Raw genomic sequence first — 137,530 nt, forward strand, 5'->3', positions numbered from 1 at the left:
CTTATAAATCCTTCTTTCACCTGTCTCCTCTCCTTCATCTACACTGATGGAAGTGGATTTAACAACTGACATCAATAACGGATCATAGCTTTCCCCTGGATTACACCTAGTCAGTCTATGTCATGGAAAGAGCAGGTGTTCGTAATGTTTTGTATACTCTGTGTATTTGTTCCATTTCAAATGTATGAATTAAGTGCCCTAGATAGATTATAATTACAGTTTTGACATACACTCAGCCACCGCAGATGTTTTAAGACTACTTTCATTACTTGCTATTCATCTTCATTGACTAGTGAGTCTATGATTCAGCGAACCACAACACCAACCTAAAGATGCAATCATTACAGATAACAATACATAGTAAAAAATACTGTTGCTGCTGAACTTTAGCTAGGGACCTACACACACTGGTAACATCTCCCACACCCATCACCAACACCCACTGTCTTTAATTGAAATCAACGGTCTCCTGCAAAGCTCCGTCTCCAGTTTTGACTGGTACCTATTCCATTGTTAGTTTGAGACTGATGCAGAATTTCCCCACAATTTACAAATATTGTACAATTCCCAAAATGAGCAATACTATAAGGGCAGAAACTGAATTCATATAAGTTTAATTTTAATTAGGTTTCAGGAGTAATTAACAGCCGGTCGCAGTCTCGGGATAGGTTTCAGGTGGGAGTCACCGGAATTTGGTTTCAAGGGTTCCTTTCTGTTTTGGTGCAAAAGGATATCCTCCCAGAAGAGGGAAATATTGCGAAGGGCCCTTGGCCTTTGTACTGTCATTGCTGTAGTCCTTCAAAGAATTTCCTGTTGTTCTTACAGGTTATGTTTGTGTAGGAAGCCAACCACACACACACACAAATATCTCTTTGGTGTGTCTGTAGATACACTGAGGGCACAAAACATTAAGGACACCTTCCTAATATTGAGTTGCATCCCCCTACCCCTCATTTTCCCCTCAGAACAGCCTCAATCTGTCAGGGCATCTCTACAAGGCGTCTAAAGCGTTCCGCAGGGATGCTGGCCCTTGTTGACTCCAATGCTTCCCACAATTGTGTCGGAGTTGGCTGGATGTCCTTTGGGTGGTGGACCATTCTTAATAAACACCAAAAACTTGAGCATAAAAAAAATCCAGCAGCTTTGCAGTTCTTCACATAAACCGGTGCGCCTGGCACCTACTACCATACTCCCTTCAAAGGCACTTCAATCTTTTGTCTCGCCCTTTCACCCTCAATGGCACACATACACAATCCATGTCTCAATTGTCTCTAGGCTTGAAAATCCTTATTTAACCTGTCTCTTCCCCTTCATCTACACTGCTTGAAGTGGATTTAAAAAGTGACATCAATAAGGTTTCATAGCTTTCACCTGGATTCATCTGGTTAGTCAAGGAAAGTGCAGGTGTTCATAATGTTTTGTACGTTCAGGTTGTCACCAATGGTACATAATGTATAGCCAGCTATAGGTCCTCTGATTCAAAGTGAAAATGGGAACTAGTGGTGCTCTGTAGTTTCCTGCCTTGTGTGCAGAAAGTATGTTTTCGTTCACGCACTTGCATCCCTACGCCCCACGCAGGCACAACTCTGAGCTCACGTAGTGGCCAGTGGAAAAGAAAAAGTCATTACTCATTCATTCATACTTTCAGCAGTTTTCCAATCTCTCAAACGTGGTTTTCCTGTGTCCTGACGGACAAATATATAGGTAAGTTAAAACACCTGTCCACATTACCAGTCAACGTTTTGAACAGCATCCTTTGGGTAATTTGTGCCATCGTTAAAGCAGGTTAAGAAAAGATGAAGCTGCTTGTTTGTTGTCTCCTAGCCATCACCTGTTGTGTTTTGGCGAATGTCGACAAGGTCGAGAGAACAATGAAGCTGACTGAAGTACTAAAGGAGTTAAGACAACTAAACAAAAGTGTGGCGGTAGGTCAATCTGCAATTTATTGGACACCTTTTCCGAAGCTTATGCGTTGTCAGCGCTTATGTATTTGATGGGTTCTTGCAAGAAACCATGAGCTTTTACTAATGATCATAGCATGTTTTATTATGCATTATACTAACTTTGTGATGCAATGCGTCTTTTTACATTTATGAAGGCTGTAAATGGTTCATAGAAAGTATTACCACAATTTCTCACCCCTCTATTTTTTTGGGGGGGGGGGGGGTTGATATGAGATGCAACCTCAGTACCAACACCTCTGTTTTTGTTGTTGTTCTTGCAGCACAACGGCATGATGTTGAATACTCCTACCCTGGATATAGAGGTAAGCGATTTTTCGAAAGAAAATCTACTATACCTTATTTACTCTACAAGCAAAATAATCATTGTCAGAAAACTCACAGACAAGGAATGACCTCTGTTGTGGTGGTTGCTATTAGTCTTGCTCTCACACCTACTGTACTGTATATCGCATAATGTAGCACGCTAGTACCATAGCCGGCGAATGGGGTCTTGTGAGGTCAAGAAATAATGATCTTAAAAATATATATATAATCATCAATAGTATAAAGCAATTACATTTGTAATAGAGTTGCATAAATTATGTGTATAGTTAATTGTTTATATCACCAATAATTAGTAAATACTTTAATACTTTAATAGTTTAATATAGTCTCATTTGTATGAATATGTTCAGTAATCCTTTTGTCATTAAATAAAGGAAAAGTGCACCTTATTACTTATTTTTTAAGCAAAATGAAGTTGTGGAACTACAAAGAGTTTCAGCTAAATTACTAGCATGGGTAGGGCCAATAGATTTGACAATATGTGAATTACTTGAAACTAACTGTCACTTTTAAAAAGTTCATATCATACTAACTCATACCCAAATCATGTTGTTATCTGGCCAACCAGCGATCTACTCACAAATATTTGTAATGACATGCATACACTCACCACCATTCCAACACAGAAAAAGTGCTTTTAATATACTTCATTTTAAAAAGGGGGAAGGACACTATTTCACTCATTGTAATTAATTATAGGTAATGTTTCATAGAAATCTGGAAACACTGGACAATTACTTTAATGGACAGTCTACCTAATTAAAAAATATATGTTTTATCTTAGTAGGTGGAGTACATTTACAGTGTTAACATGAGATGATTGTAGCGAGTAGCGGGCCACACACTCGTCAGAATCACTCTTTCATCAACAAAAAAACCCCGTTATAGATGTAACTTAAGAAAACATCCACTTGATAAAAGAGGAGTATTTCTTTCAGCTATTTATCAGTTTGCACTAACAGTCAATCCAGTTTGGCATGTGTTTTTGTCAGAGTTCTGTGCATGAATGAGTCAACGTGAAAGTGATCTCCATGTCTCTTGGAGTTACTTGTGCACATTTAGGAGAAATGTGATGAGTAATCGCACTCACGTCTCTGTGGCTTTTACCCGAGAGACAAACTGTGCTACTGCTTCAGAAAATGTTTGACTATATCTTGAAGTTAGTTGAACATGGTTGTCCTAAACTGGACCAAATAATTCATGAGTATACCATGGAACCAGTCTGTTACCAATATTCCCCGGGGTGAACGCTTGATCAAAAGGTTGCCATGCTCTCGTTTGTACCCTAGCCGTCTAACTAACGTTGGTCAGTTATTGTTTGAGAACTCAAGAGTTTGAGGCCCACAGCATGGGGAAAATATCATTGCCTAATGGTAGAGGCAAACGAAAGCCTCAACCTGGAAAATGTGTTGTCACGTCAAAGAGAGAGGTAATTTTCTATCTGTTCTGTGAAACGCCCAGTCAACGTGGGGAAACTGGAAACAGGCAGCAAGTGAAAACAGTGAAAACATCTACCTAATCTCAGTGAAGCGGGGAAAGACATTTTTCTGTATTAGATACGTTGGTGGAAACATTGTTTCTTGATCACTTTGGCTTTGTTCTGGGTTTGGACCTGCTAGTGAGTAGAATGAGAAAGTCTTACTCTGATAAACAGAATATGACTTGTGAGTCACAGTTTTGTAGGAAATGATAAGACCATTCATATAGGGTGGAGGGTAGCCTAGCGGTTAAGTGCGTTGGGCCGGTAACCAAATAGTCGCCTGTTCGAATCCCAGAGTTAACTAGGTGAAAAATCTGTCCATGTACCCTTGCGCAAGGCACTTAATCCTTATTGCTCCTGCAAGTCACTCTGGATAAGAGCGTCTGCTAAATTAATAAATAATTTTTAAAAGTGATATAAATTGTAAGAAAAGTTATTACGACTTAACTAGGTCTCTGTGGAGTATCATACTTGAGAGCGGGTCATTTTGTTATATGGGAATCAGGTGTTGTGTGTGGCTCAATAGAATACATTTAGCTGTTATGAACTGGAAATATTGTATGAATTCTGGTTGAGGTTCAGGTCAATGAAATATGCTCAAATATGCTCAAAAGCTCTCTCCAGTGGTTCTCATTCCACATTACAATGTTTTCATGTGAGTGTGAAAAGGTATCAAAAAGACACTCAACTTGTTTCATTAGTGTAAAATAAGCAGTCTTGTTTTTATCCAACATCCATCATTTAGTGTGTCATTTTGCTTTTTTACAGGAATGCTGTTTCCTATCTGCCTTGGAGTGCTTCCGGAAGATGGTACCTAGTCTCAATGCCAAACAAAAGAAATTGCAGCGCAAAGTTATCAAAAACCTCAGCCCACTGACTGTGAGTCACTTCAGAAAACATGTGAATAATGTACATTGAGTTGAACACAACATTAACAACACCTTCCTAATATTGAGTTGCGCACCCCCCCCCCCTTTTTTTGCTCTCAGAACAGTTTCAATTCACAATTCATGGACTCAACAAGATGTCGAAAGCATTCCACAGGGATGCTGGCCCATTTGACTCCAATGCTTCCCACAGTTGTGTAAATTTGGTTGGGTGTCCTTTGGGTGCTGGACCATTCTTGATACACACGGGAAACTGTTGAGCGTGAAAAACCCAGCAGCGTTGCAGTTCTTGACACAAACCGGTGCGCCTGGCACCGACTACCATACCCTGTTCAAAGACACTTAAGTCTTGTCCATTCACCCTCTGAATGGCACACATCCATGTCAAAATGTTATCGAGGCTTAAAAATCCTTCTTTAACTTGTTACATCAATAAGGGATCATAGTGTTCATCTCGATTCACCTGATCAGCCTGTGTCATGGAAAGAGCCGGTGTTCCTAATATTTAGAAATGTACATGGCAAGATTGTGGCAAAGTATGAACATGTTGCTTTGTTCTGTTTTTAGTTTAGAGGTGTGGACTCCTGCAGTCGGGAGGAGAGAGAGGTGAGCCTTGCCATTATTTTCCAAATGACATTAATAGCGTTATCATTATTAAACATAATCACATAAGAATTATGTAAAGAATGTGGAAAGTAAGTTAGGGGTAGTAGTTACTTTACTAGGCCTATTTTCAGTCCAAATCTAAGAGTAACTTCAAATTTGTATTTGAACTTTTAAAAAGTTAAATTGTGTGGGCCAACTAAGTTAACATTTTCCGTGTTCCTTTAATCCATCAGAACAAAGTCTGCCAAGGATGTGATTCCTACCCAATGAAGGACAGCAGGGAATTTGTAAAACAGTTGGAATCTCTTCTTCAAAAGGTAACCGGTTATTATGAATAAGTCAGACTTTTAACAACAACATCTACACTTCAATGAGAGAAAATGGTGGTCGTGTGTGCAGTGTGCTAACTACAAAAAAAATATGATTTTCAGGCTATGAATAGACTGGTGTGAGGATATGACTGGAACAAAGTGTGGGAAAAGACGGGAATGTGTAGAAGACACTACTCTGTGAACACATCAGAGACATGGCTATGGCCATTCCGGCCATCCTACTATTCTATGCATTTTGTTATTTGATTTTTGTGGCCAAGATTATATTTGTTTTGTCATTATGTTGTTGGGGGGGGGTTTACAGGTACAATATCAAATCATATATCATTTCATATATGTACCTGTGGACTGCCACTCAAAAGAAAAACAAAACAAGAGAAATGATCATATTGATTAAGTTCTAATTATATTTAATAATAATAATAATATTTATTTAATATTTATTTATGAAATGGTGTTATTCTACTCATGCTAAATAATTATTTAATTCCCACAAGAAAGCTGCTTTGGTGCCACCTAGTGTAAAAAAGACATCCATGCAGTTATTCATTGATGTTTTAACATTTCTTTATTTATTCACCTGAACCTAGTTGTATGTTTGTATACTATATATATTTAAAATGGGTTGCTCTCAAAGCTATATCTCATCCATTACACCAAACTATGCATTTTATTATATCAAAAATAAGTATCTCACAATGAGATTAAATTGCTTGAAACGGTAATGAAATTGCTGTTGCTTTTGGTATTTTGTATTTTATCAAAAACATTGAATTGAATGTGAGCATATTAAATAACTAATACTGTATTTGTGTTCTGACACTGATTATTTTGAGTACATTTGAATAACAAAGACAATTAAGGCCAGAGGTGTCCATACATGTTTCCCTGCAAACACACTCGGTCCACACCGAGGTCTGGAGTGTCGCACTCAAAATATATTTTATTTTTTGCTGTCTGGACACACCTATACATTCAAGGGTTTTTATTTATGTTTGACTATTTTCTACATTGTAGAATAATAGTGAAGACATCAAAACGATGAAATAACAAATATGAGATAATGTAGTAACCAAAAAACTGTAAAACAAATACAAATATATTTTATATTTGAGATTCTTCAAAGTAGCCACCCTTTGCCTTGATGACAGCTTTGCACAAATAATTAAGGAGCCGCCTGGTATAGAAGTCCTGGATGGCAGGAAGCTTGGCCCCAGTGATGTACTGGGCCGTACACACTACCCTCTGTAGTGCCTTGCGGTTGGAGGCTGTGCAGTTGCCATACCAGGCGGTGATGCAACCAGTCAGGATGCTCTCGATGGCGCAGCTGTAGAACTTGTTGAGGATCTGAGGACCCATGCCAAATCTTTTCAGTTTCCTGAGGGGAAAAGCTTTGTCATTCCCTCTTCATGACTGTCTTGGTATGCTTGGACCATGTTAGTTTGTTGGGGATGTGGACACAAAGGAAGCTCTCAACCTGCTCCACTACAGCCCCGTTGATGAGAATGCGGGTGTGCTCGGTCCTCCTTTTCTTGTAGTCCACGATTATCTCCTTTATCTTGATCACGTTGAGAGAGGGGTTGTTATCCTGGCACCACACTGCCAGGTTTCTGACCTCCTCCTTATAGGCGGTCTCATCGTTGTCAGTGATCAGGCCTACCACTGTTGTGTCGTAGGAAAACTTATTATGTTGGTGTTGGATTCGTGCTTGGCCATGCAGTCATAGGTGAACAGGGAATACAGGAGGGGACTGAGTACGCACCCGTGTTGAGAATCATTATGGCAGATGTGTTGTTACCTACCCTTACCACCTGGGGGCAGCCTGTCAGGAAGTCCGGGATCCAGTTCCAGAGGGAGGTGTTTAAGTCCCAGGGTCCTTAGTTTATTGATGAGTTGAGGGCACTATGGTGTTGAACACTGAGCTGTAGTCAATGAATAGCATTTTCATGTAGGTATTCCTTTTGTCCAGGTGTGAAAGGGCAGTGTGGAGTGCCATATAAATTGCATCATCTGTGGATCTGTTGGGGCAGTATGCAAATTGGGTCTATGGTTTCTGAAATAATGGTGTTGATGTGAGCCATGACCAGCCTTTCAAAGCCCTTTATGGCTACAGACGTGAGTCCTACGGGTCGGTAGTCATTTAGGCAGGTTACCTTGGTGTTCTTGGGCACAGGGAATATGGTGGTCTGCTTGAAGCATGTTGGTATTACAGACTCAGTCAGGGACAGGTTAAAAATGTCAGTGAAGACACTTACCAGTTGGTTAGCGCATGCTCAGAGTACACATCCTGGTAATCCGTCTGGGCCCGCAGATTTGTGAATGTTGACCTGTTTAAAGGTCCTACTTACTGTGATCACACAGTCATTTGTAGCAGCAGATGTTCTCATGCATGCCTCCGTGTTCCTTCCTCGAAGCGAGCATGGAAGTTATTTAGCTCATCTAGTAGGCTTGTGTCTATAATAGTTTGTAAGCCTTGCCACTTCCGACGAGCGTTGGAGCCGGTGTAGTACGATTCAATCTTAGTCCTGTATTGACGCTTTGCTTGTTTGATGGTTTGTCTGAGGGCATAGCGGGATTTCTTATAACCATCCCGGTTCGAGTCCCAATCCTTGAAAGCGGCAGCTCTACCCTTCAGCTCAGTGCGGATGTTGTCTGTAATCCATGGCTTCTGGTTGGGGTACGTATGGTCACTGTGGGGATGACGTCATCTATGCACTTATTGATGAAGCCAGTAACTGACGTGGTGTACTCCTCAATGTCATCGGAAGAACCCCGGAACATGTTCCAGTCTGTGGTAGCAAAACAGTCCTGTAGCTTAGCAGCTGCGTCATCTGACCACTTCCTTATTGAGCGAGTCACTGGTACTTCCTGCTTACATTTTCGCTTGAAAGCAGGAATAGGAGGATAGAGTTAAGGTAAGGTTTGCCAAATGGAGGGCGAGGGAGAGCTTTGAACACATCTCTGTCTGTGGAGTAAAGGTGGTCTAGAGTTTTTTTTCCTCTGGTTTCACATTTAACATGATGGTAGAAATGAGGTAAAATGGATTTAAGTTTCCTTGCATTAATGTCCCCGGCCACTAGGAGCGCCACCTCTGGATGAGCATTTTCTTGTTTGCTTATGGCCTTATACAGCTCTTTGAGTGCTGTCTTAGTGCCAGCATTGGTTTATGGTGGTAAATAAATAGCTACGAAATATACACTGCTCAAAAAAATAAAGGGAACACTTAAACAACACAATGTAACTCCAAGTCAATCACACTTCTGTGAAATCAAACTGTCCGCTTAGGAAGCAACACTGATTGACAATAAATGTCACATGCTGTTGTGCAAATGGAATAGACAACAGGTGGAAATTATAGGCAATTAGCAAGACACCCCCAATAAAGGAGTGGTTCTGCAGGTGGTAACCACAGACCATTTCTCAGTTCCTATGCTTCCTGGCTGATGTTTTGGTCACTTTTGAATGCTGGCGGTGCTTTCACTCTAGTGGTAGCAAGAGACGGAGTCTACAACCCACACAAGTGGTTCAGGTAGTGCAGCTCATCCAGAATGGCACATCAATGTGAGCTGTGGCAAGAAGGTTTGCTGTGTCTGTCAGCGTAGTGTCCAGAGCATGGAGGCGCTACCAGGAGACAGGCCAGTACATCAGGAGATGTGGGGGAGGCCGTAGGAGCGCAACAACCCAGGAGCAGGACCGCTACCTCCGCCTTTGTGCAAGGAGGAGCACTGCCAGAGCCCTGAAAAATGACCTCCAGCAGGCCACAAATGTGCATGTGTCTGCTCAAACGGTCAGAAAAAGACTCCATGAGGGTGGTATGAGGGCCCAACATCCACAGGTGGGGGTTGTGCTTACAGCCCAACACCGTGCAGGACGTTTGTCATTTGCCAGAGAACACCAAGATTGGCAAATTCGCCACTGGCGCCCTGTGCTCTTCACAGATGAAAGCAGGTTCACACTGAGCACGTGACAGACGTGACAGAGTCTGGAGACGCCGTGAAGAACATTCTGCTGCCTGCAACATCCTCCAGCATGACCGGTTTGGCGGTGGGTCAGGCATGGTGTGGAGTGGCATTTCTTTGGGGGGCCGCACAGCCCTCCATGTGCTCGCCAGAGGTAGCCTGACTGCCATTAGGTACCAAGATGAGATCCTCAGACCCCTTGTGAGACCATATGCTGGTGCGGTTGGCCCTGGGTTCCTCCTAATGCAAGACAATGCAGACCTCATGTGGCTGGAGTGTGTCAGCAGTTCCTGCAAGAGGAAGGCATTGATGCTATGGACTATGCACGTTCCCCAGACCTGAATCCAATTGAGCACATCTGGGACATCATGTCTCGCTCCATCCACCAACGCCACGTTGCACCACAGACTGTCCAGGAGTTGGCGGATGCTTTAGTCTAGGTCTGGGAGGAGATCCCTCAGGAGACCATCCGCCACCTCATCAGGAGCATGCCCAGGCGTTGTAGGGAGGCCACACACGCACTACTGAGCCTCATTTTGACTCGTTTTAAGGACATTCCATCAAAGTTGGATCAGCCTGTAGTGTGGTTTTCCACTTTAATTTTGAGTGTGACTCCAAATCCAGACCTCCATGGATTGCTAAATTTGATTTCCATTGATAATTTTGGTGTGATTTTGTTGTCAGCACATTCAACTATGTAAAGAAAAACGTATTTAATACGAATATTTCATCATTCAGATGTAGGATGTGTTATTTTAGTGTTCCCTTTATTTTTTTGAGCAGTGTATATAGATGAAAAATCTCTTTGTAAATAGTGTGGTCTACAGTTTATTATGAGATACTCTACCTCAGGCGAGCAAAGCCTTGAGACTTCCTTTTGTGCACCAGCTGTTAGTTACAAATAGACCCAGACCGCCAGCCCTTGTCTTACCGGAGGCAGCTGTTCTGTCTTGCTGATGAAACATAAGATATTACCGTTTTTAATGTCCCCTTGGTAGGATAGTCTTGATCGGCGCTCATCCATTTTATTATCCAATGATTGGACGTTGGCTAATAGGACTGATGGTAGAGGGATTGATTACTCACACGCCATCGGATCCTTACAAGTCACCCCGACCTACGTCCCTGTCTCTTCTTCATGTGAATGACAGGGATTTGAGCATTGTCGGGTGAAGTAAATCCTTCACGTTCAACTCGTTAATGAAAATAAATAAAACTTTGTCCAGTACGAGGAGGGTAATCGTTGTCCTGATATCCAGAAGCTGTTACAAATAACATGAAGAAAAAAAAAACACCCCCAATAGCACAATTGGTTCGGAGCCTGTAAAACGGCAGCCATCTCCTCCGGCGCCATCATATAATCAAACATGGGTGAGGTTTGATAATGTTGTGGAGTTGCTTTGCTGCCCCTGGTACCGGGGACCTTAAATGTGTGGAAGGCATCATGAAATCAGGTGTTTTGGAGTTCAAAGTTCATACCAGTGTACAAAAACTTTGTGTCCTTTGAAGGTGGTGGGTCTTCCAGCAGGACAACGACCCCAAACACCCGTCAAAAAGCACACAGGAATGGTTCAAGAATAAATATGGGACTGTTCTGGAATGGCCAGCAAAGAGTCCAGATCTGAATTACATCCAAGGGAGGGCACACCTCAAATGTTCAAGATTTACAAAAGAGTGCTGAAGGCTGTGCAACCAAGTACTAGCACCAGTGTGCCAATAGGTTTCTCCTTGCCATTTTACTTTATATTCTAGATAAAAATTCTAAACAGAAGTTTACAAATATAAAATTGGTTCTGCAATGTTGAAAATCTAATGACAAGGTGTGGAGACCAAAAGTTGTTTTCAATGTCAAGTTATAGGGAATTATCTAAGAAAAGTGCAAGGGTGACAATATAAACTCTAAAACATCCTCTCTAAAATGTCCTCTCACTGTCAACTGCGTATATTTTCAGCAAACTTAACATGTGTAAATATTTGTATGAACATAACAAGATTCAACAACTGAGACATAAACTGAACCAGTTCAACAGACATGTGTCCCTGAACAAAGGGGGGGGGGAGTATCTGGTGTGGCTACCAGCTGCATTAATAAGTACTGCAGTGCATCTCCTCCTCATGGACTGCACCAGATTTGCCAGTTCTTGCTGTGAGATGTTACCCCACTCTTCCACCAAGGCACCTGCAAGTTCCCGGACATTTCTGGGGGAAATGGCCCTAGCCCTCATTCTCCGATCCAACAGGTCCCACACGTGCACAATGGGATTGAGATCCGGGCTCTTCACTGGCCATGGCAGAACACTGACATTCCTGTCTTGCAGAAAATCACACACAGAACGAGCATTATGGCTGGTGGCACTGTCATGCTGGAGGGTCATGTCAGGATGAGCCTGCAGGAAGGGTACCACATGAGGGAGGAGGATGTCTTGCCTGTAATGCACAGCGTTGAGATTGCCTGCACTGACAAGCTCAGTCCGATGATGCTGTGACACACCGCCCCAGACCATGACGGACCCTCCACCTCAGAATCGATCTCGCTCCAGAGTACAGACCTCAGTGTGACGCTCATTCCTTTGAAGATAAACGCGAATCCGGTGAGACAAAACCGCGACTCGTCAGTAAAGAGCACTTTTTGCCAGTCCTGTCTGGTCCATTGACGGTGGGTTTGTGCCCATAGGCGACATTGTTGCCGGTGATGTCTGGTGAGGACCTGCATTACAACAGGCCTACAAGGCCTCAGTCGAGCCTCTCTCAGCCTATTGAGGACAGTCTGAGCACTGGAGGGATTGTGTGTTCCTGGTGTAACTCAGGCAGTTGTTTTTGCCATCCTGTACCTGTCCCGCAGGTGTGATGTTCGGATGTACTGATCCTGTGCAGGTGTTGTTACACGTGGTTTGCCACTGTGAGGACAATCAGCTGTCCGTCCTGTCTCCCTGTAGCGCTGTCTTAGGAGTCTCACAGTACGGACATTGGAATGTATTGCCCTGGCCACATCTGCAGTCCTTATGCCTTTTTGCAGCATGCCTAAGGCACGTTCATGCAGATGGGCAGGGATCCTGGGCATCTTTCTTTTGGTGTTTTCAGAGTCAGTAGAAAGGCCTCTTTAATGTCCTAAGTTTTCATAACTGTGCCCTTTATTGCCTACTGCCTGTAAGCTGTTAGTGTCTTAACGACCGTTCCACAGGTGCATGTTCATGAATTGTTTATGGTTCATTGAACAAGCATGGGAAACAGTGTTGAAACCCTTTACAATGAAGATCTGTGAAGTTGTGGATTTTTATGAATTATCTTTGAAAGACAGGGTCCTGAAAAAGGGACGTTTTTGCAGAGTTTATTTGGCTGCAACTGTATATATATATATGCATGTTTGACACCCCTGATTTAGGCCATTCATTCCCCAGCAGCAGCTAAGGGTTAAAACACGTTCTACCAGTTGCTTGTATTCATGGAGGCCAATGGAAGCCAGGCTTCCCCCAAAAACTGCCCAAGAAAAAAAAAACATACAAAATGGATGTATATTTAATCTCTCTGTGTTTCACACATCCTTCAATTTGCGAGAGGCTGAATGTATCTCTCCAGTTAAAGCATCCGAGAGAGCGAAACAGAGCCCCTCTGTCTCTGTATGTGTAGCGTATCTGATGCTCTTTCTGACCAGACGGCATGACATTGTTACCGCCCGTAGCATTGAATGCAAGAGTATCCAGCAAGCATTTGGCCTCCATTGATAATAATTTAAAAAATAATAGCCAATCAGTATTTAACTAAACTGAGTGAGCTCAGCTGTGAATGGTCCTGGCGCACCATCAAAAAAAGTCTCAAGGGAAGCCAGTTTGGATTTGGCTTCTGACCAATTACATCATAAGCCAAATGTCATAATTGACAGGAAAATACTTGAATTGTTGCATCTCGTTGTGCTGTTGTCCTCCGGTGGTTAGCTAGCTAGCTAGCTAAAAATCATCCCTCTGGAAATAGGGATTTGGACTTATGGTTTTGCTTAATTCTCCATACTGGCCAATGATTATAACAGCGATTCTGATCTAACCATGAACTCATATATTGTGCCATGGCCTGAGAGGATGGAGGTTCAACATAGGATGTATGCTAATGTTAACTAACTGGCCTGGTGTATCGTTGTCCATGGAAGGAAGTTAGGCTAGCGAGCAAGAATTTTAGCCAGGTAGCCGAGGTCAACAAAAACAAAAAGTGTGTACTGTATGACAGTCATAGACCGTTTAGGCAACATGAAAAAGGAGGATGGCATTTCTTTACAAGTAGGGTGAGTCAACATCCATACCATGGACATATTTAGCTTACGTTGATTGGACTAAATTTGTTTTGTTATCTTTTAGTTACTGTATTGGACTAAGCATAGATGATTAGATGATGTTGAAATGTTAAAGCTGAAATTGTGCACGAACAGTGGAGGCAGTTCCTGTTTTCTTTGCTACTTGCAGTAACTCTCTAAATCAATAGCTGTTTAGTAGTCTGAAAATGTCAGAAACATGACCTTGCTTGACAATGCTGTAGGTCATGTAACTGTTTGTTACATGAAATATGTTTTGTGGACTTCACTGGACAGATGTTGCTCTCTGGTTTTGTAATGAAACATGGTTGAATTTATTCTTATATTCTTGGCTTTAGGCCTAAATATCATGGTGTCAAGGCATATGAACTAACAGGTTATAGAGCAAACACAATTATCACAACACATACGTTGTAATATATTTATTTTTCTGGATTGGCTGCCCTGGTGATTTTTACCCATGCACCGCTACTGTGTTCTATAGCCCTAAATTAGAGTAAAAATAGGTATATACTCTAACTGTGCTTTTGAAATAGCCCAAGTTGCCTATGGAAATCATGCATTGAATTGCCTAAATTACGGTTGTTTCTCTTTCCAGCATTAGGTAGAGCTATACATTTCTAAACCCAGTGAACTAAAGTGCTAACTGTTGCACTGAGAGGAACGGTAGACAGACCTGAGTCCGGGTGTTGAACAGGGTTAAACTCCCCAACAGCATCGGGAGCAACAAGCAGAGGCCACAGGAGCTCCTCCTGTAAGTTAATATAAAAAAAAAGAATAATAAAAAGTCTCAATAAATTTGACAGAAAATGTAAAGATGACTGGAATCTTTGACAACAGCGACATCTGAGTGGTAGCTGGTCCTTATTTAGCCAATGTACCTTAAATCCATTAACTGGATTTTTAACGGCAGATCTCCTCTTCGTCTGAGGAGGAGTAAGGATCGGACCAAGATGCAGCATGGTAAGTGTTCGTGATGATTTATTAAAAACATACTGAAATACAAAACAATAAACGATGTAATGAAAACCGAAACAGTACCGTGTGGCGACAAACACTCACACGGAAAAAAAACACCCACAAACCAACAGTGAAACCCAGGCTACCTAAGTATGATTCTCAATCAGAGACAACTAATGACACCTGCCTCTGATTGAGAACCATACTAGGCTGAACACAAAACCCAACATAGAAAAACAAACATAGACTGCCCACCCCAACTCACGCCCTGACCATACTAAATAAAGACAAAACAAAGGAAATAAAGGTCAGAACGTGACAGGATTGAATCCATCTCTTTTTATTTGGTTATTCACATTTTAAAAATACAATTTTAATTTAAACATGCTACCAAGGTTTCCAATGTATGCATTTACACATGACATGGGAGTAAACATGAACTTGACTTTTCTTTGCAAAATCATGCAATGAGGTTAACCCAGGTAGCCCTGTCAATTCTCAAGTTCATAACAGGTGCAGCATCTTGTTGAGCTATGATGACAACAACATCATGGTGGACTTCCCAGCAGCCATAGAGGGGATTTCAAGTTTCATGTTTTCAAGACAGCCAAAATGTCTTCAACCTCTATGAGGTGTGCACCACACCACATCTGCTAGCTCAAACACTTGAAACACTTAGACCAAGGTGGCTTTTCAAACATACTACTGCTATCAAACTATAGTGGTCAATAGAAGGGGGTCTGCAGTGGCAACTGAGGGTCCTGTGATGAGCAGAAGCAGGTCAACTTGCACAAGCATCATCTCTGGCCTCATTTTCCTGTCACATCACAGTACATGTGACTTAACAAATTGTTTCAGTTCACAGCAATGAAAAACACTATCCATTCAACCACAGAAGTATGTCTGAGCCTGACATGCCACAACATGTTGCAAGTGGTTTTGGTAAAACCCTAGCGGTCTCTCCAGTAGTGGTTGGAGATGGTGGGTTTTCCCTTGTTGGTTGGTGCAGAATTCCCACTGTGGTCAGATATCACTACATACTTAAAGGACAATTCCACCACTTTATAACCAGTTATTATACAGTACCAGTCAAAAGTTTGGACACACCTACTCATTCAAGGGTTTTTCTTTATTTTTACTATTTTCTACATTGTAGAATAATAGTGAAGACATCAAAACTATGAAATAACACATATGGAATCATCTAGTAACCAAAAAAGTGATAAACAAATCCAATATATTTTATATTTGTCACTCATGGGGAGACTACGTCACCGCCAAATCTAAGAGTAAAACTCGAAAATTCAAGCCCCTTAGGTGCTGCCATAGAAGTGCCCATCCAAGGAGGCTCAAGGTCATTGGTCTATTTTCCCCTCTTAATTTTGCCTACTGTTCTGACTTGGTGGCGCACATGTAGCCTATAACCTTTTTTAGAGAAATTTAATCATAGAATATTGTAAGAGCTTTCAGTGACTGCAGGTAGCCTAGTGGTTAGAGTGTTGGACCAGTAAACAAAAGGTTGCTAGATTGAATCCCGGAGCTGACAAGGTAGAAATCTGTCATTCTGCCCCTGAACAAGGCAGTTAACCCACTTTTCCCAGGCCGTCATTGAAAATAAGAATTTGTTCTTAACTGACTTGCCTAGTTAAATAACGGTAAAATAAAAACATGCCCCTTTATTTTTCTTACGGTTCTGACTTGGTGTACAGGGAGAATACTGTAAGAATGGCCCATGTTCTGAATTATGTCGCTGTACATTTCAAAAGTGTTGTACAAACAGTTATTTTGACTACATCCGTCCTATATTGCTCATTGATGTCTCAATCAAAATGACGGATTGCCTCTTTTCCACTTGTCACCCCCTTATGCTATAGTTTGTACATCTCAATTGTCAGTAGAAACCACATTTGTTTAAGCAAGTCAGCCATATCTGCTATCTTTTTTTAAAGTCAGTAAATGAAGCTGAATGAACTGCCAGACAAGGCTCCACTGATACCCAGGTGTAGCAGTGGTAAGGTGTTGTGCAATTAATGTGTTGTGTAGTGGCTTTGCTGGCATGCATTAAAAAAAAATGGGTTTGCCCCACCAAGATTTACATGCTAAAATCGCCACTGGTCGTTGTCTTGACATTCTTCCGTACCGGCTGTGCAGGTGTTTCACTTTGTTCAAGGTGCAGGCCAGACTTGTTTTCTTTGCAAGCAACTTGTTCGCCAATGACAGTGATGTGAAGATAGTGAAAGCCGTTCAGCATGTACAATTACGCACGCTCTCATTGTGTAGCCTACTCCCAGTAGGCCAGAGTAGACTGATAAGAGTGCTTTGATTCGGTGAACTGATATAGGTAACATACCATTTTAAGATTAGGCCTATAATTAGAATGGATCAATACAATAGAATAGCCAGCCGCCTGTTCTTTATTCACAATTCGTGATTACATTATTCATCGTTCACTTCCCCTGCTCATCAACTCCCCCATTCTCCCCATCATCCTTTACTTAATTTATTGAATCTGTTGTGTGAAGTTGAACTGGACAAGAATATAAACGCAACGTGCAACAATTTCAACGATTTTACTGAGTTACAGTTTTTACTGAGTTACAGTTCATGTAAGGAAATCAGTCAATTGAAATACATTCATTAGGCCTTAATCTATGGATTTCGCATTACTGAGCAGGGGCACAGCCATGGGTGGGCCTGGGAGGGCATAAGCCCAGCCAATCAGAATTTGTTTTTTTCCCTACAAAAGGGCTTTATTACAGACAAAAATACTTCTCAGTTTCATCAACTGTCCAGGTGGCTGGTTTCTGATGATCCCACAAGTGAAGATGACGGATGTGGAAATCCTGGGCTAGCGTGGTTACACATGGTCTGCGGTTGTGAGGCCGGTTGGATGTACTGTCAAATTCTATAAAACAACTTACTCAAGCTCATGAAACATGGGATCAACACTTTACATGTTGCGTTTATATTTTTGTTCAGAATAGTTTCAGTATAGTTTAGGTTCATTTAGGGGCAATTGTCAGGGTTATTATCAGCTGGGCACTGCATTTTCAACTGTCTGAAGAAGGAGCAGAGCAGGCCCTACTGTTGGGAAAAGGAGAGTGGCAATGAGGGTAAACCTGCCTTCCTAAAACTGGTTATAACTACAGTTCTGTTTGTGATATTAAGATTCTGACAATGGTGGTGTGCTATATATATTTATTTAAGAAATGTCAAGGACCGTGTGGGGCATGACTTAAATGGGTAATAACAAATACAAATCCAGAGCAGTCAAAATTACTGCTTTAGCAGTTCTAGTGTTAAATAGAGTGGTGCCCCCATCTGAGAGAGCCATGGAGCTTCTGACCGTGGCCCAGCTTGGCTCACCAATTATTTTACATGCTGGAAACAATGACCTGCATGCTCAACAGGAAAAGGTGGCCACATCACTTAGGAGGGTGATGGAAAGGGCCTCTACCACCTTCCCAGATGCCAGGGGCCAAGTCCACCCTGCTCCAGAGGAGAGATGTGAGCCTCTTCTGGGACTGTGCTAAATGACAAAATGTAAAATTGGCCCACCATTATTCTGGACTGTCTGTATGATAATGTACACTTCGCCAGGACGTTAAGAATGTTTCTCTGGGTGGCCAGTCCACCTCACCCCACAGGATCAGCAGACCAGCCAGCAACTTCCTGAGACAAATCAGACGCTCCAATAGATCTGCATGTGGTGGTGCCTCACAGAGACTGGAGAACAGCTGGCCAGACTGACCTCCACACTCCCTCTTCAATTCCTCCCACAACCTTCCTCCCATGTTACCAGGCCGAGCCCGTCTCAGCACAGCACAACAAGACCAGGCCCACCACAGCATAGCTCTGCTAGACCCGAGCCATCACATCACAGCACAGCACAACCAGACCCGGCACATCACAACACAGCTCTACTAGACCCGGGCCATCACAGTACAGCACAACCAGACCCGGCACATCACAGCACAGCTCTACCAGACCCGGACCATCACAGCACAGCACAACCAGACCCTGCCCATTAGAGCTCTACCAGACCAAAACATTGTTGAGGGTAGTGCACTACATGATGCAGTCCACACAATGGATCACTCACATAATCAGCCCTCATATTCTGAGAGTTTGGAGCTTTGCCAGCTACACTGCTCTCCACACCACCCTCCTCAATTCCTCTCACAACCTCCCTCCCAGGATAGTTTTTGTTACCCTCCCTACTTCCATCCGCAGGACAGGTTTGGGACACTCCTGCACCCCATGGCAGCCCCAACCATGCAACAGGAGCCACACCAAGGCCTCCTGTGCACACCCAGAATGGAGCATTGGCTGCCACTCCGGTCCCCTGCAGCAGCTCCACTCCTTCGGAGGGAGCTTCACCCGGGTGGACTGAGCTCTACCAACATTGCTCACCCAGTTCCCGCCCCAGCCCTTGCATCCAGCGACTTTAAGGGATGTCTGTCATACTCAGTCTGCTCTGCTCTCACCTGGTTGGCCAGGGACCTTGGCAAAGTCTCAGCTCACTCAACAAATCACTGCAGATGACCGTACTGTATGCCTTTTAGGTCCTATGGGAATGAGCAGAATACCCCCTCTGACTTTAAATATTGTAGGGGGCTTGGGCTAATGCATGTAAATGTGCCAAGTATGATAACAAAAAAAATGGACACAATTGACATTTGGGTATAGGACTTGTGTCCAGACATTCTGGTTCTCTCTGAAAATATGGCTAAATGGTTCTGTCTCGGATAAAGACATTGAAGAAAATTATTATTATGATAATGTATTTAGATGTAACAGATTACAGAAAGGAGGACAAATACCGTATGTAAAATTTTATTTCATGGCATCCCAATCTTAAAATATGTCTGTTCCCAAGAAATTCGAGACCTATAAACCCAGTGCTTAATTTGAGCCAGATCTTGCCGGAACAGGATCCTGCACTTCTCTGTTTTGGACTGTTTTGTTCTGGAACCTATCCGGATCCGGTACCACTCATGTACCACTCTTTGTTAATTGTCGTCGTCGTCGTCGTCGTCCCCCCCCCCCCCCGTTGATTTGGGTTGGGTTAGCCCGGCTTATGGTTTGCATAACATTGTCACCTACAGTTGAAGTCGGAAGTTTACATACACCTTTGCCAAATACATTTAAACTCAGTTTTTACAATTCCTGACATTTAATCAGAGTAAAGATTCCCTGTATTAGGTCAGTTAGGATCACCACTTTATTTTAAGAATGTGAAACGTCAGAATAATAGTAGAGAGAATGATTTATTTCAGCTTTTATTTCTTTCATCACATTCCCAGTGTGTCAGAAGTTTACATACACTTGATTAGTATTTGGTACCATTGCCTTTAAATTGTTTAACTTGGGTCAAACGTTTCAGCTAGCCTTCCACAAGCTACCTACAATAAGTTGGGTGAATTTTCACCCATTCCTCCTGAAAGAGCTGATGTAACTGAGTCAGGTTTGTAGGCCTCTTTGCTCGCACACGCTTTTTCAGTTCCGCTCACAAATTTTCTATAGGATTGAGGTCAGGGCTACAACTTTGTAAGTATGCTTGGGGTCATTATCCATTTGGAAGACCCTTTTTTGCGACCAAGCAGAGAACTGGAAGGAGAGGCGGCTAAAGTTAGAATTGGCTTTAGGGGTGACCAGTGAGATATACCTGCTGGAGTGCGTGCTACGGGTGGGTGCTGCTATGGTGACCAGTGAGCTGAGATAAGGCGGGGCTTTACCTAGCAGAGACTTGTAGATGACCTGGAGCCAGTGGGTCCGGCGACGAGTATGAAGCGAGGGCCAGCCAACGAGGGCATGTAGGTCGCAGTGGTGGGTAGTATATGGGGCTTTGGTGACAAAATGGATGGCACTGTGATAGACTGCATACTATTTGTTGAGTAGAATGTTGGAGGCTATTTTGTAAATGACATCGCCGAAGTCGAGGATCGGTAGGATGGTCAGTTTTACGAGAGTATGTTTGGCCGCATGAGTGAAGAATGCTTTGTTGCAAAATAGGAAGCTGATTCTAGATTTAATTTTGGATTGGAGATGCTTAATGTGAGTCTGGAAGGAGAGTTTACAGTCTAACCAGACACCTAGGTATTTGTCCACATATTCTAAGTCAGAACCGTCCAGAGTAGTGATGCTGGACGGGCGGGCAGGTGTGGGCAGCGATCAGTTGAAGAGCATGCATTTAGTTTTACTTGCATTTAAGAGCAGTTGGAGGCCACAGAAGGAGAGTTGTATGGCATTGAAGCTCATCTGGATGTTTGTTAACACAGTGTCCAACGAAGGGCCAGAGGTATACAGAATGATGTTGTGTGCGTAGAGGTGGATCAAAGAATCACCAGCAGCGATGTATACAGAGAAGAGAGTCGGCCCGAGAATTGAACCCGGTTAACTGATTTGAACATGATACTGCCACTTCTTCGGCTTGCAAGCCTCACCCTTTTTTCCTCCAAACATAACGATGGTCATTATGACCAAACAGTTCTATTTTTGTTTCATCATACCAGAGGACATTTCTCCAAAAAGTACAATCTTTGTCCCCATGGGCAGTTGTAAACCGTAGTTTGGCTTGTTTATGGCGGTTTTGGAGCAGTGGCCTCTTCCTTGCTGATCAGCCTTTCAGGTTATGTCGATATATGACTCATTTTACTGTGGATATAGATACTTTTGTACCTGTTTTCTCCAGGATCTTCACAAGGTCCTTTGCTGTTGTTCTGGGATTGATTTGAACTTTTTGCACCAAAGTATGTTAATCTCCAGGAGACAGAACACGTCTCCTTCCTGAGCGGTATGACGGCTGCATCGTTCCATGGTGTTTATACTTGCATACTATTGTTTGTACAGATGAACTAGGCGTTTGGAAATTGCTCCCAAGGATGAACCAGACTTGTGGAGGTTTACATTTTTTTTTTTCTGAGGTCTTGGCTGATTTCTTTTGATTTTCCCATGATGTCAAGTAAAAAGGCACTGAGTTTGAAGGTAGGCCTTGAAATACATCCACAAGTATACCACCAATTGACTCAAATGATGTCAATTAGCCTATCAGAAGCTTCTAAAGCCATGACATAATTTTCTGGAATTTTCCAAGCTGTATAAAGGCACAGTCAACTTAGTGTATGTAAACTTCTGACCCGCTGGAATTGTGAATTATAAGTGAAATAATCTGCCTGTAAACAATTGTTGTAAAAATTACTCGTGTCATGCACAAAGTAGATGTCCTAACCGACTTGTCAAAACTATAGTTTGTTAACAAGAAATTTGTGGAGTGGTTGAAAAACGAGTTTTAATTACTACAACCTAAGTGTAGGTAAACTTCTGACTTCAACTGTATGTTTGAGACCAATGCGTGACCATAGCTGTGTGAGTAGCATGCCTTTGTCTCTCACAGAACTAGAATGAGATTCACTTTCTATGATCTCTCTACCTCTATCTGCTCTGATGGACATGAGCCTGCAACTAATCTCTCCTGCGTTGCACTTCATAATTTATTTATTTGTAGAATCATAGCCACGCAAAGGGTTCTGGAGGAGATGTGGCACCCCTGATGAATTGAAATACATTTATAGAATAAGTACTGTCTGTTCAGAAAGAAATGTAATAATTCAGAATAGCCTACTACACCATGGAAATGCCCATAATTTATCCAAAGAAGAACATAGCTTATTTTTTTTTAAATGTACTAGATGTGGATTGTGTGTAGCCCAATAACGTGGCACGGCCTACAGTCAGAACATCAGAAGTGACACATTCGGGTTTGGCACTTCAAGCCGAAATATATCATACTTTGACTAAAACGATGACTTATTTTACATTGTTGTGCAACATCATGGTTAAGCTCTGACCACCTTCGAGCTCTAAAAAGTGGATTTCTACTGGTGTGGCCATCGATAGACTTAATGTACCACTTATTGATGAAGTTACGGTCAGTTGAAAATGACAAAACAGCAATTTGATGGCGGCTTTTGACCACTATTGTGCATATATTTTAAAGGATACATATATCTGGCATACTTAGGACATTATACATTTTTTCCACACCAGTATTTGTACCCATCATTGGGCTGAATGAAAAATTAATTATGGAGATACGGCAATGTGAATCCAGACATTCTAGAAAACTGGTTCTTTAGACTATAATGGGTTAAATCTGCAATGGCACTATTGCTAGACATCTTTATTTGGACCTTTAATCGCTTTTTGTAAAGGTTGAATGGTGTCAAAGGCCTTTGGTTAAAATGGGTTACCCCTCTCCCTGCTGGACATGTTACATGAAATCCCATAGGAATGCATTATCATATTATGTATCATTGTAATCAGCAGACTTCAGGGAACACGGTGTTTACATGTAAAATATTGAACTATTGTATTGAATATATATTTTTTTTTAATGGATTTTGGGCACTTTATCATCACTCTTCTACTAACATTTTAAAGGATATGTAAATGGCATATTTGGGCCATCTTATCGTGTTCTCTAGACACCCTCAAACATTTTAAGCCCTCATTAGGCTGTATGTATCTATTATTTATGGAATATGGCCATGTGACACTTGTCTAATATGGCCCAATGGAGCTAATTGGCGGCCATATTGGAAGGGGAATGTAACACATCTGAAATGACACTATAGCTAGAAACACTTCTAAGGTTTTGGCCTAGCTGTGTGTGAAATTTGGTAGCATTATTACAAACATCACCCTTACACTTCAGGTAAAGGCCCCAAAAGGGACAGGATAGCTGACCTACACAAAGTTTCAGGTACAACTGATTGACGCAAATGTGTGGGCACCTTGAACAAAATCGTGGAGGGAAGCATCCACCCAACAGCCAACACTTTAATTCATGATGTGGCGTTACTCAATGACACATACATAGTGGCTGCGACAAAGTCACCACCTGAGTATGTGACTGTGCAGTGGTCTGTGGTTTGAAGCTTCCCTCAACTCTTCCTCGTAAGCCTCACTATCAAGAACAGAAAATTAAAGACAGTTGGAATTAGATCTATTTTTCTTGTATTCAATTGAACATCAACTGTCCACTGAAGGTTGGGCACCGCACACTGACCTTTCAGTTTTATGTTCAATCCAAATGACAACACCTACACAATTTAAGTAGTCCACCCATTATGAGTGGTCAAACGTTGTGGTAACCATGCAGGAAGATTTTTTCACTATGACAAAGCTGAACCCCCCTGACTCTCGCCTTTGCCTGAAGGGAAACTACATATATATTACATTTATGGCCAACTTAGCTGACTAATTCAGCACATGTATTTTCAGAAATGTTAGATTATTCAACTCTATATATATATATATATATATATATATATATTTTTTTTATCCAGGCGTGCCAGTTAAGCGCTAATTCTTATTTACAATGACAGCCTGCTCTCCAACCCTGTTCCTGGAGAACTAACCTCCTGTAGGTTTTTGTGCAAACCCCAGTTATAACTAACCTAATTCAGCTTATCAATCAGCAAATTATTAGAACCAGGTGCGCTAGATTAGGTGTGGAGTTAAAACCTACAGGATGGTAGCTCTCCAGGAACAGGGTTGGAGAGCCCTGATTTACACTGACAAAAATATAAATGCAATATGTAAAGTGTTGGTCCCATGTTTCATAAGCTGAAATAAAGATCCCAGAAATGTTCCATACATACAAAAAGCTGATTTCTCTGAAATTTGGCACACAAATTTGTTTACATCCCTGTTAGTGAGCATTTAAACTTTGCCAAGATAATCCATCCACCTGACAGGTGTGGCATATCAAGAAGCTGTTTAAACAGCATAATCATTGCACAGATGCACCTTGTGCTGGGGACAATAAAAAGGCCACTCTTAAATGTGCAGTTTTGTCACACAACGCCACAAACGTCTCAAGTTTTGAGGCAGTGTGCAATTGTCATGCTGACTGCAGGAATGTACACCAGAGATGTTGCCAGATAATTTAATGTTAATTTCTCTACGCCACCGCAAACGTAATTTTATAGAATTTTACAGTTCTTCACAACCTGCCTCACAACCTTAGACCATGTGTATAGAGTTGTGTGGGTGAGTGGTATGCTGATTTCAAAGTTGTGAACAGAGTGCCCCATGGTAGCAGTGGGGTTATTGTATGGGCATAAGCTACGGACAACGAACCCAATTGCATTTGATCTACGAGATCCTGAAGCTCATTGTCATACAATTCATCCACTGCCGACACCTCATGTTTCAGCATGATAAAGCACAGCCCCAGGTCGCAAGGATCTGTACACAACTCCTGGAAGCTGAAAATGTCCCAATTCATCCACCGCCGTCACCTCATGTTTCAGCATGATTAAGCACAGCCCCAGGTCGCAAGGATCTGTACACAACTCCTGGAAGCTGAAAATGTCCCAATTCTTCCAAGGCCTGCATACTTACCAGACATGGCTCCCATTGAGAACAAGTCTGGAATGCTCTGGATCAACAGCGTGATTCAGTTCACGCCAATATCCAGCAACTTTGCACAGCCTTCGAAGAGCGGGAAAACATTCCACAGGCCACAATCAACAGCCTGATCAAGTCTATGCAAAGGAGACGTGTTGCTGCATGAGACAAATTGTGGTCACACCAGATACTGACTGGTTTTCTGATCCACGCCCCTACTTTAAAAAAAAAAGTTATCTGTGACCAATTGATGCATATCTATATTCCCAGTTATGTGAAATCCGTAAATTCGGGCCTATGTAATTTATTTCAATTGAATGATTTCCTTACACTGTATGAACTGTAACTCAGTAAAATAGTTGAAATTGTTGCATGTTGTGTTTATATTTTTGTTCAGTATATATGATCACTGGTCATGTTTACATGCACACCAATATCCCTCTATTATTAAGTAAAGTATTCTGTTTTTGAGTTGACGCATGTGAACATCATATCCCATTTACAATAACCCGGGAAAAAAACTTGTATCCCAGTTATGAGAAACCCATATTAGATGCCTGGGATATGCTGCTCTAAAACGGGATACTGTGGCATGTAAACATTTCATCCCGTTTACTGTTGTTTTGCGGTCTGCGCAGGCTGTTTCTTATATCATGAGTGTTGTGTGATGTTTTCATCTGATTGGCAAACAAATCACTTCAAAAGATTGTCGCAGTTCAATCCACCATAACATTTTCATTATAATTTAACCTACTATTATTAATTTACTAAAATTGTAATTCATTTTCTGCTTATAATTTCCGACATTTGGTAGGCTATATTATAATTTCCGACATTTGGAATGACATTTGTTTGTCAACAACAGTTTGATACATACAACTTCTCTTCTGTCATAACTTGTTGCCCCAGAAGACTAAATAAAGTAGTGCTGACCAGAATGTCTTCTATCCATTGAATTAATGCGTTGGTAATCTACAAAAATATAAACGAAACATGCAACAATTTAAAAGATTGTATGGAGTTACAGTTCTTATCAGGAAGTCAGTCAAATAAATTCATTAGGCGCTAATCTATGGATTTCTCATGACTGGCAATACAGATATGTTTTATTCACTTTATTTATCTAGGGGAAAACACATTGAGACCTAGGTCTCATTTGCAAATGTGTCCTGGGAACATTACAGAAAATAAAATGATACACAATTTAAAACACAAAATTAAATAAATAGCAAATGTTATATACACAATAAAACACTTTTTATTTGTATTTGAACCAGGTAAGTTGACAGAGAACACATTCTCATTTACAGCAACAACCTGGGGAATAGTTACAGGGGAGAGGAGGGGGATGAATGAGCCAATTGTAAGCTGGGGATGATTAGGTGACCATGATGGTATGAAGGACAGCTTGGGAATTTAGCCAGGACACCAGAGTTAACACCCCTATTCTTACAATAAGTGCCATGGGATCTTTAAATACCTCAGAGAGTCAGGACACCCATTTAACATCCCATCCAAAAGACAGCACCCTACACAGGGCAATGTCCCCAATCACTGCCCTGGGGTATTGGGATATTTTTTCAACCAGAGGAAAGAGTGCCTCCTGCTGGCCCTCTAACACCACTTCCAGCAGCATGTGGTCTCCCATCCAGGGACTGACCAGGACCAACCCTGCTTAGCTTCAGAAGCAAGCCAGCATTGGGATGCTGCTGGCTCAAATATATTTATCAATATAAAAATCCCTAGCCTTTCTCCTAAACTGACCCAGAGACAACAACACATCCAAATGAAAGTTACTTGGAGACTATTCCACATGACAGGGACCTGTTAGGAAAAGGCAGATTTAGCAAACTCTGTGGATACATGTGACGTTTCCATCATTAACCAACCTTGTGATCTAGTGTTGTAATCCCAGTTTCTATATTTCAACAATGAAGTTAAGTAAATTGGTAGTTTATAGAGTAAGGCTTTATAAACAAAAACAGAATGATGATGTGACCTACGTGTGTTTAGCAAGGTCCAACTAACTTTATGTTGAAGGATGCAGTCGTGAGTGTCAAAACTATCAGATGTTATAAAATGAAGTGCGCTATGATACATTTCTGTCCAAGGGCTTCAAAACACTGGTAGCTGCATTTATGTATATAATATCGCCATAATCTATAACAGGAATAAATGTAGACTGAATGATCTGTTTTCTACTATTTAATGAAAGGCAAGCCCTATTCCTATAGAAGAAGCCCAACATAATTCTTAATTTCTTGATTAACTCGTCAACATGCTTTCTAGAGCTTTTTGTCAATCCAGATGTCTAGATATTTATAGGTGCGGACACGATCAATGGGAGCACCATCTAAATTACTTATGCACATATCATCAGTTACATTATTGCATGATTTGGAAAATAGCATGTACTTGGGTTTTACCAGCATTTAGTACTAACTTCAGGTCAACCAAGGCTTTCTGCAAGGTAGTAAAAGCAGATTGAAGGGTCAACAGAGCCTGAGCTGCTGTGGGGGCAGTAGCGTAAACAACAGTGTCATATGCTACAGATGAAAGTTACAGTTTTGTACAAATAAACCAATGCTGTTAATATGAACAGTGAAAAGAACTGGACCAAGATTCGAACCATGTGCGAAACCTTTTGTTATGTCTAGGAATCCTGATTTAACGGCATCAGTAAGTACACACTATGTTCTGTATTTAAAGAATACAACCCAGCTACAAGCAGCCTGATCTAAGCCAATCATAGAGAGTTTCTGAATAAGTAAAGTGTGATCCACAGAGTCGAATGCCTTGGACAGGCCAATGAATAGGACAGCACAGTGTTTCTTCACATCCAAACAATTTACGACATCTTTTAAAACCATAGAAGTAGCAGAGACGGTACTATGACCTGGTCTGAACTCTTGACTATTTTACATTCAGAAAAGATGTAGCGGTTGAAAGGGATCTAAGCTGAGTATTGAACAATGATTCCAGGATTTTTTGCTAGGCAAGAGAGTTTGGAAATGGGACGATAATGATTTAGATCACTAGGGTTGCCACCTTTATGTAGAAGAAGCACATGGGCTGCCTTCCAAACTCTAGGGATAGTACTGGATATAATTGTCAAGTGAAACACATGTGTTAATGCTTCAATGGAGCAGAAAGATGTCATAAAGGGATCAATCACATCAGATTTTTTTTTATCATCAATCATAAGTAGTTGTTCCAATACATCAGAAGTAGACAGTTTCTCCAGAGAGTACAATGATTCACTGGGGGGTTTGTCTTGTCCTCTTTCAAGTCGACTAGCGGCTGGGAGAGGGATGAGCAGATTACTGACTGGCCCCGGATCTATTAAACCGACATTTCTTAAAAAAAAAAAAACTGAGGACATAAAATGTTGATGTATGACCTATCTCGTACATTAAAAAAAAAAAAAAAATGTCAGAGTTCAGTATAACTTGCTTGGGTAGGGAAGGAGAGGGATTTCCACTCTTTAGAGCTTTAACTATTTTCCAAAATGTAGATGGATCACCAGCAGTGTCAGCGATAGAACTTAGGAAGTAGCTTGATTTAGCTTTTTTAACTAAGAATGTGTATTTATTTCTCAGTTGCCTGAAAAGCTCCCAGTCCACAACAGCATCAGTTAGTCTAGCTTTGGCCCAGGCATGATTTGTTGTTCTAAAGATATCTGAAAGTTCTGTAGAAAACCAGGGATTTGATCTATTTTTTTGTCTATAGCGTTTAACAGAAGCATGTTTATCTGCCAGTGATAGGGGTCAGGTATACACTTGGAGGAAAGTTCAGAAAAGTACAAGTCATGCATAAACGCTTACGGAGAAAAGTTTAAATTTCTCTTCCTAATGATACGTGGATCATAATTATGCTGTCTAGTACTGTATCTCTAATACAGGCTATAGGACAATGATCACGAAGGTCACTTGCAAACACACCAAAGACGTACTTATGGGGGTTATTTGTGAGAATTAAATCTATAAATGAGGATCTATGTAGATTTTTCTCATTTAACAGAGTGGGATTCGTGATCAGCTGGGTTAGATTATAGTTATCCGAGATGTGTCAGATAGTCCAGGTTAAAGTCCCCTAAGACCATCAGTTCAGATGATAGAAATTTTTCTAAATGCTCAGCTATGGTACTAATCACATCAACTAAAGCAGCAGGAGGCCTATACACTCCAGCAACAAATACATGCACGTTTTGGCTCATGGTCACACCTAAAACCAGGATTTCACATTTCTGTGGTATAGTGACATTAAGAGCACATGATGCTACAAAAGTGGATTTCACATACATCAGCACCCCTCCACATTTTCTCTGCCCATCACATCTAAAAAAAATATTGTAATTAGCTATGTCAATGTCCTTATCCATGATCAAATCTTTTAACCAAGTCTCTGATAAAACAAGAATGTCTGTTTGTGTCATTCATCCATCCATCCAGGTATTGATAAAGTCCATCTTTGACGTCCTACTTCGCATATTTACATGTAACAAACCCAGCCCTTTGCTGGGTGTCCATGTTTACCCTAACCAGGTCATTATAAACTTGATCATTAAGTCAGATTTCGTAGGAATGAAAATGTTGTTATCAAAGTGTTCCCCGATGGGCCAGAGGCGGCATGTACTGTATTTGGTGGCTGTTTAAATCCTAATGAAATTAAGACAGTGATAATGAAGATTTCCTTGACTTGACTAGAGTATTTTAACATCAGAAATAGTTTGACGTGTGATGATAGTTGGGATAACCTGGGTAGAATGCGGGTTATATCCCAGCTAGTCTCTCAGAGCAGCCTTAAAATGGCCTTGCCAATGAATAAGCTCCGGGATAGTGTGAGTGAATTCCGTCTTCTTTGTAGAATATTTTCTCTTTCCAAAAAAGTGTAAAAGTTGTCAATAAAGACCACATTGACAGAGTTACGATAACTCTTTAGCCAGACCTGAAGTGGTAGCAACCTACTGGATCTACCGTATCCACGTCTCATCGTGGTTAAGGGGCCCGATATAATGGGGCGCTCGTTTTGCAATTAGTTCCATTAAGTAGCGTTTAAGTGGTTCAGAGCTGGCCAATTTAGTGTCATTAAATCCCACATGTACTGTAACAGTAGCCGTCTGTGGATTTTGGTTTATGGCTTCAGTATATGGCGTAGTGATATCCTTAACTTTTGCACCCGGATAGCATAGCGTTCTAATCTCTGGCAAGGAGATGTTCCTTACCATTGAGCTTCCAATGATGAGCGCCGGTCGGATTCCCCCGCTACCTTATCTCTCCGATCGGTGACAAGAGCCGCAGAAATCGGCTGGGGAGAAGGCTGCGTAGATCCTGATTGCCAGGGGGGAGTCCCAAGCCACCTCGCACCCTGAACACGAGAGCTCATAATGTAGCCCGTAGTGTAGGTGGTCGTCAGTGTAGAAGCAACTGCATCTGCGTACCCAGTGTCCGTACGCCCTGAGGAAAACAGCAGGGACAGTGGCTCAAAACGATTTGAGAGTTTAATATCACAGCGTTGCAACAACAAAAAAAACGGAACACTGGCATGCGCGTCTCTTCCTCCTCCTGGATCCAATCCCACCCCATTCAGCTGAAAGCATCTTAGTTTTGGCTAGATTCAGAAGGCCGTAAGGTGGGGAAATGCTCAAGCTCCATAAAAGTTCCATTACAGTCGTCCTTATTCAAAATTAGACGCTCATCCAGATGTTTAATTTCCTCAAGTAAAGTAATGATCCTCTTCTTGGCAGCATTTAGTTTGTGGCATTTGACACAGGTGAAGTTTTCAGAAAAGTCCTTCACTGTGATGACTGAACATCTCACATAAAATACATTTAATGGCTTTATGGTCGGCAATAGAGTCAAAGGAGTTTTCACTGCTTTGTGTAGAAGCAGGAGAACACCCTTTACTCAATTCAGCCATTTTGCTTGTTAGCCAATAGGCTACTAAAAGGCTACTAAAATGATCCATGGATAAATCTAGCTGCCCCAGCACTGTGGCTATCCGTGTCGCTGGATCCAAAATAAATAATAAAAACTGGGTATAAAATACTAGATATAAAATAAATGAAAAAATGATATAATAATCAGATAATTAAAGGTATTCACTAAAAAAAGTTTGTAAGAGACCCACCACGGCAACATTCATCAGCTGTTTTTGTTTATCACATAGTTCAGATCAGGCTGTTGATTGTGGCCTGTGGAATGATGTCCCACTCCTCTTCAATGGCTGTGCGAAGTTGCTGGATATTGGCAAGAACTGGAGCACGCTGTCATAAACGTTGATCAATAAAAAAGTGGTCAGCTGAAGCAGATGCTAAGCTAAAGGACTGTTTTGCTAGCACAGACTAGAATATGTTCCGAGATTCTTCCGATGGTATTGTGGAGTACACCACATCAGTCACTGGCTTCATCAATAAGTGCATAGATGACGTCGTCCCCACAGTGACTGTACGTACATACCCCAACCAGAAGCCATGGATTACAGGCAACATTCGGACTGAACTAATGGGTAGCAATGCCGCTTTCAAGGAGCGGGACTCTAACACGGAAGATTATAAGAAATCCTGCTATGCCATAGTGCCCTCAAAGCTCATGACTTAAGCTAAGGACCCTGGGACTAAACACCTCACTCTGCAACTGGATCCTGTTGCCGCCCCCCAGGTGGTAAAGGTAGGTAACAACACATCTGCCACGCTGATCCTCAACACGGGGGCCCCTCAGGGGTGCGTGCTGTGACGACCCTCCCACTCTGTCTGCCGTATTCTCTTTGTTCTTTTTTCCTTATTAGGATGCCGGTGGGCGGAGTTGGGAGGGTCGTCAGCTACATGGGAAACACCTGGGCCCGGTGTGTCCCAGGATAAATACACCACTTACCCATTCATGGAAGAGACTCTCTCCATGCAGACACCTTTCTAGATTTTGTTGTGTTTCTTGGTGGTTTTTTGATTGTTTGCTTTGGCATCTTTCAACACCCTGCATTATCACATTCATGCATGCAAAACACTCACTTACACTACTGATTACTGATTACACACACCATTGTACATTGTACTTAGTTACTTATTTAATAAATATATGTTTTGTTACTCCTTATCTCCACGTTGTCTCCCTTTTGTTATGGGCTTTGAGCCGCTTCGTGACAGTGCTCAGTCCCCTCCTGTACTCCCTGTTCACTCATGACTGCACGGCCATGCATGACTCCAACCCCATCATTAAGTTTGCCGATGACACAACAGGGGTAGGCCTGATCACCCGACAACGACGAGACAGCCTATAGGGAGGAGGTCAGAGACCTGGCAGTGTGGTACCAGGACAACAACTTCTCCCTCAACATGATCAAGACACAGGAGATGATTGTGGACTACAGGAAAAGGAGGACCGAGCAAGCCCTCATTCTCATTGATGGGGAAGGTTGAGAGCTACAAGTTCCACATAACCAACAAACTGGGGCAAAGCTTCCTGCCATTCAAGACCACCATACCAGGCTGTGTCAGAGGAAGGTCCTAAAAATTGTCAAAGACTCCAGCCACCCTAGTCATAGACTGTTCTCTCTGCTACCACATGGAAAGCGGTACCGGAGCGCCAAATCTAGGTCCAAGAGGCTTCTACCCACAAGCCATAAGCCTCCTGAACCTCTGATCAATTGGTGTCCCAGACTATTTGCATTGTCCCCCCTCCCCTCTTTTACACTGCTGTAACTGTCTGTTATTATCTACAGTCGTGGCCAAAAGTTTTGAGAATGACACAAATATTAATTTCCACAAAGTTTGCTGCTTCAAGTAATTTTTCCAACAATTGTTTAGAGACAGATTATTTCACTTATAACTCACTGCATCACAATTCCAGTGGTTAAATACACTAAATTGATTGTGCCTTTAAACAGCTTAGAAAATTCCAGAAAATGATGTCATGGCTTTAGAAGCTTCTGACAGGCTAGTTGACATCATTTGAGTCAATTGGAGGTGTACCTGTGGATGTATTTCAAGGTCTACCTTCAAACTCAGTGCATCTTTGCTTGACATCATGGGAAAATCAAAAGAAATCAGCCAAGACCTCAGAAAAAAAATAAGGTACCACGTTCATCTGTACAAACAATAGTACTCAAGTATGAACACCATGGGACGCGTTCTGTCTCCTGGAGATTAACATACTTTGGTGCGAAAAGTGCAAATCAATCCCAGAACAACAGCAAAGGACCTTGTGAAGATGCTGGAGGAATCGGGTACAAAAGTATATATATCCACAGTAAAACGAGTCCTATATCGACATAACCTGAAAGGCCGGTCAGCAAGGAAGAAGCCATTGCTCCAAAACCGCCATAAAAAAGCCAGACTACGGTTTGCAACTGCAAATGGGGACAAAGATTGTACTTTTTGGAGAAATGTCCTCTGGTCTGATGAAACAAAAATAGAACTGTTTGGTCATAATGACCATCGTTATGTTTGGAGGAAAAAGGGGAACGCTTGCAAGGCGAAGAACACCATCCCAACCATGAAGCACGGGGGTGGCAGCATCATGTTGTGGGGGTGCTTTGCTGCAGGAGGGACTGGTGTACTTCACAAAATGGATGCCATCATGAGGAAGGAACATTATGTGGATATATTGAAGCAACATCTCAAGACATCAGTCAGGAAGTTAAAGCTTGGTTGCAAATGGGTTTTCCAAACGGACAATGCCCCAAGCATACTTCCAAAGTTGTGGCAAATTTGCTTTAGGACAACAAAGTCAAGGTATTGGATTGGGCATCACAAAGCACTTTTCGCACCAAAGTACGTTCATCTCTAGGAGACAGAACGCGTCTCTTTCCTGAGCGGTATGACGGCTGCCTGGTCCCATGGTGTTTATACTTGCGTACTATTGTTTGTGCAGATGAACGTGGTACCTTCAGGCATTTGGAAATGACTGTAAACAATTGTAGGAAAAAATGACGTGTCATGCACAAAGTAGATGTCCTAACCGACTTACCAAAACTATAGTTTTTTAACAAGAAATTTGTGGAGTGGTTGAAAAATGAGTTTTAATGACTCCAACCTAAGTGTATGTAAACTTCCGACTTCAACTGTACGTATTACCTCAATTACCTCAACTAACCGGTGCCCCCGCAGATTGACTCTGTACCAGTACCCCCTGAATATAGCCTCGCTATTGTTATTTTACTGCTGCTCTTTAATTATTTGTTACTTTAATTTCATATTCTTATATATTTTTTTATGTATTATTCTTTTATTTTTTTAACTGCATTTTTGGTTAGGGCTTGTAAGCATTTCACTGTAATGTCTACATCCGTTGTATTCGGCGCATGTGACAAATACAATTTGATTTTATTCAGAGCAACCCAACCATGCTCAATGGGTAACATGTCTGCTGAGTATGCAGGCCATTGAAGAACTGGGACATTTTCAGCTTCCAGGAAGTTTGTGCAGTATCATGCTGAAACATGAGGTGATGGCGTTGAATGAATGGTATGACAATGGGCCTCAGGATCTCATCATGGTATCTCTGTGTTTTCAAATTCCCATTGACAAAATGAAATTGTGTTCATTGTCCGTAGCTTATGCCTGCCCATACCATAACCCCACCGCCACCATGGTTCACATCGTTGACATCAGCAAACCGCTCCCCCACACGACATCATACATGCTGTCTGCCATCTGCCCGGTACAGTTGAAACTAGGATTAATCCTGTGAAGAGCACACTTCTCTAGCGTGCCAGTGGCCATCGAAGGTGAGCATTTGTCCACTGAAGTCGGTTACAACGCCGAACTGCAGTAAGGTCAAGACCCTGTTGAGGACAGCGAGCACTCAGATGAGCTTTCCTGAGACGGTTTCTGACAGTTTGTGCAGAAATTCTTTGGTTGTGCAAACCACAGTTTCATCAGCTGACTGGGTGGCTGGTCTCAGATGATCCCGCAGGTGAAGAAGCCAGATGTGGAGGTCCTGGCCTGGCATGGTTACATGTGGTCTGCGGTTGTGAGGCTGTCCTGACAAATTCTCTAAAACAATGTTGGAGGCAGCTTATGCTAGAGAAATGAACATTCAAATCTCTGGCAACAGCTCTGGTGGACATTCCTGCAGTCAGTATGCCAATTTCACACTCTGTGGCATTGTGTTTTGTGACAAAACTGCACATTTTAGAGTGGTATTGTTTTGGTCCCAGCACAAGGTTTATTTTTGTAATGATCATGCTGTTTAATCAGTTTATTGATATGCCACACCTGTCAGATGAATGGATGCATGGGTGCATATAATGGGTGCATATTTTATGTGGTTGAAATACTGTCTGCTTGCAGTTTGAAAGATAACACATTACATGTGCAGTCTCATTTTCTCAAGAGATCCTGAAAGAAATCATATTTTTCCACTCCTGTTCCCAAGTCAAAATTAACATTTGTTGTATAATTTCACTGCAAGAAACGCCTAATTCAGCAGGAGTTAATATTATATTACGCTACATGTGACATGTTATAGGCCTACAGTCAGAATATTTCAGTTACTTTTCCAGTGACATCAGTCACTGGCTTTATCAAAAGTGCATTGAGGACGTCATCCCTACAGTGACTGTACATACAGTGCCTTGCGAAAGTATTCGGCCCCCTTGAACTTTGCGACCTTTTGCCACATTTCAGGCTTCAAACATAAAGATATAAAACTGTATTTTTTTGTGACGAATCAACAACAAGTGGGACACAATCATGAAGTGGAACGACATTTCTTGGATATTTCAAACTTTTTTAACAAATCAAAAACTGAAATATTGGGCGTGCAAAATTATTCAGCCCCCTTAAGTTAATACTTTGTAGCGCCACCTTTTGCTGCGATTACAGCTGTAAGTCGCTTGGGGTATGTCTCTATCAGTTTTGCACATCGAGAGACTGAAATTTTTTCCCATTCCTCCTTGCAAAACAGCTCGAGCTCGGTGAGGTTGGATGGAGAGCATTTGTGAACAGCAGTTTTCAGTTCTTTCCACATATTCTCGATTGGATTCAGGTCTGGACTTTGACTTGGCCATTCTAACACCTGGATATGTTTATTTTTGAACCATTCCATTGTATATTTTGCTTTATGTTTTGGATCATTGTCTTGTTGGAAGACAAATCTCCGTCCCAGTCTCAGGTCTTTTGCAGACTCCATCAGGTTTTCTTCCAGAATGGTCCTGTATTTGGCTCCATCCATCTTCCCATCAATTTTAACCATCTTCCCTGCCCCTGCTGAAGAAAAGCAGGCCCAAACCATGATGCTGCCACCACCATGTTTGACAGTGGGGATGGTGTGTTCAGGGTGATGCTGTGTTCAGGGTGATGAGTTGTGTTGCTTTTACGCCAAACATAACGTTTTGCATTGTTGCCAAAAAGTTCAATTTTGGTTTCATCTGACCAGAGCACCTTCTTCCACATGTTTGGTGTGTCTCCCAGGTGGCTTGTGGCAAACTTTAAACAACACTTTTTATGGATATCTTTAAGAAATGGCTTTCTTCTTGCCACTCTTCCATAAAGGCCAGATTTGTGCAATATACGACTGATTGTTGTCCTATGGACAGAGTCTCCCACCTCAGCTGTAGATCTCTGCAGTTCATCCAGAGTGATCATGGGCCTCTTGGCTGCATCTCTGATCAGTCTTCTCCTTGTATGAGCTGAAAGTTTAGAGGGACGGCCAGGTCTTGGTAGATTTGCAGTGGTCTGATACTCCTTCCATTTCAATATTATCGCTTGCACAGTGCTCCTTGGGATGTTTAAAGCTTGGGAAATCTTTTTGTATCCAAATCCGGCTTTAAACTTCTTCACAACAGTATCTCGGACCTGCCTGGTGTGTTCCTTGTTCTTCATGATGCTCTCTGCGCTTTTAACGGACCTCTGAGACTATCACAGTGCAGGTGCATTTATACGGAGACTTGATTACACACAGGTGGATTGTATTTATCATCATTAGTCATTTAGGTCAACATTGGATCATTCAGAGATCCTCACTGAACTTCTGGAGAGAGTTTGCTGCACTGAAAGTAAAGGGGATGAATAATTTTGCACGCCCAATTTTTCAGTTTTTGATTTGTTAAAAAAGTTTGAAATATCCAATAAATGTCGTTCCACTTCATGATTGTGTCCCACTTGTTGTTGATTCTTCACAAAAAAATACAGTTTTATATCTTTATGTTTGAAGCCTGAAATGTGGCAAAAGGGCTGAATACTTTCGCAGGGCACTGTACATACCCCAACCAGAAGCCATGGATTACAGGCAACATTCACACTGAGCTAAAGGGTAGAGCTGCCGCTTTCAAGGTGCGGGACTCTAACCCGGAAGCTTACAAGAAATCCCGCTATGCCCTGCGACGAACCATCAAACAGGCAAAGCATCAATAGAGGGCTAATCATACTACACCGGCTGTGACGCTCGTCGGATCTGGCAGGACTACAAAGGGAAGCACAGCCGCGAGCTGCCCAGTGACACGAGCCTACCAGACGAGCTAAATCACTTCTATCCTCCCTTCGAGGCAAGCAACACTGAGGCATGCATGAGAGCATCAGCTGTTCCAGACGACTGTGTGATCACGCTCTCCATAGCCGACGTGAGTAAGACCTTTAAACAGGTCAACATTTACAAGGCTGTGGGGCCAGAACGATTACCAGGACGTGTGCTCCGGGCATGTGCTGACCAACTGGCAGGTGTCTTCGCTGACATTTTCAACATGTCCCTGATTGAGTCTGTAATACCAACATGCTTCAAGCAGACCACCATAGTCCCTGTGCCCAAGAACACAAAGGCAACCTACCTAAATGACTACAGACCCGTGGCACTCACGTCCGTAGCCATGAAGTCCTTTGAAAGGCTGGTAATGGCTCACATCAACACCATTATCTCAGAAACCCTAGACTCACTCCAATTGATGTTAAAAATGTATCACTAGCCACTTTTAACAATGCCACTTAATATAATGTTTACATACCCTACATTACTCATCTCATATGCATATGTATATACTGTACTCTATCATCTACTGCATCTTTATGTAATACATGTATCACTAGCCACTTTAAACTATGCCACTTTGTTTACATTCCCTACATTACTCATCTCATATGTATATACTGTACTCGATACCATCTACTGCATCTTGCCTATGCCGTTCTGTACCTTCACTCATTCATATATCTTTATGTACATATTCTTTATCCCTTTACACTTGTGTGTATAAGGTAGTAGTTGTGGAATTGTTAGGTTAGATTACTCGCATTAACATCTGCTAACCATGTGTATGTGACAAATAAAATTTGATTTGATTTGAATACCACCCAAACAGATCCACAGATGATGCCACACTCCACACTGCACTTTCCCACCTGGACAAAAGGAACACCTATGTGAGAATGCTATTCATTGACTACAGCTCAGCGTTCAACACCATAGTACCCTCAAAGCTCATCACTAAACTAAGGAACCTGGGACTAAAGACCTCCCTCTGCAACTGGATCCTGGACTTCCTGACGGGCCGCCCCCAGGTGGTGAGGGTAGGTAGCAACACATCTGCCACGCTGATCCTCAACACTGGAGCTCCCCAGGCGTGCGTACTCAGTCCCCTATTGTACTCCCTGTTCACCCACGACTGCATGGCCAGGCACGACACCCACGACTGCATGGCCAGGCATAACCATCATTAAGTTTGCTGACGACACAACAGTGTTAGGCCTGATCACCGACAACGACGAGACAGCCTATAGGGAGGAGGTCAGAGACCTGGCCGGGTGGTGCCAGAATAACAACCTATCCCTCAACGTAACCAAGACTAAGGAGATGATTGTGGACTACAGGAAAAGGAGCACCGAGCACGTCCCCTTTCTCATTGACGGGGCTGCAGGTTGAGAGCTTCAAATTCCTTGGTGTCCACATCAACAAACTAGAATGGTCCAAACACACCAAGACAGTCGTGAAGAGGGCACGACAAAGCCTATTCCCCCCCAGGAAACTAAAAAGACTTGGGTAATGAGATCCTCAAAAGGTTCTACAGCTGCAACATCGTGAGCACTGGTTGCATCACTGCCTGGTACGGCAATTGCTCGGCCTCCGACCACAAAGCACTTCAGAGTAATACGTACGCCCCAGTACATCACTGTGGCAAATCTGCCTGCCATTATGGACCTCTACACCAGGCGGTGTCAGAGGAAGGCCCTGAAAATGGTCAAAGACCCCAGCCACCCCAGTCATAGACTGTTCTCTCGACTACCGCATGGCAAGCGGCACCGGAATGCCAAGTCTAGGACAAAAACAACTTTTACCCCCAAGCCATAAGATTCCTGAACAGGTAACCAAATGGTTACCGGACTATTTGCATTGTGTGCCCCCCCAACCCCTATTTTATGCTGCTGCTACTCTCTGTTTATCTTATATGCATAGTCACTTTAACTATACATTCATGTACATACTATCTCAATTGGCCTGAGCAACCAGTGCTCCCGCACATTGGCTAACTGGGCTATCTGCATTGTGTCCCACCACCCGCCAACCCCTCTTTTTACGCTACTGCTACTCTCTGTTCATCATATATGCATAGTCACTTTAACCATACCCACATGTACATACTACCTCAATAAGCCTGACTAATCGGTGTCTGTATACATATATTGCTACTCTTATTTTCAAATGTCTTTTTACTGTTGTTTTATTTCTTTACTTACCTACACACACACACACACACACACACACACACACACACACACACACACACACACACACACATACTTTTTTTTCTCCACACTATTGGTTAGAGCCTGTAAGTAAGCATTTCACTGTAAGGTCTACCTACACCTGTTGTATTCGGCGCACATGACAAATAAACTTTGATTTGATATGAACTTGAAGTTGCACTATTCAGAAATCGCTCCACCATTTCCTGGTTGCTAAAACTAATAGTTAGCCAAATTCCTGTTTATGTGGTACAATAAGTTAGTATTGTGTAGAGAATCATTGTACCATCTATTATCTACTGCTTCTTCGACTTGGTTTCGAGTAGATTGATATATCTATAACTCACATTTCTATGTGGATTTGGCCGGGTCACCCAAAAAGTTACATATTGCCACTTTAAATGAGGAATATTCTGTTTATTCATGGATACAGGGATACTCATGAGCGGGATCTCAAAAGGTGTATTGAAACAGCTCATCCCGAATAAGATCTTAAGCGGGATATTAGCTACTATCTGGAATATTGTGCACATGTAAAATGTGGTCCCTTAAGTTGTGGAACATACTCTAGCTGATATAGTGATAATGTCTGCAGAATTGGCGTCTGGTGAAATTAACATGTTTTTTGAAAATTATCCAAGGACCTTTTATTTCTCTTTTAATTCTCATCATTCTCAATTAAATATTTGATTGAGCTTCAACGAAGAGGCATCAATCAGGACAACCCCACTACTTAAGTCACTTGTCAAACTCATTCCATGGAGGGCCAAGTGTCTGCGGGTTTTCGCTCCTCCCTTGAACTTGATTGATGAATTAGGGTCACTAATTAGTAAGGAACTCACCTGGTGGTCTAGGTCTTAATTGAAAGGAAAAAAACAAAAACCAACAGACATTAATTAACCCATCCATGGAATGAGTTTGACACCCCTGAACTAAATGATCAGCACTGACTAAACTTCAGTCGTCAATGTGTGATATCCTATTGTCTAATTCGGGGGTTCTTAAAGTGGGGTCCGAGGCCAGATATTACTTTTTTTCGCTCTCAAAATAACAGATGAAACACATTTTAGCCAAGTGATCCGTGGAATAAGTTTATAGGGTCTAATACAATACACTGTAATCAGGGTATGACGCGATAGTCAGTAAAAACATGTTGGGCTAGTGGATCTCCCCAGCCTAGTAACTTCTCAGCACATTTTTGCGTTCCACTTCCACATTTACCTGCTCTGTCACAGTCCACCATTGAAGACTACATGTGGAAAAGTAATGCTATTTGCATTCAAGCACCACCACTATCTACAATTTTACAGTATGTTTTTAACACTGGGAAACATGGGCCTGGAAGGCTCACAATGTCATTGGTATCCACAGTTCTCCACCAATAAGCAATTTGTATACTCAATACTTCTTGTATTCCCCAAAAATTAACATACAGTGCAAACCAAGCTATGAGGTCAAAGGAATTGTCCGTAGAGCTCTGAGACAGGATTGTGTCGAGGCACAGATCTGGGGAAGGGTACATCTTTTTTTTGCAGCATTGAAGGTCCCCAAGAACACAGTGGCCTCCAACATTTTTAAATGAAAGAAGTTTGGAACCACCAAGACTCTTCTAAGAGATGGCCGCCCGGCAAAACTGAGCAATCGAGGGAAAATGGCCTTGGTCAAAGAGGTGACCAAGAACCCGATGGTCACTCTGACAGAGCTCCAGAGTTCCTCGGTGGAGATGGGAGAACCTTAAATATCAAGTTGGATTCCAAAATGAAACCAAGATACAGCTTTCAGATTCTCCCCATTAACAAGAACAACTCGTTGGGTAGAATCAATGGATTTCTTAGAGAAGTACATACAAACAGCCTTGTCGATTTTTAAATGCAGGCAAGAATTATTCATCCATTTAGGAACATGTACCACAGCTTCAGTTAACCAATTGTGTATTTTTTGAGTGTACATGCAGAACTGTATCATCTGCATACATCTGCATGTTAACTTGTGGGCAAGAAAGTGGGAGATCATTTCTATACAGTTGAATTTGGAAGTTTACATACACCTTAGCCAACTACATTTAAACTCAGTTACTGACATTTAATCCTAGTAAAGATTCCCTGTCTTAGGTCAGTTATGATCACCACTTTATTTTAAGAATGTGAAATGTCAGAATAATACTAGAGATAATTATTTATTTAAGCTTTTATTTCTTTCATCACATTCACAGTGGTTCAAAAGTTTACATACACTCAATTAGTATTTGGTAGCATTGCCTTTAAATTGTTTAACTTGTGTCAAACGTTTCAGGTAGCCTTCCACAAGCTTCCAACAATAAGTTGGGTGAATTTTGTCCCATTCTTCCTGACAGAGCTGGTGTAACTGAGTCAGGTTTGTAAGCTTCCTTGCTCACACATGTTATTTCAGTTCTGACCAGACATTTTCGATAGGATTGAGGTCAGAGCTTTGTGATGGCCACTCCAATACCTTGACTTTGTTGTCCTTGAGCCATTTTGCCACAACTCTGGAAGTATGCTTGGGGTCATTGTCCATTTGGAAGACCCATTTGCAACCAAGCTTTAACTTCCTGACTGATGTCTTGAGATGTTGCTTCAATATATCCACATAATGTTCCTTCCTCATGTTGCCATCTATTTTGTGAAGTGCACCAGTCCCTCCTGCACCAAAGCACCCCCACAACATGATGCTGCCACCGCGTGCTTTTCCTCCAAACTTAACAATGGTCATTATGGCCAAACAGTCCTATTTATTGTTTCATCAGACCAGAGGACATTTCTCCAAAAAGTACAATCTTTGTTCCCATGTGCAGTTGCAAACCGTAGTCTGGTTTATTTTATGGTGGTTTTGGAGCAGTGGCTTCTTCCTTGCTGAGCAGCCTTTCAGGTTATGTTGAGGTCAAGGTCCTTTGCTGTTGTTCTGGGATTGATTTGCTATTTTCGCACCAAAGTAAGTTCATCTTTAGGAGACAGAACGAGTCTCCTTCCTGAGCAGTATGACGGCTGCGTGGCCCCATGGTGTTCATTCTTGCGTACTATTGTTTGTGGTACCTTCACCTGTTTGGAAATTGCTCCCAAGGATGAACCGGACTTGTGGAGGTCTACAATATTTTTTCTGAGGTCTTGGCTGATTTCTATTGATTTTCCCATGATGGCAAGCAAAGATGCACTGAGTTTGAAGGTAGGCCTTGAAATACATCCACAGGTACACCTCCAATTGACTCAAATGATGTCTATTAGCCTATCAGAAGCTTCTAAAGCCATGACATCATTTTCTGGAATTTTCCAAGCTGTTTAAAGGCACAGTCAACTTAATGTATGTAAACATCTGCCCCACTGGAATTGTGATACAGTGAATTACAAGTGAAATAATAGGTCTGTAAAAAATTGTTGGAAAAATGACTTGTCATACAAAAAGTAGATGTCCTAACTGACTTGCCAAAACTATAGTTTGTTAACAATAATTATGTTGGGTGAGTTTTAATGACTCCAACCAAAGTGTATGTAAACTTCAGACTTAAACTGTAGATGGTAAACAGAAGCGGGCCTAATATTGACCCTTGTGGGACCCCAATGTTATAGTAAAGAGAGTCTGACTGAGTGTCCCGCGAACAAACCCTTTGACTTCTGTTTGTCAGATAGGAATACATCCAAATAATGTCTTCAGTGGACAAATTAAGGGAGGATAGTTTGGATAGGAGAACCTCATGATTCACAGTATCAAAGACATTTTTAAGATCCAAAAAGTCTGCGCCAACTTCACCACCTATGTCCAGTTTAGATTTAATGCACTCCAGAAAATAGCAATTGGCTGTTTCGGTAGAATGGTTAGTTCTGAATCCAAATTGCATTTGATGAATGGAGTTGCCCTGAATGAGGTGATCAGTCACCCATCTTTCAGATACTTTTGATCGCACTGGAAGAATGCTTATAGGTCAGTAAATTTCCACCAGTGTTGGGTCACCTGACTTTAAAACAGATTTTAAAACAGGTATCATTGCAGCAGACTTCCAAGCATTGGGTAAGAACACATATTTGATGGACACATTAACTAGATATACAATAGGGGCAATCTGAGAATATTTGAGTCTCTTCAGGAATCCAAATGCAGATTTTGTTCTAAAGCTCCTGAAGAAGCTAATAATACTGTCCACTTCTGACTCTGATATTTCAGGAATTCTGAATATTGGTTTATTATTATCTAAGGGAGTGAGAACTGTGGTCTTGGTTGAAAATCTATGAGCCAGTTCCCTGACAGAGTCAACAAAAAAATTGAAATTGGAGTCTTGAATTAGAATCCCATTTAACCTTTAATTCAATATGTTTTTTGGACTTTTCACCTCCTCTCCCTGTTAGCTTGTTGAGATTTTCCCAAATCACTTTGCCATTACCATTTATTCATTGATCACTCTAAGAAATAACTCTGCTTTTGCTAGCTTTATATTCCTAACCACCTTATTTCTCAGTGATCATTTTTATCAGACTTCAGTGCTTTTTTTCAAGGAAAAATCCCGTTCTCTCATCAGCCTTCAGAGGTCCTCATTGAGCCATGGTAGAGAGGTTTTCCGTCTTGGCTTACGTTGAAATTTCCTAGTAAAAGAGGTATCCACTTTGTCAATAGCTGACAGAAATGTTCTGTATCCAGACTCTGGGCATTCATTGCTTAAATTGATCAGACCAGTCAATTTGACTCATAGCTGCATCGTAGATACTCTGCTCACTTTTCTGTTTTTATATCGTACTGCTGCACATTAATATGGTTCTTAAATCTCTTTTTAGTGGGCTTTCTAACCACCAATGTAACATTGTGGTCAGATATGCCAGTTAGTAAGTTACTGGACCTAATTATTCGATCAGGTCTGTTAGTAAACAGCAGATCAATTGAAGTCTGGGATGACTGTGTTACTCTGGTTGGACCTTGTATTATTTGAGTCAGGTTGAAATAATTTGTCATCTCTGAGTTTTTTTCCTGCAAGTTTTGTTTTCCCAGTTTATATTGAAATCGCCCATGAAGATGGATCTCCTTCTTATGATCATATTCTTTAAGCATGTCATTTAGATGGTCATAAAACGAGATATCAGATGTTGGTGGTCGATATAATCCAATAATAGTGCGAGACATATGAGGGGATAGGAAGACATTCAGCCCCATACATTCAATGTCATTGGCACGTTTCCACATGATACGATTGCATTTAAAGTTATCTTTCATGTACATAAGCAATCCACACCCTCTGCCCTCTCCCCTGTCCCTCCTGAACATGGAATATCCAGGGACATTAAAGGCAGAAATAGGGGAAGATTTCTTCAAAAAATCTAGGTGAGATCTAGGTCAAGAGTTGGAATTCCAATTAAATTATCAGCAGATCTCATTCTCCTGAAAAGCCATGTTAGTGACAGAAGTTATGCTCACATACACAGAATGTCCTTCTCTGAACCAGATACTATTGGTTACTCAAAAAAATATTATTTCAATCCTTCATCAATGACTTCAGTCTGGATGACTAACAGGGTTGTATACAAATACAGCACAAGTCAGACGTTTATTTAGACTATTTTCTACATTGTAGAATAATAGCAAAGACATCAAAACTATGAAATAACAGCTTGCCTTGATGACAGCTTTGCACACTCTTGGCATTATCTCTACCAGCTTCACCTGGAATGCGTTTCCAACCATCTTGAAGGAGTTCCCACATATGCTGAGCACTTGTTGGCTGATTTTCCTTCACTCTGCGGTCCAACTCATTCCAAACCATCTTAATTGGGTTGAGGTTGGGTGATTGTGGAGGCCAGGTCATCTGATGCAGCACTCCATCACTCTCCTTCTTGGTAAAATAACCCTTACACAGCCTGGAGGTGTGTTGGGTCATTGTCCTGTTGAAAAACAAATTATAGTCCCACTACGCGCAAACCAGATGGGATAGTGTATCGCTGCAGAATTCTGTGATAACCAGTAAGGCTAAGTGTGCCTTGAATTCTAAATAAATCAGACAGTGTCGCGAGCTAAGCAGCCCCAAACCATCACACCTCCTCCTCAATGCTTCACGGTGGGAACCACACAAGCAGAGATCATCTGTTCACCTTCTCTGCGTCTCACAAAGACATGGCGGTTGGAACCAAAAATATCAAATTTGGACTCATCAGACCAAAGGTCAGATTTCCACTGGTCTAACGTCCATTGCTCGTGTTTCTTGGCCCAAGCAAGTCTTAACTTTTAACAAGGCATACCTGTTAAGTAAAAGGTGACTACCTCGTGAAGCTGATTGAAGGAATGCCAAGAGTGTACAAAGCTGTCATCAAGAATCTACTTTGAAGAATCTCAAATGTTAAATATATTTAGATTTGTTTAACACTTTTTTTGGTTACAACATGATTCCATATGTGTTATTTCATAGTTTTCATGTCTACGCTATTATTCTACAATGTAGAAAATAGTACAAATGAACTTTTGACGAGTACTGTATTTGTTTACATTCCTGTATTTGTTTACCTTTGTTTATATTTGTTTACATCCATGAGTAGGTGTGCACAAAATTTGAGATAAATACACTTTTTGTGTATATGGAACATTTCAGGGATTTTCTATTTCAGCTCATGAAACATTTTTGTTCAGTGTAGATACACTGGGGTGACATGAAGCACTTCCATTACAAGACCATGGTACTTACCTACGGAGCAGCTAGAGGAACTGCCCTTCATTACCTTCAGACTATGCACAAACCCTACACCCCAACCAGAGTACTCCGTTCTGCCACCTCTGCACTATTGGCCCTCCCACTATTGGCCCTCCCACCCTTATGGGAGGGCAACTCCTGCTCAACACAGTCCAAGCTCTTCTCCGTCCTGGCAACCCAATGGTGGAACCAGATTCCCCCTGAAGCTAGGAGTCCCTGCCCATCTTCTGAAAACATCTGAAACCCTACCTCTTCAAAGTTTATCTTAAATAATCCCACAGTACACACACCACCCCACAAAATGATGCCTTTCATTAACTAACACTCGCACATGACTACCCCCCTCGCCCCCTTTACTAGGTCAGACTTTTCTGATAGCTACATTGAGGAAAAATGTAGTTACTATGACTGTGATAGGTGGTTGTCCCACCTTGCTATCTTAAGATGAACACACTTACTGTAAGTTGCTCGGGATAAGAGCATCTGCTAAATGACTAAAAAGTACTGGCAGGGGGCGTGTGATCCCAGGTGGTGGTTTACCCCAAGTTACCCCAACAGGTAGGCAGGCCTACATTATATTCACTGTGTTTATGCACGTTTTTGGGGGGGACAAAATTCATCAATAGGATGCTAAATAGTTAAAATATCACATTTGGGATCTGGCTAATGATTAGCCCAATAGGTTAAATGCAGATGAAGCATGGGTTGCCTATTTATTTATAGCCTCAATGCTGCATCAGTTGGGCTACAGGTGATAAAGGCTTATTGCTAATAGCATACCTGATAATATGGACCATGCATGGTGCAACATGTTAAAATAATTTAACAATACGTTATTGGGCTCATTTCTGGAAGTGGAAATAGTTTTTTCATTCAATTTGGAGCAGTAAATCAGTCCTTCTAAATACATGTTCAGTTCTCCCCACTGCTACAATTGTTTCCAGAGGAAACATTGACTCCTTGTACTCCATTTTTTTTATCTGACTCAAGTTGTGTTCTGATTATTAGAGTGAATGTGCTATCACAAAAGGAGTTCCCAGCCCCAAAAGGGTTGAGAACTACTGGTCCAATTAAAGGCAAATCCATGGAAAGTGTGAAATGCATTTCTACTTATCGAGACATGCTGAATGAAACCACATCTTGATGATACTTTACCTCCCACTCAAACACTGCATGGGCATTTCTCTGAAAATTACCTTTAATCTTCACAACGGAACATTTTCCACTTTTCCAAAAAACAGTCAGTAGGCTTTATTGTTCTTTTCACTGGTGGAATTATTCCCCTGTGATACTAACAATTAGTTTTTGCCTGCCTCTGTGTATAAGATATTGGACATACGTTCAAAATTGCCTTTCAGCTCAGTATCAAAGCAAATATAATTCACAATTGACTCATAATAATGGCCTGTGGATTTCAATTAATGACTGAATCAACTGTCAATTTGCGATCCACTTTTAGAATCTAATAAATGTGGAAACAAGACATTCAAAGACCAGCAGTAATAGTAGTAGACTCCAGCAGGAGGCCAAGGGTAAAAGTGTTTTGCCATCTTAGAAAATGCCGCTATTGGAAACATTGCAAGCCCTAGGAAAAACAACTTTCAAGACACTATCATGTAGCGTTGAAGAGTATTGTGCATGCTTTGAAAGTGAGTGACAATTCCACTGTGTGTTTCATGGATTGATAAGTGTGGCTACTCATATGTGCAAAGATATATTAGATACTGCCAGTCTGCAACCACTACTCAACCACTGTGGCTGTAAAAAAAAAAAATAGCGCAAGCAAATCACTCAGTTGCCGTAGATGACAATTTCAGACAATCTATTAAAACAAAAAAATGTATCATCGGTTAGGGACTAGAGGGGCTTCGAGGTTTCCAGTCAGGTCGAGAATGGAAAACATAATTCAAGGAAGTTCCAGAGGGTGGACAGGCGACACGTTTTGCTTATTGTGGTGGGTGTGTGGCAAATATGACTCAGTGCAAAGACACAGGGATCAGGTTCCACCATGAGAGTAGAAGCTCCTTAAGTTTTGAAATACCATTTAATCTGACCAGAGAGATATTTCTTCAAAAAATATATTTAAATCATACATATCTGAACAAAGGCTGTGTTGAGGGTAGTTTTTCCTGCACCCAATCGAAAGACGCTCGTAGGGAGGGATAAAAACTGAAGCTTTGACCAGAACACTTTTTCCTTCTCTATTTGATTGAAGTGGCTGCATAAAGTGGACAGTTGTGGAGTGACATATTCTGCATTAGTGTGATTCTGAACATGGTAACCACAAGTCCAAATAAATCTGGAATTTGGCAATCAAAATATAAATACCTAACTAAAATGTAAGTGTTTTTACAGGGGAGTATGCATGCTCTCATGGAAACAGGTACAAAACCTCAGGATGTGATGCATTCATGATAATGGATAGAAAATTCCCCCACCTTCTTCCTTCCTGATACCAAGTGCCTTAATATCAACAATCAAACGTAACCGGTTAGCCATCATGTGACCTGTTGGAATAAGGACATGCACAGGGACTATTCTATAATGACACTGACCAATAAGTGGCAGGTATGAATAGGAAAAGGTTGAACCGGCTGAATCTGTAAATGGGTTTCCCGACTGACAAGGTTTGATAGGGGAAACCCATTTTCCACAAAGTTTATTGTAGGTGTGAAGATGCTGCACTTCATTCATTCCCTTCAGAAATCATGAGTTATGCTATACGTCTTCCGTTCAATTTCTCCCCTATAAGACTACTGTGCCAAAGGCTACCACAGATTCAAAAGTCATCTAAATACTCTAAAATGTAGAGTGAAACAATATTAATCCATATCTTGACCACATACAAAGAATATCGAATTGTCCAAGACCAGGACATTTGTTGATGATGATGATGATGATAGGTACTTTATTAATATCAGAGGGAAGATTTCATTTTCAGGATTTGGGAATACACTGAAGCACGATATAACGATTTTGCTAAGTTTTTCTCTTCCCAGATCATTTTTCAGGATAGTGCCAAAATCTCGAGGTCGGGGACAAGTAATGGGATGTTGTGCGACGGGAGCAGCGCCATTCAATTAAATGCCCTTACGGTTCTCCAGACAACACCAAGACGCCTCAATGTAAAGTCTGGCACGACAGAATTTTTGGGACAGGGCTCATGCAGTGTGACAAGTGCTGGGTTCCGATCACCAATAATGCACTAGCCAATAGAAACACATGGTGAGTGAATAAACTGCCGAGCCTTGAAATCTCTCACCCAGTAGGGGGGGGGGGGGGGGGGGGGGGGGGGGGGCATACATATAATTTATAAAATCAAATGTCAACCTAAAAACTATTTTTGTTTAGAAGTTAGAAGTTTCCTGTCTCATAATGCACATTGCCAGGGATGTAATGATTCACTGATGCTGAACTGTATCCGGTTCAAATGTTTAGATAAGAGTACATCGGTCCGCGGGAGGCCAAACCGATCCAAATGTGCATGAAATCGGTAAGAAAATTGTTTCACACGTTACGAACCGACAGTTCACTAACAGTTTTTACTCATTATAATTTTAATTCCCCACTCCGAAAATAGCTATATTCTTTTGTGACTGAATTGATGCGTCCTCACCTTCAGTAGCCTATAATAGAACTAAGTAGGTAAATGTGTACTTACGGTCAGGCTCACTTGGGCCGACGATGTCTCATAGTGATTGTTTTTAAGGTCTATGTCCCTAGAGTTGGAAAATGTATAAAACAGTGCAGCAATGGTAGCTTTCTGTGTTATCACTTTCTTTCATTAATTTCCCCTTATGACAAACATCGTCAGTATACAAGAAGTTATTGCTTACTTATACCCTTAAAATCATACATCACTGGAAAGATTAGATTCATAGCTACAATTCAAATACACTTTAAGAATGTTCAGGTCAACAGAACTTTGTCCTTTGACCTCTAGGGTACATCTCAGAATTACCTATATAAATGGCTTCAAAAAGAAAACCCTGATACATTTTAAACTTTGTTTGACAAGTGGTTCTGGAAGGTAATGAAATTACCTTTCATATGATATATAATGTAACCAACTTTGAAAGCACCAGCTACAACTGTAAAAAACGGCCAGCTGAAGCTCGTCTGAGCGGTTGGCTGGATATGACCTCACCCGCTAGTAACTTATGCTGATTCACTAAGATCTCCCATAGTGTTGTCCTGTCAGAACTTGATGTTGAGGCCCATTACTATACACTTTGTCACCACCACACACGGTTGGGCTTACTTGGGCCGACGATGTCTCATAGTGATTGTTTTTAAGAAATCATGCATTAACCTCACAGAAGCCATTTTCCAATATGGCTGCCAAACAGCTCAATGGGGTCTTATTGGACAATTTCAGATGACCATACCTACAGTGCATACGGAAAGTATTCAGGCCCCTTCACTTTTTCAAAATGTTACATTACAGCCTTATTATTAAATCAATTAAATTGTTTCATTTCCTCATCAATCTACACACAGTACCCCATAATGACGAAGCAAAAACAGGTTTTTAGAAATATTTGCAAATGTAAAAAAATAAAAAAGGAAATCACATTTACATAAGTATTCAGACCCTTTACTTTGTTGAAGCACATTTGGCAGCGATTACAGCCTAGAGTCTTCTTGGGAATGACGCTACACCTGTATTTGGGGAGTTTCTCCCATTCTTCTTTGCAGATCCTCTCAAGTTCTGTCAGGTTGGATGGGAAGCGTCGCTGAACAGCTATTTTCAGGTCTCACCAGAGATGTTCGATCGGGTTCAAGTCCAGGCTCTGGCTGGGCCATTTAAGGACATTCAGAGACTTGTCCCAAAGCCACTCCTGCTTTGTCTTGGCTGTGTGCTTAGGGTCGTTGTCCTGTTGGAAGCTATAATCCTTTGCCCCAGTCTGAGGTCCTGAGCTCTCTGGAGCAAGATTTCATCAAGGATCTCACTGTACTTTCCTCCATTCATCTTTCCCTCGATCCTGACTAGTCTCCCAGTCCCTGCCGCTGAAAAACATCCCCACAGCATGATGCTGCCACCACCATGCTTCACCGTAGGGATGGTATTTTCCAGGTGATGAGCGGTACCTGGTTTCCTCCAGACGTGACGCTTGGCATTCAGGCCAAAGAGTTACATCTTGGTTTCATCAGATGGAACTCATTTCTCATGGTCTGAGAGTCCTTTAGGTGCCTTTTGGTAAACTCCAAGTGGGTTGTCATGTGCCTTTTACTGAGGAGTGGCTTCCGTCTGGCCACTTCACCATAAAGGCCTGATTGGAGAACCTTCCAGAAGGACAACCGTCAACCAATCTCCACAGAGGAACTCTGGAGCTCTATCAGAGTGACCATCGGGTTCTTGGTCACCTCCCTGACCAAGGCCCTTCTCCCCTGATTGCTCAGTTTGGTCGGGCAGCCAGCTCTAGGAAGAGTCTAGGTGGCTCGAAACTTTTCCATTTAAGAATGATGGAGGCCAATGTGTAGAAACTTTTTGGTACCCTTCCCCAGATCTGTGCCTCGACACAATCCTGTCTCGGAGCTCTACGGACAATTCCTTATTCCTCAAGGCTTGGTTTTTGCTCTGACATGACCTGTCAACTCTGAAATATTATATAGACAGGTGTGTACCTTTCCAAATCATGTCCAATCAATTCAATTTACCACAGGTGGACTCCATTCAAGTTGTAGAATCATTTCAAGGATGATCAATGAAAACAGAATGCACCTGAGTCAATTTCGAGTCTCATATCAAAGGGTCTGAACACTTATGCAAATAAGGTATTTCTGTTTTAAAAATGTTATAAATTTGTTAACATTTCTAAAAACCTGTTTTCATTTTGTCTTTAGGGGGTATAGTGTGTATATTGATGATAAAAAAAAGAACAATCAATTTTAGAATAAGGCTGTAATGTAACAATGTGGAAAAATGAAGGGGTCTGAATACTTTCCGAATGCACTGTACATGAAATACAATTGTAGTATGCCCACCAAAAATATTAAAATGTTTATAGTGATGTAGAATACATAACCACATGAGCCAAGTGTGGCAGATATAAATATGTTACATTATTCACAGAATAGTGGTAAGAATGTGCACAAAAAGTTGTCTGAATCGCTGAATTCTGAAGATGACAATTGCAATATTCTTCAAACATGTAAAATGGATAATGTTAATAGTGTATATGTTAATAGTAATGGCTGTGATCTGATTAAATGCTGCATACATTACTTAAGTGAATTTGTCCAAATACTTATGGCATGGGGAGGATGGGCATACTTATGGCATGGGGGCATGGGCATACTTCCTCACATGGGGAGGCCTAAAAGTGCTTACATTTTTCAAACAGTAAAACAGATATGAAAATATCCTCAAATAAAATATTACATTCTGTACTGTCGCCTCTAATGAAACAGTTGATCTCAAATCCAAAATGCGGAAGTGTAAAGCTACATTGAAAGTGTTAACTTCACTTTCCAAATACATATGGCGGGGAGTGTTTTTTTGGGTTCTGATGGGTCAAGACAGTTGAACTAAGCACACGAGGGATATTCTCAAGAATCAAATGGGTACATATCATTCATTTGCAAGTCTAAAAATATATGCAGGTTGCCCCTTTAAAAACATATTGACAGCAATAAAAATGTACTGATCATATTATAATAGCAGAAAATAATAGCGGCTGATCCTGTGGCAACTTTTGCAGAAACATTTTGCTATCTGTATGCACCATTGTGTTGTAGTTTCTTTGTTGTAACGCCTTTTCAAATGGCACATCTTTACTTAACCAGAGATTTTTTTTTCTTCAAAGGAGCTATTGGCAAAGCAACATTTGATAGTTTGAGGGTCTCTCCGCCTCCTCGAAGTTAAAATCGTAACTTCTGCAGGTGTTGCTTAGAACTGACCAATTACCAAACTCCATACAACCCCTTAGTAAAGCCACAACCAGCTCAACAAACAGCCCTCATCCACCACATGTTGAAACCACTGTAAATACTGTGTACAGTCTAATGCTTTGCCACTATAGGTCACCAAAGGGATTTTACCATCTTGTAGCAAGAAAAATCCCAACAGTCATCAAGAGGAAAAATACAGCTGTTTGCATTTGGTAATATCTAGACTAATTCAGCCCACCCTTTGATTTTCCACACAGCAGGGTATATAAAACACCGCTAACAATCCGAGATGACAAACATTTACAGATCTCCCCTTGTGTACACCTTACAGGACACTATCTACAAACCCTTCAGATTATCATGGACCGTCGTTACAGGATTTCCTTTTTGACGCTTTTTCTCGCCGGTTGTCTACAAGGAAACCCAATTTCCAGCCCCCTAGCTGGAATCGACTATCTAGAAGAAAATATTACATGTGTAAGTCACTTCATGGCTAAGTGGTGTTCAAACTTCTTTCATTTATTTTCTGTATTTTCGTGATCAACTAACATGTATCTTTCTCCCTATTGCAGCCAGATTCAGTCTTCTATACACCAACTGATGTAGAGGTAAGGCTCACTAAATATGTTTGGCAACAGTTATCTGCATATGGACAACACAGTAGCCCTTTACATTTTCCACTCACATATAGCCTATTGCCCTAGTGCTGTTTTTCTGAGTTGCTAAGGCATTATTTCCGCTTCAACAGTTCACATAGAAGACCACTAGTACAGGAAACACAGGAAGGCTGCTTCAAAGTGTTTCAACTCTCACTTCACACAGCACTTTGAACAACTAAAACCCACTCCTCTCTTGGCAATGCAATTCACTACAATTAAACCACAGCCTCGCTTTCTGTGTCACAAAATCAAAAGAGCCCCAGGAGAAACAGTTCTCTCTCTCTCGGTTGCAGGATAGTTGCATCGTTGCAGCATTGGCCTGTTCCATTAAGGAACTGGACACTGTGAAAGTAGAATGCCTCGATAACGCGGTCCATCTGGAAAGTATGCAACACCACATCAGCATGACTGCCACGGCCCTACAAAAGACGATTGATCAGGAGAACGTAAGCATTGTTACTTATTCCAAGCATCTTTCCAGTTAAAATAACAAAATAGCCTAGTTGTTACTAAACATATACAGCTCATATAGTGTTGTTTACCACTTCACATGCCATCACACTCAATCCCACATTACCTCCTCAGAGCACAACGGACACTTCAGAATGCATCTGTGAAGACAAGCGGTTGGAAAAGTCTTTCAAGGACTTCATTCAGAACATAAGACATTTAACTCAAGCTCATGCTGCAAAGCGTCTAAGTCCATAAATGCTGGCAATAGAGTGACTGTTGTAATATATGGAACATTACGTAATTGGGACAAAATACATGCCATACCAACATGTACAGTAGTACCATGTCTATCTGTTCCAGTGATAAAGAAGCTCTAGTAGCTTCCACTTGCTGAACAGTTATACGGGGGAAAATGGGGGGGTTGTACAGGAAGTTTGTCATTGCACTGATACTCTAATGTGTATAATCTATCATCTCTAACAATTAGAGGCCCATTTTTTGGTGTGAAAACCAGTTAATTTCATTGGTCATGTATGTCTCACTGGATGTCCTTAACCGGAGATAGCAAGCCCTCCATAATGAAGGAAGGTGCTAGGGATGTTATTAATTATGTTTTGTTTCATTATGTGATTCCATATACTGTGCCCGAATGCCAGTGTTTCAGAGTTCTCAATGTCTGTTTCAATTAGAATGCATTTGAAATAAGCCCCTAAAAAGCTCTAATTAAGTTATTTATTTATGTATTTATTACGTATTTATTATATTTTCATTTCTGCACATGGACTGTTCCGAAACCGTGATAATAAAGTTGCATTTAAAAGTATTTAAAATTAATAGGCCTGCTGTTTTTTTAGGTGTTCAACATTGCTAGCACTAATGTAGTAAACTAGGTACATTTATACACTAAACAAAAATATGAACGCAACATGTAAAGTGTTGGTTTCACAAGCTGAAATTAAAGATCCCAGAAATGTTCCATACGCACAAAAAGCTGATTTATCTCAAATGTTGTCCACACATTTGTTTACATCCCTGTTAGTGAGCATTTCTTCTTTGCCAAGATAATTAATCCACCTGATAGGTGTGGTATATCAAGAAGCTGATTAAACAGCATGATCATCGCACAGGTGCACCTTGTGTTGGGGACAATACAAGGCCACTCTAAAATGTGCAGTTTTGTCATACAATGCCACAATGTCACAGTTGTCAAAATTTTTGAGGGAGTGTGCAATTGGCATGCTGACTGAAGGAATGTCCCCCAGAGCTGTTGCCAGAGAATTGAATGTTAATTTCTCTACATAAGCCACCTCCAACAACATTTTAGAGAATTTGGCAGTACATCTAACTGGCCTCACAACTGCAGACCATGTGTATGGCGTCATGTGGGCAAGCGCTTTGCTGATGTCCACATTGTGAACAGAGTGCCCCATGGTGGCGGTGGGGTTAAGGTATGGGCAGGAATAAGCTACGGACAACGAATACAATTGCATTTTATCTATGACAATTTGAGTGCACAAAAATACCGTGACAAGATCCTGAGGCCCATTTGTAAAGGAATCTGTAACCAAAAAATAGACATCTGTATTCCCAGTCGTGTGAAATCCATAGATTAGGGCCTAATTTATTTATTTCAATTGACTGATGTCCTCATATGAACTGTAACTCAGTCATATCGTAGAAATTGTTGCATGTTGCGTTTTATATTTTTGTTCTGTGTATTTCTTTTACCGTTGCTTATGTGAATTAGAGTCCGGAACAGTGTGACCACGAGTCGGATGCCCTTTCAACCGAATCTGGAATCCTTATCGCCAAGACATAGGTGGGTTCCTGCTTATGAGGCTCGTGGGACCACCTAATTGTACCAGCATAAATTGATTATTGGCACGTGGTAAAAATTCTGAGGTGTCAGGATCTGGGGCTCTCAGCCCAACTCAATTGCATCTAAATGAACCACTACTGAGCATCCTCCCCTCTCTTACTGTATGTTTATGTACTGTATGTACTGTATGTTTATGTACTGTATGTGTATGTACTGTATGTTTAAATTTAATATGAAAATATTGGGTAGTTGTACTGTGTCATACTAAGTTTTTGCATGTCTATACTAAATTGAGAGTGAATGGCAGGCCAACGTCTCAATGATGAGAGGAGGGTTCCTATATGTGACATGTAGGAGGGGGAAATTCTCTGTCAGTTATAGGGCAATAAACCAATAAAGTACATGGATGGAAAATTACCTCATACAAAATAGTGTTACAGGCAACTGACTCATCTTTAAGATGGACTGGACTTCTGCAACTGGCCTAAAAGAAAACTCATTGCCATTGTCATTTTGGGTTTCTTATCGGGGGAACGTAACACACCTCAAACATGAGTGTATGAAATGTACAGTACTATTTTTGATATGGGCTGTATGACTTAAATCTAGCCACTCAAGTGAGAGGCAGATCTAAAAAGCGGTGTGGAACCACATCAAGAGATGTGAATCCTGTTCATCTCCATCTATTACGACAGAGCTGATGTGACAAGTACACTACATGACTGATGTTGGGGGATTAGGCCTGGCTCGCAGTCGGCATTCCAATTCATCCCAAAGGTGTTCAATGGGGTTCTTCCAAGTTCTTCCACACCGATCTTGACAAACCATTTCTGTATGGACTTCACATTGTGCACAGGTGTATTTTCAAGGGCCTTCCCCAAATTGTTGCCACAAAGTTGTAAGCACAGAATCGTCTAGAATGTCATTGTATGCTGTAGCTTTAAGATTTCCCTTCACTGGAACTAAGGGGCCTAGCACAAACCATGAAAAACAGCCCCAGACCATTGTTCCTCCTCCACCAAACTTTACAGTTGACACTATGCAGTCGGGCAGGTAGCTTTCTCCTGTCATCTGCCAAACCCAGATTAGTCGGTCGGACTGCCAGATTGTGAAGCAGGATTCATCACTCCAGACAGCACGTTTCCAATGTTCCAGAGTCCATTGGCGGCAAGCTTTACACCCCTCCAGCCAACACTTGGCATTGTGCATGGTGATCTTAGGCTTGTGTGCGGCTGCTCGGCCATGGAAACCCATTTCATGAAGCTCCCGATGAACAGTTATTGTGCTGACGTTGCTTACAGAGGCAGTTTGGAGTATTAGTGGTAGTGAGTGTTGTAACCGAGGACAGACAATTTTTAATGCTACGCGCTTCAGCACTCGGCGGTCCAGTTCTGTGAGCTTGTGAGGCCTACCACTTCGTGGCTGAGCCGTTGTTGCTCCTAGACGTTTTCACTTCACAATAACAGCACTTACAATTGACCGGGGCAGCTCTAGCAGGGCAGAAATTTGATGAACTGACTTGTTGGAAAGGTGGCATCCTATGATGGTGCCGTGTTGAAATTTACTGAGATCTTCATTAAGGCCATTTTGTAATTTAAAAAAAAGTTTGCAGTCTTTCCAGCTTCAGTTTGAAGTGATTGTGTTAGCTGTGTTGTTGGCTAGCTCCCCTGAACAACAGAGACCTGACGGCTGAGCACATTTTCTATGCCAGGCGAAATCGCGCCTCATGTTATGGATTTGTCCAAATAAATGTCACAGAAAACAGCTTAAACAAATGCAAATACTTTGCTGTTATTCTATCTGCACTTGACGTGACTGTAAGTTAGCATTAGTTGGCTAGCTAGAAACTAGGGATAAGAACGTTGTCAGCCAGTATGGCAATGGAACATTTAGAACAAACGACTGGGTCGCCTCTTTAGATACAGAACAAAAAGACTGAACGACTGAGTCGTATCTCTGGAAACCAAACCGATAGAACGAACGACCAGCTGGCTTGGGTAACAACCCTAGATTTGTGTCAGGAATAAATTAATCAAAATAATGTTTTTTTATGAAAATATGTCAGTCATTATTTGAATATGTTGGGAACCCGTAGCCAGCCAGTTTTAGAGCAACGATTCCATACATTTTTTCAAATTAACTGTCAATATGCCAACATTCCATTCAAACCATGCAGTCAATACTTAATTGATGATGCCCGAGAAGGCGGTGTTTGAAGGATGTATTAGCACGGGTGTTGTTAGGCCCAAAACAAAACACCGGCTTCAGGGCATTATCACTTTTATACAACGGACTCGGGAGAGGCGAAGGTCGAGAGCCATGTGTCCTCTGAAACACGACAAAGCCTCACTGCTTCTTGACACAATGCCCGCTTAACCCAGAAGCCAGCCACACCAATGTGTCAGAGGAAACACCGTACACCTGCTGGCCAAACCCTCTCCTAACCTGGATGACGCTGGGCCAATTGCGCGCCACCCGGTCGCGGCTGGCTGCGACAGAGCCTGGACTCAAACCAGAATCTCTAGTGGCACAGCTAGCAACTGCGATGCAGTGCCGTAGACCACTGCGCCACTCGGGAGGCCTCAAAATGAATTATTTTACATAATATCTTATCACAGCACTGGCAAACAATGGTTTACCAACTCCCTCACCAAAATGGCTGAGCTTTATCCCACCATAAGGTTAATGTCCATTCCAGTATTCTAATTCTATGATTTACACACCTGATAACAAAGATCTGGATCAGTTGTTTGGAAGTTGGTGATTTCAGAATCAGATTGTGAATAATGAAATCAGAGAAAGGGTCACTCTGGCCAACCCTGTGTGTACAAGCAGAGTCTTGGGACATCCCCTGGTGTACAACCATCTTGACTTGAATATGTCAATAACCAAATGCATCAAACACCACAGTATCTTCTATATACTATCATCATGCACTATGCAATTCCATGCATCCAAACAAAGCCTTGAAAATAATCACTAGTCAATTCATGTTTAAAACATCATTCATGTCATCATGTTGACACTTTCACCATGTACAATGTTGCATCCAGCCTTGCAGCATATTTGCATTACATCAAAGGCTTTCTGTGATAACCCATACATGCATGGCACAAACATCAAATCTAGAGTGGTTCATACATACTATTCAGGCGTTTGATCCTGGCGCATCGGGTCCCTTAATGCCCGGGAGACTCTTCCTGTGTACAAGGAAGTAAAAAGAAGCCAGGTTAATACATCAACAAGGCTGTGTAAACGTTAAAAGAATGAGCAATATAGGCTGCATTGCCTGCACAGGAAACCATAGCATTTCCTGTTTGTGTGCGGCTGTCTATAGTAAAAGACACTGTGTTAGTTCTTAGATGGTGGGACCAACTTGTGAAAGCCACTGACGGTACAAACAAGGTGAGATAATGTAAGGACCTCTAAGAACACGCATAACATGGCTTCATACAAGCTGATAATACTTTGATATGCAATTTGCTTTCATTCTCAATTGCAATGTCAAGGTGCATGCTGACTACTTCTGATAAGAGCACATCGAATTCTTTAATGTTGCATTGCATATCCTTAGTCTAAATTCATGAATATTATTTGTAATAATGCTTTGGATGCATGCATACTCCAGTTTATTTATTCATCAAGAGTTGACTGGACTTTTTCATACAATATCTTGGCTATATTACAGAAGAAAAAGTCTTATCTTCAACTTTGTTCTTTGTAATAAAGCACACTATCAAATAAATAAATGTTTTTCTTAGGTATAAAACATTTTTCTTCTTTCAATTCAATTCCGTATCTGCAAACAGAACTAAATTGCAAATCAGCAAAATATATTTCTGCAAAACACCTTCAGAAAACTGAGCTTTTTTTGCCTTCCCAAAATTGTGACAAAACAAATAAAACCTCATTCCTCTTCTGGGGACCTATTGAACCATTTTGTTTTTAAAATACACAACCTTGCAGGCTGTGCAAAAATAACTTGCAGTTTAAGGGCATCATGTCAACCCATTATTTTTCACATATCTCCTGCTGAGGTAAGCCTTTTTGATTTAGCTGAGTACTGGTGGTGCATACGGACTTTTAGAGGTGCCAGTCTAACAGCTTGGAAGGGATCTGAGCCGCTCATTTGGGCACCTGGTTCATGTACAGGTGGAGCGTGATGTTGCTTTTCAGACTGAGCAACTTGGTGTTGTCGTCCTGCGATCCTTACTGAAGAACAGCAACAAGTGCCTGTACAGATAACTGCAAACAAAACCCCATAGGAGTAGACAGCCACACCTGAAAGTAATTTGAAAGTGTAGGTGAATGTATGGGAACATTGTATGAGGATTTTAATTCATTTAATGAATGAAAAAGTAATATCCACCGGACAGTGTAGGGAGAGAGGTCGTGTAAAATATAACAAGCTTTGTTATATTAATGAGTATTCAAGGTGTTTTGAAGGGTTGTTTGTTAATTGTTTAAAATCATGAATAAACCAATTGAGATAAACGTAACGCATCAGTGAACTCCTTGCTGTTACCACTACATGGGAGTCGTAAAGAACCCGTCCATTTGGTGTAGCGCTCTCCTTGGTGTTCCAATGGCCACGGGGATTCACATGGCTGGATGGAAGATCATAGGCCACACACAGAACACATTCACCAGCAATGTTCATAATAGCTACTTAAAACATAACCAATAAAATGAATAGAAAATGTAACTAATAGTATCTCAAATATGAAAATGTAGCCAATATACAGTACCAGTACCAGTTTGGACACACCTACTCATTCAAGGGTTTTTCCTTATTTTTACAATTTTCTACATTGTAGAATAAAAGTGAAGACATCAACACTATGAAATAACACATATGGAATCATGTAGTAACCAAATTTGAAATATATTTTACATTTTAGATTCTTCAAAGTAGCCTCCCTTTGCATTGATGACAGCTTTGCGCACTCTTGGAATTCTCATAGTAGAAGACTGTGCCTCCTTGCATACAAGACAGAGAACTCGGGGTAGCTGTCAATCATCTTACTCAGCAACTCTCTCACTGCCTGGGGAACATGTTGGTTGATGGGGTTCTTACGCCCTGCTGTATAGTAAAAGGGGGAAATAATACCATCACTGCTTAATGTTCAGAAACAACCCTTAAAATGTAATTGTTTGCGATCAAAATCAAACAGCTGTAAGCAACTATGACAAACAACGTGCTTTCCAACAACTACGAAACATAGAAATCAAATAACCAAATAATTAAAATGTCTTGCCATAAATGTCTCTTCCAGAATGGATCTCTAAGCCTGTAAACTGATCTCTAAGCCTGTAAACTGATCTCTAAGCCTGTAAACTGATCTCTAAGCCTGTAAAATGAGAACTTACCTGTGGTTACCGTTTCCTTTAACTCAACCTGAAACTGTAGAACCTGAGAAAGTAGGTACAGAGCTGACACCGCGTGGGTCTCACCTCGCTTGTACCAGTCAATTAACTATTGGGGAATGCTTTTCGGTCTGATGCCACCACCTGTGGTAGAACAACAACACAACCAAACATCAGCTTCTGGTGCTAGTGTCGAAGTGGGATGGGTGACCATGCTCAGGCCCTCACAAACTGTGCTCACAGAAACCAACACAATCTGTTTCACAAGAATACTTAGGCTTACCATTGGGTGTGTTACATGCTGGGTCAAGGAGGTTGTTGTTAGCTTCTGAGACAGCCAGAGAAATGTATGCCACCGTCAGGTGGGGCACAAATAATTTTATTGAGGATTTGGGCAAAGCTGGCCCCCCTGGAACCACGAAACGAAACGTCCAAGCCATCTTGGAAACTGTAGATAAAGACTAATATTCTATTATTGATAGTTAAGATTGCAGCCATATCTTATTTCCCCAAAATGTATTTTTTTTTCAAGTGTTACTAGATACAAAACTGTTACTACGATTTATCTTCTTTCCTGTCAAGACATGTGAGTGTTGTGTCGTTTCGAGATAGATGGCCACATATGGATTACTTCATCCCACAAAACTTGGATTTAAAAATATTAGAAATAGTTTGCTTATCGAAGTTCCACTGGGAACTAGTTAAAGGACTATTTGACATTGGAGCCGTCCAAATCGAGGAGAAAGTATCACCAAGTAAAAGTAGATTGAAATCATGCTAACCGCAGAGATACGGTAGCTAGCTAGCTAACGACAAACGTTGTAAATTGAGCCAGCACTATGCAAGTAACATTATGCAGCATTTACATGGTACGAGGAAGACGGCAAACCTGATGTCATTGTTTTCTTCTTCTTCTGTAGGTTTCGTGGCAGACTACAACCCCAAAAGGTGTATTGCCAACTGGACGGGGTTGAAAAAACAAGGTAAAAAGAAAATCCATTTGATAGGGAAAACTAACTTAATGCAACCAAATAAAAATAGTACGTTGACAAATCAAATCAACGTATTTCCCTTCTCAGGCTCTAGGGACTGAGAGGGTGGTACGGCTTGTGACAATACTCCATGCAACTCCTCCGCTGAGAAGTCTTTCAGTCCGAGGAACCGCTCCGCCACATCCATAGTAATATCTATTTTCCTGGACTTCCTCTCCACCTTGGCAGTGCCATTAATCACTATAGCTATAAAAAAAAGGTCACAAAGTCGATTCTTAACTTTTAAAATATCTGGGTCCTGTTAGTGAAAGGCAAGTTAACTGCAGCCTGCAGTGAAGGCCTATCCACCACCATGGACTGCTCAGGAATACCATTCGAACCCTCAGCCCTTTTAACACCCACTGCATATGATATGCTCTGGACAGCCCTGACTTTAGCCACTTTAGCCAACATGTCACATTCTCTTTTACCCTTGTCAGGATGCCAAAGAAGTAGCTTCATGGTTCCCACCACAATTGCAACATGTCACATTTTCATCACTTTTAAACACATGATATGATATTTTCCACAACTTGGACATCTCAGCTTCTCCCCTCTGCAAACATTTATATACCCCAACTGCACTTGAGTAGGGAGAGACTCCATATAACATTTTAAAAAAAGAACAGATGCTCTTCACTTTTTCTCCATTTACCACACGATTCATCCAACGTGCATCCATCACTCCAGGAAAAGTTTTCATCTCTGTAACATCGACTTCCATTGAGACGCCAGATTTGACCCCCTTGAGTAGTGCCCTGTTTCCGAAGAGACAAACGCAACACGTCAAACTTCTCAAATCGTGTAACGTCTAATGAACAAAAAAATTGAAACACGGCTGCCTCTCACGATCCTCACAGCCTTCACTTTACCCAGCGCTCTCTCCACCAGTTTTGATATCTCAAATGGATTCTTCGAGATTGGTCAACTGCTCCTCATAAATAAACCTTACTCCGACGAGATGAGGGACATTCTCAGCACCGTACGCTACTTTGCTCCGTTCTCCATTCTTTTGGGCAACAGTCTAATTCTCCTGGATTCCACTGCCATTAGTTCAAGATCCACATCAACGTCCGCTTCCACCATATTTTCCTCCTGTGTATTCATCTGCTCCTTTACAGAAGCTCTCTGCCTCATTGTTTTAAATGAGAGCAAGACGGTAAATGCCGTTCGTTGAGGCTGGCGGTGAAAGCCGTCACGGTAGATGGACTTGCCGTCAAAGTTCAAATATTGAAACTTTTGCCATAGCGTTGTTTTCTACCGGATGTTGATTTACACTGATTGTTTACTGAAATCACCATAGCAACACATACGGTCATGCTCTCTTTCTTGTTTTCTTGTCCCGCTATGGCAGGATTAGACAGATGGATATACAGTACACATATGACGTATCCTGGCAATAATCCTGGCAATAATTTCCTGTTGGATGCTTTCCTATCACATTTAAAGTCTTATTCAAGTGTCTGTCTCCCACCCTTAATCTTGTAACAATAGCCTCCTCTCTTCTGTCCCTTACTGCTGTCCTCCCCTCCCCAACTTTCCTCTGTACTTGAAATAAATGCCTGTCCTTAGTATCTCTATTCCACTGCTCCTGCCATCTCTGCACCATCACTGTCCATATATCCTGCCTGGTTGGCCTTGTCCTGGGGTATCGTCAGACAGGGCCACAGTGTCTCCCAAACCCTCATGTCTCAGCCTCCAGTATTTATGCTGCAATAGTTTGTGTCTGGGGGCTAGGGTCAGTCTGTTATTTCTGGAGTATTTCTCCTGTCTCATCCGGTGTCCTGTGTGAATTTAAGTATACTCCCTCTAATTCTCTCTCTCACTTTTTCTCTTTTTCTCAGTCTCTCTTTCTCTCTTTCTTTCTCTCTTATTTTCGGAGGACCTGAGCCCTAGGACCATGCCTCAGTACTACCTGGCCTGATGACTCCTTGCTGTCCCCAGTCCACCTGGTCATGCTGCTGCTCCAGTTTCAACTGTTCTGCCTGCGGCTATGGAACCCTGACCTGTTCACTGGACATGCTACCTTGTCCCGGACCTGCTGTTTTGGACTCTCTCTCTACCACACCTGCTGTCTCTAACTCAGAATGATCGACTATGAAAAGCCAACTGACATTTACTCCTGAGGTGCTGACCTGTTGCACCCTCTACAACCACTGTGATTATTATTATCTGACCCTGCTGGTCATCTATGAACATTTGAACATCTTGGCCATGTTCTGTTATAATCTCCACCCGGCACAGCCAGAAGAGGAATGGCCACCCCTCAGAGCCTGGTTCCTCTCTAGGTTTCTTTCTAGGTTCTGGCCTTTCTATTGAGTTTTTCCTAGCCACCGTGCTTCTACATCTGCATTGCTTGCTGTTTGGGGTTTTAGGCTGGGTTTCTGTACAGCACTTTATGACATTGGCTGATGTAAAAAGAGCTTTATAAATACATTTGATTGATTGATTGATTGATTGATCAGGCTTTTTGCCTCTGCCTTGCTTATTGAAACTACAACATCAACATACCCACTACTAAGTCCTTGTTTAGCCAGTACATCAACTGCCTCGTACCCCTTCACCCCCACGTGGGCTGGGACCCAAGTAAATCTTATCGGTATACCCATCTGTCTAATCCTGCCATGGGTTTATAGTACATCATAAAGCAGGTCTTGTTTGCTACGTAAGCTAAAGGACGGCAGACTCATGAATCAGAACAAATAACTACTCTGTCTGGCTTGACTTCCTCCACCCACTGCAAGGTCAACAGTACGGCCTTCAGCCCTGCCGTATATACAGCCAGATGATCTGTAATATGTTTCCTGACTGACACCCCACATTCCTACACAACAAATGCAACGACCTTAGTACATCCTGTCCTTTAATCTTTTGAACCATCTATGTAAATGGCCACAAAATCCTGATACACAGTATCCAGACGTCTATTAATCAAACCAGATGGATCAACACCCTGTCTTTCTGTAGTCTCTCCAACACTTCTAGGTCAACTACTGGAGGTGGGAGTAGCCATGGTGGGTTTATAGGAATAGCTACCGTTGGACTAAACTCCCTTCCATATACAATTCCATCTCCCTTGCCTGGGTATTACCCACCCACCCACCCACCCAAAGTTTGTGTTCACTCCTCGCTAGAAGAAATACAGTAGACGGCATATGTCCAAAAGTGATTGATGACCTATTTTATGTGTCATGGGGGTTATGCCCATTTATATACATCCTGCCCGGATGTTTTCACGCTACCGAGTCAGTGCTTATGTAACCTGATAGTGCAGCTGTTTTGGGTAAAGCATGTGTTTGCAATAAAGCTATCCTGGTGATTGGTGTGTGGTGACCTTGTTGAACTGTGGAATGTGTTTGAACATTTGAATGAGTTGGGAAATGTTGTAGTGAACTTATGTCTCTGCTGATTAGTGATCTTGAGTATGAAACAGTCATTTCCGGGGTAGGTATGGCGTAGTATAAGTAAGAGGTGTGAACACTACGAGCGACAAGAAATCTCAAGAGAGATAAACCACAGAAGACTCTAAAGAAGTAAGAAATAAAACATGGATTGGTTAAGTACTGACACGCCCGTGATGACCTTAACAACGGAAGCAGGACCACAGTTAAAACATAGAGAAAGAGAAGTATAAATCAGCAATATACGAAGCACCAAAAAAGAGTTTTATACATTTGTATATCCCGTAATTGTGCTGAAAGATCAAGTGTTGATGTCTAATGGACAACTATGGGGGTATATGTTTGATTACCCTGCCCGTAGAGTGAAACTCTATACCATAGCCGAAAGAGAAGAATATACAGACCAGACCTTAAGAGTGGACTACAGGATTGAAGACTGGCATGGGTTTCCTGAACTAGCTTGTTCACAGGCTACAAGGTCCGTTGGGAAGGTGCCCCTGACTCCTCGGGAAGAATATTTCATAGGGTGAAAATACAAAGACAGATTGGACTTCCTTGTGGATTTTTTATTTTAACAGGCAGGTCAGTTAAGAATAAATGTTATTTTCAATGACAGCCTAGGAACAGTGGGTTAACTCCCTTGCTCAGGGGTAGAATGACAGATTTTAACCTTGTCAGCTCAGGGATTCGATCTTGCAACCTTTCAGTTTCTAGTCCAAAGCTCTAACCACTAGGCTACCTGCCACCCCATGGAGTTGTATATGCGTGGAGTTCTTTATCACAATGGTAACATCCTTGATGGTGGACTGACCGAGGATTATAGGTTGCCTATGCTTATTCCTTTTAAAGGTTGGGATATAATGGAACATGTTTGAGTTGGTGGATGCTCTCTTTGTACAGAGCCAACGCCGGCAGAGAATTGTTAAACTAAGGAAGTGCATTATACGTATGAATCCTAAGGATGTTGATTCAAAGGAACCCCAGAAGGGTCATCCCCTGAAAAAAAGTATGTGGGTATTACGTTAACCACGTCCCAATCCCCAAGGAATGTTTCAACAATAAAAGGGGTGACCATAACTCTTATGATTCTTCATTTCAGCCTATACCATGGATATTCATATACCATATGAGGACTCCAATACGTTGTGGGTACCAGACCCTAAGGACTCTATGCCTCACAGCTCTCCTTTCTACTCCCCACAGGCATGCATCCCGACACCCCCTACATGTACACAGCATGAGGATGCGTTTGATGGGGTGGTCAGTACTATTTTTGTAGATACCATCAAGGCCTCTGTAGCCTCACTTTTAGATGTGGTGATTGGAGAGTATATAAGAGGAAAATGCCCCGGTTGTGAGATCAATCACCCCAGCCAGTGACGACATCCTTGTTTATATGACCCACCCAAGTACTTCTTCTTCAACCACTTTGAAGAACTGGTGAAAAAACTGTGGTCCGACCGTTTTATAACATCGATGGTCAGAGCCCTGGAATCTATGGGTCTTGTGCCATCTATTCCTAGGGTTTATGGTGTAACAGAGGCTTTCCTACATGAACTGAAGGAGGTGATCTTCATCCATGAAAAACTCAAAGGAATCAGGCAAGTATGGTGGACGCCAACAAATACAAGGAAGCTTTGGTGGCTGATGTGCTGACTTTCTGGCTTAATAAACCCCAAGAAAACGAGTAACATTATTTATTTTTAAGTTAGATATTAAAACTTCTTAGGGATCAAATCCTGTTAGCGGGATCGATTTTACAACATCCGGTGAAATGGCAGAGCGCCAAATTCAAATTAAATCATTAGAAATATTTAATTTTCATAAAATCACAAGGGCAATACACCAAAATAAAGCTTAACTTCCTGTTAATAAAGCCACCGTGTCAGATTTCAAAAAGGCTTTACGACGAAAGCAAACCATGCGATTATCTGAGGACAGCACCCCATCATACAAACACATGACAATCATATTTCAACCCGCCAGGCGCGACACAAAACTCAGAAATAACAATATAATTCATGCCTTGCCTTTGAAGATCTTCTTCTGATGGCACTCCAAAATGTCCCATAAACATCACAAATGGTCCTTTTGTTCGATAAATTTTGTCATTATATCGCCAAAATGTCCATTTATTTGTCGCGTTTGATTCAAAAAAACACCGGTTCCAACTCGCCCAACATGACTACAAATGATCTAATAAGTTACCTGTAAACTTGGTCCAAACATTTCAAACAACTTTCCTAATCCAACTTTAGGTATTTTGAAATGTAAATTATCGATCAAATTTAAGACGGAATATACTGTGTTCAATAGCGGATAAAATGAAAGTGGAGCGAGCTCCAGGTCGTGCGCCTCAAACAAAACAGTCCACTTGGCTCGATACTCAGAAAGGAAAGGGCTACTTCTTCATTTCTCAAAAGAAAAACATCAAGCAATTTCTAAAGTCTGTTGACATCTAGTGGAAGCCATAGGAACTGCAACCAGATGCCTCAGAAATCTAGATTCCCATAGAAAACCAATTGAAAACACAGTGAACTCAAAACAAAACTTTCCTGGATGGTTTGTCCTTGGAGTTTTGCCTGCCAAATAAGTTATGTTATACTCACAGACATTATTTTAACAGTTTTAGAAACTTTAGAGTGTTTATCCAAATCTACCAATTATATGCATATCCTAGCTTCTGGGCCTGAGTTGCAGGCAGTTTACTTTGGACACGGTTTTCATTCGGATGCCAAAATACAGCCCCCTATCCCAAAGACGTTTTAAGCAATGAGTAACTATGTGCATGCTATGTTAGAGAGAATAAATACATTTTTTCTTTTGAGAGAATTTAGAACTCTTATTCAACAAATTATTGAAAATAAAGTGGACAGTGTATCGCTCTACACATCCAACAAGACAGGGGTTAATGCAGAGCGTGTGTTAAAAATGGAACACATCTTGAGTCATGTAAGACATATGGGGGAGACTCTACACTGGTCACAACAGGTATCACGTCTTGTGGATGATTCTGAAGAACTAGAAACATCCTTGTCTAAGATTTTAGTTCATTTGTATGAACCATCATTTAATTGTAACATGTATCATATGTTTTGTTTAGATACTTAGTATGTGACACGCAGGCACACGCAGACACATGCTAACGGTTTTTCTCTAAAATAGCATTTGTAAGGATCTTAAAAATTAAGAGTGGGGCAGAGGTGACCCGGGCCTTTGACTCTATCTTGGAGGAAGGAGGAGCACCCAAGAAAGTGCAGACTGACGGCGATAAATACTTTTTTAAGAATAATTTTCAGAAACTCATGAAGAAGCACAATATCATACATTTTGCTACAGGTTAAGATCTGAAAGCTTCAGTTGTTGAACGCTTTAACAGGACTTTGAAGGAGAGGATGTGGAAATACTTTATGGCTCACAACACCCATTTCGGACATTTCTCCAAAAAGTACGATCTTTGTCCCCATGTGCAATTGGTAGTCTGGCTTTTTTATGGCGGTTTTGGAGCAGTGGCTTCTTCCTTGCTGAGCGGCCTTTCAGGTTATGTCGATGTAGGACTCGTTTTACTGTGGACATATATACTTTTGTGGCTCTTTCCTCCAGCATCTTCACAAGGTCCTTTACTGTTGTTCTGCGATTGATTTGCACTTTTCGCACCAAAGTACGTTCATCTTTAGGAGACAAAATGCATTTCCTTCCTGAGCAGTATGACGGCTGCGTGGTCCCATGGTGTTTATACTTGCGTACTATTGTTTGTACCGATGAACGTAGTACCTCAGGCATTTGGAAATTGACCATTTTCTTTCTGCAGTATTGGTTGATTTCGTTTGACTTTCCCATGATGTCAAGCAAAGAGGCACTGAGTTTGAAGGTATTCCTTGAAATACATCCACAGGTACACCTCCAATTCACTCAAATTATGTAAATTAGCCTATCAGAAGCTTCTAAAGCCATGACATCATTTTCTGGAATTGTCCAAGCTGTTTAAAGGCACACTCAACTTAGTGTATGTAATCTTCTGAACCACTGGAATTGTGATACAGTGAATTATAAGTGTGTAAACAATTGTTGGAAAAATTAATTGTGTCATGAACAAAGTAGATGTCCGAACCGACTTGCCAAAACTATAGTTTGTTAACAAGAAATTTGTGGAGAGGTTGAACAACGAATTTTAATGACTCCAACTAAAGTGTATGTAAACTTCCGACTTGGTTATAACTACAGCTACCATAAGAGTATACGTGTGAAACCCTCCGAGGTCTCTTCTGAAATCTCTTTTCAAGTCTTTAAAAATCTGTATGGTTTGTTCTCCATTCACCGTAAGAAAACATTTTTTTTTTAAATTCATAGTGGGTGACTTGGTACGTATATCAAAGTTGAGTTTTTTTTTTTACAACACATATGAGCAAGGTTACAGCGATGAGCTGTTCACAGTTACTGAATGTCTACCACGTATACCTTCTGTCTACAAGTTAAAAGATTATGATGGGGAGCTTATAGAGGGTTCCTTTTATGAGAAGGAACTCTAGAAGGTAAAGATGGGTAAAGACAAAGTCTTTCAGGTGGAGGAGATTCTGGATCAAAAAGAGGGTAAAAAAAATGAGCATTGGTCCGTTGGATAAACTGGCGACAAAAGTTCAACAGTTGGGTATTAAAGGAAGAGGTGGTGGAAGAAGTGGGGGTGAACTTGAGCCTTCATGCATGATAAAAACACCTCCATTCGAGTGTACACTGGAGTGCATCATGGAGCACAGTGGATTTTACCTGACTCTCCCCAGCAATGCGTCTGCAGATGTATATAGGAATAACAAAAGTCTGAATTATACAACCAATTTCCCAAAGCCTATAGAGTTATCAGAGACCTGGGAAGTAGGTCTCAGTGAGATTACATACCCACATAGTTGGTATAATATCAAGGATAAGGACCGTGATTTTTATTTTAAAAATACTATACATGTGGTCAACACTGTGAATTCTACCTATGCCAAAGAGGCCATGGAGTTTCTTTTGAAGATGTTATGTTTCTTTTTAATGATGATTTAAGAAGTCATGATAGCACCGTAGATTGTTTTGTTAGAAAATATCAAAAGTGTTTAAGTATGTGTCCTTTAATAACCTGTTTGGGATAGGGGGTAGCATTTTCATGTTCGGATGAAAAGCGTGCCCAGAGTAAACTACCTGCTACTCAGGCCCAGAATCTAATATATGCATATTATTAGTAGATGTGGATAGAAAACGCTCTGACGTTTCTAAAACTGTTTGAATGATGTCTGTGAGTATAACAGAACTCATTTGGCAGGCGAGAACCTGAGAAAAATCCAACCAGGAAGTGGGAAATCTGAGGTTTGTAGTTTTTCATTGCATTTCAAATATACAGTGTAAATGGGGTCATAGTGAACTTCCTAAGGCTTCCACTAGATGTCACCAGTCTTTAGAACCTTGTTTCAGGCTTCTACTATGAAGGGGGAGCGAATAAGAGCTGTTTGACTAAGGGGTCTGGCAGAATGCCTTGAGCTAAGTCACGTGTGCGGCCGTGAGAGCGAGCTGTGTTCCTTTTCATTTCTAAAGACAAAGGAATTGTCCGGTTGAAACATTATTGAAGATTTATGATAAAAACATCCTAAAGATTGAGTCTATACATCGTTTGACATGTTTCTATGAACTGTAATATAACTTTTTTGACTTTTCGTTTGGAGTTTCGTCTGGACTTGCCCGCACCTTGTGAATTTCGATTGGTGAACTAAACGCGCTAACAAAAAGGAGATATTTGGACATAAAGATGAACTTTATCAAACAAAACAAACATTTATTGTGGAACAGAGATTCCTGGGAGTGCATTCTGATGAAAGTCATCAAAGGTAAGTGAATATATATAACGCTATTTCTGACTTTTACTGACTCCACAACATGGCGGGCATCTGTATGGCTTGTTTTTGTGGCTTAGCGCTGTACTCAGATTATTGCATGGTCTGCTTTTTCCGTAAAGCTTTTTTGAAATCTGACACATTGGTTGCATTAACCTCTTGAACCTCTGGGGGCAGTATTTCATTTTTGGATGAAAAACGTTCCCGTTTTAAACAAGATATTTTGTCACGAAAAGATGCTCGACCATGCATATAATTGACAGCTTTGGAAAGAAAACTCCCTGACGTTTCCAAAACTGCAAAGATATTGTCTGTGAGTGCCACAGAACTAATGCTACAGGCGAAACCAAGATGACATTTCATACAGGAAGTGAGCCAGATTTTGAATGCGCTGTGTTCCAATGTCTCCTTATATGGCTGTGAATGCGCAAGGAATGAACCTACACTTTCTGTCGTTTCCCCAAGGTGTTTGCAGCATTGTGACGTATTTGTAGGCATATCATTGGAAAATTGACCATAAGAGACTACATTTACCAGGTGTCCGCTCGGTGTCCTCCGCCGAAACTATTGCATAATCTCCAGGTGCGTGCATTTTTCCATTTTGTTCAGAGGAGAAACCAAACTGCCACGAGTGATTTATCATCGAATAGATATGTGAAAAACACCTTGAGGATTGATTCTAAACAACATTTGCCATGTTTCTGTCGATATTATGGAGTTAATTTGGAAAAAAGTTTGCCGTTGTAATGACTGAATTTTCGGGGTTTTTTCTTAGCCAAACGTGATGAACAAAACGGAGCGATTTCTCCTACTCAAATAATCTTTTTGGAAAAACTGAACATTCGCTATCTAACCGAGAGTCTCCTCATTGAAAACATCCAAAGTTCTTCAAAGGTAAATTATTTTATTTGAATGCTTTTCTTGTTTTTGTGAAAATGTTGCCTGCTGAATGCTAGGCTTAATGCTATGCTAGCTATCAATACTCTTACACAAATGCTTGTGTAGCTATGGTTGAAAAGCATTTTTTGAAAATCTGAGATGACAGTGTTCTTAACAAAAGGCTAAGCTTGTGAGCCAATATATTTATTTCATTTCATTTGCGATTTTCATGAATAGTTAACGTTGCGTTATGCTAATGAGCTTGAGGCTATAATTACGCTCCCGGATACGGGATTGCTCGTCGCAACAGGTTAAGGAGAAGTATATCTTTAATTCTATGCATAACACATGTATATTGTATCAAAGTTTATGATGAGTATTTCTGTGAATTGATGTGGCTCTCTGCAAATTTGCCGGATGTTTTCGAGGCACAACATTACTGAACATAACGCGCCAATGTAAACTGAGATTTTTGAATATAAATATGAACTTTATCAAACAAAACATACATGTATTGTGTAACATGAAGCCATATGAGTGCCATCTGATGAAGATCATCAAAGGTTAGTGATTAATTTAATCTCTATTTCTGCTTTTTGTGACTCCTCTCTTTGGCTGGAAAATGGCTGTATGTTTTTCTGTGACTAGGCGCTGACCTAACATAATTGTATGGTGTGCTTGCGCAGTAAAGCCTTTTTGAAATCGGACATGATGGCTAGATTAACAAGAAGTTAAGCTTTAATTTGGTGTATTGCACTTGTGAATGTAGGAAAGTTAAGCGAATGTATGAAAGTTAAGGGGGTTCCGCTAGCAGAACCCCTAGCCTTAAGAATTTTTAAGACCCTATAATCAATGTGTATGCTCATATCAAATGTTTAAAGAATGTCACAAATGTTAAATTGTATTATTTAAAAAAAAAAATGTATTGAATTTAATCAAAAGTCATTCAAAAGTCTAACCACCCTGAGAGATCAGGATTAGGAAAAGGTCCGGAGGCGTTCAGGGGTGAGGACTCATTCATAAATGAGTTATTATTAACCATTTCAAATGGGGGAGGGGTTACAAGAACATCTTTAGGAGTGCTGTAGCTCTTTGAAAGGTTTTGTTTTAAAATTTGAATCTCTTGGCGAAGCTTATAGTTTGGTACACCCGAGAGTGGAAGTTGAGTTGAGAACTGCCAGCGCTTTAAGAAACTGACACCACCCAGGAGGTCTTCTATCATCAGCAATCTTGTGGGATGCAGTGGTACCTTTAAGCAAGTCCATCATATGAGAACCCCTGACAACATCCCCCTGAAAGATAAACTCTCCTTTGTCATTCCAAGTAGCGGCCCCCATTGAGTCTTTTATTTTGTTCATAATGTATCTAACATTTTTCCTGTTACGTGCTGGAACATGAGTCAACATGTCATGCATAACATTATCTTCAACATGCATTTGATTTTCAACCTGTAAGATCTCCGATCCAGGTATTACAGGGGTATGGCTCTCTCTATGCTCTTTCTTCATCCTTTTAGGGTTCCGGTAGGGAAAGCGATAAATGGTTGGTCTCTCTCTTGCCTTGTTTTACCCTGGGTCAGGGTGAGTGGAATGTGTCCTTTGAAAAGATTCAAAGCAATCTCACATAGTGATAATATGAGATCTGAAGAACAATGACCCAAGATGGCCTTATGTTCTTTATGTGTAGCCCCAACTAGGTATCTCAAGAGTGGTAGTTTTTTTAAACACAGATGTAACAGTATAGCTTCTGTCCCTCTCCTCACCCCTACCTGGGCTAGAACCAGGGACCCTCTGCACACATCAACAACTGCCTCCCACGAAGCATCGTTACCCATCGCTCCACAAAAGCCACAGCCCTTGCAGAGCAAGGGGAACAACTACTTCAAGGTCTCAGAGCGAGTGACGTCACCGACTGAAACTCTATCAGCGCGCACCCCGAATACTAACTAGCCATTTCACATCGGTTACACAGAGACATTTTTTCTTTTTTGGAATATAAAACTATCGGCCACGCCCATTGAAACAATCCTGCTTGGAGTATCTGGTGTTCTGGAGTATTTGATTTTAAATCCATGATTAAATAAGAAAATGGTGCTTTGGTAGTGTCCTCATAGCTTTCTATAAAGTAGGATTTCCTTCCAAGGTACATCTGCTGAGCTAGAATGTTTATTTGTAGTTTGTCTCTAGTGTTTTTGAACAAAACCAAGAAATTGGCGTTCAAACTAATGGTACTGCTATTTTTACCTTGGTGAAACACATTTTGTACCAAGTAAAGCACTGACAGGTTTCGATGATGACTATATTGAGTAAAAGCTTGCGCTATTTTAGGATGTTCACCTCCTGCAAAAAGCATATCATCCAAAACCAGCAGATTGTTTTTATTAAGAGTTCATCATCAGACAGGGATGTGGGTATTCCTTTCAACAAACTTTATTTTTATTTTCTTCAACAACTCTTCATACAAAGGTTGATAACATGACTAACACCACACAATATTGTCCGGTTTCTGAGATAATACATGTTCAGAATTCTCAAAAATACTTTTTACAAAATAAGTTTACCGCTATTGGATGGGCCTGCGATTAAGGCCGAAAATGGTAGTTGCAACCTGGGATCAAAACCTTCAACAGCAGCCATTATATCTTAAAGGTTAAGACACACAGGGGTTGTAACATAAAGTCAGTAACCAAAGGGCAAGGCGGTCCCATCAGGTAAAAGCAATCTCTTGTCATAGACTACCCAGACTATTTTAGTAAGTGGGGCATTACATAGATGTAACCCCTTTTTATCCCTAACAATCTTTTTTGTAGGAGTTCAACATTTCTAATACACTATTCCGGTCGTTTATGAACCCCTCGACTAAGCGTGTGATTGATTCCAAGTTTACACGCGGGGCATTTTCATAGTTTTGTGTAACGCCTTTGGCTTTCAACACCACGTGATTGTTTTTAGTCATAAAAGCATAGCTGTTGGGGCCACAGGATGACCACTCTATGATGTGGTCACCATCTTCGAGTTCACTCGTTAAACCACCCAGATAGTTGCTAAGAGGGGGGTTCCAATCATCAGGTTTGCTTACATAGGCCACAGAGTCTGTGTCATGGTAAAGAACACACCTCTGCAGCTGCTCCATGAGGGTGTATAGTTCAAGTCGCCCATAGGCCGTGGGAAATGCTGTAAGAAATACTTTGACATTACCAGGAGGTAGAACCCACTTCTTGTTATGTCTCCATTCCACCAGGGCTATGACTTGACTCAAGAACGAAAAATGTGAAATTTCATATTGGTCTGAAAAAACACATTTCATAAATTCTTCGGGTCTTTAATGATCGATGTTGTTAACACATTGCTTCTCTTGCCCATTTTGCCCCAAAGGGAATTCAGAAATAATTTTGATACATTTATTTTGGTTTTGTTGAACTATATTCTGTCAGGGTCAAGACATATGCCTTATTTTTCATGATAGTCCTGAATGTATCTCTCTTTACTCTCTTGATCTGTGACTGATGCAGGATACCCTGAAGCCATTTGCTTGCATCTCAAGAAGGTATTGATGTACTCTTTAAAAAGAGTGTCTGATTTCCTGGGAAAGTTCCACACTTCAAAGATTTTGGCCACACAATACCCCTTCTCTATAGCCTTAGAGAATTTAACGGTCAAGGCTCTTTCTTGATCTGAATGATCAAAATAGTTTTGCGGTAAGTCAAAGTCCCAGTGAATAATGTCAGGATGCCCCATAGGATAACAAGAGGAACTCATTACATGAGGATAAAGGGAAGTAAAATCTACATATCCAATTTTTTCATCAGGTTGTGCTATATACGGTAATGTCTAAGCATTGGTACGACCCCCAAACAAGTCCTGGCAGGGTTCGGGTATGTCAAAGGTGGAAAGGAAAGCTCGCACATGAGGATCAGACTTTTTGAGTTCTGTCCACTCGTGCTCTCACATCACCGTAACTTTCACCCCATAAGCAGCCTGTAAAGATTCCAATTTGTCTTGGAACTCCTGGTACATATCCCCAAAATTATTTTGGGTTAAGACACACATGGCCTGGGGCAAAAAGCAAGATTTACAACCGTGGAAGAAACAAAGTTTTTATTTTTTTATTTTTTTTATTTCACCTTTATTTAACCAGGTAGGCTAGTTGAGAACAAGTTCTCATTTGCAACTGCGACCTGGCCAAGATAAAGCATAGCAGTATGAGCAGACAACACAGAGTTACACATGGAGTAAACAATTAACAAGTCAATAACACAGTAGAAAACAAAGGGGGAGTCTATATACAATGTGTGCAAAAGGCATGAGGTAGGTGAATAATTACAATTTTGCAGATTAACACTGGAGTGATAAATGATCAGATGGTCATGTACAGGTAGAGATATTGGTGTGCAAAAGAACAGAAAAATAAATAAATAAAAACAGCATGGGGATGAGGTAGGTGAAAATGGGTGGGCTATTTACCAATAGACTATGTACAGCTGCAGCGATCGGTTAGCTGCTCAGATAGCTGATGTTTGAAGTTGGTGAGGGAGATAAAAGTCTCCAACTTCAGCGATTTTTGCAATTCGTTCCAGTCACAGGCAGCAGAGTACTGGAACGAAAGGCGGCCAAATGAGGTGTTGGCTTTAGGGATGATCAGTGAGATACACCTGCTGGAGCGCGTGCTACGGATGGGTGTTGCCATCGTGACCAGTGAGCTGAGATAAGGCGGAGCTTTACTTAGCATGGACTTGTAGATGACCTGGAGCCAGTGGGTCTGGCGACGAATATGTAGCGAGGGCCAGCCGACTAGAGCATACAAGTCGCAGTGGTGGGTGGTATAAGGTGCTTTAGTGACAAAACGAATGGCACTGTGATAGACTGCATCCAGTTTGCTGAGTAGAGTGTTGGAAGCCATTTTGTAGATGACATCGCCGAAGTCGAGGATCGGTAGGATAGTCAGTTTTACTAGGGTAAGCTTGGCGGCGTGAGTGAAGGAGGCTTTGTTGCGGAATAGAAAGCCGACTCTTGATTTGATTTTCGATTGGAGATGTTTGATATGAGTCTGGAAGGAGAGTTTGCAGTCTAGCCAGACACCTAGGTACTTATAGATGTCCACATATTCTAGGTCGGAACCATCCAGGGTGGTGATGCTAGGCGGGCATGCGAGTGCAGGCAGCGATCGGTTGAAAAGCATGCATTTGGTTTTACTAGCGTTTAAGAGCAGTCGGAGGCCACGGAAGGAGTGTTGTATGGCATTGAAGCTTGTTTGGAGGTTAGATAGCACAGTGTCCAATGACGGGCCGAAAGTATATAGAACGGTGTCGTCTGCGTAGAGGTGGATCAGGGAATCGCCCGCAGCAAGAGCAACATCATTGATGTATACAGAGAAAAGAGTCGGCCCAAGAATTGAACCCTGTGGCACCCCCATAGAGACTGCCAGAGGACCGGACAGCATGCCCTCCGATTTGACACACTGAACTCTGTCTGCAAAGTAATTGGTGAACCAGGCAAGGCAGTCATCCGAAAAACCGAGGCTACTGAGTCTGCCGATAAGAATATGGTGATTGACAGAGTCGAAAGCCTTGGCAAGGTCGATGAAGACGGCTGGACAGTACTGTCTTTTATCGATGGCGGTTATGATATCGTTTAGTACCTTGAGTGTGGCTGAGGTGCACCCGTGACCGGTTCGGAAACCAGATTGCACAGCGGAGAAGGTACAGTGGGATTCGAGATGGTCAGTGACCTGTTTGTTGACTTGGCTTTCGAAGACCTTAGATAGGCAGGGCAGGATGGATATAGGTCTGTAACAGTTTGGGTCCAGGGTGTCTCCCCCTTTGAAGAGGGGGATGACTGCGGCAGCTTTCCAATCCTTGGGGATCTCAGACGATATGAAAGAGAGGTTGAACAGGCTGGTAATAGGGGTTGCGACAATGGTGGCGGATAGTTTCAGAAATAGAGGGTCCAGATTGTCAAGCCCAGCTGATTTGTACGGGTCCAGGTTTTGCAGCTCTTTCAGAACATCTGCTATCTGGATTTGGGTAAAGGAGAACCTGGAGAGGCTTGGGCGAGGAGCAGCGGGGGGGGGGGGGGGGGGGGGGGCTGTTGGCCGAGGTTGAAGTAGCCAGGCGGAAGGCATGGCCAGCCGTTGAGAAATGCTTATTGAAGTTTTCGATAATCATGGATTTATCGGTGGTGACCGTGTTACCTAGCCTCAGTGCAGTGGGCAGCTGGGAGGAGGTGCTCTTGTTCTCCATTGACTTCACAGTGTCCCAGAACTTTTTGGAGTTGGAGCTACAGGATGCAAACTTCTGCCTGAAGAAGCTGGCCTTAGCTTTCCTGACTGACTGCATGTATTGGTTCCGGACTTCCCTGAACAGTTGCATATCACAGGGACTATTCGATGCTATTGCAGTCCGCCACAGGATGTTTTTGTGCTGGTCGAGGGCAGTCAGGTCTGGGGTGAACCAAGGGCTGTATCTGTTCTTAGTTCTGCATTTTTTGAACGGAGCATGCTTATCTAAAATGGTGAGGAAGTTACTTTTAAAGAATGACCAGGCATCCTCAACTGACGGGATGAGGTCAATGTCCTTCCAGGATACCCGGGCCAGGTCGATTAGAAAGGCCTGCTCACAGAAGTGTTTTAGGGAGCGTTTGACAGTGATGAGGGGTGGTCGTTTGACTGCGGCTCCGTAGCGGATACAGGCAATGAGGCAGTGATCGCTGAGATCCTAGTTGAAGACAGCAGAGGTGTATTTGGAGGGCCAGTTGGTTGTACTCATACACTGTCTCATCACCGTCAAGATGTGTGTAACCGTCTACAAGTTAGGGTCCATTCTTTTCCCCCTTTATTCAAAGCATGATGAATAAATAGTTTTCAGCCTGGGACAAGTACTCCAACCATTGAATGGAGCCGCTGGAGTATGACTTGAATCGTCGGCGGTAGATGTCAGGCGATGGAATAGCAATAGATGCTGGAGGTAAGAAGTGTGTACGATGGGTTTTCATGCATGCCGATGCAATAGTTTACAACTCAAGGGGTGTCACGTTCTGACCTTAGTTCCTTTGTTATGTCTTTGTTTTAGTTTGGTCAGGGCGTGAGTTGGGGTGGGTAGTCTATGTTCCTTTTTTTATGTTGTGGTTTTGTGTTTGGCCTGGTATGGTTCTCAGAGGCAGGTGTCTTCGTTGTCTCTGATTGAGAATCCCACCTGTGTTTTGTGGGTGATTATTTTCTGTTTAGTGTTTTCTGCACCTTTCAGGACTGTTTCGGTTTTAGTTGATTTCACGTTGTTATTTTGTATTTTCAGGTTTCAGTTTAATAAACATCATGAACACATACCACGCTGCTCATTGGTCCGACATTTCAAACTCCTCGTCAGAGGAGGACGAAGAATATCGTTACAGAATCACCCACCAACCAAGGACCAAGCAGCATGGTATCGGGCAGCAGCGAGTTCTGGACTCCTGGACATGGGAGGAGATTTTGGATGGAGAGGGACCCTGGGCACAGGCTGGGGAATATCGCTGCCCCAGGGAAGAGCTGGAGGCAGCCAAAGCAGAGCGGCGGCATTTTGAGGAGTTGGCACGGCAGCGCAACAGGGACGAGAGGGAGCCCCAAAAATTTATTGGGAGGGGGCACACGGGGAGTGTGGCTAAGTCAGGTAGGAGACCTGAGCCAACTCCCCGTGCTTATTGTGGAGAGAGGTGAACCGGGCAGGCACCGTGTTATGCCGTGAGGTGCACAGTGTCCCCAGTGCACAGGCATAACCCGGTGCGCTACATCGCAGCGCCTCGTATCGGCCGGGCTAGAGTTGGCATCAAGCCAGGTGCTATGAAGCCGGCTCAGTGCATCTGGTCTCCAGTGTGTCTCCTCGGCCCAGAGTATATGGCACCAACACTACGCACGGTGTCCCCGGTTCACCAGCACAGCCCAGTGAACACATCATGAACACATACCACGCTGCGCATTGGTTTGACATTTCATACTCCTCGTCAGAGGAGGACGAAGAATGTCTTTACAAGGGGTCAATACCGGCATCTTTAATTACCTCCTCTCTGAATCTGAGGCATCCTTCACACAGGATAACTACACCATTGTCACAGTATAATTCCATTTCTTTATGGAAATCAAAGGTATTTTGACGTACTGTCTCATACCAAGTCATGAATCTCTCTCGCTCTTTGGGAGATATTTGATCACACCCGTACATTTCAGTACTGGGATCAGATTCAATATAATGTAGATTCTCCTCAGATGTGAAGAAATGAGGAAACCAACCTTTCACCGAGTTTTCATAACCCAAGGCCTCTGACATTTGAGTCAATCTCATGGGTAAGAAACTTAAACTGTCAATGTATCTCAGGTTGAAGGCAGGGTCTAGAAAACACAGGATTTTACTACCTTGGGCTTTTACATGGGGTGCAATGCCTTGTTGTATCAAAATAAATAAAATAATCGCCCCCCTAAAGCTAAAGACAGGCCCAAAATAGTTGACTTCCGTGCATGCTTTTGAAAATACATATGAAATAACTTATTTGGTTCCAGTTTAACTATTGAATTCGGCACAACCTAAAATTGTCACTTTGGAGTCTGGACTATATGCCACTGAAGAGATTCTTATGGCGTTCAAATCATCTCGCCCATAGACTTCCTCTTCCAATGCGTACCCCGGGCCGGGATGTTCCACTCGGGACCTGTTTGATCTGACATAGAGCACGTCTTTTCATAAGCCATTCTCTCATCCGCAACGCAGGAGAAAAACTTCCTGTTTTTGTTTGAAAAGGGGTGTTGAGGCAGCCGTTTGTGAAAGTCTTCACCGCTGAATCATCCGGTTGAAAAATGTACCCCATATGTCCGTCACTCCTATCCATCACACCATTAAAACAATCAGGAGCATCACAAAGAATGGCTTCGTTGGTTTTGTGATTGTGTTCATGACACGAAGGACACAATACCCAGAGAATTGGTCTAGGAGCCATGTTTAATTTATTTCTTCTTTAGAGTCTTCGGTGGTTTATCTCTCTTGAGATTTCTTGTCGCTCGTAGCGTTCACAGCTCTTACTTATACTACGCCATACCTACCCCGGAAATGAGTGTTTAATATACATGCTCCCCAAACAGCAGATCCATAAGTTCACTACAAATTTCCCAACTCTTTCAAATGTTCAAGCACATTCCACAGTTCAACAAGGTCACCACACATCAATCATAAGGACAGCTTTATTGCAAACACATGCTTTGCCCAAAACAACTGCACTATCAGGTTACATAAACACTCACTCAATAGCGTAAGAACATCGGGACAGGATGTACATAAGTGGGAATAACCACGTGACACATAAAATAGGTAATAAATCACTTTCGGACACATGCCGTCTACTGTACTTCTTCTCTCGCTCATGTTCCCAGCATGCCTGTAAACCTCCTTTTGCAGGATGAGACACCCCATGTTTCTGTAGGTTGAAGCAATAATTAATTGCCAGCTGCTGTCTCCTAATCTGCAATGGCATATCACCCACCTCCACCTGTAGTGAAGACACTGGGGAGGTCTGAAATGTCCTTGCCCCTGTATGATATCAAGCCTTTCCAATGAGGTCCGGGCTGCCGAACCATATGCTATACTGCCATAGTCTATTACAGATCAATGCAACATACATAGTCATCAATGAGGACTGCCCAGCCCCCCACTCCTTCCCCATCAGACAGCGCATCACATTTAGCACCTTCTTACAATTTCCCATCACTCTCTCAATTTGTTTTGCCAAGGTCAGCCTAGTGTCAAAGTATAACCCAAGGAACCTGAAGGCCCCCACCCTCTACAAGTTTCTCCCAAATAACCTCAAGCACACCTCATCTCCCACCTTCCTCCTAGTAAAGAACAGTCTGAGTTCTCTACAGAGAACCTGAATCCCCACATTAATGCCCACGGCTCTACCTCATAAATTGCTTTCGGTACCTTCCTGACTGAGTATGGTATATTTCTTCCCTGTTCCATGAGACCCCAACATCTGCAAATAACAACCTCCCAATATCCGTCTGTACATGAGAGTAAACATCAATGACCATGATTGAGAACAACAGAGGACTAATCACACTCCCCAGCGGTGTACCGTTAGCCACCAGCCTGATAGAGACTTCCCCACCCTCACCTGGATAGACCTTCCAAACAGGAAATCCATTATCCAGTTGTACGTTCTTCCTCATACCCCCATAATATCAAGCTTGATTAACTACTCCTTCTTCCGCATCATATCATACGCCTTCTCCACATAAAAAAAGACCACAAAGACTGTACTTTTTGGAGAAATGTCCTCTGGTCTGAAAAATAGAACTGTTTGGCCATAATGACCATTGTTATGTTTGTAGGAAAAAGGGGAAGGCTTGCAAGCCGAAGAACACCATCCTAACCATGAAGCATGGGGGTGGCAGCATCATGTTGTGGGGGTGCTTTGCTGCAGGAGGGCCTGGCGCACTTCACTGGAGGAACCGGGCCGCAGATCATCGCCGGAGGAACCAGACCACCGATCATCGCCTGAGGCCCCGGACTGGGAACTGTCACTGGAGGCTCCGGGCTGGGGACCGTCGCTGGAGGACCGTCGCTGGAGGCTCTGGACCACGGAGCAACACTGGAGGCTCCGAACTGGGGACCGTCACTGGAGGCTCCGTGCCATGGATCATCATTGGAGGCTTCGTGCCATGGATCATCACTGGAGGCTTCGGGCCATGGATCATCACTGGAGGCTTCGTACGTGGAACCGGAACAGGTCTCACAGGACTGAGGAGACGTACTGAGTGAGCTGCCACAACACGTCCTGGCTGGATACCCACTCTAGCTCGGTGGGTGTGGAGAGCTGGCACAGGACGCACTGGGCTATGACGGCGCACTTGAGGCGTAGTGCGTAGAGCCAGCGCAGGACACACTGCACCGTGGAGGCGCACCGGAGGTCTAGAGCACAGAGCTGGCACAACTCGTCCTGGCTGGATACCCTCCGTAGCCCGGCAAGTGCAGGGAGCTGGAACACTGGGTTGTGCTGGTGAACTGGGGCTACCGTGCGTAGAGCTGGCACAGGATAACCTGGGCCGAAGAGACACACCGGAGGCCAGGAACGCTGAGCCGGCGCAATCCCTTCTGGCTGAATGCCCGCTCTAGCACGGCAACTGCGGTCACTCCCTCCCCACGGTAAGTACAAGGAGTTGGCTCAGGTCTGAACCCTGACTCTGCCAATCTCCCTGTGTGCCCCCCAAAACATTTTTTAGGGGCTGCCTCTTGTGCTTGCCTCGATGGTTTAACGCATCGTAACGTCGCCATTCTGCTCTCGCTGCTTCTATCTCCTCCTTCAGACGGCCTGCCCCCAGGGTCCTTTCCCATCTAGGATCTCCTCCCAGGTCCATTCCTCCTGACCACGCTGCTTGGTCCTTTGGTGGTGGGTAGTTCTGTTACGGTTCTCGTCAGAATGAGTGGACCAAAGCGCAGCGTGGAAAGTGTTCATGATTTTATTTATCAAAGAAACACTCGAACAAAGTAACAAAACGAAAGCGAACAGTTCTGTCAGGTAACAGATACTAAACAGAAAATAACTACCCACAAAACACAGGTGGGAAAAAGGCTACCTAAGTATGATTCCCAATCAGAGACAACGATAAACAGCTGCCTCTGATTGGGAACCACACTCGACCAAAAACAAAGAAATAGAAAACATAGAACGCCCCCCCCCCCCTAATCACACCCTGACCTAACCAAGTAGAGAAATAAAAAAGCTATCTAAGGTCAGGGCGTGACAAACTGACCTAAGACAGGGAATGTTTACTTGGATTAAATGTCAGGAATTGTGAAAACAGAGTTTAAATGTATTTGGCTAAGATGTATGTAAACTTCCAACTTCAGCCGTACATGTGATGTAAAAAGCTTTTAGCCGATAGCTTGTGGCCTTGTTGGGTCCTTTTCTGACTTCCAGATTGGTGCAACTATTGCCTCCTTCCAGCTGCCTGGTAGTTTCCCATCCTCCCACACTCTGTTGTACAACACCAATACCTTATCCAGTGCCTCATCACTAAGCTGGGCCAACATAACATAGCACACCTCATCTTTCCCAAGTGAAGTTAACCAAGTCTTGTCTATTGCCCTTTTCATCTCTGCCATGGTAAATGGTGCATTCAACACATAATTTTCTTCCTCCCTTCTATCCAGCACACCAGGGTGCTCCTCTCTCACTCCCCCTCTGCCCCTTCTCTGACAAATTTGATGAGCTATGCACTTGGACAATCATTAAAATCCCAACGCCATTACCTTAATTCTATCCTGGCCCTCTAGCCTCCCCAGCACTACCAGGTCCAATATATGACAAGGATTATAGTAGTTCACTACCAGTAGCACCCTTCTCTAAGCCACACCTCCTCCACCACATGTTCCTGTTCAATACCTTTGCCTAGCATCCTGTAAGGAAGTCCTTGCTTCTTGAAGGTGGCACATCTCACCCTTTCCCCTTCATCTGTCCCCACGAACCCCTTTAAAACCCTGTATGATAAACTCCAAAGTCGGTTTGAGTCATGTTTCTTGCACACAAATCACATCAGGCTTAGCTGGCATATCCACAATGAACTGCTTGAACTCCTGCCCATTAGCCAACAGGCTTTGAGCATTTCATTGTAGTATTACCACCATAACTAAGATCCAGTAATACATGACTCCACATGGCTGATTGAGATAATCTCAAACCTCTTCCCATGTCAACCCTGTCATACTCACATGTCTACCAGCCACTTTCACTATTAGCTGAATCCTCTCTATTTTAGCTGTGCTATTGATAGCTCCTACTATGAACGTCACCACCTTTCTCTCATAAATGTATACCATATTGCCGCCCACTTGACCCGTAATCCCCGGTCTAGATGCGCCTGCTCATCTCTCCCTTGAACCTGTATCTGCCTGGACCACCCTTTCTGTCTCAGCATATGACGCCCTTCTCTCTACTCTCACTTGTTGCACCTCCACTGCTTCCTTCATTGCCTCACATCCACCATATGCCACACTATGAGCTCCCCCACAGCTGCAGCACTTTGGTTGTACACCATCCCCACAATTCCCATACTCATGCTCCCTTACACACCTGGCACACCTCATTTTCTCTTAACAGACTGTTGCCACATGCTCAAACCTTTGGCAGTTACATCTTAAAGGTTTCGGTACATAAGCCCTCACATAATAACTAATAAATCCTGTGATTACTTTATTTGGCATTACCCTACCCTTGAAGTGTAGCATAATAGATGGGCTATCTACCCTAACTCCATCCACTGTTGCTTGCCATTTTTGAACATTCACTAGAATGCCTCCTCTCAAGTTGTCTTTAATGCTAATACTCACAGGCACTCCTGTTATCACCCCTTTAATCCACTGCTAGATCAGTTCAGCTGCTTGACACCACCTTACAGTGCACTATTTTCTTCACTGAGAGCTTTTTCCCTCTGCGCCATGTCCTTACAGAACACCGACGAGCTCCCATCTCTTAACAATCTAGCATTAACAACTTCCCCAATCAACTCTTTGGTTACAGCTGTCAAACGTAGACTCATTGCCTCGACTCATCCTTCCTGCCTAAACTTCAGAATCACTTTATGCTCCTCCTCACCTCCATGCTCCCCTCACAACTTATCTTGCCCTTCCTCAGCACTCAGCCCAACCAGCACCACTCCGAGTAAAGTTTGATTGTTTTCTTCTAGACTTTTTTCCAAAACTAATGTCGTCAGAAGAAGACGTTTTGCATTTAGGACTGCCGCCCAGTGGCGGTCAGTGTCGTTTAAGATGAGGGAGGACTATTTTTTTTTTCATGAGCATGGCCTTATCCAATATGCTGTAATAGAAATGACTGTCATTCATATTCCATTCACCCAGTTCAATGTAACATCGATAGGTTTAGGCTACTACTAGATGATAGTCGAATTGTCCCTATACCCACCATGAGGTTGCTACAACCTAGCCTATGAATGAAAGTTTACAACATAGGTGCACACAGGTCGAGAGAAAATGTTGAGGTGAGAGACAATGACATATGGACAGTGAAATATGAAATCTCTCTCTCTCTCTCTCTCTCTTGCTTCTCCTTCATTTAAGAAGAAAATAATTTGTTCAAAACTTTTCAACTATTGTCTTTCTCTCTCTTGAGTCAACTACTCACCACATGTTGTGCACTGCAGTGTTAGCTAGCTGTAGCTTATGCTTTCAGTACTAGATTCATTCTCTGATACTTTGATTGGGCGGACAACATGTCAGTTCATGCTGCAAGAGCTCTGATAGGTTGGAGGATGTCCTCTGGATGTTGTCATCATTACTGCGTAAGTCTATGGAACGGGTTGAGAACCATGAGCCTCCTTGGTTTTATATTGAAGTCAATGTACACAGAGGAGGATGAAAGCTAGCTGTCCTCTGGCTACACATTGGCGCTACCCTACAGAGTGCTGTTGAGGCTACTGTAGACCTCCATTGCAAAATAGTGTTTTCATTAATTATTTGGTAAAAATTTGATTATATTTAATATATTTTTATCTAAAAAGGATCACTTTTATTTGTTTTAATGTTTTTAAATGAAATTCACTGAGGATGGTACTCCCCCTCCTCCTCTGAGGATCCTCCACTGATAAGAGTACCTTTTAGGAGGCCAATTTGCAGGCAGAGGCAAATCATTGGTAATCAATATGTATTCAAAATGAAAACGCTCAAAGCTGCTCAACATGGTAGCCTGTGCGTGCATTTTCCTTTTCAATTATTATCTCATTTTTTGATTGTACCTCGACTCAAGTTGGTCGCCACAGCCAGTCACTTGCATGCCAAAGCCAAGGCCATCTCTAAGGTAGTAGCTCCATGTTCATAACATTTTGATAGCAACACTGGGTCAAGACCTGCTATGAACCGCTCCCTTGCTGACTGGCCGTGGTCTGGGAATGCCTTTACAACATCTAGTTATTAGTGCAGCATACACCTCTAGGGGATCTCTGAGCTTTCGCTGTTTGGCATTGATGAATGTTTGCAAAGTGACACAAAAATGCCTTTCTTTCAAAAAACGAATTCAGTTTAGTTACAGCTTCCATGTAGTCACCCTACATAGCTGGTGGAAGTGAGGGGTTCAACTCTGTAGTAGGGGGTTCAACACGGGAGTTGAAGTAATGGGACAAGACTGTAACTACCAATTGTATACCAATAAAAATAAAAATTATCCCTTCACATGCTGATCGCCATCCCCAACCTTGTGGTTGATTGTCATTTTTAGCTGGTAGCTTGTCATTGTTGACTTACTCTATGGTTAATATACCTCATGTGTTCACTACTTGACAACAAAATTATTTTGTTGAAACAAAGTCTTTGTGATCTATTTCTACTGTCCACTCATCACTAGCTAACGTGGATGGTCTGATTATGCAATCCCTGTTGATAATGCCCTTGGTTAGAGAGAAGGCTATGCTAACTTCACCTAGCCAAGTACTGCTGTCACCAGTCTGTTACCCTTATTTCTTGTTGCAGGTATTTAACACTATCTCCACCGGAGGACTTGTGGGTTCAACAGAAACAAATAAACCACGGGTTACAATGATAACTATTACTTGTGGATTAATGTATCCTGGACAAGGAGATGCAGCCAAGCAGTCAAGCAGATTCACTCTGCTTCTCTTGTTTCTTTCCACCCTCTCCCTACATGCGCAGGTGCCCCTGGGAATAATATTGCTTTCATAATAGAAGTCCCCAGGGTCCAAAATCAGTGCCACAATACATTACACCAAAATAAAAGTCATAACAAAAGTAAGGCTACACAAATATGCCTTGTGTATTTAAGCAATAAGGCCCGTGGGGGTGTGGTACATGGCCTTTATACCATGGTATTGTTGAATACTTCTTTCTGATTGGCTTGAGGGGCATCTAAGAGCGCACATTATTTCCCAATAACGTATGGTATATTTGCATGGTAGAATTCAATGGCTATAGTTCATTCTTACGTGTTCTATTTTTGAGATGATTTTTGTGATCCCTTTTTCCGCACACCAGTCAGTGAAGCAGGTATACATGCCCACTTTGTTTGTTTCACTGTGTTCTTTTTTGTTTGAGTTTCTCCCAATTTCATCTAGACTTCTACATGGGCATGTCAAACTGTTGTCGATGTAGCCATTTTATCAAGGTGAAAACATCATAGTCATTGTATATGTCTTACACACGGCTGTATCCTGTTTTAGCCAATCAGCTTCCAGTATCCAAACTACCCGGTGTAAAGGGAAATCATGCATACTCTAGAATGCCCTTCAAGACAATCAGAAACGAGTATTCAACAATGCCACTGTATAAAGAGTACACCCTCTATTTGGGTTGGCATTTGAGAAAGGGTCATTTGAAGGTGTTTGCAGCTGGTTTCAGGGTATAAGACGGCCTTAAATATCTCTGAGCTAGCTTTAAACTAGCAGCATGGGAAAAAATAGTAGCATCATGGAAACATTTTGACCCACGAAAAACTAATGCTCATCTCTAGTCATATATTCCAGCTGTGGCTAATTAATTAATTGGGTGGGCATCGTAGCAAGATTGTGTCTGCCAATATGATTTTTAAATTTGCCATTTCAGAAAATTACATTTTATTGACATGATTAACAAAATTTCACATCGTGACAAGTTATTGATTTTCTTGTGTTACTACTGGTTAAAATATTAGGCCTCTTGTTTTTCTAGAGCTTTTAAGACATACTATTTGCAACTCTGACACTAGAGGGCAATACTTAACCAATATTAAATGACTTCCTTTTTGACCACTGTTTTCAATACAGCTTATGTGTACCAATTTACTGTGGACAGCAGAAAGTAACCTGCAATTTTGCAGTTGGTTGACTTTTGTCTTTTAGAGTCATATCATGACATGACATATGTGATTTGTTGGAAAACTATTATGGTTGTGAATTGTTTTTGAAAAATTCATCTTCATTTTGCCTTGATGCATCACCACATAGACTAGGAGTAAAACATTTCTAACAGAGAAATACAAAAATATGCCATTAGCCTCTGCAATGCCCCCTACTCTAGAAGGCCCTCTCCCTAGCTCATGTTTGCCCTGACAGCACCCCCTCATTGATAAATAACAGCACTGGCTCTCCAGCCTGGAGCAATCGCCCCCAGCTGCAGCTCCCCAATGCTCCGTCTCCACAGCAGAGATTGAATCTATCCCATTCATTAGACTAAGTGGATGATGCTCTCTAATAGGAGCTCCCTTCCCCTCAATAATTGCCGTTGATTGGCGTAAATTAGACCCTAGTTGCCAGACGAGTGATTCTCGACGACGATAATCCGATTCCCAACTCAAACTAATAGGATTTTAACTCGGGCTTGGCCTAATGTCCGTCTGCAGACCCTGGTTGTGGCCCTCTGCCCTAGCCAACCAGTGCCCTCTGGATCATATCTGTGTGTGTGTGTGTGTGTGTGTGTGTGTGTGTGTGTGTGTGTGTGTGGGTGTGTGGGTGTGTGGGTGCGTGCGTGCGTGCGTGGGTGCGTGCGTGTGTGTGTGTGTGTGTGTGTGTGTGTGTGTGTGTGTGCGTGCTCAAAGAGGCATATTGTGTGCTCAGAGAGGCATATTCATCTTGTAGCATAAAACATATCACATATAAAAATTACAAAGAAATAGGAAAGGATATTTACAAGACAATAGACAGGGTAAGTGCCGTTTCATCGTCCAAGTGCAATTAGTCCAACACAAGTTGCAGAATTGCATTCAGAATAAAAGAGTCACCATCATTTAAAGCTGGAATCCTTAGTTGCTCCATCAATTTGGACATGTAAAATAATGATATATACCCATTGCTTCTTGAAGAATGTAACTTAACAACATTTCTTATGAGCTTAGTTCAGTTGTCGTATCCCATAAGAACCCGACATTTAAGCTTGCTTTGCTGCAATGTTGGTAGTACATTTAAACAAAAACTGTATACATGTAGCCTCAAACCATGGTTAAAACTATCATTTTGATGTTATGGATGGTCAGTCCTTGCATCCATAGCTCTGTCTATGAATTTGAGAGTGGTTACATTTCTCCAAGCCCATCCATCAGCTTATACCAAAACAGAGGCAGGGTGTCTGCTTTGTTATTTTTTTCATTTGAAGGATTCTATCTTTAACAAAAATGTCCATAAGAAATTAGATGTATTTACATATCCCTAAAACGCTTGGTAACCTTGGTAACCCTTGAATGTCCAAGACAACGTTCCTGCTGCTGACAGTAACACAATACAGTAACTAGTGAACAATTTACAGTGTGGTAAAAACTATTGAGTTGCCAATGTTGTCAATTACTTTTGAATTCTCCCTCAGGTAAGGGGCAGTGATGTCAGTTAGGCCTATTTAAAAGCAGCCCGTGACTCCATTTTGGTCATGCCAAGGTTGCAATACTTGATAAATGATGAATGATAAAATCACTTTGAATTTGAATGGAGTAAAGCCTTCGTAATGCTTCTATAAATTCTGTATAAGCAAACAAATTAGCTATTTCTGCTTAAAATGACGAGATAACAGGTCATTATGTAAGGTGCTTTGACAAATGTGACATAATTCACCATCTTACACTGGGGGGAGGATGTAGCTAAAGAAAAGATAACGCATTCTAAGTACGATGCAATGATAAGTCATATGACATCAGGTAAGCCAGCAGATAGGACTATGACATATCGCTTGAGATTATATGATTCCTTTGTTGCTGATTGTTAGCATGAATTGTATCAAAAAGTGTAAATTCCTTGTGTGAAGAATGAGAAACTTGAAGTGCTTCAAGGTTCTGTGGAATAGCCTATCAATAGTTGCTGAAAACAGTTTCTTATTGGCCATCTAGGGGTGGATTGAATGTGATTCTTGCAAATTTTTCTGTATTATCCTTCCAACATGGCACTTATGAAAGGGGCTTGTTTGATGTCAAAAATCTTTTGTCATTTGGTTGATAAGGGGACGTCGGCGTTACTACTAAGGCCTGGGGTCTAATGAAACTCCACTCCATTATGGCTGAATCGGACAGATTGCTCTCCTGGAGAAATGAATTGAGTTTTTGTATTTGTGAGATCATTCTCCCTCCATTAACTGCTCTTTATCCCCTCTCTTCATCACAGGGAAATCAGGTTAGGCGGCCATGATTAGCTGGGGTGGCCTCCCTTTTTAAGCAGTAATTGGGTTAGGCGGCTCAGCTGATAGTGCCATTAGGACCAATAAAGGCTGGGCTTGGCTCATCGAGTGAAACAGATTCTTCACGAGCAGATGGTAGACAGAGTGGAGAGGGCTCGGGGCTCTGATGTATTGAGGCTGTAAACAAAGTTTGTGTAACCAAAGTAGTTTGGAGGGCCTTGTTGCTTCACCAGGGCACCTCCCTCTACTTCTTTAGTTCTCCAGGAGCAGGGTTGATGGGGGACATTTCTGTTTGTATTGATGGTAGGATTATACAACTTCCTCAGCTATTGGTTGACACGTTGATGCATAAAAGAAAAGGTTTGTTCTTTGTTTATATTTTTTGACAGTTCTTTGTGCAAGCTGTAATTCTCACCCATTTCTATAGATTGACAGGTGGGTGATATCACAACAGGCCACAGGGACGTGATGATGTTACATCCCACAAACTGAACCATGGCCCCAATTCAATCAATGGCAGATGAATGAAAAGAGCACTCAGAATGTTGATACTGTAGCAGTGGTGTTAAACAAGTTAATACTGACTCCACATCAGTGAAGTTACAGTATGAATGCATTGAACGTTCGTAAATCTCTACACAATTACCCTTCTTACCCTTCTGGCATTAATGATGACTTAGATTATTCCTTGGGCAGCCTTCTAAGGCATACAGTAGAGTCAAACTAGAGACCATCTAAGAGCAGGCTTATCACTCTCACTGATCAGACCTTCTGGACAATTCTTCCTGAAGATCTCTCTGACGCTTTCACTACTACAGTCCACTGAGGCCTGTGTAAATTAACTCCGATAAGATCCACTCTTTAGGTGGAGCCCAGTGAATGAGCTCAACCCCACCAATCAATAACCATGATGTATTATTTACTATTAACAATGGGACCTTAACTTAGTTAAACAAATTGTTTCATTTTGGTTTAACAATTAAGGTAAAGTGTGTAGTAAATTGGGGAAATGGTGGACATTTATTGTAGGATATAGGCCTATCTGCTATTAAGCAGTGATCATCATATCATGGTGCAACCCAACAAACCGCATTAACCAGGTTACACCATCCCCACATTACTATTTCGCCGATTTCATTTATTTTTCACAGTCTGTGGTTGCAAATGTCGGACCAAGAGCTAGAGTATACGTATCAACAATATCGCCAATCGATCCCTCTGACTATCATCTCCTATCATCTGGACACAGGGAAAGGTGAACTTGCCAATTCCGAGAAATTCCCACAAAGCACCAGATAACCTTACGGCGTCCTGGGCATCTCGGGGTTTGTCCTAAAGGAAAAGGTGCATTAGTGGTGACAGGCAGGCCGGTGGGGACCGGGACTGATGGGCGATTTAGACGGGCGGAGGTGGGCTTGTGTATTATGTGGCTGGTCATAGCTGTGACCATCTCCCTCTTATCTCCTCCACTGGGGTTGGGTTGAGTGGGAGGTCTGATCCTCCTGTATTCCTTATCTATAATATAGGGCAGGCGGAGTTCTCCGACAGTTTCTTTCCCGGAATCCTCACGATTTAGTGAACTATGGTAACGGTAATGTGAAGGAGGACTGTTGTGGAATAATATATTTTCTCTTCACCAATGGCATCACATGCCCTCTGTTTAGAATGATAATTTCATCATTTTGTAGAAGCTTTTATTTCAAAACATGGCACAACAATACAAATACATAAATGCAATAATTTAACTAAGAGCAATTACAAAATGTATTGTTATTTAAGCGTGACCATTAAGGGGAACCAACAAAATGAGGCCCATACTGAGAACCCGATGGTCAGGTTTTCATCGAATAGGGCACTTACTGTTTCCGTCATACGTATGTTAGATTTATACCCTAACAGTTTGCGTTATGACTCATGAAACTACAGGAAGTTGTGGTTTTGAACTTCCACCCCCAACACAGACCCAGCCTGCTAAATAAAACATACTGTCGCCAGGCACCTGTAAGTGTCCTCAAAGCGCTGAGGGAGCAGAAGTGAGAAAGTGTCCAGGTTAAGTTGTTTGAAAGGCCCAGTATTAAGAGGCGTTTTACACTTAAGAAGTTGGTTTCGCTGGGTTTTTTGTTTCCCCTTATTGATTGATGCTCAACTATCAATGCATAATAGAAAAGCACTCAGAGCAAATGCAGGGTTATGGCCTTGGGAGGGAGTCAGCAGACGAGACTGCAGCCCAATGCCATTATTGCCCCATAAAGTATCCCCTGGGAAGGCTATGGTGTTCAGATCAGCACACACCAAATACCCAATTAAAAAAGGCTTTAAATTCCCACCTCTTTCCTCGGCAGAAATCAATCCGAATTCAATCTATTCGGCTGGGATTCCGACAGAGCAGGTAATTGCCCATAATCGGTCAGCTAGGTGACAACAGCTTAAAGGGAGACACTAATACAATCAGGTATTTGCTTTCAACACTCGTCCTAGCTAGGCCTTGGTTGGCTGTCTAAAACGGGCAGAGTGCAGTTTGTTGTAGCCATCCAACAATGGCTTGCAGAAAGTCTTCTTTCTGTGCGTTTCATGGCGGCGGATGAAGGTATCCTGATACTTCCTAAATTACCTCTTGTAAAGTTTAAATAAATGTCTTATGAAATCACCTATGAAAGAAGTGTCATCATTTTTGACTATTTTCTATCATAACTGCAAAAAAAGCAATGCAATTATGTCCTGATACATTTTCGCTCCGGTGAAACGCTGGCCATGGATATGAGAAGGGAAGCTGTATATTACTGCGGTGTTTGTATAAAGTTTCCCCCTGGTCCTCTTTTCCATAGCCGCCTAATTATTTAGCTCCAAAAGTAGCGTCTGCCACTCATGAAAGCCGAGGGGACTGGCACAGAAGCTATCTGGGCCGCACGATGTCACACGATGTTAAAGGGTCAGTCTGGGAGGTCAGGGTTCACCGGCAGAAGCTGCAATTAATGGATCTCTCAATAAAGTGGGAGCTAATATTACCGACACCCCAGCCTAACTTGACCCAAGTAGAGGGAATGTCTCATGTAAGAAAGTGGGAGAGGCAGTCTTCAAATGGCTTTTTTTGGGATGGGCACAGACTCATAACTGAACAAAAATCTAACTGTTTTGTTTCTTGTCAAATCCATCATGGCTACAGAGACCTGTTTGTTATGCGGCGCTGTTCATCAGATGTGAAAACGTCAAATGGCACATGACTTTTACAGGACTGTTTTACTTTCCTCACACTAACTACTGTACATAGAAATAAAATGTCGTTGCAGGAGAGAGCGATTTTTATTTACTTTTGCAGATAAGGTACTTTGGCCTTTCTTATTTCTGAAAGTTTTATGTCCAAGCATGTTTGATTATGTGGTTGACGAAAAAACACACAGAATTACAATTCAGAAGAAAATAAGCAGCATTTAAAATGATCCCTATTCGAGAAATGCCAGGTGTTTTTCTTGGGAAGTTGCATGATGCAAATGAATTGAATTAAGTAAAGTTTTTGCAATTTTAAAACATTTAAATGACAAACTTAAAATAAGGGGGGGGGGGGGGGGGGGGGGGGTGCTCTACCTGCCTGTAAATGTAAAACAACAATTATTGTGCCATTTATTAAAATTAGAGAGAACAATGCAATGTGTCCATAAGGTGGCGTGTAGCACTCTCATTTCTCATGTACAGCCTTCTGCTAGGTAAAGTAGACTCTCCTTTCTGCATTATCTTGGCATTTACAATATGGATTCTCAAGGACCCTCATAAAGACAGCAATGACTGAGATAACATCTCTTGTTATGCTTTATCTGCCTCTGTGGCAAAGTCATATAGAAACCACATTGGCAAAAGTCCCTTTTAAGTTGTTCCTCATTGATAAATGAGAGAATTAAAGGTCATAGCTGTCAAACAAACCTTTCTATGAATGATTTCTTGTGGATGCGTCTTCTCCTTCTCTGCGTGCATGATAATGACTGACTGAATCTTTAAATACTAATTTCGGTCAAATTACATTTCAACCACCCATTGGTACACCTCTCGGATCTATGCATCAGCTTAGCCTAATTAGATAGCTAATATATTAAAAGTCATTAACGCACAATTTGATAATTACCTAGCGATCATATCCTCAATAATCCAAGCAAATGCATTTTCATATTGTGACTGATGGCTTTTTAGCTCTTGTTGGAAATGATTGCCCTACTGTTAATTGCAGCGAATAGGCCATTGAGCTTTCCACCATGTTGTCAGATGTTGATCATGTTTACATTTTTTAACGACATGAAGTCAGTTTTGTCAGTCTGATACTAAATCTCATATCTTATTCTTGATTATGGAAAGGTTTCTCAAGAAATAATATATGTGGATGATCTCTAATTAACCTAGATGTCGCTTCTGTCATGGAATAATTCATTCATAACAAAATAACTACAATTTATCTAGTTTAAATGAAAAAAATGTTTCCCTCCAGTAATATTAGGTAATACATTTACTATAGTTTATGCTGGGTTTTCATAATGTCCTCTGGCAGCTTGTGGCATTTGATTTCAGATGGAGGTGCAGTAGTAAACATGCTGGTCCTTTCCACATCTGTGTTGCTCTTACACGCTCAGCTGAGATATGGCAACTCTAAAGTGGCAGCTTCAGGATGTGGGCACTGCAGGTCCACTTTCAAAGACACAAATTCACCGCCCTCAGATTTCATCCTGCCAAAGGGATGAATGCTAGTGTTTTCCATTCTTAAAGTTTGCTATTTAAGATTAGGATGAATATAAGGTCTAAGATTAACATTTAAATGGAAGAAGTTATAGATTTGCATCGTTGCAGCATTTAGCAATATTGACATTTTTCATGTTAATTATTTGATTTCTTACCACAAATTATTAAATATATCAATATCAGATACAGTATATGGCCATTAGACAGATGAATCCCTGGAGAGTGTCTTTATTAAGTTAATTCTCTATTGACAGCCGTGCACTGGCTGGCTGTTTAGCATGTGACAGTCCGTCAGTGCAGCTGCGGAGACATGAGCATTCTGTCCCCTCACTGGGACCAGAAGAAAGACCTGAGGACATGAATGGGACAAGCAGCACGCCCCCCTTTCTATAGAAATTTCTGTCAGGCCCCGAAGGCGGAAATCCACCCCTGTCACGCAGCAAATCAACACCCCGCCCCTGTCCTGCTTCCTATCGCCACTATCTCATCGACTCCGCCTCAAAGGCCGTCCTCCAGTTTATTCCCAGTTTTTATTATTTTAATTAATCAGGATCGCTGCACCTGTCTGTCACGGTCAGGGTGTCTCCTCCACCGCCACTCGGCGCCACGGAAAGTAATTAAAGTGCCTCGTTGCAAGGCATGCTGGGGTTTCGTTAGAGGCAGAGACGGCGGCGGGCGGCGTGATGCTGACTGATGATTAATCGGATCCAGATGCCAGGGCTTTCATTAAACGAGCTCCGCCCCTCTCTCCAACACCTGGAGCACCATCTCTGTTCAACCAGAGGCGTCTAGGGAAAGGGTTTCTAGTGAGAACTCGAGATGGTTGCAGGATGTCAAACCTGTTGGCAGCCAGACACGTACACGAGTGTGTGAATCGGAGCAGACTGCCAGTTTCGACATGGCAACATGCCCCCTTCCGTTTTATGACAGCAATACTTATTTTGAAGTCATTGCCCATGATTTGATTGCGATCATCCATTGGTCACCCAACGCAATCACATTTTGAGGCATATTTTTGACGACTTAACAGCCCCCACGTTACAATAACGGCAGGCACATAAGCACCTTCAGGTTGAAGCATTAAGGAAAAACCTCTTCGGCAAACACATTAGAAGAGTCTTACAGGGACAACTCTGTGTCATAAACAGCAACATTGGCGTTGCGACGGTGGGGTGGAACGGACAATCAGAGCATCCGAGAGATCTACAGGGATACATAACACTGTGGGGACTCCGAGAGCGCCACGTCTAAGTGGGGGCCTGGGGTCTCCTGCGGCATTATGGGTAATGATCTGCATTATGAAGCATCAGAGCACTTTGCAATGGTCCCCAGGAGGTCGGTTCCTCTCTGGCGCAGTCAAATCAACACGCGACTCCATCCGGAAGAGAGGGGTCCCCAGCCGAAGCTTTCCATTTTCAACAGTTATACACCAAGCCCTAGTGTCATCTTCACCGAAACAGAGCAAAGTGCTTTAAATGGAGATGGGAATAGATGGGAGGGAGGGTTCGAGGAAAATGTGATTATCATGAGAAAAATGCATTGAGACCATGAGCGTTTAATGCACAAATGCACAAAAAGTGATATTTTATTACAGCTTGAAGGCTTTCAAAAATTACTGGAAATGGCAGGAAAATGTGTCTGAAATGGAGACACTAAAACCCGTTTAACAGGCTGTAATGGGTATAAACCTCATGTGTCCTGTCATTTTCACTTGAAAATATGTTTCTCTGACCCCCTGATTCGATCACACAAAACTTCATTTTGGGGGGAGAAACCACTTTGTTGCTATTACTAGCACATTTGGAAGACGGATGAACGTGGGGAAAAAAAAAGTGGTTCTTTGAAATGTATTTTTTGGATGTCCCTTTCAATTGATCCATTTCTACTGAGGAGAACTAGCATGTTGCTTTTCAAGTGATCGTCTCGTGTTCCCAATAAGGCTGCATTATAACATGCTTCAAGCTTAGCATTACAGCTACAGGAACATTTCCTGTTTTCATTTTTACTCTCAAAATGTCTCGGAAACATCCACCTTCAACATTACTGGGTATTTTCCGTACAGTAGGTGTGTTCATCTGTAAATGTGCATACAGAAGGGGAGAATGAAAAATAGAATCAACTTGATTGATAGATTGTTCATAAAACAACACAATTATGTCATCAATCAAAAGTCGGCACATGAAGTTGTTTTTCCCAGTAAACCATCACCACTGTAGGCTAATATGTCCCAAATAAATACACGTGTAAGGATAGAAAATGTGTGACTATAACAACAATGACGTATTGATAAACCTGCTAGCGTCTATTTCGACCCGACCCTTTTGCAGATAATAGATTGACGGAGGTGTTGTGACAGCAATGTCAGCAACTTAAAAATGGAAAGAAAACCGACCTTTACAATTGACCAGCATGTACTATGATCAACCAAGAAAATTGTGGACCTTTGCCAACTGTCCCTTGCAAAACCAAAATTCAGATTCGGAGTTAAACTACTCCCATTCTTATCCTTTCAATTTGATGAACTGCTCTCTTACCTGCCTAATTGTCCACCACACTCCAGTAGCTAATGGGTAACATTATACTATATTAATGTACCGGTGGCTACAACACAACTAGCCAACAATGGGTGACTACAGATTACTGGGGTGATGCAGGCAGATCATTAACCATAATTACCCCTGCTAATCCACTTCCAGGCAGTACAAAATAAACAGCCAGGCCCATTAGTGGAGATGACTGTCAGCCGGCAAGTGGCCTGTAGCTCCTTTGGCAATGATCTGTGCCCATGGGGGAATAAGGGGGGCTGTGCGTGAGTGATGGCCAGCCTACACCCTGGCCTCCACCTGATGTTGACAGGGGTGTGGAGTTGGGGGGGCTTGCTGGCTACATGTTGGCACCACTGGTGCTTTTGTTTGTTTCGCTCCCCCCCTTCATGTACCCAGATGGTGTTCATTTTGACCTCTCACTGCCGTACTAACCCCATCCATTCATTTTCAGCCTGCAGGCTCTAACCCCCCCCCCCCCCCCTCTCTCTCTCTCTCTCTCTCGCTCTCACTCTCTCTGGCACATCCAAAGCTGCTCCATGAACACCCCTCATTGGTTCTTGGCACTATGTTCTTGAGATCATATGCAATTGCCGCTGCAGGATGCTTAGACTTGGCTGCTGCTGGACGTTTGTGTTCTTATTTTGCTATTATATGATGGGGTCCCAGTGTATATTTAGTAGTCTATAGCCTAATAATTGTTCAATGGTCAAATGCTCTGCAGCCCTGCAAATAGCCACTTGTTAACCAGGACTATGTACAGTATATATGGCATCCATTGATAGATAACATTGAGAGGCTTGGACCCCTAAAAATCTAACTCAATGTCTATTGTTACTCAGTCATTGTTACTGCATCATAAACAAACTGTATGAATGCAATCAGAATGCTTAACTTGGTTCTTCTCCATGTTTAGGATTGGATGATGACAGCTGATGGGAGGGAACGCAAACTAGCGCCAGCCATGTTGCAATAAGAGCAGATTTTTTGCAACGTGCCATTGAAGTGAATCAGAACAGAGCAAGCTAAAGATTCTCTCTCTCTCTCTCTCTCTCTCTCTCTCTCTCCCCCACTCTCAATCCTCCATCTCCATCACCCTCGCTCTCTCTTTCTCCCTTTCTCTATTGCCACCCTCCTATAGACTGTGGACCACTCAGCATCAGTGTTTCAGGCAACGTTTCTGAAACCAGCCCTTTGAGAATCACTTCAGTATCCTCCATCTCCTCAGTCTCTTCAAGCACCACTCATCCAACCCATGTCCATTTCCATGCATGCAGAAGGCATTTCCTCCTTTTCCTCTTTTCTCATTCCCCTATTTCTTTCGACCTAACGGAGGAGTGCAAATGATGATTATGCAAGCAACGGGTGGAGTGGCATGTTTTCTCTGGAAACAACCCAAGGCTATTTGCCTTTAGTTCGACTCGCCGCCAAAAGGTTTTTTACAGTTTACCTTTCCTCTCCTGTCTGTGCATCTGATGAAATGTGAGCGTTCATCACGGCAGGGTCGTAAAACGAGGAGGGCATCGACATCTGAGGACAGCGAGTGATGCTTTGTTGAAGCATGCTGCGAGGTATAGGCTACTTACTACCTGCACCCTCTTTGTTCACCTACTGAGAGGTTTGAGGAAGCAGTCAGAACCTTACCGCTACTATCCCTTGATATGCTAGCCTATCAGAATACTATGTGCAACAGTGGAGGCTGCAGAGGGGAGGACAGCTCATAATAATGGAAATCTTGTGTTTGATGTATTTGATACCATTCCACATACTGGGCTCCAACCATTACCACGAGCTCGTCCTCCCCACTTAAGGTGCCACCAACCTCCTGTGATGTGCAAGTGACGCATCAATTTTACTTCTGTATTCCTTGTTTTGTAGGCTAAGAATAAGGCTCAAATTTGCATCGTCAAAGACATGAAAACACGGTCATTTAAGAAATTCAATTGTATACGTGTTTTCGAGTGAATTAACTTACCAAATGCCGGTGTTCTACGCATTTGACAGCCAAGAAAGAGGAAGCACGAGGACGAAACGTTAAAGGAATGATCAACAACCAATTTGACAGAGCTCGAAGAAGTTTTGAAAAGAATAATGGGCAAATTGTTGCACAATCCAGGTGTGGAAAGCTACTTAGAGATGTAGACAAAGGTACTCAGGGGTATGAATAGTTATGTCCAGTAAATTAGATATTTCGGTATTTCATTTTCAATACATCTAAAATCATGTTTTCACTTTGTCATTTTGGAGTATTGTGTGTAGATGGGTGAGATTTTTGTATTTTATTTCATCCATTTTTGAATTGAGACTGTAACACGACAAATGTGGAATAAGTCAAGGGGTGTGAATACTTTCTGAAGGGACTGTATGTATCATAAATGGCCTAGTTTTAACAGATTTGATGATATAGCCTAGGCCGAATTTTGAAGCCAATTCAAAAGACCAGGGACATGACCCCGGAAGTATGACACAGGATGATGTCGCTTGCACATTGTGTAGAGATTCATCAGATGACCAGTAATTGCAATGCTACAGTATTGTGCGTGTGGTAACCCTGATACCAGCTCAGGGATTTTCACCCCAAAAGTACACCAGATCATCAGTATGGTTGCTCCAGAACTCATATTGAAGTGAAAGAATGTAATTTATTTGCAATTAAAGGCCCTCTTTCATAATGAAATCTGAAAGGGCATTCTTCAGGCACTGTTCATTATTTTCTTTCAAATGTGAGCCTTTTGACAAAGGAAATTAAATTAATCGCACGCTGCGTATACTTAATTCGGAATCCTCTGGAAGGAGAAGAGCTTCGCCAAAGGCCCTTTCCTCACAGAGAAGCCTCAGCTGCTTTTCTAAAACAATTCAAAATGTTAACCGCTTATCCTGCAGGTATTACACCCGAGTCACGTGAATATTAGGATGTGCTGAAGTGTTGTACCACATTATAAAACATTCTGAAGATTGTGAATGCTTATTGTAAGTCATGCACACATGTTTGAGAGGATTCATGGGTTCTCAATCACACAACTGACTGAGACTGTATTATACTGTAACTTTGGAATTTGGACTCCCAAAAGATAGTTTTGCTGATCAATTATCAAGTCACCCAATATCACCACACAGCTTCCATTTTTGTTTCCTATTCATCACCATTCTTATGTAACCACCATCAACTTTTCCAGGTCAAGAAGTTTCTACCCACAAGCAGCAGCGGCTGCTACGCTAAAAGCCACCCAAGAACGTCCGGGAAACATTAGCCGGTCGTTCTGCTCCCCGCTAATGGATCGCACTCATTTCATCAGCAATCTGACATTTAATGAATATATATTTTATCTCCCTGTGCCAGTTATCGGAATGTCCGCCCTGTTCCGAGAAATGGTCACCCTGGGACTCTTTGGATGGACCTTTTCCCTCCAACTGGCACCTGAACGCCAATCTTCCCTCGTTCAGCCGGCCCACGATCCCATTCGCCCCTCCGCTTTCTTCGCCTTCAATATCGCATGTAGATTAATAATGCATGGGCAGTTATTAGGGCCGGTTCAATAGGAGATTTGCTGATGGAGGTCGGCGTGCAGCGAGTGAGTGTGCCTGAGGGAGCCTGTATGTTGTTGTGTCAGCCCCCATCTGCCAGAACGCAATAAGGGGAACAATGGAGGCCTTGATTTCCACCAGCAGGCCCATAATCTTTAAATGCCTATTAGCAGAAGAGTGCAACCAGTCAATAACTGACAGAGTCCTTTTAAAAGCTACTCTCTCTCCCTCTCCTTTCAATCTCTCTCTTTTTCACATATTGCCAACATCCTTCTCTCCCCTATCAACCTATCCTTGCAGGTTTTTCCTAATACCACGAGAGTTACTTTGGTCATTTGTGACGCCATTGTCGTTACAGTATGTTCTGTAAAGTCCCAGTACCGTACAATCCTCTGGTAAGAAGTACACAAGTGGATCTATCAGCAAACAAATGAAACATTTGCAGCCTGATATCCTATCTGGCCTTTCAGTATAGCAGCAGCATGCCAAGTATACCATGCTATACTGTATGTCATGATGTACCTGATTAGATTGTGAGTCAGGATTAAAGTGATTCCTTCCAGGGGGAACCACTATGAAATAAACTCTTCTTATATTATAGCAACAATAAACATATAATGCTTTGTAATGGCAGGTGAGGAGTAACCACATTGGAGTGACTGCTTAGATTTGCTATCACAATTTGAGTGAAGTCATGTCATTCATAGTCTCCAGACTGGTTGCCTCCCACAAAGTGTCCAATGTTCCAGCATACACGTCTGCACCTAATGGAATGTCAGTGTGGCATAGAGGAGCTACATCACTGCTGCATCTGCTTCTTGCCCACATCCCCCTGACACAAAATAGTTGCTAGCAAAAAAAAAGTTATACAGCTGCACCATCGAGAGCATCCTAACTGGTTGCATCACCGCCTGGTATGGCAAATGCTCGGCCTCCAACCTCGAGGCACTACAGAGGGTAGTGTGTACGGCCCAGTACATCATTGGAGTCAAGCTTCCTGCCATCCAGGACCTCTATACCAGGCGGTGTCAGAGGAAGGGCAAAAAAAAATCAAAAGACTCCAGCCACACTAGTCATAGACTGTTCTCTCTGCTACCACACGGCAAGCGGTACCGGAGACAAATACAATTTGATTTGAACATCAAAGATCAACGAGGTTATTTTTAATGAGTGCATTTCAAACTTGCCTAGTTTGCATCAACTACCTTCACTAAAACCACTGCAAAGGTTCTGCCTCGGGATTTCTTGGGAGACCTGTCTGTCTGAGGAGGACTCACCCGGATGTTTTATTTTTTCTCATCAAAATTGCCAAAAGAGTCAAACATATATACCATACTGTAGTAACTGCTGTTGCCTAGGGTTGGGTTCATGTCTCTCTGTCTACCGTGGTCATTAACAGTCAAATCCAATCTCTCCAACATCATAAACATCTGCCAAACCACTCTGAACAGATCTGATCTGTTGTACTCTTTAGGCATAATTTACCAAAGCGATTGATTATTGTGCAGATCTTGAATCACGAAAATGCAGCTTCTTGAACTGTACACACGCGATGATGGTCTGTGCTGAAAACATTTCTCAGATTGAATTTCAGTCAGCTGAGATTTACAGTGCATTCGGAAAGTATTCAGACCCCTTGAATATTTCCACATTTTGTTACGTTACAGCCTTATTTTAATATGGATTAAATTGTACTCCCCATCCCCATCAATCTACACACAATACCCCAAATTCTGGCAAATTTATTAAAAATAATTAACTGAAATATAACATTTACATAAGTATTCAGACTCTTTACTCAGTACTTTGTTGAAGCACCTTTGGCAGTGACTATAGCCTCAGGTCTTCTTGGGTATGACGCTACAAACATGGCACACTTGTATTTGGGGAGTTTCTCCCATTCTTCTCTGCAGATCCACTCAAGCTCTGTGAGGTTGGATGGGGAGCGTCGCTGCAAAGCTATTTTCAGGTCCCTCCAGAGATATTAGATTGGGTTCAAGTCCGTGCTATGGCTGGGCCACTCAAGGACATTCAGAGACTTGTCCCGAAGCCCCTCCTGCGTTGTCTTGCCTGTGTGCTCATGGTCGATGTCCTGTTGGAAGGTGAACCTTTGCCGCAGTCTGAGGTCTTGAGCGCTCTAGAGCATGTGTTCATCAAGGATCTATCTGTACTTTGCTCCGTTCATCTTACCCTCGATCCTGACTAGTCTCCCAGTCCCTGCCACTGAAAAACATCCCCACTGCATGATGCTGCCACAACCATGCTGCACCATAGGGATGGTGCATGATTTACTCTGGATGTGACTATTGGCATTCAGGCCAAAGAGTTCAATCTTGGTTTAGGTGCCTTTTGGCAAACTCCAAGCAGGTTGTCATTTGCCTTTTACTGAGGAGTGGCTTCCGTTTGGCCACTCTACCATAAAGGCCTGATTGATGGTGCTGCAGAGATGGTTGTCCTTCTGGAAGGTTTTCCCATTTCCACAGAGGAACTCTGGAGCTCAGTCACCTCCCTGACCAAGAACCTTCTCCCCCTATTGTTCAGTTTGGAAAGGACGGCCAGCTCTCGGAAGACTCTTGTTGGTTCCAATTTTCTTCCATTTAAGAATGAGGAAGGCCACCATGTTCTTGGGGACCTTTAGTGCTGCAGAAATGTTTTGGTACCCTTCCCCAGAGCTGTGCCTCAACACAATCCTGTATCTGAGCTCTATATACAATTCCTTCAACCTCATGGCTTGGTTTTTGCTCTGACATGCACTGTCAACTGTGGGACCTTATATAGACAGGTGTGTGCCTTTCCAAGACATGTCCAATCAATTGAATTTACCACAGATGGACTCCAATCAAGTTATAGAAACATCTCAATGATGATCACTGGAAACAAGATGCACCTAAGCTCAATTTTGAGTGTCATAGCAAAGGGTCTGAATATTTATGTACAAATGTTATATTTGCGTTTTTGAAAAAAGTTCAAGTTTTTTTTTTTACTTTGTCATTATGGGTTATTGTGTGTAGATTGATGAGGATTTGTTTTTATTTAATCAATTTTAGAATAAGTCTGTAACGTAACAACATTTTGAAAAAGGGAAGGGGTCTGAATACTTTCCGAATGCTCTGTAAGTGTTTTAAAAATTACATATAATGAAAGCAATAACATTTGCAATGACCACAATTATATCTAAATAAAACTGATATTTACTAACGTCACTAAATATTACCTGCAGCTCTGACATCTCATTGGATTAAGTTGCAGGATTCATTGGAGCTATCAGGTGTTTATGACTTCTGTTCCATTATGGTTCTATACAAGGCTTTTGGGCTAATAGCTCTCAGAGAGTATATTTCGATGGAGCATTTAACAAGAAACTCTTTGGAATTTTTCACGATTTTCCTATAGAAAGATGGGTTGATCAAGAGACGTAGGTGTTAACCTTCAGCAAGCAATCTGTGTTCCCAAAATGATAAGATATTTTAAACTAACATGGGCTTATCCCATTTTCACCCTTCAACACTTTTTGCTTGGCAGGGCCATTATGACATCTATGTTCCACTATCACATGATCACAAGGGGTCAGGTCAAAGGTCATCACTAATGGATGGTGTTCCCGAGGAAAGAGAGCTTAAGTCAGGGCCATGCCTCTTACCCATAGCGGAGACAGAGTACATATCTCTTTTGGTGTGTTGCGACTGTTATGACACTTTAGTCCAAGGTTAGCAAAGCATTAGATATACAGGTAACTGTCAAAATAATGGAAACACTTGAGTAAATGAAGGATACAAAGTATATTGAAAGCAGGTGCTTCCACACAGGTGTGGTTCCTAAATGTATTAATCAATTACATCCAATCATGCTTAGGGTCATGTATAAAAATCCTGGGCAGGACATTATATGGGCTACCATTGCAATGCTCCGATAGAATGACAATGCCCCCATCCACAGGGCACGAGTGGTCACTGAATGGTTTAATGAGCATGAAAATGATGTAAACCATATGCCATGGCAATCTCAGTCACCAGATCTCAACCCAACTGTACACTTGTGGGAGTGGGAGATTCTGGAGCGGGGCCTGAGACAGCATTTTCCACCACCGTCAACAAAACACCAAATTATGGAATTTCTCGTGAAAAAATGGTGTCGCGCCCCTAGAATTCCAGACAGTTGTAGAATCTATGCCAAGGTGCACTGAAGCTGTTTTGGCTGGTGGTGGCCCAATGCCCTGTTAAGACCCTAAATGTTGGTGTTTCCTTTATTTTGGCAGTTACCAGTATGTTGTAAAAGCCCTTACAGGAAAGATTGTGCACAGAGGAAACGCTTCCCTCAGTGTCTGCACACACAGCAGCAGCAACACAGTCATCCATCTTCATTCTATAGACATATACGCTGTTTTGACAGTTGAGGCTCTGAAAGACTAGAGGAAGGAAAACACTGAAGCTTAAAGAATAGACAGTATCAGTTAAAAAAACACATCCCACCATCAATTAGGTTACCAAAGCTCAACAAGCTCAACAAACCTCTTAACATGGTTTAATGAGCATGAAAATGATGTAAACCATATGCCATGGCAATCTCAGTCACCAGATCTCAACCCAACTGTACACTTGTGGGAGTGGGAGATTCTGGAGTGGGGCCTGAGACAGCATTTTCCACCACCGTCAACAAAACACCAAATTATGGAATTTCTCGTGAAAAAATGGTGTCGCGCCCCTAGAATTCCAGACAGTTGTAGAATCTATGCCAAGGTGCACTGAAGCTGTTTTGGCTGGTGGTGGCCCAATGCCCTGTTAAGACCCTAAATGTTGGTGTTTCCTTTATTTTGGCAGTTACCAGTATGTTGTAAAAGCCCTTACAGGAAAGATTGTGCACAGAGGAAACGCTTCCCTCAGTGTCTGCACACACAGCAGCAGCAACACAGTCATCCATCTTCATTCTATAGACATATACGCTGTTTTGACAGTTGAGGCTCTGAAAGACTAGAGGAAGGAAAACACTGAAGCTTAAAGAATAGACAGTATCAGTTAAAAAAACACATCCCACCATCAATTAGGTTACCAAAGCTCAACAAACCTCTTAACATGTTAGGCAGGGGTATTAAAAAGGAGAAAGAGTGCATTTTTGCTGCCATTAAACAATTCAATCAAACCTGGTTGCAAGGTTTCCGGGGTAAGTCACAGACAGCGTACTTCCCCTGCAGTGAAAAAGTACCTCTTATGCAGTTCAGTTTCCGTTGTTTTTGGTAGTTTGTGTGCGATGAATGTGGTGTTTGATTGTGTGTGATCAAGCCACTGGCCTGACAGTTCACTTTCCCTAGCTCTCCATCTTGGAGTGTCACTGCCTAGCCAGTACAGACTGTGCCTTTCAGTGCAATCAAATCCCTCTTCACTCTGGGAAAGAGAAAGTGACGGGGATGTCCAGGTTGGTAGCCTTGGTGGCATTAATGACTTAGCTGTCGGTAACCCGGATTGTTTAGATTTATTTCAGTTTCACAAACAGTGTTAAAGGGAAACTCATTCACTGGAGTTTGGTCAAATTACACAGCTCTCCCTGTACATGGCCTCGCTTGTTATTGTACTGCTGCTGTTTAGTTATTTGTTACTTTTATTTCCTATTTTCCACTGATCTATTTTTTACTTAACTTATTTTTCTGATTTTCCTTAACTTCTTAAAGCATTTTTGGTTAAGGGCTTGTAAGTAAGCATTTCACTGTAAGGTCCACTACACCTGTTGTATTCGGCGCATGTGACAAATAACATCTAATTTAATTTGACTTGAGTCCAGAACTAGTACTTGCATAGTGTTTGCATTGTAATGGACTTTGTTATCAAAAAAGTGCGGGAAGGACTGCTCACTGGCTTATCCCACACATAGACACACTCATAGACACCCTCTGACACATAGACACACTGATAGACACACATAGACACACTGACAAATAGACACACTCTGACACATAGACACACTGACAAATAGACACACTCTGACACATAGACACACTCTGACACAGAGACGCGCTCTGACACAGAGACACACTCTCACATAGACACACTCATAGACCCACTCCTACAGTAGACACACATAGGCACACTCCACCACATGCTGACTTCCTGTCCGGAGGCGCTCATCAACTGTGCCACTCGCTCAGCGCTTCCTCTTGACGGCCCTCCGAGGTATATTTGCTGTCAGTGTGAACAGGTTTCTTTCCCGATGCCCGTCTTATTCAGCTGAGGTTGTGCAGTCACCGCTCAGTCAGGAGTGATGGGCGCCAGGGATCATGCCTGATGTCTGTGACTTGGCCAGGCAGGCCTGAGAAGAGGCATGCTCCGCTGCAGAGAGAGCTTGTGTCTGGTTCCATTCGTCATCCCCTATCTCTAATCAGCCAGTGATGGAGGATGTACAGGGTACACTTGGTGAGATATAGTTTGAGATGATAAAAAAGGGTGTTTTGCAAAGACAACAATTCACTTTCTAGACACTGTATGTAGAGTATGAATCAACTATAAGTCAGTCTTACATTCACATGTTAATACACTGATGGGTGAAAGTTATTTAGCCTTGTTTACAATGATAAGCCAGCCAAGGTGTCGATATCCCGGATGCTAGCTAACTATACTTTCTAGCTAATGTTACCACAGTTGCTATGTTGCAAACCAGCAACAGGTTTAGTTTCTGGCAGAATTGTATTTTCCTATCAATGTAGATGGCCCCTTCTTAACTACTGTTAATCAGATCCTAGATCTGTGGTCAGGGACAACGGCTACCTCAAATGATACTATGGTACTACAGGACCACGTTCTGTAAAGATTAGCTAGACTAGAAGGTCATTCTAGCCATGATAAAATTGGGTGCATTACAGCAAATAAATACCGCCGTGTCTTTGAGGCAAATGAAGAAGAAAAAAAACACTCTGACGGGATTTTGAGGCCTACTCCAGCTACCCGGAATCATGGTTGGCTCTCCCTAGTGCCACCTCTAGCCTATTAGTCTCTATAAAGGATGATGGATTCGAGGTGGAGGCAGAGACCCGCCTCAGCACTGTTGTCAAAGACGGGGGTCATAAGAATGATAAAGTGTGTAGCGTGAGTGCTTTAATAGTCCATGGCAGTGGGGAAGGCGGAAGAGTCGAAACATGAAATCTTAGAAAGGGGGATTTCTGTTTTGTACTTAGGCTGTCTGTCCACACCCCTCAAGACCACATTAGCCTACGGAGATAAAGCCCGAGGCATTAACCCTGGGAGCGAACACTGCTCTTCAGGTCGCAGGCAAGGTTATTGCTCACATGAGCATTGGTCACTGAACCATCTCCTATTAGCTCATATTTACTCATTTGCAAAAAAAAGTATATTCAAAAATGAATGACAAAACAATGAAGTGAGTTATCAAAGGGTATTGTCTTATGAAGATTAACGTAACGATTGTCACTAATATTGATGTCCTTTCAACATCTACCTCCAGTTGTCGTGGCGACTCACGGCCTTGCCTCTAGAGCATCAATCAAATCCATGTCTCCACCACTACACGTCCAGCTTTTATTTTGTTATTTGTCACAGAAATGATTAATAGTCACATAACGTATTATTGCCCTGCAAGCTGCTGCAGCTCCTGTAATTACACAATACTTTCCTCCCCTGCTGGTGTGGGTTCATGCCTGGAGGTGGCTGGGCTCACAGAGCTACAAAAAAAAAAGCAATAAACATAAATAAACATTCTACAACTCTCCCGTTTTCCGATAAAACATGGATGCCACTCACAAGGAATGATTGTAATGGGCTTGAATATGAAACTAAAAAGAAAACCGGTCTGTGAGCTCATTCTATCGAGCCATTTGCTTTAAAGTACTGTAATGCATTTGCTTTTATCCTGGCACCAGGCCTCGTTTGTCAATGTCAGATGTAACGTTTTGTTGCCAAATCCCCAATAAGATCACAGATTATATGTTTTGGAGATTTGTTGAACATTTGCTCTCAATGTCTGATCAAGCATGACAGCGAAACTTCTCAGTTAAAAGCTTGACACTGTTCATGCAGAGACAAATGAGTGTTTAGTGTTAGTCAACAAAGCCAGAGCTCAGGGTTTCGGTTAACATGCAACATAATAAATGGGATTTCTGTCTGTCTTTTGGCAGGTAGACCTGTAAATAAATCCCTCTCTCCTTTAATGTCACAGGTGAATGAGTTTGCCTCCAAGTCTAGGGAACAGTAATGGGGTCATAGGTCAGAGCTTGTGGTTCACAACAAAAACACAGGTAGGCTACTGCTCTCTGGAACTGGAGAGGATATCTTGTTTGTATGAACTATTATGTCTAATTAATGAGGATATAATAACATAATTACAGACGATGTGGGAAGATAATTAAGGTAGCCTACTCAAAACCAAACGTGTCTGCAAATAGTATTTCTAGTCACATCACTTCGTATTTCCTTTGGGGACAATCGAGTCTGATCTATATTATGTTCAAATAATGTAACCTATTGTTCTTCTGAACTTTGATTATAGGACACGTCTGTTCATCTGTGAGACAGGGTAAAGAAGAGACTCGTCTGGTTTTGTCCATTTGAAGCAACAGGAAACCCTTCACTATACTTTGCATGTACATTTCATAAATGCATCAATGCAGTGAACAGATACACCGCATTAACCATATTTTGAAATTCCATGATGCCCAAATTGCCATTTGAAGGAATGGGTTTGAATAATACATGCACAGTAATGTAGTATTATTCATAACTTATGCAACTGGATCTTGCGGTCACATCCATTACCAGGGAAACATTTTATTCTGCCACTGATATACTTTAATCTCACTCTCCCATAGATTCTAGGCATTGTTGCTATGTTACCAACATGTTAACTAAAGGGTGTTGCCTATAACTGTACCAATCAAGCTCAGTAAAAATGGTCACCGTCCCAGCCACCTTTGTGGGAATGTTCTTTGCCAGCAACCTCCTACGTAATGTCAGCACCATTTTCATTTCGGAATGCTAATGCAACTGGTCAACGTTACAGAAGGAGTATCTGGTGTGCCGAACCAAGAACCATCATAATGGACGATTGACTGGTAGAGACTTGACCATCTGCAACCTTATTTCTTTAAAGTAACCCACCTCCTGTCACCCCCATTGCTGTCCCATCAAACGGAAAACAACTTTTCACCACCGTCCCCCCAGTCCCCCATCTTCAAAGTTCCAAGCATTGATTGGTAACTTTGACACCTGGACATTGGCTGGGAGTAAAAAAATGATAAGCGTTCATATGGGACGGTGGGGCTAAGTGCTAAATCAATGCAGCAGTGTCTCTGATGTGGATAGCGTTACGGAGAAGGCCAATAGCGGTGAGGTGGAGATGATGTTTCCCCAGGGTGGCCTTTGGGAGACGCACCCGATGCCCCATTATTCTGGTTTAGCCATTCACATGATCAATTACACCTTCTTAGCAAGGCAGTCGTTTAGATTCATATGTATCTATTATCTTCTCTTTACAACAGTTTGGTTTCACAGTCAGATCCACATTCGTCTTCATATTTGTCTTTATTGATTTACAGTCGTGGCCAAAAATATTGGGACCCTTGCACTTTTTTTCAAATAAGGCACCATTTCCTCGAGAAACTGTTGAAATTAAAAAACATTTTGGTATCCACATACTGTATGTACTATGTCCTTGGTTTGCAGTTGAACAAAACAAAAAAATCTTTAAAATGTACTAAATGTTAGCTTATTCCACAAAGAAATCCTAAAATGGCCTGAACAATATTATTGCCACCTTCTAAAAGTAGTTAGAAATAATTAGACTTTAAGTGGGTTATTCTCTGTGGGTTATTCTCATTCAACCAGTTTGAATAGAGAAAAGGACTCTTTCTCCTGTTTGGTATCACTGTGTGTACCGCAATGAGCATGGAGAAAAGAAAGAAAACCTGAGAATTATCTGAGTAGATCCGACACAAGATTGTAGCCAAGCACGGATAGTCTCAAGGCTACAAGTCCATCTCCAGAAACCTTCTATGCTCGCTTCGAGGCAAGTAACACCAAAACATGCATGATCCGGATGACTGTTTTTCCTAGCCACCGTGCTTCTAAACCTGCGTTGCTTGCTGTTTGGGGTTTTAGGCTGGGTTTCTGTACAGCACTTTGATTTGAATTTGATTTGATGACTGTGTGATCCCGCTCTCCGCAGCCGATGTGAGTAAGACCTTTAAACAGGTCAACATTCACAAGGCCGCTGGGCCAGATGGATTACCAGGACATGTACTCCGAGTATGCGCTGACCAACTGACAAGTGCCTTCACTGATGTTTTCAACCTCTCCCTTTCATAGTCTGTAATACCAACATGTTTCAAGCAGACCACCACAGTCCCAATGCCCAAGAACACTAAGGTAACCTGCCTAAATGACTACCGACCCTTAGCACTCACAACTGTTGCCATGAAATGCTTTGAAAGGCTGGTCATGGCTCACAACAACACCATTATCCCAGAAACCCTAGACCCACACCAATTTGCATAACACACCAACAGATCCACAGATGATGGATCTGGATCAATCTCTATTGCAGTCCACATTGTCCTTTCTCACCTGGACGAAAGGGACACCTATGTGAGAATGCTATTCATTGACTACAGCTCAGCGTTCAACACCATTGTGCCCTCAAAGCTCATTACTAAGCTAAGGACCCTGGGACTTAAACACCTCCGTCTGCAACTGGATCCTAGACTTCCTGACAGGCCGCCCCCTGGTGGTTAGGGTAGGTAACAACACATCTGCCACGCTGATCCTCAACACAGGGGCCCCCCAGGGGTGTGTGCTTAGTCCCCTCCTGTTTTCCCTGTTCACTCATGACTGCACGGCCAGGCACGACTCCAACACCATCATTAAGTTTGCTGACGACACAACATAGGTAAACCTGATCACCGACAACGACGAGACAGCCTATATGGAGGAGGTCAGAGACCTGGCCATGTGGTGACAGGATAACAACCTCTCCCTCAACGTGATCAAGACAAAGCAGATGATTGTGGACTACAGGAAAAGGAGGACCGAGCACGCCCCCATTCTCATTGACGGGGCTGTAGTGGAGCAGGTTGAGAGCTTCAAATTCCTTGGCATTCACATCACCAACAAACTACCATGGTCCAAGCACACCAATACATTCACGAAGAGGGCACAACAAAACCTATTTCCCCTCAGGAGACTGAGAAGATTTGGCATGGGTCCTCAGATACTCAAAAGGTCGAGAGCATAGTGATGGGTTGCATCACTGCCTGGTATGGCAACTGCTTGGCCTCCAACTGCAAGGCACGACAGAAGGTAGTGCGTACGGCCCAGCACATCACTACTCTCTGATATTATCTGTTATTATCATTCCTCCTGACAGAGCTGGTGTAACTGAGTCAGGTTGGTAGGCCTCCTTGCTCGCACACACTTTTTCAGTTCTGCCCACAAATGTTCTATCGGATTGAGGTCAGGGCTTTGTGATGGCCACTCCAATACCTTGACTTTGTTGTCCTTAAGCCATTTCACCACAACTTTGGAAGTACGCTTGGGGTCATTGTCCATTTGGAAGAGCCATTTGCAACCAAGCTTTAATTTCCTGACTGATGTCTTGAGATGTTGCTTCAATATATCCACATAATTTTCTGTCTTCATGATGCCATCTATTTTGTGAAGTGCTACAGTCCCTCCTGCAGTCCCTCCGTGCTTCACCGTTGGGATGGTGTCCTTGCAAGCTCCCCCTTTTTCCTCCAAACATAATGATGGTCATCATGGCCAAACAGTTCTATTTTTGTTTCATCAGACCAGAGGACATTTCTCCAAAAAGTACGATCTTTGTCCCCATGTGCAGTTGCAAACCATAGTCTGTTTTTTATGGTGGTTTTGGAGCAGTGGCTTCTTCCTTGCTGAGCAGCCTTTCAGGTTATGTCGATATAGGACTCGTTTTACTGTGGATATAGATACTTTTGTACATTTGTCCTTTGCTGTTGTTCTGGGATTGATTTGCACTTTTCGCACCAAAGTACGTTCATCTCTAGGAGACAGAACGAGTCTCCTTCCTGAGCGGTATGACAGCTGTGTGGTCCCATGGTGTTTATACTTATGTACTATTGTTTGTACAGATGAACATAGTACCTTCAGGTGTTTGGAAATTGCTCCCAAGGACGAACCAGACTGGTGGAGGTCTATAATTTATTTTCGAGGTCTTGGCTGATTTCTTTTGATTTTCCCATGATGTCAAGCAAAGGCACTGAGTTTGAAACTAGGCCTTGAAGTACATCCACAGGTACACCTCCAGTTGACTCAAATGATGTCAATTAGTGTATCAGAAGCTTCTAAAGCCATGACATTATTTTCTGGATTTTCTGGAATTTTCCAAGCTGTTTAAAGGCACAGTCAAGTTAGTGTATGTAACCTACTGGATTTGTAATATAGTGAATTATAAGCAAAATAACCTGTCAGTAAACAATTGTTGGAAGAATTACTTGTGTCATGCACAAAGTAGTCCTAACTTACTTCACAAAACTATAGTTTGTTAACAAGAAATGTGTGGAGTGGTTGAAAAACGAGTTTTAATGACTGTATGTAAACTTCCGACTTCAACTGTAAGAAGGCCCGACTGCAATTTGCAATCCTTCAGGGAGAATGTCCTGTAGACAGATGAGACGAAATTAGAGCTTTTTGGTAAAGCACATCTCTATGTTTACAGAAAACAAAATGAAGCCTTCAGAGAAAATAACACCTTCCCTACAGTCAAACATGGAGGTTCAGTGATGTTTTTGGGGTTGCTTTGCAGTCTCTGGCACTGGGTGCCTTTGAACGTGTGCGTGGCATCATGAAATTAAGAGAATACAAAGGCATTTTGGAGGGCAAAGTCAGACCCGGTGTCAGAAAGCTCGGTCTCCGTCGGAGGTCATGGATCTTCAAAAGATCACTTCAAAAAACACCCAGGAATGGTTTAAGACAAAAGACTTGTGGCCAGCAATGAGTCCAGATCTAAATCCCATTGAAAATTTGTGGAGAGATCTGAAAACAGCAGTTGAGAGAAGGCACCCTTCAAATCTGGGAGAACTGTTTGCGCAAGAGGAGTGGGCCAAACTGCTAGTACAGAGATGCAGGAACCTCATCAATGGCTGTAGGATGCGCTTGATTGCAGTTTTTTAACCAAAGGCTATGCTCCCAAATATTAAGTCTAGGGTGTCAATAATTTTGTCAATGCCATCTGTTTATTTTCTGATTTAAATGGATATATTAAGTTCTGAATCAAAAACAAAGGTTCTGTAATATTAACAATGAAATAAAGAATTGTGGAGAGCATATACTTTGGTCAATTTCAACTTATTTTAATTGGAAATTGTGAGTTATTTTAAAATGTGCAAGGGTAACAATATTTTTGGCCACAACTGTAAGTAGCACATATCCATCACTAACATCACTATTGATTCATTAAGTTTGTTCCCAGTTCTGAGACACCCTTTTTGTTGTGTTTATGGCATTTTTTAACATAATAAAACAAAATCTTGGTTTTAATAATCAACCGAATCGTCCTGGAAGGGAACGTTTATTTTACCAAAATACACTGTAGTTTCACTGTAACTGGAGAACAGCCTTTCATGTAGGCCTACAGTATTTCCCCTATTTTTGTTGTCAATTAGAAATATGCGTTACTTTAGCTTCAGTAAGTCAAATGGACCCTTATCGGGCTGCTGGTCTGTTGTGAATGAGACCCTGATAGACAGTTTCTACTGAGAGAGGCCAAGTCAGTGGATCGGTGTTGTGTTGTGCTGCTGTCCCCACAGCTGTAAGGTGTCTCATTAATGTCAGGACTCCTCACCATCCACATATTTCCTGACAGCCTGACGTGCCACAACAGGGAAGGTCATTTTTCAAACCTCAGCTTTGGTTTCAAATTAATCCAGCTCTCTCGTGCTGAAGTTGTGACTGGAGAGCGTTTGATTGTGATAGGGGGAGACTTTGATGGCTTAGTGATCATTATGGCTGAGAGGTATAGTGCTCGCTGCAGTAAATTAGCTGGCTGTCCCAAATGGACATAACACACCGCTGCAGCCATTGTCGGGGAGGAGGACTGGGTAATGTTGCCGGGCGCATTAAGACATTTCCATCATTAGGCTAGTTGGTGCTTATTTCCCACGTGAGTCGTGTGTTTTTGTTGCCATTTGAGTGTTGAGGAATACTGTATGTCTATTACTGTTTGGAGGGTAGATATGGAGAGGTGTTGCTTTATCGCGTTAAATTATAACATGTTCAATTTCACCTCCATTGAATTTACTAATGCAGTTACATTTATTATTTTCAAATTTAAATAGGCTACATAAGATGCATTGTTTTCAGTAATGTGTGTGACATAGTAAGCATTAGCGTAATTTTGACTTGCATTGTGGTCTTTATGTCCTACATTTTCCCCTTACTCTATATAAAGTGTGTTTCTATGAGTAAATCAAATATGTTGTAAATGTGTTCCCTACTTTCCACTTCTGTCCGTTAGAGTCCTGGGTTAACCCCCCCCCCCCCCCCCCATTTAGAGACCCATAATGTCAGAGAGGTTTCTAGGGATGGGGTAGGCAACAGACTGAGTAGTTGTGCATAGAAACTCGATCACACTTCAGCAAACTTAAAATACCAGCTTAGATCAATAGCTGCAGCATGTATCAATTGACCAGACCAGTGAAGCGGAGCCCTAGGACCCAGTCAAACAGACACCCCACTCACATACGTCACATCACCCGGTGGCAGACAGAAGCCAAGCAAACAAAGCCATCTTATCCTTCTTTATTTGCCTCTTTGGCCTTGTGCTGGAGATAGCTAATCTGAGTTATGGTAATCACGTTTTAAGATCGCCAGTTTTATAATAAAACATGCACACATGCAATCACACGCACTCGCTTGTCGCACGCACACAAACACGCACACAAATAATTTTCTTCCTCACAGTGAAAAACATGCATTACATTTTAATCATACATAAATGACAAGTCCATTGCCACTGGTGACAACTAGCACAATGTTATGGACCACGATATAATGAAATATCTATACCACTTTAAGATTCACTACGCAGAAATCACTCCGCCATTTCTTGGTTGCTAAAATTCAATCGTTTTTCTAATTTAATTTTATGTGACATAACAAGCAAGTATATAGTAGGGAAGGATTGTACCATCTAAACCGCTGTCAAATATATTTTCCATAGCCAAAAATATTGTATTTTCAGCTGTTTGAAGCTGGTGTACAAGAACGAAAGAAAAAGAAGCAAAAACTAAACTTAAAGAACAGGAAGCATAGAAATAGCGCACATAGACCTTATCTAACAATTCTTAGACTTGCTTTCAATAAGAATGACAGATCTATAACCAACATTTCTATGTGAATTTGGTAAGGTTGCCCAATAAGTTACATATTGCAGCTTTAAGTTCATGTGAGCTGTCATAACACATTCATTACTTTGTGTTGAAAGTGTCGCAACACTAACATGACACAGTTAAATACCAGAAAAAGGTATTTGGACAGCATAACCAAATGTTGTCGTCACAGCAGTTCTCAAAACGCATGTGCCACATCCAAGTGAAGCCTTGATTATCTATCTATCTAATGCCGGTTTGGAATGTGATGGTGCAGGAGGTTGGTGGCACCGTAATTCTGGAGGAAGTGCTCATGGTAATGGCTAGAGCAGAATATATGTAATGGTATCAAATACATCAAACACATGGTTTCCATGTGTTTGATGCCATTCCATTTGCTCCGTTGCAGACATTATTATGAGCCGTTTTACCCTGAGCAGCCTTCACTGGTAAGAGTACATAATGCACACTACTTTTATGGATATTGATGTAGGCATTAGGGCAGTGAGGATTGTACCACCAGAGGTGAGCCAGGGTCAGGCCATGCACTAAACAGCTTGAAGGTCCCAATACCACTGAGGTGCTTCCCTCTGGGGAGGGGAGTAAGAGGAGCCTGGCCTGTTGTAAGTGTTACGCACTTGGAAGTGCATTGCTTCATGCTGATTGTGGTGGATTGTTCGCCTTTGTAGTTGGTGATAGGTGGTAACAACATATTAATGAGATTTGCTTTTGTTAATAACCTTTCTTGCAGGGTTTTCGGCAGTCCTCATCGGTTACCTTCATGCACAATCTCATGACCGAGTCATCCCTTTTGTAGCAATCCTTTACCCACGAAAAAGGCACTGTAAAGGGAAATATGTCTTTAAGTCATATTACAACCAAAAAAGCAATATTAAGTGTAATTTTGCATGAAAATGCCGCCCTAGGGATTCCCAGAGGATTATGCAAATAATTTACGATTTAATTGTATTGCTTGCCTCTTAAACAATATCAAAACGAGAAATTATTTTCATACAACAACAACAAACAAAAAAATGAAATGCTAGTCTGCTGCCTCTGGGCATCTCAGACACCATCTCAAATGGTGGAAAAGTTTGAAAAACAGAGCCATGGAAAAAGACAGCACTTTTCCCAAGCTGGTGAAAGTGCAGCTTACTCAGGCTGCTCTGGAATGCATCCTGGGTAAAGTGTTGTCTAATTGCCTAGTATTCATGCCCATCATGTTAAGTACTGCCAAAGACAGAAGACAAGCGGACCTTCTCTGGATTTACAGGCTCTTTCCTGCAGTCAAATGATCAAATCACCCTCTAGCTGCCTCATGGGTGGAATATTATTAATATTTTCATAATTTCATAATTAATAAACTTTAATTTTTTTTAAACACAGAAAATTTGATGCGTCTATGTCAAACAGCTTTTGTTATATTTCACGCTTCTGCGATGTATGTAAAGTGTAATATTGAGACTCAAAATGTAATTCATTTCCACTCTATATCTGACTTGGTACAGGTGTTTTGTTTGTTTTAAGCCCATAACCATGTGTGTGAGGTGTATACTTTTGTTTCAAAGCCAATTTGTTTAAGACTACCAAGAAACAATCTGGGTGAGCCTGATTTAGCCCACTGCAGTAAAATGTTAATCCTTTCTCCTTTCAAGTCTGCTACTATTGGCTGTTGTAGTTGTTGTTTCGAAACAGTAATAGCAATAGGTCTCCAGACTCAAGATTAATCCCACAGATGTCGACGTGATTCATATTGAGGCCTTTACTCTTTTTAACGACTCCATGTTCCATAGGTCACGTCGCAATCCTAGAGGTCAAACCCCAGAGCGACAGGGTCAAGTTTAGGAAGACTTGTAACAGATGGTGTCACAGTCCGGTCTGTCATTCTAAACTCATGGAGAAGGAGCATGGAGAACACTTTTAGTTGGCCGGTGCGCTTTTTTATTACCCATCAGGCCCTCTCATATCACAATCCTCTTCAAAATGAGATGCTAAGGTCAAAACGTCGGCAAAGCGGTCTCCAAATATCACGTGTTCGCCGTTTAAGTATAATCTAAGGATCCTTATGCTTCGGACCAATTCACTTTGTCACTTCCACCACCTTTATTATGAGGCTCCTTATTGCTCAATTAGTACATGATTCATTCATTTATATCAACAAGTGCTGTTAAACCGAACGATTTGAGTTATTTATTTTGTGTCACTCAAATAAAGCATGCTACATCAGGTTTTACAAGTTCTCCATCCTACTCTCATAGCAGATTCAGCTTGTTTGTATTCTAATGACAGAGCTATTTTAATGTTGATTAAACCAATTGGGTAATTCATTAGCCTACCATTTTCTATTGTGACGGCAATGACTTGTGAAGTGAAGGAAAAACAAAAGTGAACGCTGCAATGAACTACAGCAACTATAATGAAGGTGGATGGATATGAGATCCAGAAGTTTGAGGCTGTATAATGGATAGTCTGTTGGTCCCTCGAGTATACAGCATATTGCACTTTCACTGTAAATGTGAAGCTATAGCACTTAGAAACTAGTGTTTTCATGTTTTTATGTACCGTCGTTTTAAGTACCTGACCAAATGAATTTCCCCCTGGTGGGATAATAAAGTTATTCTGAATCTGATGGGATCAACTGGAGATGGGATACGGTCAACTGATCCATGATTAGGAAATCCCTGATAATGTACTTGGCTGCTTTCTGAAAACATGCTAGTGTAAACAGTCAACAGTGAGTAGCAACGCATACCCACTTTACCCAGTGTTTACTCAAGTTACCCTGTATGGATATCCCACCACATGGTCCCTTGACCCGGGACGACGACATCTCTTTGCCCTTGAGAGGGGGGACACCAGTCACCCTCCTTGGACATGAGTGGGGGATCGACACCCCAGACAACTGGATGCCATGCCAGCTTAAGTGCTGCACTCATGCTTAGCTAACTGAAACCCCAAGCCCCAACAACTGGAGCGCTGCATTATTGATGCTGGAGACATGCTTAGCACTCACAGGCAACAAAAACACAAGCACTCCGCCAATGGTGGTGATGTCACAGAGGAGAGGTGAGCAGGGGGCCGGCACCAGACAGTCGCCCCACCGTTCGGTTAGAGGGGGGGGGGGGGGAACTTTCAAGGGGCTGCGGCGGGCGTGGGGGGGTTATGATGAAGATGACAGGGGCACGATGAGCTGTAGTACTCATCCATCACAACCACTTATGCTCCAAAGGATCTGCTCTTTAGCTGGGGGGAAATTACTTTAGGCCCAGCTGCAGATACCTGCTGGCTCATTAAATAACTCCTCCTGCTTAGGCAGCACCACATAGTGGGGCAAGAGTTTATTTTGTATTTTTTTTTTATTGGAGCTCATTTTAAAACAGGCGAGATGCTGCGAACAGCGTGATGCCGTCACACCCGCAGCGAATTAGGCTGATTGGTCGTGATTGGTTTTGACTGAAATGTAGCTTGCATAAGCAAAAAAACTGTAGTTCTTCATTTGTGGTTTGTTTGTTTTTATGGAGGTTGGGGTGCTTGAGGAGCTTGGGGAAGGTGTAACTTGGTCTAAAATACCTTTGTGGAATCAATATAATCATTTTTGAATAGTCGTGTGATGTATCTAGATAATCAAAGAATACAAAATACAATTATTTCAATCATCTTATTCAGCTGTCATGTTTTATTTCATTTCTGATAATTGAATTAGAGTCACCATGGCTTGAAGTGTAGTGAAGGTACCTAGTAAGGAGCTCGTGACTACACTTTATTAACTGCCATTATTTATGGTTTTCAAGCTGAGATGATATAGTGAAAAGACAACTTCCAAGCATGATAGTCATTGTTTTGAAAGGTAGTCTGAATAGCAATTTACAGTGTATATACCTTTTCCCCCCCTACATTCACACTTTTACAATAGTCTTCTGCTGTATGCATGATTTCTTAGCCTTTGTAGAAAGGATGTCAGATGCCAAAGATAAATAGGAAATACAAAGGTTCTCCTGTGTAATGAAAGATGAAACATTTCATCAAGAAAGCCCTTTTCACTGTTTTAACCATTAACACGATCTCTGTAACATCACACAAGGTAATACAACTCAAGCAGAAGATGGCTGGGAGATACAGCCCGAAGGACTGGGGGCCAGTTTATTGAAATAGAGCCATGATGGTACTATTTCTGTTTCCCCAAACACCCTCAGCTTTTTCCCTGGATTATTATGGATTGACTTCAATGGCGCAGCCTCATATATCATCCAGCCCATCATGGTGGCTGAGGGCTTTCTCAGATCCTGGGAGGAAGAAGTGGCGTCTTAATCTGCAGATCCATATCAAACCCTTAGCCAAGTAACAAATGCGATAACTACATAGGCTTCATCTGTTATTAGCGCTCGTGTGAAATGATTGAAAAGTCTAGGTCGGATATATTAAAGTTCCCAGTCTTAATTGTAAGAAAAATTAAGAATGTAGTCTGTTTTTTGCTTGTTAAAACTTCTTAGGGATAGGGGGCGGTATTTTCACTTCCGGATGAAAAGCGTGCCCAAAGTAAACTGCCTGCTACTCAGGCCCAGAAGCTAGGATATGCATATTATTGGTAGATTTGGATAGAAAACACTCTGAAGTTTCTAAAACTGTTTGAATGATGTCTGAGTATAACATAACTTATTTGGCAGGCGAAACCCCAAGGACAAACCATCCAGGAAAAACATTTGAGTTCACCCTATTTTTAATTGGGTTTCTATGGGGATCTGGATTTCTAATGCACTTGCTTGCAGTTCCTATCGCTTCCACTGGATGTCAACAGTCTTTAGAAATTGGTTGATGTTTTTCCTTTGTGTAATGAAGAAGTAGGGCAGTTCAGAACGAGGGTCGAGTGAAGTGTACTGTTTGTTAGAGGCGCGTGACCTGAAAGTACGCTCCACTTTGTTTTCGTCCGGCATTGAACTCAGTTTATCCTGTCTTAAATTTGATCGATTATTTACATTAAAAAATACCTAAAGTTGTATTAGGAAAGTTGTTTGAAATGTTTGGACAAAGATTACAGGTAACTTATTAGATATTTTGTAGTCATGTTGCGTGAGTTGGAACCGGTGTTTTTCTGGATCAAATGCACCAAATAAATGGACATTTTCGATATATAACGACGGAATTAATCGAACAAAAGGACCATTTGTGATGTTTATGGGACATATTGGAGTGCCAACAGAAGAAGCTCGTCAAAGGTAAGGCATGAATTATAGGGTTATTTCTGAGTTTCGTGTCGCGCCAGGCAGGTTGAATTATGATTGTCTGTGTTTGTTTGATGGGGTGCTGTCCTCAGATAATAGCATGGTTTGCTTTCGCCGTAAAGCCTTTTTGAAATCTGACATGTTGGCTGGATTAACAACAAGTGTAGCTTTAATTTGGTGTATTGCATTTGTGATTTCATGAACATTTAATATTTATAGTAATTTAATATGAATTTGGCGCTCTACCATTTCACCGGATGTTGTCAAATCGATCCCGCTAAAGGGATTTGATCCCTAAGAAGTTTTAAAACAAAAGGTACTCTGTTTCTCTATTCATTTTTTATAACTTCTGCAGAGAAGTAGCCTTGAAAAAATTCAGCGCTGAGATTGTCATTCCTAGATTTGAAGTGGAAAACCGACAGTAAAATGCCAACAGTATAGCATAGTTGCAAGCAGCAATACCGGGGTTGAAGCTATGGACCCACTGTGCTACCACTAGGACAAATTGGACACATTGACCTACAGTAGGATGAATAACTTCTGAGCTGGCATTATAGTTTTTTTCCTGTCCAACAGTGCCACCATGAGGCCAAACAGTTCAATACTCTACAGGTTAGCTAGACTCACATCGCTGAGCATGTGTGCCAAATTCCATAACTGAGTCAAACAGATCAAGAGGTAAAAACAGGTGCTCTTTATAGCACCACCGTGTAGTGGATCTGATTGTTCTTGCATATGTTGAGTCTTGACAGTGTTCAGAACATGTGTACCAAATAACCGTGTCTGATTTATATGCATTTATGTGCCAGACCACACCGACGTGAATGTTTATTGGTCTGTAGCTGACATGTTGTTTGAGATGCTAGCTTGGAAAAACATAATTTGTGACAGCTTGGTCATTCGGTACCAGAGGAGTAGCATTTAAAGTGTAAAAAATATCAAATGAAATGGCAGAAAATCCATCATTGCGGAACTTAAGGGTCCTTGAGACACATTTGTTCCTTGTGAGGAGAGGGACCGATGTACCAAATTTCAAGACTCTAGGCCTAAGACTCTAGGGTGAGGGACGTGCCCTTTCAAATTTAGCATTTTTGGAATTGCATACATAGTCCCATTGCCCTTTACCATCTTGCAAAGTTGCCCCCTCCTGGGACTTTTGTATTTTTTTCACCAAATCGCGGAAAGGAGAATGATATTGAACACCAACATACAGTATACGCCCAGCTTCGCTACTTGAACTCCTAAATAGTCATTGATCAGTAAACTTGTGACTAAAACACATCAAGGTAACTGATACACTTCCCCATGGCGGCTTATGAATCCCCTCACGTTCAGCAGCTGTCATCAGGTCACCCCGAAAGGGGCTTGTGAGATGGATGACAGGTGGAAGATAGGCCAGGAGGGATGTAATGAAAATGGCCCAGCCCGGACTGCATGGCGACAAAATGTTTCAAGAGCCTTAATAGCTACGAGGGGCCAGACAAGCCTGAGAAAAGAGATGCTGTCCAGACTCTCTCCCTGTAAGTGTTCATTCCACGAGTCACTGGGTGGAAGAGTGTTGTAAGGAGCCGAGCACAAGTAGCTGTTCATCTGCTGACTGTCCTGTCTATGATCTCGCTCTGCTTCGCCGAGTCAATGGCAGATGGGAATGCATCAATATTAGAGGGAAGCCTCAACCTGCACGGACACGTAGCGCAAAGTACAACAGTGCCAGGCTCCTCTTTGACGGTTGTCTTGCCGTTTTAAGGTAGCTTGCCTCTGCCACTTTAAAGAGAGTTTCAATGATGAGGATTCACCATGTCAACTTGTTGTGGTGGTTTAAATGTTTGGAAACCATGTTATGTCGGCCAAAGTAAATGCTTGACTCCTGATGCGACAGCAGAAACCTCTGAGAAACTAAAAGAAGCCAGACACACAGAGGGGTCATTCAATATAGTCAGTTGTGAAAGGTGCCTGTAAAAAAAAAAGAGTTGTGAACCGTTTGACCCCCCAGCCAAGACCAAGACTTAACTCAAAGAACACCTGTAAGGCACACAAAGCTCTTATCATTGATGGCATGAAACAAAAATAAGATGAGACTTAGTCAACCAACCTGGCATAAATTGACTTATATCCTACTCAAGGAAGCATCATATCTGGTTTTCATTGGGTTATTTTTTTACTCATTTCCATTGGCTAATGCATTTTCCTCCTGGAAAAAGGCTAAGTTTGACCAACAGATACATTTCACATGACATGTTGAAAAGGGTGTCCACCTTACTCACTCTTAATCCAGATATCTAAATCTTGACACTTTTATGGAAGGATAGGAAAAAGAGCGTGGAAGTTGCATTACAGTGGAACAAAACAATATCTTGGCTACAGTTGCTAGGAATTTGTCCATGGTGGAAAGAAGCAGATATGAAAGATTAAGTTTCAGATGTGTGCTGACACACCAATAGCCAAGAAGCCTCTGCAACAGCTCACTGAGGAGATATGCACTACACTTTCCGTAGGCCACGAAGCTAGTACGAGATGAATTTTGCTGTGATATACATATCACATTTACACATTTAAGATTCAGTAAATGTTTGGCCATTAAATCAAATGTATATAACATGACAGCTGATCATGAAATAGCTGACAGGCATCTTTTGGCACTATGATCATGCACCTCCTAGTCACTGCAAGTGGATTGACCCCCTTTGAAATTTGAGACTTAGTTGTACTGTGGAATTTACAAACTTTCATCTCTATAGTCAAAACTTTTCACCGAAAACAGCTTAAAGGGTTGATCTGCCGTCAGTTAACTCAAGTAAAAGTAAACACTCTGAAAAAGGCATACACTTTGGAGAAACGGAACACTTTTTTTTAGGATTACGTGAACTATGAGATCAATTTCAATTGTGAGAAAAAAAAACCACTTGTGTATACTTTGTGTAAGTTAACTATAACAAGTGCTATGAAGCAGCCTTCACAAGGTCATGACAGCTTGGCAGATAAGTAGGCTATAGGTTTACCTCAATGTTTAATCTCTGTGCAGGCCAGTGGAGGTCTTCCACACTGATCTCGGCAAACCATTTCTGTATGGACCTCGCTTTGTGCTATGTGTAGTCATGCTGAAACAGGAAAGAGAAAAACTGTTGCCACAAAGTTGGAAGCACAGAATTGTCTAGAATGTCATTGTATGCTGTAGCATTAAGATTTTCCTTCAATGGAACTAAGGGGCCTAGCCCGAACCAGGAAAAACAGCAAACTTTACAGTTGGCACTATGCATTTGGGCAGGTAGTGTTCTCCTGGCATCCGCCAAACCAAGATTCGTACGTTGGACTGCCAGATGGTGAAGCGTGAATCATCACTCCAGAAAACGAGCTTCCACTGCTCCACTGCTCCAATCCACTGCTTCTGAGTCCAATGGCGTAAAGCTTTACACCACTCCAGCCAACGCTTGGCATTGCACATGGTGATCTTAGGCTTGTGTGCAGCTGCTCGGCCATGGAAACCTATTTCATGAGGCAGTTTGGAACTCGGTAGTGAGTGTTGCATCCGAGGACAGACGAGTTCTGAAGTTGCACGCTTCAGCACTTGGCGGTCCAGTTCTGTGAGCTTGTGTGGCCTACCACTTAGCGGCTGAGCCGTTGTTGCTCCTAGACATTTCTACTTCACAATAACAACACTTACAGTTGACCGGGCAGCTCTAGCAGGGCAGAAATGTGATGAACTGACTTGTTGGATAGGTGGCATCCTATGACAGTGCCACGTTTAAAGTCACTGAGATATTCAGTATGGCCATTCTCCTGCCAATATTTGTCTATGGAGATTGTATGGCTGTGTACTCCATTTTATACATCTAACAGCAACGGGTGTGGCTGAAGTAGCCAAAACCACTCATTTGAAGGGGTGTCCACATACTTTTGTATTCGGACAGTGCATTCGGAAAGTATTCAGACCCCTTGACTTTTAAAATGTTTTGCTACGTTAAATCCTTATTCTCAACTGGATTAAATGGTTTCCCCCCCTCATCAACCCCATACTGACAAATTCTAAAATAATGTTTGTTTTTTAGACCTTGTTTTTAGACAAATGTATTAATGGGTATGGCGTTACTAGCTTGGCACACCTGTATTTGGGGAGTGTCTCCCATTCTTCTCTGCAGATCTTCTCAAGCTCTGTCAGGTTGGATGGGGAGCTTTGCTGCATAGCCATTTTCAAGTCTCTCCAGAGATGTTCGATCTTGTTCAAGTCCAGGCTCTGGCTGGGCCACTCAAGGACATTCAGAGACTTGTCCCGAAGCCACTCCTGTGTTGTCTTGGCTGTGCTTAAGGTCGTTGTCCTGTTGGAAGGTGAACCTTTGCCCCAATCTGAGGTCCTGAGCGCTCTGGATCAGGTATTCATCAAGGATCTCTCTGTACTTTGCTCTGCTAATCTTTGCCTCGATCCAGACTAGTCTCCCAGTCCCTGCCGCTGAAAAGCATCCCCACAGAATGATGCTGCCACCACCATGCTTCACCGTAGGGATGGTGCCAGGTTGCCTCCAGAAGTGACACTTGGCATTCAAGGCCAAAGAGTCCAATCTTGGTTTCATCAGGACAGAGAATCTTTAAGTGCCTTTAGGTGCCTTTTGGCAAACTCCAAGCGGGCTGTCATGTCCCTTTTACTGAGGGGGAAAAAAAGGCCTAATTGGTGGAGTGCTGCAGAGATGGTTGTCCTTCTGGAAGGTTCTCCCATCTCCACAGAGGAATTCTGCAACTCTGTCAGTGACCATCAGGTTCTTGGTCACCTCCCTGACCAAGCCCCTTCTCCCCCGACTGATCAGTTCTAGGAAGAGTCTTGGTGGTTCCAAAGTTCATCCACTTAGGAATGATGGAGGCCACTGTGTTCTTGGGGACCTTAATGCTGCAGAATTTTTTTTGTACCCTTCCCCAGATCTGTGCCCCGACACGATCCTGTCTCGGAGCTCTACCAACAAATCCTTCAACCTTAGGGTTTGGTTTTTGCTCTGACATGCACTGTCAACTGTGGGACCTTATAAGGACAGGTGTGCCTTTCCAAATCATGTCCAATCAATTGAATTTACCACAGGTGGACTCCAATCAAGTTGTAGAAACATCTCAAGGATAATCAATGGAAACTGGATGCACCTGAACTCAATTTGGAGTCTCACAGAAAATTATCTGAACACTTATGTAAATAAGGTATTGATGTTTTTTTATATATATATTTAATCCATTTTAGAATAAGGCTGTAATGTAACAGAATTTGAAACCATGCATCACACGTTTGGCTCTAACTTTTGAACGGTTGGGGCTATCAACCCATGGAAAAGAGGCCATTCTCAGCAGCATTTAGATAAGGAACAATGTACTTACTGTGTTTACTGTACTTTGTCAAATTTACCTGGAACATAACTTGTGTACAGCCAAATCGAATATAAGGGAAGGGTAAAAATCCTGTTATAATGAGCAGTTGTTGATCTAAAATCTGCTGTAGAATCAAATCCAATGTCAAATCAAATGTCATTGGTCGCATACACATGTTTAGCAGATGTTATTGTGGGTGTAGCGAAATGCGTCTAGCAGTGCAGTAATATATGACAATACACAACAATACACATCAATCTAAAAGTAAATGAATGGAATAGAGAACTAACGAGTGCGGCGTTCAGGTCAGGATGTATGCTTGCCACAAATTAGCTGTTGTGTCCTTCTTCAATCTTCTTTGTACAGGCAGTTATTAAGTAATGAAAATGTATGTGTGTGGTTAAATACAGAGAAACAGGAAACTCAAACTCATTGGCTAGAAGGGGAATTTATTTGTGTTAAGATTACATTGTTATTAATCTTTGTTGTACCAACTTCCCACTGGGCGACAAAAAAAAACCTGGTTGAATCAACGTTGTTTCCACATCATTTCAACAACAAAAACGTCAATGTGAAGACATTGAATCAATGTGGAAAACTGTTTAAATTTGCGATAAGTCCTCAACGTAAGGGAATTTTGTATTTTTTTTTCACCCAACTTTTATCCTAAATCCAATGACATGGTGACCTTTCTTGTTGACGACACTTTGAATTCACGTTAGTTGACGACTCAACCAAAGGTAAATCAAAACCAGATGTTGAAATGACGTCTGTGCCCTAGTGGATTAATTTAGATGTTGTTTTTAATGCAACCCCAGTTGCTTCAGTGGTGAAACTTAACATACTCAACAATGACATTCTGTGTGTGTTTTTTCAAGCTTCGTGAAGGGAAATACTTATGCTGAGATTTGTTAGTTGCCCACAGATGATTTGAATGAATGAGAAAAACAGTGGAGCTGTCCATAAGAGAGTTCCACTGCCTTAAAGATTATTTTCTCCCCTCTACTGAAAGTGCAATCATTTCTTCATTAGTCCTTTATTTGTTTCCAAGTGTTCGTCTTCAGGGCTAACATCTAGTTTATTTGGATACTCTTAATTACAAATGGGAGAATGGGTTCCCCCCTTTGAAAACGAATCTCTATTGCCAACTCCTAAAGGGCAAAAATAACTTAGGGGTGGACAGCGGGCAATTGTATTTCCAAGATTGATGAAGTTAGTAAAAGACTGACCAGATCAATTTGACCCAATTTCATAGTGTTGTGATGAAGTTATTATAGTGGATATTTTTGTTGAACCACAGAAAAGGAAGATGATGAGTTAATGTTCTTCACCTGTTTGGTAGTTTTGGGATTTATTAAAGAAAGCCTGAGGTGGTAGACTGAACCACAATAAATTACATTTATGGCAGTGTCTCTCCGGATAACAACATTTGGTAGCACAGTTTCCTTAAGGATCTTTTCATTTTTCTCTGTGTTATTAAACCCAAAGATGAAACTCACAGAGGTCTACCAAGACATTCCTTCCAACCTCAGTCTCTTGTCCGTCACTCAAGGTTCTATCAAGGGGTCAGACCTGACGACACAAGCTATAGTTATCCATCATCACCTCAAGACACAGCTTGTCTCGAGTCACAACAGAGTCACGGCATTGGGTTGGCATCAAATCACAGAGCATGGCCCTACACATCAACTCCTCCCCAATTAACTACAACCAAAGGTGACATCATGATTCATGCATTTTATGTTAAGTCATCACCTCAGAGACACCTGCCAAAACATCTCCCTGAAAAAACAAATGTGAATGATGCTAAAAGGGGCAACTCATCCACAATTGATTGTAGACATGGAACACAGAGCACAGAGCACATTAATTTGACGGAGCACAGAGCACATTCATTTGGTTTAAAAGCCATTATTAAAAGAAGAAAAAAATTATGCTGGAGCTTGCAAATAGCAAACTACGACTGTCAGAGGCATGATGCAGGATGGGTTATTACATTGCCTTCATTATGATTAATAACATCGGAAGGATCCTCCACTCTTCTCGTCGAGATGGAAAACGTAATTAGCCCGACCGGTTGGCGCTAAGGCAGGGCCTCGTCTTGGCTGAGCTCTCACATTAAAACACCCAGGCAGCTATAGAAGAGAACATGGAGGCAGCATCCACCGTATAAAGTGTACCGGTAATGCATTCTGTTTCCTGACAGCGAAATCCTATTTATTTCAGATTTCCTCTCCCGCCTGAGGTTTTTATTAAAAGCTCTATTGAGCAAATAAATATTGTTGTGCAACAGAGGTCCTTTCGCTTTTTATGAACGACGACGGCGGAAAAAGGCCCTTTCCCGGTGACAGAGAGGGCATTGAGGTTGGGAGGTAGAGAGAGACTGAGAGAAATGGAGGCAGAGTGCGTTCTCATCGGTCTGTTGGTGCACCTGCGTCAGGCACCTGTGAAATGGATATTCCTAATGATGAATGTCGTATAGGCAATATCCTCACAGCAGCAATGGTCACACTGAGTCACTGGATTGTGTTACTTTTTTGCCTTTAATTTTCCCCTTGTTTTCCCAGCCAAACACACTGTTATCATTGATCCCGCCTCACAGTTGAAGGTTCTTCGTGAAAAATGACTGCTCGCTGCTGTAAGATCCAACTAAACTTAAAAAGGCGGGGGAGGGTGAGCCAACAGTGTTTTGGGTACACCATGTTATGTCACAGACTCACTGTACATCAATGTTTTGACTTGATTTGGTCTACCTGGCATTCCACCTTTTAGTGACACATTTCAGGAAAAATGCTTTCGTGGGTGACATGTTATTTTCATATTTACCTTGCAACACTGCTTGGGTTAGTGCTTCCTTAGTTTTCCTTCTGGTTCTGTATAGTGAAAGTACAAGAGTGAGGCTTGGGACATGGCACCTTCAATGTAGCTTATTTTACAAGCAGTAAACATTTAATTTTCAGAAAGCATTTAGGACGAATAAGTGTTTAAGATCACCGCGCCAAATACAAAGACATTGCTCTCACCACATGAACAACATGCTTACTTACTTCTCACTAGAAGTACACAAATGACCTAAATCCAGCTATTAGCTGGCAGGTAAGACTATTAGCACTCATCAATCACTCTCCGTGCTCATCATCCCGAACACAAACAAGCAATCAATTGTTGGACTCGGCTTGAGTCTGGTTACAGACCAAACACATTTATCGAAACTCGATGGAGGTAGCTGAGGTAATTCTTACATTTGTGAGACATTATGTTAAAAATAATGCCTGCTACATGACTCATTCCCACAGTCTAAATTACATTCTCATCTTTCCATTCTGTTGTTTTGGCCTGGTTGCAGTAAATACTTTTATTTTGAAGTAGGGACTTCTTTATATGGAGCCATACAAAGTTTCCTTTGGTCCACAATAGCCTCTTCCTTTGCTCAGATAGTGCAGGATATGAGAGAGAGAGAGAGAGAGAGAGAGAGAGAGAGAGAGAGGGGGAGAGAGAGAGAGGGAGAGAGAGAGAGGCCATGCAGGTTTTGTAATAATGATGTGCCCTCAGGCCTCTGTGGCTGTGCTGTCTATCACTCTGCTCCATCCCGCCCACTTCCCTTCTCCCTCCCTCTCTCTCTTTGAAACGAGAAATGCACACAGACTGTAAATTGAGGAAATTTGACCAGATTTCTGAAGGTTTTAAGCAATTGAATTTCCCAAACCACTAGCTCACCACAATGCCACAGAGGTCATTGTTGCATTCCGCCACCCCTCATCTTAAAGAGATATTCTACCTCTAACTTGGTTGAAATCCTATTACATCTTTCATGTTCTTCCGATCTGTATAGGCCTATGAACGTTGGTCCAGTATGTTCTCAAGACATGGATGAGTTCCCTCATTTAATGGGTTTTCATAGGGTTTGGGGTATTGGGTATCATTGCCAACAGTGGCTAACAGAAGGTCCCTCTCTACATCATGCCTCCAGGCCACACTACTGCGACAGAGCCCGGGGTGGCGAGCTGACAGCCGGCTGGTGGCTCCTCAATGCGTCGGAGGAAATTAAATTACTGCTCGTGCTGCTCAGTTTGTAAACAACACAAAGACAATGATACGCCCAATTACACTTCAATGCAATGCATGTTAACAACCATGGAGTGTCCTGAACCCCAAAAGGCAACCACAGCCATACACACAGAAAAAGTTTGGGATAAAATGAATGAAAAAATGATATGTCAACGTGCTCTAACAACTCACGTGTTCTGACAAATGATGGGTGCCGGTATTGTGGAACTATTTTCTGATATACAACATGTTATGTTGTTGTTTTTTTCTCTCACGAAACCAGGTTTAACAGCCCACTTGTTATTATGTTATTGAGCCGCAACATACATTTTCACCACGTCCTTGTTGTAGTGCTTGTAACAGAACGAAACCTAAAAACTATCTGCAATTCATTTATGATCTGTATTGCATCATTATTACAAGGCCCATTTGGTTACTGTAAAGCGGATTATTCGTTTCTAATCCTTTTCTGTCGTCTTATTTGTTTATGTTTAAACGAGCAGAAATGTTTGACAAACATCTTGTTCAATGAGATTTTACATCGAAATCATGGAATTCTTCTTCGGGGTCATTTTATTTTAGTTGAAGTCATAACCTTAATAATTTGATCACGTCGAAATTAGTTGAATTGCTTACCACCAGTCAGACAGTAAGGATTTGGGGTGGAGAATATTTACCATGTATCTGCACACTTGTTTGTAAATTACCCAGCTCTAACTTCTTTGACAATAATATATTTGACGAACACCAGAGGAGAATGATTAAATAAAAAAAGTATTGATTATATCATGGGTAAATTACATTCATCTAATTGTCATGGGAAATAGAAGTAGCCGAGTCTCGAGAATTCACTTTGAAACGAACAAGTTGGGGTTGGAAGTGAAACTGATATCTAATCGATATTGGAGGACAATATTTTAGACACAATGCTGAAATGCTGAAATTGGTCATTTCATGTATTTTGTAAATTGGATAATGGTTCCAGTTTTCAGAACAAAACACTTCCATTTCAATTTCAAGTTGTCAGCGTGAAAAAGTCAGCTATATAAACCGATGTGATTGATTGAGTAGGCTACCAGCCTCTGCAATTACTTTCAGAAGACATTTATTTGATTTGACAAAGATGATCAACAACCCAACGTAAACACTTTTCAGAAACACAGTCCATGGAAAATGCAAACGTGGGACATTGTTTACTTTATAACGATTAAATGTTCTGATGAGGCAGAACAGTGCAAAACAGTATTGCTGTATAGCTGTATTAGAAAACATCAGTAGCAACAATGATGATATTAATAATATAATATGAATAATAGCTTATTAACACTAATAATAGCACGTCTAATAATAACAATAATAAATTGCCTCCGTAATCATCTAATTATGTTTTAATTAAAGCAAGACATGTTAAAGCCAATATAATCACTATAGAGACCCTAAAGCAGTCTTCATGCAATTTGATGAGTGAATATCATTTGCACAAAAAAAATCTTAAATCCCAATATTGCTATGGCGACAATAACAGAAGGGCATAATATATCTTCTACAAATTAGTAAAGCAACAGTCACCTTTTCCTGTGCCTTGTCAATTTACGTTATTCAAGATGCTATTCTTGAGCGATGCTGCTTCTGTACGGTTCATCCTCCATACAAGATGACGTCTCTCAATACTCCTGAATAGCCTGCATCTCAGCGTTTTTCTTTTTTCCCCCGAGTGGTCGGTCGACTCAGTCCAGTTACAGTCGTCTGATCTGGGCAGGAGGCGCCAGGTTATCCCCGGGGAGCTGGAGAGTCAAGGACTGTAGCTCGAAATGCAGAATAATGTAATTCTATCTGGTCTGAATTCAACCTAATTACAGCAGAAAGCAAAACAGGCAGAGAGGCTAGCGACTGCAAATGGGTCGGGATGACAGGCCCATCAGCTTAATGCCCAACATCCTCGAGTGGAGAGCTTTGGAAAAGACTCACCAAAGTGCGCGAGCCTGCCTGAGTGACGGGAGTCAATGCATCTCAGAAAACACATTCTCTTTCTTGTGATTATCGAAAATAAAGGCTCCTTTAGGCCTATAAAAACACAAATAGACATAACAGCAAAATTATAATAACAATTCGCCTACAACAACGTCATAATTATAAATACTGAGTGATAGGCTATTAGGCTGCATTATTAGTATTATTGTTGTTATTATGCAGTCTGTGCAGGCTGCTATTTACTTCTTATTATTTTCACAGAACCTTGAGAGAAACCTTTGTACTAATTATGAATGCAGTGCTGTCTGCCTTTTGATGATAGTCACGAATTCAATCAGTTAAGGTGGATAACCAACATCATAGAATATCAACTGCATATACGGCATCAGTAACTGCACAGCACAGAATATAGGCCTATAGCTTAAAACGAGCCAACAGGTGCCTGTCCCCTACAATGATCACAAACAGCCTGTTTTTGTTCCAATTTGACGGTTTGTTTCACATGTCACAGCCCATCGCCGCTTAACTGCAGCGTTGAATTGTTAATTTGACAAGTTCCTAGAGGACTGATCTTTAAATGGCTCCTAACTATCCCAGTTGTTTGCAAACCTCTTGAAGCCTTCTGCAGAAACGTTGCACTGGGGGGTGGGGGGTCACTATAATATTTCGGGGATCCAACTGTGACAAATTCCTTTTGTCTGTGCTTTGCCGCTACTTTATTACCCAGACGCGCAACACTGCCTGGAGACAACGATTCATCACAGGCTGCATGGAAGTCACCATAGACATCGCCTCCGGGCAACCAGCTAAAGGCTTTCATATTTACATTTGAGAAGGGGATTTGGGGGGGGGGGGGGGGGGGGGTTTGATTAAATTGGCTTAAATCTTAATATGGATGAAATCGTTGTCAAAGTTGGACAGAAAAATCTATGATTTTCTGATGGCAAATGTTTAATGTCAAATCCACTCCATAGTTTCACATGTATTAATGTGCCCGGTTCATAATTAACTTACAGTTTAGGCCTATTGCTTAGGCATATGTATGTTGTCTTGGAGTTTTATTGGATTTGATGCTATTGGTGGCTTATCATATTCAATTGTGTTAAAAAATATATGGTGCATCAAAATAGTGTTCAACTGTTGTACCTGGCTGATTCATTTCATTTCAGAATGAGGCGTTAAAAACAGGTTGTGAAATGAAACACGAGTTGGGTAGGTTCAAGTTGTCAGGTTCCATAATGAGAGATTCTTACTGTTCAAAAATAATTGGGACATAAACGAATTAAAGCTAACCTTTTGCCTCTTCTTCGAATTGGTTTTGAGTTTAGCATAAGGCTATATGTGTTGGTGAAAGTAACTCGCAGGCCTATAGGCAATGATCTATCCCATACCCATAACATATGCCTATGTTTTGGTCAATTAAACTCGCTGCCAAGCGATATGACTATATGGTATAGGCCTATACATGACTCTCATTCGGCTAATTCACAATGTGCTCCATGAGTGTCTTAAATAACTCTCAACTGCGCCCACACCTTGCGTATGACCTAAGGGCGCGAAGCAGGTACACCGAGACATATTTTGCTCTCGAGGCTTCGTTGTGAAGAACCAAAGAGATAGCCTCTCCGATAACCGTTATGTCACCAATTGGAGATGATGTGTGATACATCATGGTCGTTTTGCACATTCATAAAGCCATAATGACGCATTCATCGTCCAAATGTCCAGTGGCATAGCCTGTCATCCCCAACGTGACATCAATAGGTAGGCTAGGCAGTTTAACAGCAATTGAGTTACATTTTACGCGCTTCCCAGGATGGCTCTCCAACATATTCGTTGCCTCTTTATTTTATTCGATCATGTTTAAAAACAAACACATCTTAGGTTTACAGTACCCCCATTCTCGTCGCCTCACGTATCAACGTCCATTATTGATATAGCTTTAAATTCATACAATTGATTTTTATGCTTCCCTATAGCCAGTTTGAGCAGTTGAGAGATATCTTTATTCACACGGAAGCTGAAATAAGCCTGGCCTGAATAAGTGCGTAATAAAACGAAGATATATTAAATCCGTTTTCCCCGTGTTGCAGTTTTATTATGAGTCATTTTTCATTGTTATTAAATTTAGACCGGGAAATCCGCACTCTTGCTTCAGGCAGAGAAAGGTTAAATAATTTGTGCCAATCAACACTGTGTTTTGCATTGTCAAGGGTAAACCATGATTCTCTTATGGACTTTATTGGCATAGTCATAGGCTGGTCTAATAATCTGTACTAATCCAAAAATAATAGTTTTAAACATATGCTGAGGCTATATAGTGTTAACAATTGCTTTGTTTATAAAACAAGCTTATATTTTGGGTTCTGACCCCTCGGCAGTTGAACTAAGCTCATGAGGCAATTTAAGTCATATTTTTTGAAGAATCAATGGGTACATATCATTCATTTATAAGTCAAAAAATGGATGTTGCAACTGCAGATTGCCGCTTTAATTTATTTTATGAAACCTTATTTTGTGTAGGCCTATCGGAGAGTGTGTTTATGTCTTTCTGAGTTGTTAATGCACAAGTGTTGTTGGACAAGTGCAACATTCACAGTTTGCTTTGCAACATATTTTTTTGTCTTCTTGAGTGATGTTACTAATTGAAGACCATCTTGCCATAATCATGATTAGGCTATATAGCCTGCCCTATATTCCCACTCCTCGCTAACCGTTATCTTCTTGCATATCAAATGTTATTGGTGCGTAAAAAGGACCACATAGGCTTAATTGTAAA

At 41.9% G+C, this 137,530-nt stretch overlaps 2 protein-coding genes and 1 long non-coding RNA gene across 3 annotated transcripts; 2 read left to right on the forward strand and 1 right to left on the reverse strand.

The window, feature by feature from the left end:
• Window positions 1-1,730: 1,730 nt before the first annotated feature.
• Window positions 1,731-6,021, forward strand: LOC110505089 (uncharacterized). Its single transcript, XM_036970130.2, has 6 exons — window positions 1,731-1,925; window positions 2,225-2,266; window positions 4,537-4,647; window positions 5,223-5,261; window positions 5,495-5,578; window positions 5,693-6,021. The coding sequence occupies exons 1-6, from the start codon at window positions 1,797-1,799 to the stop codon at window positions 5,711-5,713; spliced, it is 426 nt and encodes a 141-aa protein (XP_036826025.1). The 5' UTR covers window positions 1,731-1,796; the 3' UTR covers window positions 5,714-6,021.
• A 5,580-nt stretch (window positions 6,022-11,601) lies between these two features.
• Window positions 11,602-59,705, reverse strand: LOC149971800 (uncharacterized). The gene is made up of 3 exons (XR_016491678.1): window positions 59,546-59,705; window positions 14,734-14,847; window positions 11,602-14,604 (listed from the first exon to the last, which is right to left on the reverse strand). It is a non-coding gene; the product is annotated as an uncharacterized LOC149971800 (long non-coding RNA).
• On the forward strand, window positions 53,764-54,912 carry il2 (interleukin 2). Its single transcript, NM_001164065.2, is given in 4 exon segments — window positions 53,764-53,946; window positions 54,042-54,077; window positions 54,422-54,574; window positions 54,714-54,912. Coding segments are annotated over 4 exon segments (429 nt in total). The 5' UTR covers window positions 53,764-53,829; the 3' UTR covers window positions 54,837-54,912.
• Window positions 59,706-137,530: the final 77,825 nt, after the last annotated feature.

This window comes from Oncorhynchus mykiss, chromosome 25 (genome assembly GCF_057628025.1).
Source record: "Oncorhynchus mykiss isolate SJ-2025 chromosome 25, ASM5762802v1, whole genome shotgun sequence".
NCBI lineage: Eukaryota > Metazoa > Chordata > Actinopteri > Salmoniformes > Salmonidae > Oncorhynchus > Oncorhynchus mykiss.

Coding starts and splice junctions, on each gene's coding strand:
- LOC110505089 (XM_036970130.2), top strand. CDS start 1,797: ATGAAGCTGCTTGTTTGTTGTCTCCTAGCCATCACCTGTTGTGTTTTG. Junction 1,926..2,224: donor AACTAAACAAAAGTGTGGCG/GTAGGTCAATCT, acceptor TTGTTCTTGCAG/CACAACGGCATGATGTTGAA. Junction 5,579..5,692: donor TGGAATCTCTTCTTCAAAAG/GTAACCGGTTAT, acceptor TATGATTTTCAG/GCTATGAATAGACTGGTGTG.